This window comes from Mytilus californianus, unplaced genomic scaffold (genome assembly GCF_021869535.1).
Source record: "Mytilus californianus isolate M0D057914Y unplaced genomic scaffold, xbMytCali1.0.p SCAF_3, whole genome shotgun sequence".
NCBI classification, from domain to species: Eukaryota; Metazoa; Mollusca; class Bivalvia; order Mytilida; family Mytilidae; genus Mytilus; species Mytilus californianus.
This window is the reverse complement of record NW_026262679.1, coordinates 61,646,166-61,790,344: the sequence shown is the minus strand read 5'-3', so window position 1 is coordinate 61,790,344 and position 144,179 is coordinate 61,646,166. Positions and strand designations below refer to the sequence as shown.

Genomic DNA, 144,179 nt, shown 5'->3' with positions numbered 1-144,179 from the left:
GAAACGGCTTCAAATTATTGCTAGATCATTGGAAATAGGGACGACTTTTTGCTGATTAGTGTGTGGTTGTTACGGGTACAATTTTAGTTGCTATGGATAATTGCTTCTTTTTTTTTTCAAAATTCGCATAAAATTATAACGGTCGATATGAGGTATTATGAGTATTTTCTATTTCCTATCTTTTCGGCAATTTTTTTTTTTTTTTTTTATTTTGTCACTCAACTTGAGTTGAAAATGATACGAGCAAGCCCATGCGAAAAGGTACAAAAAGTCCTTTTTAGAAACTTTACAGGACACGTTCGTTAAAATATTTTTGAAAAACGATTTTTATCAGAAAAAAAATATATTAATGTAAACATTCATAAAATTGTCAATTAACACCGAGAAAGACGTAGAAATATCTGAATGTTTGTACTTAAGCAAGCGTAAAATCATTTCGTTTCTCGGAACAATGCTATACTGAACAGAACCGTTTACGACACTGTAGAGACAAAAGGTCAACAATTTTCATCATCTCTACCTATGTTTAAAGATAGGAAGACAACATTTAAACGTAAGGAAAAATGCAAAAATTATGTCTTCTTGTGTTTTTGAAATCAACCGTTCGCTTGCACGGGATTCGAACCGTTACCCCCTTTCACCGCATTGCTATCTGCATTGTGAGCGAGAACCTTTTTTTTTTTTATCTTTATTATATTCACACTTTGTATATACATATCACAGATTACAATTACAATTACACATACATGAAAACATTGTAAATAATTACTGTCCTTTCTCTGAAATGAATGATATTCTAAGTTTTACAATCTATATATTTACTTATTTTTTTCCCTAACATAACTCTCTGATAATGAACTTGTGTATACTTAAATCTTCTACTCTTTTTTTTTTTTTTACTTTTTCTCAATTTTTAAATAAAACAATAAAAAAACAACAGTTCAACTATTACAAGGATGAAAGAAACTCAAAATGTGTAAATACGCAAATGATCTATTTTAATTAATGTTCGTTGTTTAAACAAAAAACGGTTGGTTTCCAGACCAGAATTTTGATACATCACAAGAATTATTTTAGAATTATTTCACGTATTCAACATGTATTGTCCCCCCCCCCCCCCCCCCGATAACAGTTTATTCATCAAAGCACCACAAACAAAGTCTATGTATCTCTGCGTATCTTTCCATCCTTGGAATACCACGAACGTAACAAATAATTTCATCATCGTCCGATTTTCTAATATCTCTAAATCTGTTGACGTAAGACATTGCGTTTTCATATTCCTTTTTATCAGTTTCTAAATTTATATGACGAGATTCACCACGTTTCCCTATAGTACACATGACTACCGTGTCTCTCTTTTTTAATTTTCCTATAATACAACTTCCCTCTGATCGTCTGCTAAAAACTATTTTCTGAAAATGACTATCTGTACACGGACTCTTCCCTGTAATTATTAATTTCGGAGCGATAGTTTTTATTTTATCTATTTCTCCATTTTCTTTATCCTTAACATCCGTGTGTAAATTCCGTTCAGTTCGCGAACCTTGACACACTATACTTTCCGTTATTTCATTGTCCTTATTAATTGTTTTGTCCAGCGATACACTACCCGGCTGAACAACTTTCACTACAGGTGTAATGTTTACTTGTTTAGGGGCTACTAATGGGAGATCGATCTTTCCATCGTGTAGCATATCATCACCCGAATCCATTACCACTTCTGAATTATCGATGTTAATATCAAGTGTCTTATCAACGTCGTCTTCTGTATTGTCTATTCTTTCTTTCAATGTTTTCATCCTTTTATTGTCTCTGTCTCTATTAGATCTGGACTTATGCTTTATTCCTCTATTGATGTGTATTGAATCACCCCTTGTCCAAACCAATGAAATTCTCATTTTGTCACCAAGGTAATTGGAATTCCATGTAAATTGTTCATATTCATCTATGATACTGTTAATTAACGCAACTAAAGGCTTTGGCAATTTTTCCATTATGATTTCCCTTTTAAGTACCTCAACGTTTCACAGCAAAAAGTAAAGTTACCAAACAACAAATACGCACAGCATAATTCTCAAAAATGTCAGTATTTCAACTTACATTACTGTTAGGTAGTCACATTTACTTATCCCGGCTGGTTATATCCAAATCCACAAGAAATAGTAACCCAATAACAAGAGTAGAAAATTACACGTCTATATCCGATTAAGGTGCACTCGACTTTTTCAGAACCTTATCCCCACTGCTACCGGAGAGATCATCAAATAATGGCAATTTAAGATATTTAAACTAAACATGGAAAATGATTAAACTATATGAAATAATTCAGTAAAATTTGAATAAAATAAGGGGGGTCAGCACATGCAGATGTGTATAACTTACAGCTTAAGGGTATTGGGAAAAGTAACTGAGTTTTATAGATCACAAGTCTGCTACCAATAATTATGCACACTTTAGAATTTGGTAATTTTTTCGTTGTTGTACCTTTTTGCATGGACTGGCTCATATAGGTGATATCGTCGAAAGTCAGTACCATTAAGTAAGTTAAATAAGTGATTTTGTCATAACTTTTTATTGAACTCAATATATTTTAGATGTGTTTTTTGCAAACTATATGTTTTGATAGATGCCAAATCCATTGGAAACGGCTTCAAATTATTGCTAGATCATTGGAAATAGGGACGACTTTTTGCTGATTAGTGTGTGGTTGTTACGGGTAGAATTTTAGTTGCTATGGATAATTGCTTCTTTTTTTTTCAAAATTCGCATAAAATTATAACGGTCGATATGAGGTATTATGAGTATTTTCTATTTCCTATCTTTTCGGCAATCATGTGCAAGAATATGTCACATTTCCAAGCGAGATAACCCAATCTGTTTATATTGGACAGTAGATAATTAACGATAACTCTTAACTCCTTCCAATAGATGTCGTTGCATTTACTAATCTTGTTACATGTCTCTGATAAAAAATAATTAGCGTCTTCATGGGAGTTATAAATTACGATACTTGAGTTAGTGGTCTTTTAAAGGACTATGATATTGAGACCAAAACCGCGTCGAGATTATAAATCAATGTACGAAGGGGAAATTATTTTGAAAAATTAGGGAAAAAATCCATATTTTATGTTAATTGATGTTGAATGACATTTTTTAACAAACAGTCATAAAACCAGAGACATATTTGTCTCTGATAAAACGTATCTCATGAGTTTTGATGTTCATATATCTTAAAAAAAATACCATCTAGGAGGTTATATGACATCCTTGTTACCAAGAAATTTGATATTTTCATTTGTCCTTATACAACAGAGCTGACGACGAAATTGGTACCGAACCGTAGCTTATTGCAGTTTAATCACCATTAGTAATGAAATTATATGACATAATATCAGCTGTGTTTTTTATAAACATATTAACACAAGCAAACACAAGTTTGTCCAGCTTTCGCAACAATAGGCTATATATATTCATTCATTTCAGTACATTCATTCATTTATGCCTTGGACAAATAAGTTTGCTTTAAAATGATGCTATATATGTCTTTGAAGAAATAACTTACAAGCAAGATGTTTTTCATTTTTTAAATGTTTTATGTAAAAACGGCTAAACATATCTCAACCATCTTTAGTTAGGTAAGGCGTAGCAGACAAAAGGTTCAATAAATCAAATTTAGACAATTGGTGAAAATTAAAGATTTAAATTCTAAGACTAAATAATTGAAGAATAAGTCATTCAACAGTTAAAATATATTTTTATTGATATTGAAAAGTAGAGCTCTCTCTCTGATTGATAAGTGAAGATTTATCAATTGTAGTAACTAAAGACATCATCATGATGACAAACTTTTTTTTTTTTTTCTTAGGACATTCTTGCCATGCTAGTTCTACAGTCTGTTTTCATGCTTGTGTATATAAATTTGTAATTGTGTACATCTCTATTGATTATTGTGTTATATGCATTGATTGTTATATGTATTAATTGTTCATTTAAATGTGTGAAGGCCTCGTGTGAGATTAACAATTGTATGTTAAATGAGTTACCTTCGTTAAATAAAGAATTTATTATTATTATTGTTATTATGAAGCGAGTTAGGTCGCAAGCGCTTTAATAGTGGGTCTCCCTTTTTATGTGTGTTTAGGAGTAACTCTTATTTGAAAATTTTCTTTCATATTTCAACTTATTTTCACTTATCTAAAATTTTCTAACTGCTATCAGTGTGATTTAATACTAACAGTATTATATCTGATGTCCCTCTGTCCTTATTTTCAACAGTGCAAGAAAGGTAGAAAATTTGCCTGAATTAAGTCACGGATAAAAATTCACAGGACAATAAGGGACGACATCAAAAGTTCAATGTACTAGGATAAACAAACTTAATTCACATAGTTTTTTGACTGACCCCACCCCCTCTTAACTTAATGTTGGAAAAATTGATTGACCAATACAGATATATGTAAAATCGATGTCAAATAATCAAAACTTGCCGCAATTTCAACCCCCCTTTCCACCCCCAAACTTCCCCAACCCCCCAACCCACCCCCATACTATTTGAATTAAGTTTTTTTATCCTACATTGATCTTTTAATGTCGTCCCTAAATCAAAGCTCATTTATGCGATTCATAGTTTGTCTAAAAAAGAGTGATTTGAAAGATTTTTTGCATTAGTTTTCGAGTTCTCAAATTTGTTTAAATAGTTCCACCACATTGATGTAATGTCATTACAGGATGATACTTCCACAACAATCCGTGCATACATTCATTACATGGACATATGTCACCAATTAACACTAGTTGTATTATATCAGATTCAATTTAATAAAACAAACAGTGGCATCCTGTTGAGCATATATAAGACATCGTAATTGGAGATAGGAAAGACAATCAAGCGACAGGGTGCCTGCTGATAATAAAATTCTTTTGACAATATATCAATTTCGAACTTTTTTAATACACCACCTTTTCATTTTCTTTAAATATTATCGAAATACAAATGATGGAAAAATGTTTTACGGGTGAAAAAAAAAAATTGAACAGCGAATCGTTTATTATTATTTAAATGTAAATGTATACTTAATCATTTATCATTAAATACTTTTCACCAAATATGAATAAAAAAATATCTTCTTCTTCTTCTTCTTCTTCTTCCGAATACGGGAGTAGACTCCTAGGTAGGAGTGTAAAACTTCCCGGAACTTGTGTGCTATGTACATATGGACTTAATTTAAAAATAATATGACAAAGAAAAATCATTAACAATAACATATATACATTATGTACAGTGGCTTTGTAGTTTAATAAGTTGTTGTGGCTCCTTCAAATGTTAGAGTGGATATGCCACTTTTGAAGGATTCCAGGGTGTCAGACATACCTATTGCTTCAGGTAGTGAGTTCCAGTCTGAAATAGTGCGAGGATAAAAAGAAAATTTATAGAAATCTTTATTTGTTGATATTTGCCTAAATTTATGTTTCCCCCTAGTACGTCTATCAGATATTGTTAAATTGTCCTTAGGAACTTCCACTAACCCCCAATTTATTTTATATAGCATAGTTAATCTAGCTTTTTTCCTTCTTATTTCTAAATTTTCCCATTCCAATGATTTAATTAAATTTGAAACTGCTCCAGGTGATCTGTCTTTATAATCATTGAAGACAAACCTGGCTGCCTTACGCTGTACCTGCTCAACCTGAGTGATGTGTTGCTTTTTGTACGGATCCCATACAGGGGAAGAGTATTCGACGACTGGACGGACAAGTGATGTGTACGTAAGGTTTTTAACCTTACGTGTGCAGTTTTTTAAGTTCCTACGAAGAAAACCTAAGGTTTTATTTGCCTTACAGGTAATATTGTTTATATGTGTTCCCCAATCAAGATCATGGCTTATAGTTACGCCTAAATATTTACTATCTTTTACTGCTTCTAAAACATGATTGTGTAATATATAATCAAAAGTGGAAGGTTTACTTTTTTTAGAAATATGAATAACATAACACTTCTCAGGATTAAAATTCATTTGCCATTATATTCTATTATATGAAAGTATACGAACTATGAACTATCATGAACAAGAACCCTTACAGTAAAACTCCATTATGTCCTTTGAACAGATGAGTTATCCCGACGAATACAATTTAATATAATTAAATATAATTTTATTTTGTATTCAATATTTTTCGTTTCTATTTGAACAATAAAAAATAGCCGCAGTGAACACTTTGAATTTGAACTTATGTATCATTTCATTTATTTAAGAATAACCGGAATTTATTTTACTTGTATAACAGTATGATCTCGCTAATGTACGTTGTTTTCGTATATTACATTTGTGTTTGTTATTTTTTTTCAAAGACAACTTTTCAAAACGCCGGAGACCTAAGAATTTCTTAATTTAAACTGACTTTTCTGACATCAAAATATAGCTTATTGACAGGAGTATTCAACAGTATGTGTTAATAGTATTTCCTCCGCATATTAAGTGTGCTTCAATTTTTTTAGTTACTGCTGTCTCGTTTATTTTGAGGTAATTCATCGATATTTACTGATGTGAGTAAGGGAATTTAGATAATGAAATTTCAAAAAATCGGAGACCTAACAATGTGATAAGATAAACTGGATTTTTTAATACCACCAGAAAGGTAAATCTATGTAGAATTCGGTCGTATGTGTTAATAAGAATTCAGACGATTAATAAAAATAATATGAAGAATTGATGAAGGGTACCCATTTATTTTCCCATTACTTTCTATGTTAATCGAACATCATTAAAAACATTGCACCCCGGGTGTCGCTGATAAGGGTAATCGGCCATTAGTGTCCTTCATTCGTGGGTATGTTTTTTTTTTTTTTTTATTTTGTCACTCAACTTGAGTTGAAAATGATACGAGCAAGCCCATGCGAAAAGGTACAAAAAGTCCTTTTTAGAAACTTTACAGGACACGTTCGTTAAAATATTTTTGAAAAACGATTTTTATCAGAAAAAAAATATATTAATGTAAACATTCATAAAATTGTCAATTAACACCGAGAAAGACGTAGAAATATCTGAATGTTTGTACTTAAGCAAGCGTAAAATCATTTCGTTTCTCGGAACAATGCTATACTGAACAGAACCGTTTACGACACTGTAGAGACAAAAGGTCAACAATTTTCATCATCTCTACCTATGTTTAAAGATAGGAAGACAACATTTAAACGTAAGGAAAAATGCAAAAATTATGTCTTCTTGTGTTTTTGAAATCAACCGTTCGCTTGCACGGGATTCGAACCGTTACCCCCTTTCACCGCATTGCTATCTGCATTGTGAGCGAGAACCTTATCCCCACTGCTACCGGAGAGATCATAAAATAATGGCAATTTAAGATATTTAAACTAAACATGGAAAATGATTAAACTATATGAAATAATTCAGTAAAATTTGAATAAAATAAGGGGGGTCAGCACATGCAGATGTGTATAACTTACAGCTTAAGGGTATTGGGAAAAGTAACTGAGTTTTATAGATCACAAGTCTGCTACCAATAATTATGCACACTTTAGAATTTGGTAATTTTTTCGTTGTTGTACCTTTTTGCATGGACTGGCTCATATAGGTGATATCGTCGAAAGTCAGTACCATTAAGTAAGTTAAATAAGTGATTTTGTCATAACTTTTTATTGAACTCAATATATTTTAGATGCGTTTTTGCAAACTATATGTTTTGATAGATGCCAAATCCATTGGAAACGGCTTCAAATTATTGCTAGATCATTGGAAATAGGGACGACTTTTTGCTGATTAGTGTGTGGTTGTTACGGGTAGAATTTTAGTTGCTATGGATAATTGCTTCTTTTTTTTTTCAAAATTCGCATAAAATTATAACGGTCGATATGAGGTATTATGAGTATTTTCTATTTCCTATCTTTTCGGCAATTTTTTTTTTTTTTTTAATTTTGTCACTCAACTTGAGTTGAAAATGATACGAGCAAGCCCATGCGAAAAGGTACAAAAAGTCCTTTTTAGAAACTTTACAGGACACGTTCGTTAAAATATTTTTGAAAAACGATTTTTATCAGAAAAAAAATATATTAATGTAAACATTCATAAAATTGTCAATTAACACCGAGAAAGACGTAGAAATATCTGAATGTTTGTACTTAAGCAAGCGTAAAATCATTTCGTTTCTCGGAACAATGCTATACTGAACAGAACCGTTTACGACACTGTAGAGACAAAAGGTCAACAATTTTCATCATCTCTACCTATGTTTAAAGATAGGAAGACAACATTTAAACGTAAGGAAAAATGCAAAAATTATGTCTTCTTGTGTTTTTGAAATCAACCGTTCGCTTGCACGGGATTCGAACCGTTACCCCCTTTCACCGCATTGCTATCTGCATTGTGAGCGAGAACCTTATCCCCACTGCTACCGGAGAGATCATCAAATAATGGCAATTTAAGATATTTAAACTAAACATGGAAAATGATTAAACTATATGAAATAATTCAGTAAAATTTGAATAAAATAAGGGGGGTCAGCACATGCAGATGTGTATAACTTACAGCTTAAGGGTATTGGGAAAAGTAACTGAGTTTTATAGATCACAAGTCTGCTACCAATAATTATGCACACTTTAGAATTTGGTAATTTTTTCGTTGTTGTACCTTTTTGCATGGACTGGCTCATATAGGTGATATCGTCGAAAGTCAGTACCATTAAGTAAGTTAAATAAGTGATTTTGTCATAACTTTTTATTGAACTCAATATATTTTAGATGCGTTTTTGCAAACTATATGTTTTGATAGATGCCAAATCCATTGGAAACGGCTTCAAATTATTGCTAGATCATTGGAAATAGGGACGACTTTTTGCTGATTAGTGTGTGGTTGTTACGGGTAGAATTTTAGTTGCTATGGATAATTGCTTCTTTTTTTTTTCAAAATTCGCATAAAATTATAACGGTCGATATGAGGTATTATGAGTATTTTCTATTTCCTATCTTTTCGGCAATTTTTTTTTTTTTTTTTATTTTGTCACTCAACTTGAGTTGAAAATGATACGAGCAAGCCCATGCGAAAAGGTACAAAAAGTCCTTTTTAGAAACTTTACAGGACACGTTCGTTAAAATATTTTTGAAAAACGATTTTTATCAGAAAAAAAATATATTAATGTAAACATTCATAAAATTGTCAATTAACACCGAGAAAGACGTAGAAATATCTGAATGTTTGTACTTAAGCAAGCGTAAAATCATTTCGTTTCTCGGAACAATGCTATACTGAACAGAACCGTTTACGACACTGTAGAGACAAAAGGTCAACAATTTTCATCATCTCTACCTATGTTTAAAGATAGGAAGACAACATTTAAACGTAAGGAAAAATGCAAAAATTATGTCTTCTTGTGTTTTTGAAATCAACCGTTCGCTTGCACGGGATTCGAACCGTTACCCCCTTTCACCGCATTGCTATCTGCATTGTGAGCGAGAACCTTATCCCCACTGCTACCGGAGAGATCATCAAATAATGGCAATTTAAGATATTTAAACTAAACATGGAAAATGATTAAACTATATGAAATAATTCAGTAAAATTTGAATAAAATAAGGGGGGTCAGCACATGCAGATGTGTATAACTTACAGCTTAAGGGTATTGGGAAAAGTAACTGAGTTTTATAGATCACAAGTCTGCTACCAATAATTATGCACACTTTAGAATTTGGTAATTTTTTCGTTGTTGTACCTTTTTGCATGGACTGGCTCATATAGGTGATATCGTCGAAAGTCAGTACCATTAAGTAAGTTAAATAAGTGATTTTGTCATAACTTTTTATTGAACTCAATATATTTTAGATGCGTTTTTGCAAACTATATGTTTTGATAGATGCCAAATCCATTGGAAACGGCTTCAAATTATTGCTAGATCATTGGAAATAGGGACGACTTTTTGCTGATTAGTGTGTGGTTGTTACGGGTAGAATTTTAGTTGCTATGGATAATTGCTTCTTTTTTTTTTCAAAATTCGCATAAAATTATAACGGTCGATATGAGGTATTATGAGTATTTTCTATTTCCTATCTTTTCGGCAATTTTTTTTTTTTTTTATTTTGTCACTCAACTTGAGTTGAAAATGATACGAGCAAGCCCATGCGAAAAGGTACAAAAAGTCCTTTTTATAAACTTTACAGGACACGTTCGTTAAAATATTTTTGAAAAACGGTTTTTATCAGAAAAAAAATATATTAATGTAAACATTCATAAAATTGTCAATTAACACCGAGAAAGACGTAGAAATATCTGAATGTTTGTACTTAAGCAAGCGTAAAATCATTTCGTTTCTCGGAACAATGCTATACTGAACAGAACCGTTTACGACACTGTAGAGACAAAAGGTCAACAATTTTCATCATCTCTACCTATGTTTAAAGATAGGAAGACAACATTTAAACGTAAGGAAAAATGCAAAAATTATGTCTTCTTGTGTTTTTGAAATCAACCGTTCGCTTGCACGGGATTCGAACCGTTACCCCCTTTCACCGCATTGCTATCTGCATTGTGAGCGAGAACCTTATCCCCACTGCTACCGGAGAGATCATCAAATAATGGCAATTTAAGATATTTAAACTAAACATGGAAAATGATTAAACTATATGAAATAATTCAGTAAAATTTGAATAAAATAAGGGGGGTCAGCACATGCAGATGTGTATAACTTACAGCTTAAGGGTATTGGGAAAAGTAACTGAGTTTTATAGATCACAAGTCTGCTACCAATAATTATGCACACTTTAGAATTTGGTAATTTTTTCGTTGTTGTACCTTTTTGCATGGACTGGCTCATATAGGTGATATCGTCGAAAGTCAGTACCATTAAGTAAGTTAAATAAGTGATTTTGTCATAACTTTTTATTGAACTCAATATATTTTAGATGTGTTTTTTGCAAACTATATGTTTTGATAGATGCCAAATCCATTGGAAACGGCTTCAAATTATTGCTAGATCATTGGAAATAGGGACGACTTTTTGCTGATTAGTGTGTGGTTGTTACGGGTAGAATTTTAGTTGCTATGGATAATTGCTTCTTTTTTTTTTTCAAAATTCGCATAAAATTATAACGGTCGATATGAGGTATTATGAGTATTTTCTATTTCCTATCTTTTCGGCAATTTTTTTTTTTTTTTTATTTTGTCACTCAACTTGAGTTGAAAATGATACGAGCAAGCCCATGCGAAAAGGTACAAAAAGTCCTTTTTATAAACTTTACAGGACACGTTCGTTAAAATATTTTTGAAAAACGGTTTTTATCAGAAAAAAAATATATTAATGTAAACATTCATAAAATTGTCAATTAACACCGAGAAAGACGTAGAAATATCTGAATGTTTGTACTTAAGCAAGCGTAAAATCATTTCGTTTCTCGGAACAATGCTATACTGAACAGAACCGTTTACGACACTGTAGAGACAAAAGGTCAACAATTTTCATCATCTCTACCTATGTTTAAAGATAGGAAGACAACATTTAAACGTAAGGAAAAATGCAAAAATTATGTCTTCTTGTGTTTTTGAAATCAACCGTTCGCTTGCACGGGATTCGAACCGTTACCCCCCTTTCACCGCATTGCTATCTGCATTGTGAGCGAGAACCTTATCCCCACTGCTACCGGAGAGATCATCAAATAATGGCAATTTAAGATATTTAAACTAAACATGGAAAATGATTAAACTATATGAAATAATTCAGTAAAATTTGAATAAAATAAGGGGGGTCAGCACATGCAGATGTGTATAACTTACAGCTTAAGGGTATTGGGAAAAGTAACTGAGTTTTATAGATCACAAGTCTGCTACCAATAATTATGCACACTTTAGAATTTGGTAATTTTTTCGTTGTTGTACCTTTTTGCATGGACTGGCTCATATAGGTGATATCGTCGAAAGTCAGTACCATTAAGTAAGTTAAATAAGTGATTTTGTCATAACTTTTTATTGAACTCAATATATTTTAGATGTGTTTTTTGCAAACTATATGTTTTGATAGATGCCAAATCCATTGGAAACGGCTTCAAATTATTGCTAGATCATTGGAAATAGGGACGACTTTTTGCTGATTAGTGTGTGGTTGTTACGGGTAGAATTTTAGTTGCTATGGATAATTGCTTCTTTTTTTTTTTCAAAATTCGCATAAAATTATAACGGTCGATATGAGGTATTATGAGTATTTTCTATTTCCTATCTTTTCGGCAATTTTTTTTTTTTTTTTATTTTGTCACTCAACTTGAGTTGAAAATGATACGAGCAAGCCCATGCGAAAAGGTACAAAAAGTCCTTTTTATAAACTTTACAGGACACGTTCGTTAAAATATTTTTGAAAAACGGTTTTTATCAGAAAAAAAATATATTAATGTAAACATTCATAAAATTGTCAATTAACACCGAGAAAGACGTAGAAATATCTGAATGTTTGTACTTAAGCAAGCGTAAAATCATTTCGTTTCTCGGAACAATGCTATACTGAACAGAACCGTTTACGACACTGTAGAGACAAAAGGTCAACAATTTTCATCATCTCTACCTATGTTTAAAGATAGGAAGACAACATTTAAACGTAAGGAAAAATGCAAAAATTATGTCTTCTTGTGTTTTTGAAATCAACCGTTCGCTTGCACGGGATTCGAACCGTTACCCCCTTTCACCGCATTGCTATCTGCATTGTGAGCGAGAACCTTATCCCCACTGCTACCGGAGAGATCATCAAATAATGGCAATTTAAGATATTTAAACTAAACATGGAAAATGATTAAACTATATGAAATAATTCAGTAAAATTTGAATAAAATAAGGGGGGTCAGCACATGCAGATGTGTATAACTTACAGCTTAAGGGTATTGGGAAAAGTAACTGAGTTTTATAGATCACAAGTCTGCTACCAATAATTATGCACACTTTAGAATTTGGTAATTTTTTCGTTGTTGTACCTTTTTGCATGGACTGGCTCATATAGGTGATATCGTCGAAAGTCAGTACCATTAAGTAAGTTAAATAAGTGATTTTGTCATAACTTTTTATTGAACTCAATATATTTTAGATGTGTTTTTTGCAAACTATATGTTTTGATAGATGCCAAATCCATTGGAAACGGCTTCAAATTATTGCTAGATCATTGGAAATAGGGACGACTTTTTGCTGATTAGTGTGTGGTTGTTACGGGTAGAATTTTAGTTGCTATGGATAATTGCTTCTTTTTTTTTTTCAAAATTCGCATAAAATTATAACGGTCGATATGAGGTATTATGAGTATTTTCTATTTCCTATCTTTTCGGCAATTTTTTTTTTTTTTTTATTTTGTCACTCAACTTGAGTTGAAAATGATACGAGCAAGCCCATGCGAAAAGGTACAAAAAGTCCTTTTTATAAACTTTACAGGACACGTTCGTTAAAATATTTTTGAAAAACGGTTTTTATCAGAAAAAAAATATATTAATGTAAACATTCATAAAATTGTCAATTAACACCGAGAAAGACGTAGAAATATCTGAATGTTTGTACTTAAGCAAGCGTAAAATCATTTCGTTTCTCGGAACAATGCTATACTGAACAGAACCGTTTACGACACTGTAGAGACAAAAGGTCAACAATTTTCATCATCTCTACCTATGTTTAAAGATAGGAAGACAACATTTAAACGTAAGGAAAAATGCAAAAATTATGTCTTCTTGTGTTTTTGAAATCAACCGTTCGCTTGCACGGGATTCGAACCGTTACCCCCTTTCACCGCATTGCTATCTGCATTGTGAGCGAGAACCTTATCCCCACTGCTACCGGAGAGATCATCAAATAATGGCAATTTAAGATATTTAAACTAAACATGGAAAATGATTAAACTATATGAAATAATTCAGTAAAATTTGAATAAAATAAGGGGGGTCAGCACATGCAGATGTGTATAACTTACAGCTTAAGGGTATTGGGAAAAGTAACTGAGTTTTATAGATCACAAGTCTGCTACCAATAATTATGCACACTTTAGAATTTGGTAATTTTTTCGTTGTTGTACCTTTTTGCATGGACTGGCTCATATAGGTGATATCGTCGAAAGTCAGTACCATTAAGTAAGTTAAATAAGTGATTTTGTCATAACTTTTTATTGAACTCAATATATTTTAGATGTGTTTTTTGCAAACTATATGTTTTGATAGATGCCAAATCCATTGGAAACGGCTTCAAATTATTGCTAGATCATTGGAAATAGGGACGACTTTTTGCTGATTAGTGTGTGGTTGTTACGGGTAGAATTTTAGTTGCTATGGATAATTGCTTCTTTTTTTTTTTCAAAATTCGCATAAAATTATAACGGTCGATATGAGGTATTATGAGTATTTTCTATTTCCTATCTTTTCGGCAATTTTTTTTTTTTTTTTATTTTGTCACTCAACTTGAGTTGAAAATGATACGAGCAAGCCCATGCGAAAAGGTACAAAAAGTCCTTTTTATAAACTTTACAGGACACGTTCGTTAAAATATTTTTGAAAAACGGTTTTTATCAGAAAAAAAATATATTAATGTAAACATTCATAAAATTGTCAATTAACACCGAGAAAGACGTAGAAATATCTGAATGTTTGTACTTAAGCAAGCGTAAAATCATTTCGTTTCTCGGAACAATGCTATACTGAACAGAACCGTTTACGACACTGTAGAGACAAAAGGTCAACAATTTTCATCATCTCTACCTATGTTTAAAGATAGGAAGACAACATTTAAACGTAAGGAAAAATGCAAAAATTATGTCTTCTTGTGTTTTTGAAATCAACCGTTCGCTTGCACGGGATTCGAACCGTTACCCCCTTTCACCGCATTGCTATCTGCATTGTGAGCGAGAACCTTATCCCCACTGCTACCGGAGAGATCATCAAATAATGGCAATTTAAGATATTTAAACTAAACATGGAAAATGATTAAACTATATGAAATAATTCAGTAAAATTTGAATAAAATAAGGGGGGTCAGCACATGCAGATGTGTATAACTTACAGCTTAAGGGTATTGGGAAAAGTAACTGAGTTTTATAGATCACAAGTCTGCTACCAATAATTATGCACACTTTAGAATTTGGTAATTTTTTCGTTGTTGTACCTTTTTGCATGGACTGGCTCATATAGGTGATATCGTCGAAAGTCAGTACCATTAAGTAAGTTAAATAAGTGATTTTGTCATAACTTTTTATTGAACTCAATATATTTTAGATGTGTTTTTTGCAAACTATATGTTTTGATAGATGCCAAATCCATTGGAAACGGCTTCAAATTATTGCTAGATCATTGGAAATAGGGACGACTTTTTGCTGATTAGTGTGTGGTTGTTACGGGTAGAATTTTAGTTGCTATGGATAATTGCTTCTTTTTTTTTTTCAAAATTCGCATAAAATTATAACGGTCGATATGAGGTATTATGAGTATTTTCTATTTCCTATCTTTTCGGCAATTTTTTTTTTTTTTTTATTTTGTCACTCAACTTGAGTTGAAAATGATACGAGCAAGCCCATGCGAAAAGGTACAAAAAGTCCTTTTTATAAACTTTACAGGACACGTTCGTTAAAATATTTTTGAAAAACGGTTTTTATCAGAAAAAAAATATATTAATGTAAACATTCATAAAATTGTCAATTAACACCGAGAAAGACGTAGAAATATCTGAATGTTTGTACTTAAGCAAGCGTAAAATCATTTCGTTTCTCGGAACAATGCTATACTGAACAGAACCGTTTACGACACTGTAGAGACAAAAGGTCAACAATTTTCATCATCTCTACCTATGTTTAAAGATAGGAAGACAACATTTAAACGTAAGGAAAAATGCAAAAATTATGTCTTCTTGTGTTTTTGAAATCAACCGTTCGCTTGCACGGGATTCGAACCGTTACCCCCTTTCACCGCATTGCTATCTGCATTGTGAGCGAGAACCTTATCCCCACTGCTACCGGAGAGATCATCAAATAATGGCAATTTAAGATATTTAAACTTAACATGGAAAATGATTAAACTATATGAAATAATTCAGTAAAATTTGAATAAAATAAGGGGGGTCAGCACATGCAGATGTGTATAACTTACAGCTTAAGGGTATTGGGAAAAGTAACTGAGTTTTATAGATCACAAGTCTGCTACCAATAATTATGCACACTTTAGAATTTGGTAATTTTTTCGTTGTTGTACCTTTTTGCATGGACTGGCTCATATAGGTGATATCGTCGAAAGTCAGTACCATTAAGTAAGTTAAATAAGTGATTTTGTCATAACTTTTTATTGAACTCAATATATTTTAGATGTGTTTTTTGCAAACTATATGTTTTGATAGATGCCAAATCCATTGGAAACGGCTTCAAATTATTGCTAGATCATTGGAAATAGGGACGACTTTTTGCTGATTAGTGTGTGGTTGTTACGGGTAGAATTTTAGTTGCTATGGATAATTGCTTCTTTTTTTTTTTCAAAATTCGCATAAAATTATAACGGTCGATATGAGGTATTATGAGTATTTTCTATTTCCTATCTTTTCGGCAATTTTTTTTTTTTTTTTTTTATTTTGTCACTCAACTTGAGTTGAAAATGATACGAGCAAGCCCATGCGAAAAGGTACAAAAAGTCCTTTTTATAAACTTTACAGGACACGTTCGTTAAAATATTTTTGAAAAACGGTTTTTATCAGAAAAAAAATATATTAATGTAAACATTCATAAAATTGTCAATTAACACCGAGAAAGACGTAGAAATATCTGAATGTTTGTACTTAAGCAAGCGTAAAATCATTTCGTTTCTCGGAACAATGCTATACTGAACAGAACCGTTTACGACACTGTAGACAAAAGGTCAACAATTTTCATCATCTCTACCTATGTTTAAAGATAGGAAGACAACATTTAAACGTAAGGAAAAATGCAAAAATTATGTCTTCTTGTGTTTTTGAAATCAACCGTTCGCTTGTACGGGATTCGAACCGTTACCCCCTTTCACCGCATTGCTATCTGCATTGTGAGCGAGAACCTTATCCCCACTGCTACCGGAGAGATCATCAAATAATGGCAATTTAAGATATTTAAACTAAACATGGAAAATGATTAAACTATATGAAATAATTCAGTAAAATTTGAATAAAATAAGGGGGGTCAGCACATGCAGATGTGTATAACTTACAGCTTAAGGGTATTGGGAAAAGTAACTGAGTTTTATAGATCACAAGTCTGCTACCAATAATTATGCACACTTTAGAATTTGGTAATTTTTTCGTTGTTGTACCTTTTTGCATGGACTGGCTCATATAGGTGATATCGTCGAAAGTCAGTACCATTAAGTAAGTTAAATAAGTGATTTTGTCATAACTTTTTATTGAACTCAATATATTTTAGATGTGTTTTTTGCAAACTATATGTTTTGATAGATGCCAAATCCATTGGAAACGGCTTCAAATTATTGCTAGATCATTGGAAATAGGGACGACTTTTTGCTGATTAGTGTGTGGTTGTTACGGGTAGAATTTTAGTTGCTATGGATAATTGCTTCTTTTTTTTTTCAAAATTCGCATAAAATTATAACGGTCGATATGAGGTATTATGAGTATTTTCTATTTCCTATCTTTTCGGCAATTTTTTTTTTTTTTTTTTTATTTTGTCACTCAACTTGAGTTGAAAATGATACGAGCAAGCCCATGCGAAAAGGTACAAAAAGTCCTTTTTATAAACTTTACAGGACACGTTCGTTAAAATATTTTTGAAAAACGGTTTTTATCAGAAAAAAAATATATTAATGTAAACATTCATAAAATTGTCAATTAACACCGAGAAAGACGTAGAAATATCTGAATGTTTGTACTTAAGCAAGCGTAAAATCATTTCGTTTCTCGGAACAATGCTATACTGAACAGAACCGTTTACGACACTGTAGACAAAAGGTCAACAATTTTCATCATCTCTACCTATGTTTAAAGATAGGAAGACAACATTTAAACGTAAGGAAAAATGCAAAAATTATGTCTTCTTGTGTTTTTGAAATCAACCGTTCGCTTGTACGGGATTCGAACCGTTACCCCCTTTCACCGCATTGCTATCTGCATTGTGAGCGAGAACCTTATCCCCACTGCTACCGGAGAGATCATCAAATAATGGCAATTTAAGATATTTAAACTAAACATGGAAAATGATTAAACTATATGAAATAATTCAGTAAAATTTGAATAAAATAAGGGGGGTCAGCACATGCAGATGTGTATAACTTACAGCTTAAGGGTATTGGGAAAAGTAACTGAGTTTTATAGATCACAAGTCTGCTACCAATAATTATGCACACTTTAGAATTTGGTAATTTTTTCGTTGTTGTACCTTTTTGCATGGACTGGCTCATATAGGTGATATCGTCGAAAGTCAGTACCATTAAGTAAGTTAAATAAGTGATTTTGTCATAACTTTTTATTGAACTCAATATATTTTAGATGCGTTTTTGCAAACTATATGTTTTGATAGATGCCAAATCCATTGGAAACGGCTTCAAATTATTGCTAGATCATTGGAAATAGGGACGACTTTTTGCTGATTAGTGTGTGGTTGTTACGGGTAGAATTTTAGTTGCTATGGATAATTGCTTCTTTTTTTTTTCAAAATTCGCATAAAATTATAACGGTCGATATGAGGTATTATGAGTATTTTCTATTTCCTATCTTTTCGGCAATTTTTTTTTTTTTTTATTTTGTCACTCAACTTGAGTTGAAAATGATACGAGCAAGCCCATGCGAAAAGGTACAAAAAGTCCTTTTTATAAACTTTACAGGACACGTTCGTTAAAATATTTTTGAAAAACGGTTTTTATCAGAAAAAAAATATATTAATGTAAACATTCATAAAATTGTCAATTAACACCGAGAAAGACGTAGAAATATCTGAATGTTTGTACTTAAGCAAGCGTAAAATCATTTCGTTTCTCGGAACAATGCTATACTGAACAGAACCGTTTACGACACTGTAGAGACAAAAGGTCAACAATTTTCATCATCTCTACCTATGTTTAAAGATAGGAAGACAACATTTAAACGTAAGGAAAAATGCAAAAATTATGTCTTCTTGTGTTTTTGAAATCAACCGTTCGCTTGCACGGGATTCGAACCGTTACCCCCTTTCACCGCATTGCTATCTGCATTGTGAGCGAGAACCTTATCCCCACTGCTACCGGAGAGATCATCAAATAATGGCAATTTAAGATATTTAAACTAAACATGGAAAATGATTAAACTATATGAAATAATTCAGTAAAATTTGAATAAAATAAGGGGGGTCAGCACATGCAGATGTGTATAACTTACAGCTTAAGGGTATTGGGAAAAGTAACTGAGTTTTATAGATCACAAGTCTGCTACCAATAATTATGCACACTTTAGAATTTGGTAATTTTTTCGTTGTTGTACCTTTTTGCATGGACTGGCTCATATAGGTGATATCGTCGAAAGTCAGTACCATTAAGTAAGTTAAATAAGTGATTTTGTCATAACTTTTTATTGAACTCAATATATTTTAGATGTGTTTTTTGCAAACTATATGTTTTGATAGATGCCAAATCCATTGGAAACGGCTTCAAATTATTGCTAGATCATTGGAAATAGGGACGACTTTTTGCTGATTAGTGTGTGGTTGTTACGGGTAGAATTTTAGTTGCTATGGATAATTGCTTCTTTTTTTTTTTCAAAATTCGCATAAAATTATAACGGTCGATATGAGGTATTATGAGTATTTTCTATTTCCTATCTTTTCGGCAATTTTTTTTTTTTTTTATTTTGTCACTCAACTTGAGTTGAAAATGATACGAGCAAGCCCATGCGAAAAGGTACAAAAAGTCCTTTTTATAAACTTTACAGGACACGTTCGTTAAAATATTTTTGAAAAACGGTTTTTATCAGAAAAAAAATATATTAATGTAAACATTCATAAAATTGTCAATTAACACCGAGAAAGACGTAGAAATATCTGAATGTTTGTACTTAAGCAAGCGTAAAATCATTTCGTTTCTCGGAACAATGCTATACTGAACAGAACCGTTTACGACACTGTAGAGACAAAAGGTCAACAATTTTCATCATCTCTACCTATGTTTAAAGATAGGAAGACAACATTTAAACGTAAGGAAAAATGCAAAAATTATGTCTTCTTGTGTTTTTGAAATCAACCGTTCGCTTGCACGGGATTCGAACCGTTACCCCCTTTCACCGCATTGCTATCTGCATTGTGAGCGAGAACCTTATCCCCACTGCTACCGGAGAGATCATCAAATAATGGCAATTTAAGATATTTAAACTAAACATGGAAAATGATTAAACTATATGAAATAATTCAGTAAAATTTGAATAAAATAAGGGGGGTCAGCACATGCAGATGTGTATAACTTACAGCTTAAGGGTATTGGGAAAAGTAACTGAGTTTTATAGATCACAAGTCTGCTACCAATAATTATGCACACTTTAGAATTTGGTAATTTTTTCGTTGTTGTACCTTTTTGCATGGACTGGCTCATATAGGTGATATCGTCGAAAGTCAGTACCATTAAGTAAGTTAAATAAGTGATTTTGTCATAACTTTTTATTGAACTCAATATATTTTAGATGTGTTTTTTGCAAACTATATGTTTTGATAGATGCCAAATCCATTGGAAACGGCTTCAAATTATTGCTAGATCATTGGAAATAGGGACGACTTTTTGCTGATTAGTGTGTGGTTGTTACGGGTAGAATTTTAGTTGCTATGGATAATTGCTTCTTTTTTTTTTTCAAAATTCGCATAAAATTATAACGGTCGATATGAGGTATTATGAGTATTTTCTATTTCCTATCTTTTCGGCAATTTTTTTTTTTTTTTTTATTTTGTCACTCAACTTGAGTTGAAAATGATACGAGCAAGCCCATGCGAAAAGGTACAAAAAGTCCTTTTTATAAACTTTACAGGACACGTTCGTTAAAATATTTTTGAAAAACGGTTTTTATCAGAAAAAAAATATATTAATGTAAACATTCATAAAATTGTCAATTAACACCGAGAAAGACGTAGAAATATCTGAATGTTTGTACTTAAGCAAGCGTAAAATCATTTCGTTTCTCGGAACAATGCTATACTGAACAGAACCGTTTACGACACTGTAGACAAAAGGTCAACAATTTTCATCATCTCTACCTATGTTTAAAGATAGGAAGACAACATTTAAACGTAAGGAAAAATGCAAAAATTATGTCTTCTTGTGTTTTTGAAATCAACCGTTCGCTTGTACGGGATTCGAACCGTTACCCCCTTTCACCGCATTGCTATCTGCATTGTGAGCGAGAACCTTATCCCCACTGCTACCGGAGAGATCATCAAATAATGGCAATTTAAGATATTTAAACTAAACATGGAAAATGATTAAACTATATGAAATAATTCAGTAAAATTTGAATAAAATAAGGGGGGTCAGCACATGCAGATGTGTATAACTTACAGCTTAAGGGTATTGGGAAAAGTAACTGAGTTTTATAGATCACAAGTCTGCTACCAATAATTATGCACACTTTAGAATTTGGTAATTTTTTCGTTGTTGTACCTTTTTGCATGGACTGGCTCATATAGGTGATATCGTCGAAAGTCAGTACCATTAAGTAAGTTAAATAAGTGATTTTGTCATAACTTTTTATTGAACTCAATATATTTTAGATGTGTTTTTTGCAAACTATATGTTTTGATAGATGCCAAATCCATTGGAAACGGCTTCAAATTATTGCTAGATCATTGGAAATAGGGACGACTTTTTGCTGATTAGTGTGTGGTTGTTACGGGTAGAATTTTAGTTGCTATGGATAATTGCTTCTTTTTTTTTTTCAAAATTCGCATAAAATTATAACGGTCGATATGAGGTATTATGAGTATTTTCTATTTCCTATCTTTTCGGCAATTTTTTTTTTTTTTTTTTTATTTTGTCACTCAACTTGAGTTGAAAATGATACGAGCAAGCCCATGCGAAAAGGTACAAAAAGTCCTTTTTAGAAACTTTACAGGACACGTTCGTTAAAATATTTTTGAAAAACGGTTTTTATCAGAAAAAAAATATATTAATGTAAACATTCATAAAATTGTCAATTAACACCGAGAAAGACGTAGAAATATCTGAATGTTTGTACTTAAGCAAGCGTAAAATCATTTCGTTTCTCGGAACAATGCTATACTGAACAGAACCGTTTACGACACTGTAGAGACAAAAGGTCAACAATTTTCATCATCTCTACCTATGTTTAAAGATAGGAAGACAACATTTAAACGTAAGGAAAAATGCAAAAATTATGTCTTCTTGTGTTTTTGAAATCAACCGTTCGCTTGCACGGGATTCGAACCGTTACCCCCTTTCACCGCATTGCTATCTGCATTGTGAGCGAGAACCTTATCCCCACTGCTACCGGAGAGATCATCAAATAATGGCAATTTAAGATATTTAAACTAAACATGGAAAATGATTAAACTATATGAAATAATTCAGTAAAATTTGAATAAAATAAGGGGGGTCAGCACATGCAGATGTGTATAACTTACAGCTTAAGGGTATTGGGAAAAGTAACTGAGTTTTATAGATCACAAGTCTGCTACCAATAATTATGCACACTTTAGAATTTGGTAATTTTTTCGTTGTTGTACCTTTTTGCATGGACTGGCTCATATAGGTGATATCGTCGAAAGTCAGTACCATTAAGTAAGTTAAATAAGTGATTTTGTCATAACTTTTTATTGAACTCAATATATTTTAGATGTGTTTTTTGCAAACTATATGTTTTGATAGATGCCAAATCCATTGGAAACGGCTTCAAATTATTGCTAGATCATTGGAAATAGGGACGACTTTTTGCTGATTAGTGTGTGGTTGTTACGGGTAGAATTTTAGTTGCTATGGATAATTGCTTCTTTTTTTTTTCAAAATTCGCATAAAATTATAACGGTCGATATGAGGTATTATGAGTATTTTCTATTTCCTATCTTTTCGGCAATTTTTTTTTTTTTTTTTTTATTTTGTCACTCAACTTGAGTTGAAAATGATACGAGCAAGCCCATGCGAAAAGGTACAAAAAGTCCTTTTTATAAACTTTACAGGACACGTTCGTTAAAATATTTTTGAAAAACGGTTTTTATCAGAAAAAAAATATATTAATGTAAACATTCATAAAATTGTCAATTAACACCGAGAAAGACGTAGAAATATCTGAATGTTTGTACTTAAGCAAGCGTAAAATCATTTCGTTTCTCGGAACAATGCTATACTGAACAGAACCGTTTACGACACTGTAGACAAAAGGTCAACAATTTTCATCATCTCTACCTATGTTTAAAGATAGGAAGACAACATTTAAACGTAAGGAAAAATGCAAAAATTATGTCTTCTTGTGTTTTTGAAATCAACCGTTCGCTTGCACGGGATTCGAACCGTTACCCCCTTTCACCGCATTGCTATCTGCATTGTGAGCGAGAACCTTATTCCCACTGCTACCGGAGAGATCATCAAATAATGGCAATTTAAGATATTTAAACTAAACATGGAAAATGATTAAACTATATGAAATAATTCAGTAAAATTTGAATAAAATAAGGGGGGTCAGCACATGCAGATGTGTATAACTTACAGCTTAAGGGTATTGGGAAAAGTAACTGAGTTTTATAGATCACAAGTCTGCTACCAATAATTATGCACACTTTAGAATTTGGTAATTTTTTCGTTGTTGTACCTTTTTGCATGGACTGGCTCATATAGGTGATATCGTCGAAAGTCAGTACCATTAAGTAAGTTAAATAAGTGATTTTGTCATAACTTTTTATTGAACTCAATATATTTTAGATGTGTTTTTTGCAAACTATATGTTTTGATAGATGCCAAATCCATTGGAAACGGCTTCAAATTATTGCTAGATCATTGGAAATAGGGACGACTTTTTGCTGATTAGTGTGTGGTTGTTACGGGTAGAATTTTAGTTGCTATGGATAATTGCTTCTTTTTTTTTTCAAAATTCGCATAAAATTATAACGGTCGATATGAGGTATTATGAGTATTTTCTATTTCCTATCTTTTCGGCAATTTTTTTTTTTTTTTTTTTATTTTGTCACTCAACTTGAGTTGAAAATGATACGAGCAAGCCCATGCGAAAAGGTACAAAAAGTCCTTTTTAGAAACTTTACAGGACACGTTCGTTAAAATATTTTTGAAAAACGGTTTTTATCAGAAAAAAAATATATTAATGTAAACATTCATAAAATTGTCAATTAACACCGAGAAAGACGTAGAAATATCTGAATGTTTGTACTTAAGCAAGCGTAAAATCATTTCGTTTCTCGGAACAATGCTATACTGAACAGAACCGTTTACGACACTGTAGAGACAAAAGGTCAACAATTTTCATCATCTCTACCTATGTTTAAAGATAGGAAGACAACATTTAAACGTAAGGAAAAATGCAAAAATTAAGTCTTCTTGTGTTTTTGAAATCAACCGTTCGCTTGCACGGGATTCGAACCGTTACCCCCTTTCACCGCATTGCTATCTGCATTGTGAGCGAGAACCTTATCCCCACTGCTACCGGAGAGATCATCAAATAATGGCAATTTAAGATATTTAAACTTAACATGGAAAATGATTAAACTATATGAAATAATTCAGTAAAATTTGAATAAAATAAGGGGGGTCAGCACATGCAGATGTGTATAACTTACAGCTTAAGGGTATTGGGAAAAGTAACTGAGTTTTATAGATCACAAGTCTGCTACCAATAATTATGCACACTTTAGAATTTGGTAATTTTTTCGTTGTTGTACCTTTTTGCATGGACTGGCTCATATAGGTGATATCGTCGAAAGTCAGTACCATTAAGTAAGTTAAATAAGTGATTTTGTCATAACTTTTTATTGAACTCAATATATTTTAGATGTGTTTTTTGCAAACTATATGTTTTGATAGATGCCAAATCCATTGGAAACGGCTTCAAATTATTGCTAGATCATTGGAAATAGGGACGACTTTTTGCTGATTAGTGTGTGGTTGTTACGGGTAGAATTTTAGTTGCTATGGATAATTGCTTCTTTTTTTTTTTCAAAATTCGCATAAAATTATAACGGTCGATATGAGGTATTATGAGTATTTTCTATTTCCTATCTTTTCGGCAATTTTTTTTTTTTTTTTTATTTTGTCACTCAACTTGAGTTGAAAATGATACGAGCAAGCCCATGCGAAAAGGTACAAAAAGTCCTTTTTAGAAACTTTACAGGACACGTTCGTTAAAATATTTTTGAAAAACGATTTTTATCAGAAAAAAAATATATTAATGTAAACATTCATAAAATTGTCAATTAACACCGAGAAAGACGTAGAAATATCTGAATGTTTGTACTTAAGCAAGCGTAAAATCATTTCGTTTCTCGGAACAATGCTATACTGAACAGAACCGTTTACGACACTGTAGAGACAAAAGGTCAACAATTTTCATCATCTCTACCTATGTTTAAAGATAGGAAGACAACATTTAAACGTAAGGAAAAATGCAAAAATTATGTCTTCTTGTGTTTTTGAAATCAACCGTTCGCTTGCACGGGATTCGAACCGTTACCCCCTTTCACCGCATTGCTATCTGCATTGTGAGCGAGAACCTTATCCCCACTGCTACCGGAGAGATCATCATATAATGGCAATTTAAGATATTTAAACTAAACATGGAAAATGATTAAACTATATGAAATAATTCAGTAAAATTTGAATAAAATAAGGGGGGTCAGCACATGCAGATGTGTATAACTTACAGCTTAAGGGTATTGGGAAAAGTAACTGAGTTTTATAGATCACAAGTCTGCTACCAATAATTATGCACACTTTAGAATTTGGTAATTTTTTCGTTGTTGTACCTTTTTGCATGGACTGGCTCATATAGGTGATATCGTCGAAAGTCAGTACCATTAAGTAAGTTAAATAAGTGATTTTGTCATAACTTTTTATTGAACTCAATATATTTTAGATGCGTTTTTGCAAACTATATGTTTTGATAGATGCCAAATCCATTGGAAACGGCTTCAAATTATTGCTAGATCATTGGAAATAGGGACGACTTTTTGCTGATTAGTGTGTGGTTGTTACGGGTAGAATTTTAGTTGCTATGGATAATTGCTTCTTTTTTTTTTCAAAATTCGCATAAAATTATAACGGTCGATATGAGGTATTATGAGTATTTTCTATTTCCTATCTTTTCGGCAATTTTTTTTTTTTTTTTTATTTTGTCACTCAACTTGAGTTGAAAATGATACGAGCAAGCCCATGCGAAAAGGTACAAAAAGTCCTTTTTAGAAACTTTACAGGACACGTTCGTTAAAATATTTTTGAAAAACGATTTTTATCAGAAAAAAAATATATTAATGTAAACATTCATAAAATTGTCAATTAACACCGAGAAAGACGTAGAAATATCTGAATGTTTGTACTTAAGCAAGCGTAAAATCATTTCGTTTCTCGGAACAATGCTATACTGAACAGAACCGTTTACGACACTGTAGAGACAAAAGGTCAACAATTTTCATCATCTCTACCTATGTTTAAAGATAGGAAGACAACATTTAAACGTAAGGAAAAATGCAAAAATTATGTCTTCTTGTGTTTTTGAAATCAACCGTTCGCTTGCACGGGATTCGAACCGTTACCCCCTTTCACCGCATTGCTATCTGCATTGTGAGCGAGAACCTTATCCCCACTGCTACCGGAGAGATCATCAAATAATGGCAATTTAAGATATTTAAACTAAACATGGAAAATGATTAAACTATATGAAATAATTCAGTAAAATTTGAATAAAATAAGGGGGGTCAGCACATGCAGATGTGTATAACTTACAGCTTAAGGGTATTGGGAAAAGTAACTGAGTTTTATAGATCACAAGTCTGCTACCAATAATTATGCACACTTTAGAATTTGGTAATTTTTTCGTTGTTGTACCTTTTTGCATGGACTGGCTCATATAGGTGATATCGTCGAAAGTCAGTACCATTAAGTAAGTTAAATAAGTGATTTTGTCATAACTTTTTATTGAACTCAATATATTTTAGATGCGTTTTTGCAAACTATATGTTTTGATAGATGCCAAATCCATTGGAAACGGCTTCAAATTATTGCTAGATCATTGGAAATAGGGACGACTTTTTGCTGATTAGTGTGTGGTTGTTACGGGTAGAATTTTAGTTGCTATGGATAATTGCTTCTTTTTTTTTTCAAAATTCGCATAAAATTATAACGGTCGATATGAGGTATTATGAGTATTTTCTATTTCCTATCTTTTCGGCAATTTTTTTTTTTTTTTATTTTGTCACTCAACTTGAGTTGAAAATGATACGAGCAAGCCCATGCGAAAAGGTACAAAAAGTCCTTTTTATAAACTTTACAGGACACGTTCGTTAAAATATTTTTGAAAAACGGTTTTTATCAGAAAAAAAATATATTAATGTAAACATTCATAAAATTGTCAATTAACACCGAGAAAGACGTAGAAATATCTGAATGTTTGTACTTAAGCAAGCGTAAAATCATTTCGTTTCTCGGAACAATGCTATACTGAACAGAACCGTTTACGACACTGTAGAGACAAAAGGTCAACAATTTTCATCATCTCTACCTATGTTTAAAGATAGGAAGACAACATTTAAACGTAAGGAAAAATGCAAAAATTATGTCTTCTTGTGTTTTTGAAATCAACCGTTCGCTTGCACGGGATTCGAACCGTTACCCCCTTTCACCGCATTGCTATCTGCATTGTGAGCGAGAACCTTATCCCCACTGCTACCGGAGAGATCATCATATAATGGCAATTTAAGATATTTAAACTAAACATGGAAAATGATTAAACTATATGAAATAATTCAGTAAAATTTGAATAAAATAAGGGGGGTCAGCACATGCAGATGTGTATAACTTACAGCTTAAGGGTATTGGGAAAAGTAACTGAGTTTTATAGATCACAAGTCTGCTACCAATAATTATGCACACTTTAGAATTTGGTAATTTTTTCGTTGTTGTACCTTTTTGCATGGACTGGCTCATATAGGTGATATCGTCGAAAGTCAGTACCATTAAGTAAGTTAAATAAGTGATTTTGTCATAACTTTTTATTGAACTCAATATATTTTAGATGCGTTTTTGCAAACTATATGTTTTGATAGATGCCAAATCCATTGGAAACGGCTTCAAATTATTGCTAGATCATTGGAAATAGGGACGACTTTTTGCTGATTAGTGTGTGGTTGTTACGGGTAGAATTTTAGTTGCTATGGATAATTGCTTCTTTTTTTTTTCAAAATTCGCATAAAATTATAACGGTCGATATGAGGTATTATGAGTATTTTCTATTTCCTATCTTTTCGGCAATTTTTTTTTTTTTTTTTTTATTTTGTCACTCAACTTGAGTTGAAAATGATACGAGCAAGCCCATGCGAAAAGGTACAAAAAGTCCTTTTTAGAAACTTTACAGGACACGTTCGTTAAAATATTTTTGAAAAACGGTTTTTATCAGAAAAAAAATATATTAATGTAAACATTCATAAAATTGTCAATTAACACCGAGAAAGACGTAGAAATATCTGAATGTTTGTACTTAAGCAAGCGTAAAATCATTTCGTTTCTCGGAACAATGCTATACTGAACAGAACCGTTTACGACACTGTAGAGACAAAAGGTCAACAATTTTCATCATCTCTACCTATGTTTAAAGATAGGAAGACAACATTTAAACGTAAGGAAAAATGCAAAAATTAAGTCTTCTTGTGTTTTTGAAATCAACCGTTCGCTTGCACGGGATTCGAACCGTTACCCCCCTTTCACCGCATTGCTATCTGCATTGTGAGCGAGAACCTTATCCCCACTGCTACCGGAGAGATCATCAAATAATGGCAATTTAAGATATTTAAACTTAACATGGAAAATGATTAAACTATATGAAATAATTCAGTAAAATTTGAATAAAATAAGGGGGGTCAGCACATGCAGATGTGTATAACTTACAGCTTAAGGGTATTGGGAAAAGTAACTGAGTTTTATAGATCACAAGTCTGCTACCAATAATTATGCACACTTTAGAATTTGGTAATTTTTTCGTTGTTGTACCTTTTTGCATGGACTGGCTCATATAGGTGATATCGTCGAAAGTCAGTACCATTAAGTAAGTTAAATAAGTGATTTTGTCATAACTTTTTATTGAACTCAATATATTTTAGATGTGTTTTTTGCAAACTATATGTTTTGATAGATGCCAAATCCATTGGAAACGGCTTCAAATTATTGCTAGATCATTGGAAATAGGGACGACTTTTTGCTGATTAGTGTGTGGTTGTTACGGGTAGAATTTTAGTTGCTATGGATAATTGCTTCTTTTTTTTTTTCAAAATTCGCATAAAATTATAACGGTCGATATGAGGTATTATGAGTATTTTCTATTTCCTATCTTTTCGGCAATTTTTTTTTTTTTTTTTATTTTGTCACTCAACTTGAGTTGAAAATGATACGAGCAAGCCCATGCGAAAAGGTACAAAAAGTCCTTTTTAGAAACTTTACAGGACACGTTCGTTAAAATATTTTTGAAAAACGATTTTTATCAGAAAAAAAATATATTAATGTAAACATTCATAAAATTGTCAATTAACACCGAGAAAGACGTAGAAATATCTGAATGTTTGTACTTAAGCAAGCGTAAAATCATTTCGTTTCTCGGAACAATGCTATACTGAACAGAACCGTTTACGACACTGTAGAGACAAAAGGTCAACAATTTTCATCATCTCTACCTATGTTTAAAGATAGGAAGACAACATTTAAACGTAAGGAAAAATGCAAAAATTATGTCTTCTTGTGTTTTTGAAATCAACCGTTCGCTTGCACGGGATTCGAACCGTTACCCCCTTTCACCGCATTGCTATCTGCATTGTGAGCGAGAACCTTATCCCCACTGCTACCGGAGAGATCATCATATAATGGCAATTTAAGATATTTAAACTAAACATGGAAAATGATTAAACTATATGAAATAATTCAGTAAAATTTGAATAAAATAAGGGGGGTCAGCACATGCAGATGTGTATAACTTACAGCTTAAGGGTATTGGGAAAAGTAACTGAGTTTTATAGATCACAAGTCTGCTACCAATAATTATGCACACTTTAGAATTTGGTAATTTTTTCGTTGTTGTACCTTTTTGCATGGACTGGCTCATATAGGTGATATCGTCGAAAGTCAGTACCATTAAGTAAGTTAAATAAGTGATTTTGTCATAACTTTTTATTGAACTCAATATATTTTAGATGCGTTTTTGCAAACTATATGTTTTGATAGATGCCAAATCCATTGGAAACGGCTTCAAATTATTGCTAGATCATTGGAAATAGGGACGACTTTTTGCTGATTAGTGTGTGGTTGTTACGGGTAGAATTTTAGTTGCTATGGATAATTGCTTCTTTTTTTTTTCAAAATTCGCATAAAATTATAACGGTCGATATGAGGTATTATGAGTATTTTCTATTTCCTATCTTTTCGGCAATTTTTTTTTTTTTTTTTATTTTGTCACTCAACTTGAGTTGAAAATGATACGAGCAAGCCCATGCGAAAAGGTACAAAAAGTCCTTTTTAGAAACTTTACAGGACACGTTCGTTAAAATATTTTTGAAAAACGATTTTTATCAGAAAAAAAATATATTAATGTAAACATTCATAAAATTGTCAATTAACACCGAGAAAGACGTAGAAATATCTGAATGTTTGTACTTAAGCAAGCGTAAAATCATTTCGTTTCTCGGAACAATGCTATACTGAACAGAACCGTTTACGACACTGTAGAGACAAAAGGTCAACAATTTTCATCATCTCTACCTATGTTTAAAGATAGGAAGACAACATTTAAACGTAAGGAAAAATGCAAAAATTATGTCTTCTTGTGTTTTTGAAATCAACCGTTCGCTTGCACGGGATTCGAACCGTTACCCCCTTTCACCGCATTGCTATCTGCATTGTGAGCGAGAACCTTATCCCCACTGCTACCGGAGAGATCATCAAATAATGGCAATTTAAGATATTTAAACTAAACATGGAAAATGATTAAACTATATGAAATAATTCAGTAAAATTTGAATAAAATAAGGGGGGTCAGCACATGCAGATGTGTATAACTTACAGCTTAAGGGTATTGGGAAAAGTAACTGAGTTTTATAGATCACAAGTCTGCTACCAATAATTATGCACACTTTAGAATTTGGTAATTTTTTCGTTGTTGTACCTTTTTGCATGGACTGGCTCATATAGGTGATATCGTCGAAAGTCAGTACCATTAAGTAAGTTAAATAAGTGATTTTGTCATAACTTTTTATTGAACTCAATATATTTTAGATGCGTTTTTGCAAACTATATGTTTTGATAGATGCCAAATCCATTGGAAACGGCTTCAAATTATTGCTAGATCATTGGAAATAGGGACGACTTTTTGCTGATTAGTGTGTGGTTGTTACGGGTAGAATTTTAGTTGCTATGGATAATTGCTTCTTTTTTTTTTCAAAATTCGCATAAAATTATAACGGTCGATATGAGGTATTATGAGTATTTTCTATTTCCTATCTTTTCGGCAATTTTTTTTTTTTTTTATTTTGTCACTCAACTTGAGTTGAAAATGATACGAGCAAGCCCATGCGAAAAGGTACAAAAAGTCCTTTTTATAAACTTTACAGGACACGTTCGTTAAAATATTTTTGAAAAACGGTTTTTATCAGAAAAAAAATATATTAATGTAAACATTCATAAAATTGTCAATTAACACCGAGAAAGACGTAGAAATATCTGAATGTTTGTACTTAAGCAAGCGTAAAATCATTTCGTTTCTCGGAACAATGCTATACTGAACAGAACCGTTTACGACACTGTAGAGACAAAAGGTCAACAATTTTCATCATCTCTACCTATGTTTAAAGATAGGAAGACAACATTTAAACGTAAGGAAAAATGCAAAAATTATGTCTTCTTGTGTTTTTGAAATCAACCGTTCGCTTGCACGGGATTCGAACCGTTACCCCCTTTCACCGCATTGCTATCTGCATTGTGAGCGAGAACCTTATCCCCACTGCTACCGGAGAGATCATCATATAATGGCAATTTAAGATATTTAAACTAAACATGGAAAATGATTAAACTATATGAAATAATTCAGTAAAATTTGAATAAAATAAGGGGGGTCAGCACATGCAGATGTGTATAACTTACAGCTTAAGGGTATTGGGAAAAGTAACTGAGTTTTATAGATCACAAGTCTGCTACCAATAATTATGCACACTTTAGAATTTGGTAATTTTTTCGTTGTTGTACCTTTTTGCATGGACTGGCTCATATAGGTGATATCGTCGAAAGTCAGTACCATTAAGTAAGTTAAATAAGTGATTTTGTCATAACTTTTTATTGAACTCAATATATTTTAGATGCGTTTTTGCAAACTATATGTTTTGATAGATGCCAAATCCATTGGAAACGGCTTCAAATTATTGCTAGATCATTGGAAATAGGGACGACTTTTTGCTGATTAGTGTGTGGTTGTTACGGGTAGAATTTTAGTTGCTATGGATAATTGCTTCTTTTTTTTTTCAAAATTCGCATAAAATTATAACGGTCGATATGAGGTATTATGAGTATTTTCTATTTCCTATCTTTTCGGCAATTTTTTTTTTTTTTATTTTGTCACTCAACTTGAGTTGAAAATGATACGAGCAAGCCCATGCGAAAAGGTACAAAAAGTCCTTTTTAGAAACTTTACAGGACACGTTCGTTAAAATATTTTTGAAAAACGATTTTTATCAGAAAAAAAATATATTAATGTAAACATTCATAAAATTGTCAATTAACACCGAGAAAGACGTAGAAATATCTGAATGTTTGTACTTAAGCAAGCGTAAAATCATTTCGTTTCTCGGAACAATGCTATACTGAACAGAACCGTTTACGACACTGTAGAGACAAAAGGTCAACAATTTTCATCATCTCTACCTATGTTTAAAGATAGGAAGACAACATTTAAACGTAAGGAAAAATGCAAAAATTATGTCTTCTTGTGTTTTTGAAATCAACCGTTCGCTTGCACGGGATTCGAACCGTTACCCCCTTTCACCGCATTGCTATCTGCATTGTGAGCGAGAACCTTATCCCCACTGCTACCGGAGAGATCATCAAATAATGGCAATTTAAGATATTTAAACTAAACATGGAAAATGATTAAACTATATGAAATAATTCAGTAAAATTTGAATAAAATAAGGGGGGTCAGCACATGCAGATGTGTATAACTTACAGCTTAAGGGTATTGGGAAAAGTAACTGAGTTTTATAGATCACAAGTCTGCTACCAATAATTATGCACACTTTAGAATTTGGTAATTTTTTCGTTGTTGTACCTTTTTGCATGGACTGGCTCATATAGGTGATATCGTCGAAAGTCAGTACCATTAAGTAAGTTAAATAAGTGATTTTGTCATAACTTTTTATTGAACTCAATATATTTTAGATGCGTTTTTGCAAACTATATGTTTTGATAGATGCCAAATCCATTGGAAACGGCTTCAAATTATTGCTAGATCATTGGAAATAGGGACGACTTTTTGCTGATTAGTGTGTGGTTGTTACGGGTAGAATTTTAGTTGCTATGGATAATTGCTTCTTTTTTTTTTCAAAATTCGCATAAAATTATAACGGTCGATATGAGGTATTATGAGTATTTTCTATTTCCTATCTTTTCGGCAATTTTTTTTTTTTTTTTATTTTGTCACTCAACTTGAGTTGAAAATGATACGAGCAAGCCCATGCGAAAAGGTACAAAAAGTCCTTTTTATAAACTTTACAGGACACGTTCGTTAAAATATTTTTGAAAAACGGTTTTTATCAGAAAAAAAATATATTAATGTAAACATTCATAAAATTGTCAATTAACACCGAGAAAGACGTAGAAATATCTGAATGTTTGTACTTAAGCAAGCGTAAAATCATTTCGTTTCTCGGAACAATGCTATACTGAACAGAACCGTTTACGACACTGTAGAGACAAAAGGTCAACAATTTTCATCATCTCTACCTATGTTTAAAGATAGGAAGACAACATTTAAACGTAAGGAAAAATGCAAAAATTATGTCTTCTTGTGTTTTTGAAATCAACCGTTCGCTTGCACGGGATTCGAACCGTTACCCCCTTTCACCGCATTGCTATCTGCATTGTGAGCGAGAACCTTATCCCCACTGCTACCGGAGAGATCATCATATAATGGCAATTTAAGATATTTAAACTAAACATGGAAAATGATTAAACTATATGAAATAATTCAGTAAAATTTGAATAAAATAAGGGGGGTCAGCACATGCAGATGTGTATAACTTACAGCTTAAGGGTATTGGGAAAAGTAACTGAGTTTTATAGATCACAAGTCTGCTACCAATAATTATGCACACTTTAGAATTTGGTAATTTTTTCGTTGTTGTACCTTTTTGCATGGACTGGCTCATATAGGTGATATCGTCGAAAGTCAGTACCATTAAGTAAGTTAAATAAGTGATTTTGTCATAACTTTTTATTGAACTCAATATATTTTAGATGCGTTTTTGCAAACTATATGTTTTGATAGATGCCAAATCCATTGGAAACGGCTTCAAATTATTGCTAGATCATTGGAAATAGGGACGACTTTTTGCTGATTAGTGTGTGGTTGTTACGGGTAGAATTTTAGTTGCTATGGATAATTGCTTCTTTTTTTTTTCAAAATTCGCATAAAATTATAACGGTCGATATGAGGTATTATGAGTATTTTCTATTTCCTATCTTTTCGGCAATTTTTTTTTTTTTTTATTTTGTCACTCAACTTGAGTTGAAAATGATACGAGCAAGCCCATGCGAAAAGGTACAAAAAGTCCTTTTTATAAACTTTACAGGACACGTTCGTTAAAATATTTTTGAAAAACGGTTTTTATCAGAAAAAAAATATATTAATGTAAACATTCATAAAATTGTCAATTAACACCGAGAAAGACGTAGAAATATCTGAATGTTTGTACTTAAGCAAGCGTAAAATCATTTCGTTTCTCGGAACAATGCTATACTGAACAGAACCGTTTACGACACTGTAGAGACAAAAGGTCAACAATTTTCATCATCTCTACCTATGTTTAAAGATAGGAAGACAACATTTAAACGTAAGGAAAAATGCAAAAATTATGTCTTCTTGTGTTTTTGAAATCAACCGTTCGCTTGCACGGGATTCGAACCGTTACCCCCTTTCACCGCATTGCTATCTGCATTGTGAGCGAGAACCTTATCCCCACTGCTACCGGAGAGATCATCATATAATGGCAATTTAAGATATTTAAACTAAACATGGAAAATGATTAAACTATATGAAATAATTCAGTAAAATTTGAATAAAATAAGGGGGGTCAGCACATGCAGATGTGTATAACTTACAGCTTAAGGGTATTGGGAAAAGTAACTGAGTTTTATAGATCACAAGTCTGCTACCAATAATTATGCACACTTTAGAATTTGGTAATTTTTTCGTTGTTGTACCTTTTTGCATGGACTGGCTCATATAGGTGATATCGTCGAAAGTCAGTACCATTAAGTAAGTTAAATAAGTGATTTTGTCATAACTTTTTATTGAACTCAATATATTTTAGATGCGTTTTTGCAAACTATATGTTTTGATAGATGCCAAATCCATTGGAAACGGCTTCAAATTATTGCTAGATCATTGGAAATAGGGACGACTTTTTGCTGATTAGTGTGTGGTTGTTACGGGTAGAATTTTAGTTGCTATGGATAATTGCTTCTTTTTTTTTTCAAAATTCGCATAAAATTATAACGGTCGATATGAGGTATTATGAGTATTTTCTATTTCCTATCTTTTCGGCAATTTTTTTTTTTTTTATTTTGTCACTCAACTTGAGTTGAAAATGATACGAGCAAGCCCATGCGAAAAGGTACAAAAAGTCCTTTTTATAAACTTTACAGGACACGTTCGTTAAAATATTTTTGAAAAACGGTTTTTATCAGAAAAAAAATATATTAATGTAAACATTCATAAAATTGTCAATTAACACCGAGAAAGACGTAGAAATATCTGAATGTTTGTACTTAAGCAAGCGTAAAATCATTTCGTTTCTCGGAACAATGCTATACTGAACAGAACCGTTTACGACACTGTAGAGACAAAAGGTCAACAATTTTCATCATCTCTACCTATGTTTAAAGATAGGAAGACAACATTTAAACGTAAGGAAAAATGCAAAAATTATGTCTTCTTGTGTTTTTGAAATCAACCGTTCGCTTGCACGGGATTCGAACCGTTACCCCCTTTCACCGCATTGCTATCTGCATTGTGAGCGAGAACCTTATCCCCACTGCTACCGGAGAGATCATCATATAATGGCAATTTAAGATATTTAAACTAAACATGGAAAATGATTAAACTATATGAAATAATTCAGTAAAATTTGAATAAAATAAGGGGGGTCAGCACATGCAGATGTGTATAACTTACAGCTTAAGGGTATTGGGAAAAGTAACTGAGTTTTATAGATCACAAGTCTGCTACCAATAATTATGCACACTTTAGAATTTGGTAATTTTTTCGTTGTTGTACCTTTTTGCATGGACTGGCTCATATAGGTGATATCGTCGAAAGTCAGTACCATTAAGTAAGTTAAATAAGTGATTTTGTCATAACTTTTTATTGAACTCAATATATTTTAGATGTGTTTTTTGCAAACTATATGTTTTGATAGATGCCAAATCCATTGGAAACGGCTTCAAATTATTGCTAGATCATTGGAAATAGGGACGACTTTTTGCTGATTAGTGTGTGGTTGTTACGGGTAGAATTTTAGTTGCTATGGATAATTGCTTCTTTTTTTTTTCAAAATTCGCATAAAATTATAACGGTCGATATGAGGTATTATGAGTATTTTCTATTTCCTATCTTTTCGGCAATTTTTTTTTTTTTTTTTTTATTTTGTCACTCAACTTGAGTTGAAAATGATACGAGCAAGCCCATGCGAAAAGGTACAAAAAGTCCTTTTTATAAACTTTACAGGACACGTTCGTTAAAATATTTTTGAAAAACGGTTTTTATCAGAAAAAAAATATATTAATGTAAACATTCATAAAATTGTCAATTAACACCGAGAAAGACGTAGAAATATCTGAATGTTTGTACTTAAGCAAGCGTAAAATCATTTCGTTTCTCGGAACAATGCTATACTGAACAGAACCGTTTACGACACTGTAGAGACAAAAGGTCAACAATTTTCATCATCTCTACCTATGTTTAAAGATAGGAAGACAACATTTAAACGTAAGGAAAAATGCAAAAATTATGTCTTCTTGTGTTTTTGAAATCAACCGTTCGCTTGCACGGGATTCGAACCGTTACCCCCTTTCACCGCATTGCTATCTGCATTGTGAGCGAGAACCTTATCCCCACTGCTACCGGAGAGATCATCAAATAATGGCAATTTAAGATATTTAAACTAAACATGGAAAATGATTAAACTATATGAAATAATTCAGTAAAATTTGAATAAAATAAGGGGGGTCAGCACATGCAGATGTGTATAACTTACAGCTTAAGGGTATTGGGAAAAGTAACTGAGTTTTATAGATCACAAGTCTGCTACCAATAATTATGCACACTTTAGAATTTGGTAATTTTTTCGTTGTTGTACCTTTTTGCATGGACTGGCTCATATAGGTGATATCGTCGAAAGTCAGTACCATTAAGTAAGTTAAATAAGTGATTTTGTCATAACTTTTTATTGAACTCAATATATTTTAGATGTGTTTTTTGCAAACTATATGTTTTGATAGATGCCAAATCCATTGGAAACGGCTTCAAATTATTGCTAGATCATTGGAAATAGGGACGACTTTTTGCTGATTAGTGTGTGGTTGTTACGGGTAGAATTTTAGTTGCTATGGATAATTGCTTCTTTTTTTTTCAAAATTCGCATAAAATTATAACGGTCGATATGAGGTATTATGAGTATTTTCTATTTCCTATCTTTTCGGCAATTTTTTTTTTTTTTTTTTTATTTTGTCACTCAACTTGAGTTGAAAATGATACGAGCAAGCCCATGCGAAAAGGTACAAAAAGTCCTTTTTATAAACTTTACAGGACACGTTCGTTAAAATATTTTTGAAAAACGGTTTTTATCAGAAAAAAAATATATTAATGTAAACATTCATAAAATTGTCAATTAACACCGAGAAAGACGTAGAAATATCTGAATGTTTGTACTTAAGCAAGCGTAAAATCATTTCGTTTCTCGGAACAATGCTATACTGAACAGAACCGTTTACGACACTGTAGAGACAAAAGGTCAACAATTTTCATCATCTCTACCTATGTTTAAAGATAGGAAGACAACATTTAAACGTAAGGAAAAATGCAAAAATTATGTCTTCTTGTGTTTTTGAAATCAACCGTTCGCTTGCACGGGATTCGAACCGTTACCCCCTTTCACCGCATTGCTATCTGCATTGTGAGCGAGAACCTTATCCCCACTGCTACCGGAGAGATCATCAAATAATGGCAATTTAAGATATTTAAACTAAACATGGAAAATGATTAAACTATATGAAATAATTCAGTAAAATTTGAATAAAATAAGGGGGGTCAGCACATGCAGATGTGTATAACTTACAGCTTAAGGGTATTGGGAAAAGTAACTGAGTTTTATAGATCACAAGTCTGCTACCAATAATTATGCACACTTTAGAATTTGGTAATTTTTTCGTTGTTGTACCTTTTTGCATGGACTGGCTCATATAGGTGATATCGTCGAAAGTCAGTACCATTAAGTAAGTTAAATAAGTGATTTTGTCATAACTTTTTATTGAACTCAATATATTTTAGATGCGTTTTTGCAAACTATATGTTTTGATAGATGCCAAATCCATTGGAAACGGCTTCAAATTATTGCTAGATCATTGGAAATAGGGACGACTTTTTGCTGATTAGTGTGTGGTTGTTACGGGTAGAATTTTAGTTGCTATGGATAATTGCTTCTTTTTTTTTTCAAAATTCGCATAAAATTATAACGGTCGATATGAGGTATTATGAGTATTTTCTATTTCCTATCTTTTCGGCAATTTTTTTTTTTTTTTTATTTTGTCACTCAACTTGAGTTGAAAATGATACGAGCAAGCCCATGCGAAAAGGTACAAAAAGTCCTTTTTATAAACTTTACAGGACACGTTCGTTAAAATATTTTTGAAAAACGGTTTTTATCAGAAAAAAAATATATTAATGTAAACATTCATAAAATTGTCAATTAACACCGAGAAAGACGTAGAAATATCTGAATGTTTGTACTTAAGCAAGCGTAAAATCATTTCGTTTCTCGGAACAATGCTATACTGAACAGAACCGTTTACGACACTGTAGACAAAAGGTCAACAATTTTCATCATCTCTACCTATGTTTAAAGATAGGAAGACAACATTTAAACGTAAGGAAAAATGCAAAAATTATGTCTTCTTGTGTTTTTGAAATCAACCGTTCGCTTGCACGGGATTCGAACCGTTACCCCCCTTTCACCGCATTGCTATCTGCATTGTGAGCGAGAACCTTATCCCCACTGCTACCGGAGAGATCATCAAATAATGGCAATTTAAGATATTTAAACTAAACATGGAAAATGATTAAACTATATGAAATAATTCAGTAAAATTTGAATAAAATAAGGGGGGTCAGCACATGCAGATGTGTATAACTTACAGCTTAAGGGTATTGGGAAAAGTAACTGAGTTTTATAGATCACAAGTCTGCTACCAATAATTATGCACACTTTAGAATTTGGTAATTTTTTCGTTGTTGTACCTTTTTGCATGGACTGGCTCATATAGGTGATATCGTCGAAAGTCAGTACCATTAAGTAAGTTAAATAAGTGATTTTGTCATAACTTTTTATTGAACTCAATATATTTTAGATGCGTTTTTGCAAACTATATGTTTTGATAGATGCCAAATCCATTGGAAACGGCTTCAAATTATTGCTAGATCATTGGAAATAGGGACGACTTTTTGCTGATTAGTGTGTGGTTGTTACGGGTAGAATTTTAGTTGCTATGGATAATTGCTTCTTTTTTTTTTCAAAATTCGCATAAAATTATAACGGTCGATATGAGGTATTATGAGTATTTTCTATTTCCTATCTTTTCGGCAATTTTTTTTTTTTTTTATTTTGTCACTCAACTTGAGTTGAAAATGATACGAGCAAGCCCATGCGAAAAGGTACAAAAAGTCCTTTTTATAAACTTTACAGGACACGTTCGTTAAAATATTTTTGAAAAACGGTTTTTATCAGAAAAAAAATATATTAATGTAAACATTCATAAAATTGTCAATTAACACCGAGAAAGACGTAGAAATATCTGAATGTTTGTACTTAAGCAAGCGTAAAATCATTTCGTTTCTCGGAACAATGCTATACTGAACAGAACCGTTTACGACACTGTAGAGACAAAAGGTCAACAATTTTCATCATCTCTACCTATGTTTAAAGATAGGAAGACAACATTTAAACGTAAGGAAAAATGCAAAAATTATGTCTTCTTGTGTTTTTGAAATCAACCGTTCGCTTGCACGGGATTCGAACCGTTACCCCCCTTTCACCGCATTGCTATCTGCATTGTGAGCGAGAACCTTATCCCCACTGCTACCGGAGAGATCATCAAATAATGGCAATTTAAGATATTTAAACTAAACATGGAAAATGATTAAACTATATGAAATAATTCAGTAAAATTTGAATAAAATAAGGGGGGTCAGCACATGCAGATGTGTATAACTTACAGCTTAAGGGTATTGGGAAAAGTAACTGAGTTTTATAGATCACAAGTCTGCTACCAATAATTATGCACACTTTAGAATTTGGTAATTTTTTCGTTGTTGTACCTTTTTGCATGGACTGGCTCATATAGGTGATATCGTCGAAAGTCAGTACCATTAAGTAAGTTAAATAAGTGATTTTGTCATAACTTTTTATTGAACTCAATATATTTTAGATGCGTTTTTGCAAACTATATGTTTTGATAGATGCCAAATCCATTGGAAACGGCTTCAAATTATTGCTAGATCATTGGAAATAGGGACGACTTTTTGCTGATTAGTGTGTGGTTGTTACGGGTAGAATTTTAGTTGCTATGGATAATTGCTTCTTTTTTTTTTTCAAAATTCGCATAAAATTATAACGGTCGATATGAGGTATTATGAGTATTTTCTATTTCCTATCTTTTCGGCAATTTTTTTTTTTTTTTTATTTTGTCACTCAACTTGAGTTGAAAATGATACGAGCAAGCCCATGCGAAAAGGTACAAAAAGTCCTTTTTATAAACTTTACAGGACACGTTCGTTAAAATATTTTTGAAAAACGGTTTTTATCAGAAAAAAAATATATTAATGTAAACATTCATAAAATTGTCAATTAACACCGAGAAAGACGTAGAAATATCTGAATGTTTGTACTTAAGCAAGCGTAAAATCATTTCGTTTCTCGGAACAATGCTATACTGAACAGAACCGTTTACGACACTGTAGACAAAAGGTCAACAATTTTCATCATCTCTACCTATGTTTAAAGATAGGAAGACAACATTTAAACGTAAGGAAAAATGCAAAAATTATGTCTTCTTGTGTTTTTGAAATCAACCGTTCGCTTGCACGGGATTCGAACCGTTACCCCCTTTCACCGCATTGCTATCTGCATTGTGAGCGAGAACCTTATCCCCACTGCTACCGGAGAGATCATCAAATAATGGCAATTTAAGATATTTAAACTAAACATGGAAAATGATTAAACTATATGAAATAATTCAGTAAAATTTGAATAAAATAAGGGGGGTCAGCACATGCAGATGTGTATAACTTACAGCTTAAGGGTATTGGGAAAAGTAACTGAGTTTTATAGATCACAAGTCTGCTACCAATAATTATGCACACTTTAGAATTTGGTAATTTTTTCGTTGTTGTACCTTTTTGCATGGACTGGCTCATATAGGTGATATCGTCGAAAGTCAGTACCATTAAGTAAGTTAAATAAGTGATTTTGTCATAACTTTTTATTGAACTCAATATATTTTAGATGTGTTTTTTGCAAACTATATGTTTTGATAGATGCCAAATCCATTGGAAACGGCTTCAAATTATTGCTAGATCATTGGAAATAGGGACGACTTTTTGCTGATTAGTGTGTGGTTGTTACGGGTAGAATTTTAGTTGCTATGGATAATTGCTTCTTTTTTTTTCAAAATTCGCATAAAATTATAACGGTCGATATGAGGTATTATGAGTATTTTCTATTTCCTATCTTTTCGGCAATTTTTTTTTTTTTTTTTTTATTTTGTCACTCAACTTGAGTTGAAAATGATACGAGCAAGCCCATGCGAAAAGGTACAAAAAGTCCTTTTTATAAACTTTACAGGACACGTTCGTTAAAATATTTTTGAAAAACGGTTTTTATCAGAAAAAAAATATATTAATGTAAACATTCATAAAATTGTCAATTAACACCGAGAAAGACGTAGAAATATCTGAATGTTTGTACTTAAGCAAGCGTAAAATCATTTCGTTTCTCGGAACAATGCTATACTGAACAGAACCGTTTACGACACTGTAGACAAAAGGTCAACAATTTTCATCATCTCTACCTATGTTTAAAGATAGGAAGACAACATTTAAACGTAAGGAAAAATGCAAAAATTATGTCTTCTTGTGTTTTTGAAATCAACCGTTCGCTTGCACGGGATTCGAACCGTTACCCCCTTTCACCGCATTGCTATCTGCATTGTGAGCGAGAACCTTATCCCCACTGCTACCGGAGAGATCATCAAATAATGGCAATTTAAGATATTTAAACTAAACATGGAAAATGATTAAACTATATGAAATAATTCAGTAAAATTTGAATAAAATAAGGGGGGTCAGCACATGCAGATGTGTATAACTTACAGCTTAAGGGTATTGGGAAAAGTAACTGAGTTTTATAGATCACAAGTCTGCTACCAATAATTATGCACACTTTAGAATTTGGTAATTTTTTCGTTGTTGTACCTTTTTGCATGGACTGGCTCATATAGGTGATATCGTCGAAAGTCAGTACCATTAAGTAAGTTAAATAAGTGATTTTGTCATAACTTTTTATTGAACTCAATATATTTTAGATGCGTTTTTGCAAACTATATGTTTTGATAGATGCCAAATCCATTGGAAACGGCTTCAAATTATTGCTAGATCATTGGAAATAGGGACGACTTTTTGCTGATTAGTGTGTGGTTGTTACGGGTAGAATTTTAGTTGCTATGGATAATTGCTTCTTTTTTTTTTTCAAAATTCGCATAAAATTATAACGGTCGATATGAGGTATTATGAGTATTTTCTATTTCCTATCTTTTCGGCAATTTTTTTTTTTTTTTTTTTATTTTGTCACTCAACTTGAGTTGAAAATGATACGAGCAAGCCCATGCGAAAAGGTACAAAAAGTCCTTTTTATAAACTTTACAGGACACGTTCGTTAAAATATTTTTGAAAAACGGTTTTTATCAGAAAAAAAATATATTAATGTAAACATTCATAAAATTGTCAATTAACACCGAGAAAGACGTAGAAATATCTGAATGTTTGTACTTAAGCAAGCGTAAAATCATTTCGTTTCTCGGAACAATGCTATACTGAACAGAACCGTTTACGACACTGTAGACAAAAGGTCAACAATTTTCATCATCTCTACCTATGTTTAAAGATAGGAAGACAACATTTAAACGTAAGGAAAAATGCAAAAATTATGTCTTCTTGTGTTTTTGAAATCAACCGTTCGCTTGCACGGGATTCGAACCGTTACCCCCTTTCACCGCATTGCTATCTGCATTGTGAGCGAGAACCTTATCCCCACTGCTACCGGAGAGATCATCAAATAATGGCAATTTAAGATATTTAAACTAAACATGGAAAATGATTAAACTATATGAAATAATTCAGTAAAATTTGAATAAAATAAGGGGGGTCAGCACATGCAGATGTGTATAACTTACAGCTTAAGGGTATTGGGAAAAGTAACTGAGTTTTATAGATCACAAGTCTGCTACCAATAATTATGCACACTTTAGAATTTGGTAATTTTTTCGTTGTTGTACCTTTTTGCATGGACTGGCTCATATAGGTGATATCGTCGAAAGTCAGTACCATTAAGTAAGTTAAATAAGTGATTTTGTCATAACTTTTTATTGAACTCAATATATTTTAGATGTGTTTTTTGCAAACTATATGTTTTGATAGATGCCAAATCCATTGGAAACGGCTTCAAATTATTGCTAGATCATTGGAAATAGGGACGACTTTTTGCTGATTAGTGTGTGGTTGTTACGGGTAGAATTTTAGTTGCTATGGATAATTGCTTCTTTTTTTTTTCAAAATTCGCATAAAATTATAACGGTCGATATGAGGTATTATGAGTATTTTCTATTTCCTATCTTTTCGGCAATTTTTTTTTTTTTTTTTTTTATTTTGTCACTCAACTTGAGTTGAAAATGATACGAGCAAGCCCATGCGAAAAGGTACAAAAAGTCCTTTTTATAAACTTTACAGGACACGTTCGTTAAAATATTTTTGAAAAACGGTTTTTATCAGAAAAAAAATATATTAATGTAAACATTCATAAAATTGTCAATTAACACCGAGAAAGACGTAGAAATATCTGAATGTTTGTACTTAAGCAAGCGTAAAATCATTTCGTTTCTCGGAACAATGCTATACTGAACAGAACCGTTTACGACACTGTAGAGACAAAAGGTCAACAATTTTCATCATCTCTACCTATGTTTAAAGATAGGAAGACAACATTTAAACGTAAGGAAAAATGCAAAAATTATGTCTTCTTGTGTTTTTGAAATCAACCGTTCGCTTGCACGGGATTCGAACCGTTACCCCCCTTTCACCGCATTGCTATCTGCATTGTGAGCGAGAACCTTATCCCCACTGCTACCGGAGAGATCATCAAATAATGGCAATTTAAGATATTTAAACTAAACATGGAAAATGATTAAACTATATGAAATAATTCAGTAAAATTTGAATAAAATAAGGGGGGTCAGCACATGCAGATGTGTATAACTTACAGCTTAAGGGTATTGGGAAAAGTAACTGAGTTTTATAGATCACAAGTCTGCTACCAATAATTATGCACACTTTAGAATTTGGTAATTTTTTCGTTGTTGTACCTTTTTGCATGGACTGGCTCATATAGGTGATATCGTCGAAAGTCAGTACCATTAAGTAAGTTAAATAAGTGATTTTGTCATAACTTTTTATTGAACTCAATATATTTTAGATGTGTTTTTTGCAAACTATATGTTTTGATAGATGCCAAATCCATTGGAAACGGCTTCAAATTATTGCTAGATCATTGGAAATAGGGACGACTTTTTGCTGATTAGTGTGTGGTTGTTACGGGTAGAATTTTAGTTGCTATGGATAATTGCTTCTTTTTTTTTCAAAATTCGCATAAAATTATAACGGTCGATATGAGGTATTATGAGTATTTTCTATTTCCTATCTTTTCGGCAATTTTTTTTTTTTTTTTTTTATTTTGTCACTCAACTTGAGTTGAAAATGATACGAGCAAGCCCATGCGAAAAGGTACAAAAAGTCCTTTTTATAAACTTTACAGGACACGTTCGTTAAAATATTTTTGAAAAACGGTTTTTATCAGAAAAAAAATATATTAATGTAAACATTCATAAAATTGTCAATTAACACCGAGAAAGACGTAGAAATATCTGAATGTTTGTACTTAAGCAAGCGTAAAATCATTTCGTTTCTCGGAACAATGCTATACTGAACAGAACCGTTTACGACACTGTAGACAAAAGGTCAACAATTTTCATCATCTCTACCTATGTTTAAAGATAGGAAGACAACATTTAAACGTAAGGAAAAATGCAAAAATTATGTCTTCTTGTGTTTTTGAAATCAACCGTTCGCTTGCACGGGATTCGAACCGTTACCCCCTTTCACCGCATTGCTATCTGCATTGTGAGCGAGAACCTTATCCCCACTGCTACCGGAGAGATCATCAAATAATGGCAATTTAAGATATTTAAACTAAACATGGAAAATGATTAAACTATATGAAATAATTCAGTAAAATTTGAATAAAATAAGGGGGGTCAGCACATGCAGATGTGTATAACTTACAGCTTAAGGGTATTGGGAAAAGTAACTGAGTTTTATAGATCACAAGTCTGCTACCAATAATTATGCACACTTTAGAATTTGGTAATTTTTTCGTTGTTGTACCTTTTTGCATGGACTGGCTCATATAGGTGATATCGTCGAAAGTCAGTACCATTAAGTAAGTTAAATAAGTGATTTTGTCATAACTTTTTATTGAACTCAATATATTTTAGATGCGTTTTTGCAAACTATATGTTTTGATAGATGCCAAATCCATTGGAAACGGCTTCAAATTATTGCTAGATCATTGGAAATAGGGACGACTTTTTGCTGATTAGTGTGTGGTTGTTACGGGTAGAATTTTAGTTGCTATGGATAATTGCTTCTTTTTTTTTTTCAAAATTCGCATAAAATTATAACGGTCGATATGAGGTATTATGAGTATTTTCTATTTCCTATCTTTTCGGCAATTTTTTTTTTTTTTTTTTTATTTTGTCACTCAACTTGAGTTGAAAATGATACGAGCAAGCCCATGCGAAAAGGTACAAAAAGTCCTTTTTATAAACTTTACAGGACACGTTCGTTAAAATATTTTTGAAAAACGGTTTTTATCAGAAAAAAAATATATTAATGTAAACATTCATAAAATTGTCAATTAACACCGAGAAAGACGTAGAAATATCTGAATGTTTGTACTTAAGCAAGCGTAAAATCATTTCGTTTCTCGGAACAATGCTATACTGAACAGAACCGTTTACGACACTGTAGACAAAAGGTCAACAATTTTCATCATCTCTACCTATGTTTAAAGATAGGAAGACAACATTTAAACGTAAGGAAAAATGCAAAAATTATGTCTTCTTGTGTTTTTGAAATCAACCGTTCGCTTGCACGGGATTCGAACCGTTACCCCCTTTCACCGCATTGCTATCTGCATTGTGAGCGAGAACCTTATCCCCACTGCTACCGGAGAGATCATCAAATAATGGCAATTTAAGATATTTAAACTAAACATGGAAAATGATTAAACTATATGAAATAATTCAGTAAAATTTGAATAAAATAAGGGGGGTCAGCACATGCAGATGTGTATAACTTACAGCTTAAGGGTATTGGGAAAAGTAACTGAGTTTTATAGATCACAAGTCTGCTACCAATAATTATGCACACTTTAGAATTTGGTAATTTTTTCGTTGTTGTACCTTTTTGCATGGACTGGCTCATATAGGTGATATCGTCGAAAGTCAGTACCATTAAGTAAGTTAAATAAGTGATTTTGTCATAACTTTTTATTGAACTCAATATATTTTAGATGTGTTTTTTGCAAACTATATGTTTTGATAGATGCCAAATCCATTGGAAACGGCTTCAAATTATTGCTAGATCATTGGAAATAGGGACGACTTTTTGCTGATTAGTGTGTGGTTGTTACGGGTAGAATTTTAGTTGCTATGGATAATTGCTTCTTTTTTTTTTCAAAATTCGCATAAAATTATAACGGTCGATATGAGGTATTATGAGTATTTTCTATTTCCTATCTTTTCGGCAATTTTTTTTTTTTTTTTTTTTATTTTGTCACTCAACTTGAGTTGAAAATGATACGAGCAAGCCCATGCGAAAAGGTACAAAAAGTCCTTTTTATAAACTTTACAGGACACGTTCGTTAAAATATTTTTGAAAAACGGTTTTTATCAGAAAAAAAATATATTAATGTAAACATTCATAAAATTGTCAATTAACACCGAGAAAGACGTAGAAATATCTGAATGTTTGTACTTAAGCAAGCGTAAAATCATTTCGTTTCTCGGAACAATGCTATACTGAACAGAACCGTTTACGACACTGTAGAGACAAAAGGTCAACAATTTTCATCATCTCTACCTATGTTTAAAGATAGGAAGACAACATTTAAACGTAAGGAAAAATGCAAAAATTATGTCTTCTTGTGTTTTTGAAATCAACCGTTCGCTTGCACGGGATTCGAACCGTTACCCCCCTTTCACCGCATTGCTATCTGCATTGTGAGCGAGAACCTTATCCCCACTGCTACCGGAGAGATCATCAAATAATGGCAATTTAAGATATTTAAACTAAACATGGAAAATGATTAAACTATATGAAATAATTCAGTAAAATTTGAATAAAATAAGGGGGGTCAGCACATGCAGATGTGTATAACTTACAGCTTAAGGGTATTGGGAAAAGTAACTGAGTTTTATAGATCACAAGTCTGCTACCAATAATTATGCACACTTTAGAATTTGGTAATTTTTTCGTTGTTGTACCTTTTTGCATGGACTGGCTCATATAGGTGATATCGTCGAAAGTCAGTACCATTAAGTAAGTTAAATAAGTGATTTTGTCATAACTTTTTATTGAACTCAATATATTTTAGATGTGTTTTTTGCAAACTATATGTTTTGATAGATGCCAAATCCATTGGAAACGGCTTCAAATTATTGCTAGATCATTGGAAATAGGGACGACTTTTTGCTGATTAGTGTGTGGTTGTTACGGGTAGAATTTTAGTTGCTATGGATAATTGCTTCTTTTTTTTTTTCAAAATTCGCATAAAATTATAACGGTCGATATGAGGTATTATGAGTATTTTCTATTTCCTATCTTTTCGGCAATTTTTTTTTTTTTTTTTTTATTTTGTCACTCAACTTGAGTTGAAAATGATACGAGCAAGCCCATGCGAAAAGGTACAAAAAGTCCTTTTTAGAAACTTTACAGGACACGTTCGTTAAAATATTTTTGAAAAACGGTTTTTATCAGAAAAAAAATATATTAATGTAAACATTCATAAAATTGTCAATTAACACCGAGAAAGACGTAGAAATATCTGAATGTTTGTACTTAAGCAAGCGTAAAATCATTTCGTTTCTCGGAACAATGCTATACTGAACAGAACCGTTTACGACACTGTAGAGACAAAAGGTCAACAATTTTCATCATCTCTACCTATGTTTAAAGATAGGAAGACAACATTTAAACGTAAGGAAAAATGCAAAAATTATGTCTTCTTGTGTTTTTGAAATCAACCGTTCGCTTGCACGGGATTCGAACCGTTACCCCCTTTCACCGCATTGCTATCTGCATTGTGAGCGAGAACCTTATCCCCACTGCTACCGGAGAGATCATCAAATAATGGCAATTTAAGATATTTAAACTAAACATGGAAAATGATTAAACTATATGAAATAATTCAGTAAAATTTGAATAAAATAAGGGGGGTCAGCACATGCAGATGTGTATAACTTACAGCTTAAGGGTATTGGGAAAAGTAACTGAGTTTTATAGATCACAAGTCTGCTACCAATAATTATGCACACTTTAGAATTTGGTAATTTTTTCGTTGTTGTACCTTTTTGCATGGACTGGCTCATATAGGTGATATCGTCGAAAGTCAGTACCATTAAGTAAGTTAAATAAGTGATTTTGTCATAACTTTTTATTGAACTCAATATATTTTAGATGTGTTTTTTGCAAACTATATGTTTTGATAGATGCCAAATCCATTGGAAACGGCTTCAAATTATTGCTAGATCATTGGAAATAGGGACGACTTTTTGCTGATTAGTGTGTGGTTGTTACGGGTAGAATTTTAGTTGCTATGGATAATTGCTTCTTTTTTTTTTTCAAAATTCGCATAAAATTATAACGGTCGATATGAGGTATTATGAGTATTTTCTATTTCCTATCTTTTCGGCAATTTATTTTTTTTTTTTTTTATTTTGTCACTCAACTTGAGTTGAAAATGATACGAGCAAGCCCATGCGAAAAGGTACAAAAAGTCCTTTTTAGAAACTTTACAGGACACGTTCGTTAAAATATTTTTGAAAAACGGTTTTTATCAGAAAAAAAATATATTAATGTAAACATTCATAAAATTGTCAATTAACACCGAGAAAGACGTAGAAATATCTGAATGTTTGTACTTAAGCAAGCGTAAAATCATTTCGTTTCTCGGAACAATGCTATACTGAACAGAACCGTTTACGACACTGTAGACAAAAGGTCAACAATTTTCATCATCTCTACCTATGTTTAAAGATAGGAAGACAACATTTAAACGTAAGGAAAAATGCAAAAATTATGTCTTCTTGTGTTTTTGAAATCAACCGTTCGCTTGCACGGGATTCGAACCGTTACCCCCTTTCACCGCATTGCTATCTGCATTGTGAGCGAGAACCTTATCCCCACTGCTACCGGAGAGATCATCAAATAATGGCAATTTAAGATATTTAAACTAAACATGGAAAATGATTAAACTATATGAAATAATTCAGTAAAATTTGAATAAAATAAGGGGGGTCAGCACATGCAGATGTGTATAACTTACAGCTTAAGGGTATTGTGAAAAGTAACTGAGTTTTATAGATCACAAGTCTGCTACCAATAATTATGCACACTTTAGAATTTGGTAATTTTTTCGTTGTTGTACCTTTTTGCATGGACTGGCTCATATAGGTGATATCGTCGAAAGTCAGTACCATTAAGTAAGTTAAATAAGTGATTTTGTCATAACTTTTTATTGAACTCAATATATTTTAGATGTGTTTTTTGCAAACTATATGTTTTGATAGATGCCAAATCCATTGGAAACGGCTTCAAATTATTGCTAGATCATTGGAAATAGGGACGACTTTTTGCTGATTAGTGTGTGGTTGTTACGGGTAGAATTTTAGTTGCTATGGATAATTGCTTCTTTTTTTTTTTCAAAATTCGCATAAAATTATAACGGTCGATATGAGGTATTATGAGTATTTTCTATTTCCTATCTTTTCGGCAATTTTTTTTTTTTTTTTTTTATTTTGTCACTCAACTTGAGTTGAAAATGATACGAGCAAGCCCATGCGAAAAGGTACAAAAAGTCCTTTTTATAAACTTTACAGGACACGTTCGTTAAAATATTTTTGAAAAACGGTTTTTATCAGAAAAAAAATATATTAATGTAAACATTCATAAAATTGTCAATTAACACCGAGAAAGACGTAGAAATATCTGAATGATTGTACTTAAGCAAGCGTAAAATCATTTCGTTTCTCGGAACAATGCTATACTGAACAGAACCGTTTACGACACTGTAGAGACAAAAGGTCAACAATTTTCATCATCTCTACCTATGTTTAAAGATAGGAAGACAACATTTAAACGTAAGGAAAAATGCAAAAATTATGTCTTCTTGTGTTTTTGAAATCAACCGTTCGCTTGCACGGGATTCGAACCGTTACCCCCTTTCACCGCATTGCTATCTGCATTGTGAGCGAGAACCTTATCCCCACTGCTACCGGAGAGATCATCAAATAATGGCAATTTAAGATATTTAAACTAAACATGGAAAATGATTAAACTATATGAAATAATTCAGTAAAATTTGAATAAAATAAGGGGGGTCAGCACATGCAGATGTGTATAACTTACAGCTTAAGGGTATTGGGAAAAGTAACTGAGTTTTATAGATCACAAGTCTGCTACCAATAATTATGCACACTTTAGAATTTGGTAATTTTTTCGTTGTTGTACCTTTTTGCATGGACTGGCTCATATAGGTGATATCGTCGAAAGTCAGTACCATTAAGTAAGTTAAATAAGTGATTTTGTCATAACTTTTTATTGAACTCAATATATTTTAGATGTGTTTTTTGCAAACTATATGTTTTGATAGATGCCAAATCCATTGGAAACGGCTTCAAATTATTGCTAGATCATTGGAAATAGGGACGACTTTTTGCTGATTAGTGTGTGGTTGTTACGGGTAGAATTTTAGTTGCTATGGATAATTGCTTCTTTTTTTTTTTCAAAATTCGCATAAAATTATAACGGTCGATATGAGGTATTATGAGTATTTTCTATTTCCTATCTTTTCGGCAATTTTTTTTTTTTTTTTTATTTTGTCACTCAACTTGAGTTGAAAATGATACGAGCAAGCCCATGCGAAAAGGTACAAAAAGTCCTTTTTATAAACTTTACAGGACACGTTCGTTAAAATATTTTTGAAAAACGGTTTTTATCAGAAAAAAAATATATTAATGTAAACATTCATAAAATTGTCAATTAACACCGAGAAAGACGTAGAAATATCTGAATGTTTGTACTTAAGCAAGCGTAAAATCATTTCGTTTCTCGGAACAATGCTATACTGAACAGAACCGTTTACGACACTGTAGAGACAAAAGGTCAACAATTTTCATCATCTCTACCTATGTTTAAAGATAGGAAGACAACATTTAAACGTAAGGAAAAATGCAAAAATTATGTCTTCTTGTGTTTTTGAAATCAACCGTTCGCTTGCACGGGATTCGAACCGTTACCCCCTTTCACCGCATTGCTATCTGCATTGTGAGCGAGAACCTTATCCCCACTGCTACCGGAGAGATCATCAAATAATGGCAATTTAAGATATTTAAACTAAACATGGAAAATGATTAAACTATATGAAATAATTCAGTAAAATTTGAATAAAATAAGGGGGGTCAGCACATGCAGATGTGTATAACTTACAGCTTAAGGGTATTGGGAAAAGTAACTGAGTTTTATAGATCACAAGTCTGCTACCAATAATTATGCACACTTTAGAATTTGGTAATTTTTTCGTTGTTGTACCTTTTTGCATGGACTGGCTCATATAGGTGATATCGTCGAAAGTCAGTACCATTAAGTAAGTTAAATAAGTGATTTTGTCATAACTTTTTATTGAACTCAATATATTTTAGATGTGTTTTTTGCAAACTATATGTTTTGATAGATGCCAAATCCATTGGAAACGGCTTCAAATTATTGCTAGATCATTGGAAATAGGGACGACTTTTTGCTGATTAGTGTGTGGTTGTTACGGGTAGAATTTTAGTTGCTATGGATAATTGCTTCTTTTTTTTTTCAAAATTCGCATAAAATTATAAGGTCGATATGAGGTATTATGAGTATTTTCTATTTCCTATCTTTTCGGCAATTTTTTTTTTTTTTTTTTTATTTTGTCACTCAACTTGAGTTGAAAATGATACGAGCAAGCCCATGCGAAAAGGTACAAAAAGTCCTTTTTATAAACTTTACAGGACACGTTCGTTAAAATATTTTTGAAAAACGGTTTTTATCAGAAAAAAAATATATTAATGTAAACATTCATAAAATTGTCAATTAACACCGAGAAAGACGTAGAAATATCTGAATGTTTGTACTTAAGCAAGCGTAAAATCATTTGTTTCTCGGAACAATGCTATACTGAGCAGAACCATTTACGACACTAAAGAGACAAAAGGTCAACAATTTTCATCATCTCTACCTATGTTTAAAGATAGGAAGACAACATTTAAACGTAATGGAAAATGCAAAAATTATGTCATCTTGTGATTTCGAAATCAACCGTTCTTGCACGTGATTTGAACCGTTACCCCCCTTTCACTACATTGCTATCTGCATTGTGAGCGAGAGCCATATCCCCACTGCTACCGGAGAGATCATCACTAAATGGCAATTTAAGATATTTAAACTAAACATGGAAAATGATTAAACTATATGAAATAATTCAGTAAAATTTGAATAAAACAAGGGGGGTCAGCACATGCAGATGTGTATAACTTACAGCTTAAGGGTATTGGGAAAAGTAACTGAGTTTTATAGATCACAAGTCTGCTACCAATAATTATGGACACTTTAGAATTTGGTAATTTTTTCGTTGTTGTACCTTTTTGTATGGACTGGCTCATATAGGTGATATCGTCGAAAGTACCAAGTAAGTTAAATAAGTGATTTTGCCATAACTTTTTATTGAAATCAATACATCTTAGATGTGTTTTTTGCAAACTATATGTTTTGATAGATGCCAAATCCATTGGAAACGGCTTCAAATTATTGCTAAATTATTGGAAATATGGACTTTTTGCTGATTGGTGTGTGGTTGTTGAGGGTAGAATTTTAGTCACAGTGCTTTGGATAATTGTTTTTTTTTTTCAAAATTCGCATAAAATTATAACGTTCAATATGAGGTATTATGAGTATTTTCTATTTCCTATCTTTTCGGCAATTTTTTTTTTTTTTTTTTTTTTTTTTTTTTGTCACTATGAAAATAATATGAGCCAGCCACTGCGAAAAGGTACAAAAAGTCCTTTTTATAAACTTTACAGGACACATTCGTTAAAATATTTTTGAAAAACGATTTTTTCTCAGAAAAGAAATATATTAATGTAAACATTCATAAAATTGTCAATTAACACCGAGAAAGACGTAGAAATATCTGAATGTTTGTACTTGAGCAAGCGTAAAATCATTTGTTTCTCGGAACAATGCTATACTGAGCAGAACCATTTACGACATTAAAGAGACAAAAGGTCAACAATTTTCATCATCTCTACCTATGTTTAAAGATAGGAAGACAACATTTAAACGTAAGGGAAAATGCAAAAATTATGTCATCTTGTGATTTCGAAATCAACCGTTCTTGCACGTGATTTGAACCGTTACCCCCCTTTCACTACATTGCTATCTGCATTGTGAGCGAGAGCCATATCCCCACTGCTACCGGAGAGATCATCACTAAATGGCAATTTAAGATATTTAAACTAAACATGGAAAATGATTAAACTATATGAAATAATTCAGTAAAATTTGAATAAAACAAGGGGGGTCAGCACATGCAGATGTGTATAACTTACAGCTTAAGGGTATTGGGAAAAGTAACTGAGTTTTATAGATCACAAGTCTGCTACCAATAATTATGGACACTTTAGAATTTGGTAATTTTTTCGTTGTTGTACCTTTTTGTATGGACTGGCTCATATAGGTGATATCGTCGAAAGTACCAAGTAAGTTAAATAAGTGATTTTGCCATAACTTTTTATTGAACTCAATATATTTTAGATGTGTTTTTTGCAAACTATATGTTTTGATAGATGCCAAATCCATTGGAAACGGCTTCAAATTATTGCTAGATCATTGGAAATAGGGACGACTTTTTGCTGATTAGTGTGTGGTTGTTAAGGGTAGAATTTTAGTTGCTATGGACAATTGCTTCTTTTTTTTTTTCAAAATTCGCATAAAATTATAACGTTCAATATGAGGTATTATGAGTATTTTCTATTTCCTATCTTTTCGGCAATTTTTTTTTTTTTTTTGTCACTTTGAAAATGATATGAGCCAGCCCATTCGAAAAGGTACAAAAAAGTCCTTTTTATAAACTTTACAGGACACATTCGTTAAAATATTTTTGAAAAACGATTTAAGGGTCTCGGTGGCCAAGTGGTCTAAGTAGTTACTACTGTAATCACTAGCCAGTCAACCTGAGGTTGTGAGTTCGAACCCCGCTCGTGCGGGTGCAGTCGACTCCAATCTTAATTGACTAGGATTGTCAGTTTTCCTATCGAAGGTCGGTGGTTTTCTCCGGGCACTCCGGCTTCCTCCACCAATAAAAACTGGCCGCCACGAAATAGCCAAAAGCGGTGCCTAAAAGTGGCGTTAAAAATCAATCAATCAATCAATCAATCCTTTCTTTTAACATAGGTAGAGATGATGAAAATTATTGACCTTTTGTCTCTATAGTGTCGTAAATGGTTCTGCTCAGTATAGCATTGATCCGAGAAACAAATGATTTTACGCTTGCTTAAGTACAAAAATTCAGATATTTCTACGTCTTTTTCCGTTTTAATTGACAAATTTGTTCGGACATAATTGACAATTTTATGAATGTTTACATTAATATATTCTTTTTCGGATAAAATCGTTTTTCAAAAATATTTTAACGAACGTGTCCTGTAAAGTTTATAAAAAGGACTTTTTGTATCTTTTCGCATGGGGCTGGCTCATATCATTTTCAAAGTGACAAAAAAAAAAAAAAAAAAAAATGCTGAAAAGATAGGAAATAGAAAATACTCATAATACTTTATATCGAACGTTATAATTTTACGCGAATTCTGAAGAAAAAAAAACAATTATCCATAGCAACTAAAATTCTACACTTAGCAACCACACACCAATCAGCAAAAAGTCCATATTCCCAATGATTTAGCAATAATTTGAAGCCGTTTCCAATGGATTTGGCATCTATCAAAACATATAGTTTGCAAAAAACACATCTAAGATATATTGATTTAAAAAAAAAAGTTATGACAAAATCACTTATTTACTATTGGTACTTTAGCCGATATCACCTATATGAGCCAGTCCATGCAAAAAAGTACAACGAAAATATTCTAAAATTCTAAAGTGTGCATAATTATTGGTAGCAGACTTGTGATCTATAAAACCCAGTTACTATTCCTAATACCCTTAAGCTGTAAGCTATACACATCTGCATGTGCTGACCCCCCTTGTTTTATTCAAATTTTACTGAATTATTTCATATATTTCAATCATTTTCCATGTTTAGTTTAAATATCTTAAATTGCCATTTGAAGATGATTTTTCCGGTAGCAGTGGGGATAAGGCTCTCGCTCACAATGCAGATAGCAATGCAATGAAAGGGGGGTAACGGTTCGAATCCCGTGTAAGGACGGTTGATTTCAAAAACACAAGATGACATAATTTTTGCATTTTCCCTTACGTTTAAATGTTGTCTTCCTTTCTTTTAACATAGGTAGAGATGATGAAAATTGTTGACCTTTTGTCTCTATAGTGTCGTAAATGGTTCTGCTCAGTATAGCATTGTTCCGAGAAACAAATGATTTTACGCTTGCTTAAGTACAAAAATTCAGATATTTCTACGTCTTTTTCCGTTTTAATTGACAAATTTGTTGGGACATAATTGACAATTTTATGAATGTTTACATTAATATATTTTTTTTCGGATAAAATCGTTTTTCAAAAATATTTTAACGAACGTGTCCTGTAAAGTTTATAAAAAGGACTTTTTGTATCTTTTCGCATGGGCTGGCTCATATCATTTTCAAAGTGACAAAAAAAAAAAATTGCCGAAAAGATAGGAAATAGAAAATACTCATAATACTTTATGTCGAACGTTATAATTTTACGCGAATTCTGAAGAAAAAAAACAATTATCCATAGCAACTAAAATTCTACCCTTAGCAACCACACACCAATCAGCAAAAAGTCCATATTCCCAATGATTTAGCAATAATTTGAAGCCGTTTCCAATGGATTTGGCATCTATCAAAACATATGGTTTGCAAAAAACACATCTAAGATATATTGATTTAAAAAAAAAAGTTATGGCAAAATCACTTATTTACTATTGGTACTTTAGCCAATATCACCTATATGAGCCAGTCCATGCAAAAAAGTACAACGAAAATATTCTAAAATTCTAAAGTGTGCATAATTATTGGTAGCGGACTTGTGATCTATAAAACCCAGTTACTATTCTTATACCCTTAAGCTGTAAGCTATGCACATCTGCATGTGCTGACCCCCTTGTTTTATTCAAATTTTACTGAATTATTTCATATATTTCAATCATTTTCCATGTTTAGTTTAAATATCTTAAATTGCCATTTGAAGATGATCTCTCCGGTAGCAGTGGAGATAAGGCTCTTGCTCACAATGCAGATAGCAATGCAATGAATGGGGGTAACGGTTCGAATCCCGTATAAGGACGGTTGATTTCAAAAACACAAGATGACATAATTTTTGCATTTTCCCTTACGTTTAAATGTTGTCTTCCTTTCTTTTAACATAGGTAGAGATGATGAAAATTGTTGACCTTTTGTCTCTACAGTGTCGTAAATGGTTCTGCTCAGTATAGCATTGTTCCGAGAAACAAATGATTTTACGTTTGCTTAAGTACAAAAATTCAGATATTTCTAAGTCTTTTTCCGTTTTAATTGACAAATTTGTTGGGACATAATTGACAATTTTATGAATGTTTACATTAATATATTTTTTTTCGGATAAAATCGTTTTTCAAAAATATTTTAACGAACGTGTCCTGTAAAGTTTATAAAAAGGACTTTGTACCTTTTAGCAACATTTGGGTATTTTTTCAGAAACTAAGGTAGACCTTCAAAACAAACTTGATATTTTACATGAATATTGTATAAATGGTGCCTGGAAGTAAACTCCAATGAAACTAAAATAATTATTTTTAATAATAACGGTAGATTGTTACAAGAAAATTTTCAGATTATAAGAAGACATAGAATACGTAAAGCAATATAAATATTTGGGCCTGATTATTGAGAATACTCGGAAATTAAATGAGGCTAAAAAACAACTATTGGTACAAGGGACATCATTCGTAAATATAAATCAACTTGCAGACATCTTATACGTTCGGGTATTTCACATCCAATATTCTATGATAATATTCTTTACAAAGCACAAAAATGTCGGCATTCACCTCAAAAGCTATCCAAACCTTTAAGCAGACTTATTCGGAAAGGATATAGTTACGATACTGTTGTCAAGACATTAAGGATTGCATATTTTGGTATTCACATTGATTCACTCATAGGGTCTTTGCATCGGAAATAAACACATTTATTCTAAAACCAGTTATTGGCATGATACGGGTTATGTTCTTCTCATATATTTTATGATGGTATGATACTAAACCCCTTACGGGAGGGATTGATTTTCATATGATGAAGACATAATCTTTCAATCAGTTTAATTGAGGTCTGGAGCTGGCATGTCAGTAACTGCTAGTAGTAACAGCTATGACAATAACCCCCAAAATTAATCCCAACCTTCCTATCGTGGTGTGGAACCTTGTGCTAAAATTTTGACAAGAGAAATATCTCTTATACTCAAGTTATTGTCTTAAAACCAGACAAATTATTGTTTTTGTCCCCTTTCTGGCACCTAATTACAAAACAGCTAAGATAATAACCCCCAAAATCAATCCCAACCTTCCAAGTGTGGTATGGAACCTTGTGCTAAAATTTCTTACACATCCATACACTTTGGTCGGGTTGTTGTCTCTTTGACACATTCCCCATTTCCATTCTCAATTTTCTTTACCTATATTAAAGTTATTGTCTGCAAACCAATTTATTTTCCATGAATCAGTAAAACTGACCTTTTTTGGCTCCTATTTACAAAACCGCTAGGACAATAGCCCCAAAAACTAACCCAACCATCCTTTAGTGGTATAGAACCTTGTGTTAAAATTTCATAGAGATCCATGAACTTATACTCAAGATATTGTCTGCAAACCAAAATGTCTTCAGATGCAGACGCAGACAACACCATAACATAATACGAATGCAAATAAATTTGCGGTCATATAAAAACTACTGGCTTGAACAAACTCTAACATGGTCAAATAAGCATATAAAACAAGAATGTGTCCATAGTACACGGATGCCCCACTCGCACTATCATTTTCTATGTTCAGTGGACCGTGAAATTGAGGTCAAAACTCTAATTTGGCATTAAAATTAGAAAGATCAAATCATAAGGAACATGGGTACTAAGTTTCAAGTTGATTGGACTTCAACTTCATCAAAAACTTTAACCTGAAGCAGGACAGACGGACAGACAGACCGAACAAAAACGGATGCACAGACCAGAAAACATAATGCTTCTACTACTATCATAGGTGGGGCATAAAAATGAAACAACCATGATAATGCAGAAGGAACAGATTTGATGTATACTTTTTATTCAAAATGATTAGCACAGGTAATTATAAAATATTACATAATTAAAAATAATTCCAACCTGAAATAAAACTCTGTTAAGGAAAATTCAAATCGGAAAGTCCCTTATCAAATGGCAAAATCAAAAGCTCAAACACATCAAAAATATTGAAATCAACATATTCCTGACTTGGTACAGGCATTTCAGTATGTAGAAAATGGTGGATTAAACCTGGTTTTATAGCTAGCTAAACCTCTCACTTGTATGACAGTCGCATAAAATTCCATTATATTGACAACAATGTGTGAACAAAACAAACAGACATTATAGGTAAAAATCAATAAAGTGAGAGTAACAAAAGTCATGATTAAGATATGTTTTCTTTTTTGTACAACTAAAAACAAGTTTTGGATTACCTGTTTCCAAAGAAAAGGGTTAGGGGTTTTGATTTATACCCACTAAACTTAATTTCAACACTCAAAGGGAGATAATGCAAATCCAAACATATTATCTGCCCTTAATTGTAGGATTACAGAACATTTGTTTTAGTCAGTATAGCAATTGTACAAATGATTATTGTGACCTTTTAGGTATTATAGATTGAAAATTATAGAATGTGCAAGTTTTGTTTTGTTCAATATTTTGCAGTCCAATTTGTCATACTGAGGTTCTTTCAGTGTTTATTCTTTAATATCATTTTTCTTATTTTTATTGTACAAATAAACAGGGCAAATACAAGTTTACTTTATATTTTCTCCTTTCCTCTATGGTTTACCAAATAGGTACTACATTATATAAGAATTAGAGCAGAATTTGTATTTCTATAAATTCGGCCATTAGTTTTCTTGTTTGAATTGTTTCATATTTTTATGTCAGGGCTTTTTATAGCTGACTATACGATATGGGTTCCCTCATTATTGAAGGCTGTACGTTGACCTATGTTGGATTAGTTGTCTCAATGGCAATCATATCACATCTCCTTTTTTTTTAAATAATATAAAGATGTAACATCAACAAACAAATCTAAGTTTCCTGTTTTTTAAATGTGTGACAACATGTTTTATTAGCATTTAAATTATCATATTTAGAACAGTGAGAAACGGGAAATGCTTACCTCAATTATATATTATACAATTATAGCCTTTGTATGATGTTGATACGAGGTTATATCGACCTAAGAGAAGCATATTGACTGAGGACAAAGTCTGAGGTCAATATGCTTCTCTAGGTCGATATAACATCGTATTGACCTCAACCAAAGGCTACAATTGTTATATTATCTATCAAAAACTATTGCATGGACAATGTAATATTAAGAATTTCTAGAATGTATTTTTAGTAACATGCTGTATGTCCTGTGCAATATGCTGTTTCTGACCTACGAAAAGCATGCAAACTGAGTAAATACAAATTTACAATTTGATCAAGTTTTAACGAATCACAAATCCTTAAAAATATTCGATTAACAATATTTGTTGATATACAAGGTTATTCAAAATAAAAAAAGGCCTATTCCTAAAGAATCTTACATGTAAAATACACAGTTCATGCACAATAATCAATGTTGGTTCTCTTACTGTACAACTCACCTATGCCATTAACACTGATCATCAATATGTCATATTGTTTACAAGAAAAACTTCAAATCATTTTTTTCTCATAACTCGTTGAATTAAAACAAGGAACAATATCAGAAATTTCATTTGACATTTTAATTCTATAGTTATTTAGTTGTGTGCAAAGTATAACAAAATGGAATCCATCTTCCACATATATATATATATTACATAGGGGGCACAGTCTATTTTCTACAACTGTTTTATTATATCAACCACTAACAAATTAAATCTTTTATGTATAAGTACAATGTACTAGGGAACAATTCTTTTGCAAAAATGATAACATATATAAATACTGTAACAATAATCAGCATATGAGTAAACTAAAAATATTTATATCACTAACATGGACGACAAGGTAACTACTTGTACATAATAATTACAAAGTCAATACAAAATAAATTATCACAAAACAATATGTAGTTTCTGTAAAAAATGGTATGTTTCAAAAAGAAACAACAAACAAATGTAAGTTTGAAAAGCCTATCCATTACACAAACATCCCTTAGTCTTTATCAACATCATAATTGAGGAAATTATCCCAACAAAAATGTATAATGATAATGTGAGGTAGTTAGTCTGACTTGATTATATCCTCTGATTGGAATGAAATAAATAAAAAATTAGAGCACACCATTAAATATAGATTCTACCACTGTATTGAGTGTGATACGATATTTATCCACTAGAGACAGTTAAATATTTAAAATTTAACTGTTGAGAGTGGAGAAATATCGTATTGCACAAGATTTTGTGGTGGAATCTGTTTCTCTAATGATTTTTAAACAATATGCAGACAAACTCAATCCTTCTTTTCGAATGATTTGCAAAAAGATGTGTTCTTTCTATGTGACTTCATCAGGCATGGTCGCCTTTTTTCATGACGTCAAAATAGGAAATTCAGAGGAAAGCAAGAAAATTTGATGTCATAATCGAATTTTGACCAATGAAGAACTGAGATCAAAGGAACCACACGTTGACTAAATAGAATCAACAGGTCAGGAAAAGGATAAATCGTGTAAGAATTAGAGAAAAGAATTTATAGAAAAGGTATTATTTTCCTGTCATTCCTTTATGTATTATATCATCAACTAAAATTGAGACAAACTACGGATCAATCTTGTCAATATAAAAATAAGGAGATGAGGTATGATTGCCAATGAGACAACTATCTACCAAAGTTCAAATGAAGTGGATGTAAGCAATTATAGGCAACAATGAGAAAAACCCATACTGTATAGTCGGCTATAAAAGGCCCCTACATGAAAAATATGAAACAATTCAATGTTTGGTTTAAATTGATTCAGTAGTTTCAGAAGTGCAGATCTGAAACAAAAAGGAAAATGATATGTAAAATTAGTCATTAAAGGACAATATCTCCAATAAACATGATAAAGTCAATCAACTGTTTTAGTAGTGTGATTTATTTGTCTGTAAAGTTTGCAAGACAGTGAACAACAGACGGGCTAATTTCCAAGTTCTGCTTACTCCAACCTCTTTTATCATGGCATCAATGGTTGTGAAACAAACAGTCCTTCATTCATATTCAGAAAGAGTTGTCAGCAAACCTGTAGCCATTTGAGTAATTTGTAAAAATATGTGATATTTAATATTGCCCTGCTTCTGTTTCACATACACTTAAAAAGTTATCTCCCCCTGGATCCATATTGTCTAAATTTACTGTACTGGTACTCTTTCTGCTACGTATATAGTCTTCTAAATTCTTAAGAATATGGTGAGGATTCTTCTTAGCTTCAGTTTCTAAATCTAAAAAAAAAATAACATAATTTCTTTCCAGACAGTTGAACAATTATCTATTGTGTTTCCTCATGCTAATCTCACTATGTTTTTTTCCATTCAAGGTTTTCAAAAAAAAAGTTTGAGGCAACTTTACATTTTTACCTATCCTGTTTTTAATCTTATATACATTTGTAACTTAACATATCTAAGCAAATCAAGGTAACACGAAGCTGTTTCAGAATCTGAAGAATTCTGGGTAAAATTTTAAAAGCATATACAAAAATGTTGTGATTGGCTAACAATGATCTAATCAAAAGAAATTCAAACAATGACAGGATATAATTTTTTGTTTGGTTTAAACAATGAAATTACCCATAGTTCTTTAAAATCTGATAACTGCAAACTTGATTTTGATTTTTGATCATTTTGATCTTCATGTCAATACTTGAGAATTATAAAGATATATAGCTGTTACAGCTTAATAATTATTTTGAATGCTTACAGATGCACCATTAAGTTTCACACCTGTGTACACAGCACACATTTGTGCATATGAAAATGGCATGGTTCTATCTTGATTCTTGCAATTTACAAATCAGTTTTGATATTATTTAGATAATCTAAATCATGTTTTGCTATTAAAAAAAAATACTTTCCAACCAGTTAAACACAAGAAAAACTTCAAAAAGACAAATGGATGTCTGCTATTAACCCAATGAATCATTGTCAGTAACTGCCTTAAAGACGGAGTATTTTATTTAGACTTTGTTTCCCAGTATTTAATTCTTATGTAACTTTTCTTGTATAAAAATTAAGTTTCACATGGGCAGTGTGAATGTAGTTTTAGTGTACAAGTACTGAATACCTTAGTCATGTTAAAGTATTAGGTATTTTTGTCTGAGACAAATCCTTGTGTGTACAATCTTGATCTGCAAACTAGATGCCAATTTTATTTATGACAGACCTTTAATCATTTAAGGTGTGATGAACTAGGTATATAAAAGTATCATCATTTAAATTTGATTGGCTTACTGATGAGGGATTTGTGAGCATAAAATCTAGGGACTGCTATATTAAACTGTAACCTTGGCCTTGAAGCTAGAAATTCCAAACTTATTGGCAATATATCTTCTACTCAAGATATTCAAGATATAAAGCTGTCATAGTTCATAAACATGAATATATGATATGCATCATTATAGCAATTCTATGACATTGGACTCAAAGATTCTAAACCTGCTGTGAAACAGTTAACTCAAAACAGTAAGATATAGGACAGACATGTGATGAATGGACAGACACACCTTATTACTTTAAGTTTCCCATGTAATTTCAAGAGTACTCTCTATTCTTGCATGTTGCCAAGTTTATAGATTAATCAAATTTAAAACAGGTCATTGTAAAGCTATAAACAGTACACAAAGAACTACAAAAAAGGTCCTGAAAAAACTCCCAAAATATGAATCAATTAAAGAGAGACAACAAACCCCCTACTTCAAGTCAAAACATAAAATGATCAAGAATCTACTCACACTATCACATTTCCATGTTTTGGAAAAACTTGTTTAAAACCCTAATTTGGAATATATTTTTATATGTTCACATCATAATAAACTTGTATACTAAGTTTCCAATTGATGTGACCACAACAACCTTTAACCAAAACATAACCTACCTTAAGGATGTACACCTCTGAGGAGCCAAAAATTACTAGAATTAAACTTTTTTTTCGGAACCTGATTTTTGGGTTTATATGACCGTAGCTACAGCCTTTTGAAAGTACCCCATTTTTAATGATTTTCCCATTTTCCATCAATTTTTACTCATTTTGGGCTATTATCATGAAAAAATCACAGTTTCACAATTAAACTTTTTTTCATACTTTTACTAAAGATGAAGTTGACCAATCTGAATAAATTTAACCTAAAAAAACTATAGGTTGGTGTAAATATTAGAAAGTTTTATAAATTTTGTTGCTTTTCCATGTCAAATTGACCATGCTGTCAATTTTATAAATTTTGGAATCATGATTTTTCTTCTTTTTTTTTGAACAAAAAGCATATTATTTCAACTTATTTGTCTTAAATGATTGAAAAACTACATTTCTAAGAATTTTGAAAAAAAAATTGATATGGATGTACATATTTTTATTAAAATCATTTCTTTGTAAGGTCCCTCAACCATTTTCTCAACATTTTGGCTGATGACACGGACTGGATTGGTTATAAAATTTGAAAATTTTATTACTCAAAAAAACTAATAATTGTAAGTACACAATTTTTTCACAGAGTTTAGTTTGATTATAATATATTTTAAATTCATTGATATTTTCCACTTGTATCACATGTTTTGGAAATAATAACTGAACGAGATTTCAACGAGACTGAAACATCAGAAGAATACATCCTTAAACCAAAACTTGAACCTGATACAGAAAGGATAATCAAACAAACAAACAAATGGAACAACTTGCAGCAGGATGGATGCACAGACAGAACACATAATGCCCCTTTCTATTGCAGAAGGGACATAAAAAAACAAATCAAACAGAAAGCAAATACAGAGCTCTGGCTTTGAACAGGCACATCAAGGATGTGGTGAGCTTAAACATACATTTATGTGAGGGCTCAGGCCTCCCAGGTAAAGAATTCAGTTTTTTCCTTTCTCCTTTTTTCTAGCAAGATTTATTAAAAAACAGAAGATGAAATTTGATTCTTTATTATTCTTAATTAGAGAATTAGGAGGTCATAGTAGATCTTTGATTGTTTCTGTTAAATATATATTCACAAATCTTATAAACTTGAGACGATTTAAAGCTTGAAATATTGTGTTTATTTGATGAAGACTATATGTTAATCTCTAGGTGTCTTTTAGTTAATTTTGTCCTTGAGGGTTGCTGTCTCATTGATGTATATCCCACATCTCCTTTTATTCATATTATAATCATGAAATGACAAACCTGAAACCTATAAATTTAACATCTTCAGTCAATACTATTTTCTCCAATTATGAAATTAGTTCTTAATTATTAAATTAAGCCCTAGAATTTATATATTTACGTTTGATAACAAATCCAGAGTCAGATATTGTTTTTCCTTTTGACTTCCACAGTTGGTACATGTGTAAATATATTCCTGCATAAAAGTCATTTACAACATTCAGTACGTCTTCCCTTTTATTGCATTCTCTGTAAGAAAAATAACACATTATAACATTAAGTTTAATAAAAATAAATGAGAAATGTCAATTTATGACCCCTCATGATTAAAATATTTCAGTAGTATTAATTTTTTGCTTTGGCAAATCTGTCCATAATTATATTTCTGAAAATTTCAATGCCTCTGTGGATAAACATAAGTGAAAGACTAACTAATTTATCCCTAAATGCCTCAAACATAGTGAAGATTCTGTAGTGTGAACTGTCTGAAAATTAAGGGACGACATCAAAAGATCAATGTAGGATAAAAAACTTAAATCAAATAGTTTGGGGGTGGGGGGGTTAAAATTGTTGCAAGTTTTGTTTATCCAAAATCGATTTTACATATATCAATATTGGTCAATCAATTTTTCCCAAATTAAGTTAAGAGGGGGGTGGGGTCAGTGAAAAAACTATGTGAATTAAGTTTTTTATCCTACATTGAACTTTTGATGTCGTCCCTAACTATCACAAGGTATAGAACAAATTTTCTAAAAAAGTAGTTTTGCAAATGCAACAGATGATATCTGAGACCATGTGACTGCTTTACAGATAGCTCATATATTTCAACATAAATTTCTTTTCATCATTTCAATTTTGCATTAAACCCAAGCCTGAGGCATCTATCTTATAGAAATTTCTATGTACTACAGCAGCAACTTCTGCAAAAATTGTTTAACTGTAACAAGAGAGGTGAAGGATACCAAAGGGACATTCAAATGCATAAGTAGAAAATAAACTGACAACGCCATGGCAAAGCTCAAACTTAATCTGTTACTTCTATACCAAATATCTAATTATTTCATTCAGGCTGGTGATTAGAGAAAAATGTGTGGAAAATGAGATTTTCCAAACTTTCTATTTCCATGGATCACAACTAAGTAAAAAAAAACTCAACCAGAATAATAATCAAACTGGATCTGGATTTTTTTATGATATAACTGTATATTAAATATCTAATCAAATGCCTCAGGCATTACAGAAATAAAGTGTGGAAAACATAAAATTTTCGAGCTATTTTCTTTTTCCAAAGCCAAATATATATTACCAAAATTTTGCATCTTTTTAAAAGATAAAAAAGCTTTTGGCAAAGTTTATACTAAAACAATAAACAAACATTTCATAAAATTATTACAAGTTTTGACAAAGTTATCAATGTCTAAAAAACTTTGACCCCAGAATGCATTTGAATACTTTATAAATAGATATACATATACTGATTTTTTCGTATTCCTAAATGTTAACTGCAAAAAAAACTTTTTCAGTAAAATACAGAAAATGAAATAAGATATTTTCAAAATTTCGCTCTTAAATTCCATGAAGGTTTGACAAAGCTATTGATGTCATGAAAAACATTAACTCTATGCCCCCTTCACATACACAGATATGTCTTAAAAGTCCTTACAGATCACTACAATTTGGTCACTTTAACAACCAATTTAAGAATTGTAACGAGTTATAACAGGCTATTTATGTTTCATTACTAATAATTACATGTATTTACAGAAAAATTCAAGGATTTGTTACAAGTTGTCACAGAAAAATAAGCCCGACAGTCATTTCAAGAGCTTTTTACAGATTGTTATGAGTTTATTACATAATGTTACTATTCATTGAAGTGTCTTAGTAACAATCTGTTTACGTGTCATTACAAATAGTTATGAGTTAGTTACAAGTATTTATTGCATTGGTTGCAATGTATTATCGTGATTTCCAGTGAAATAAAAACCTATCAATAAACGTCAAATAAATCTGATAATTACACTCCTCTGACATTATACAACAATGGGTGTTGCCATATAGTTTCTTTCATTTTCTACTTGAAAAATTATCAGAAAGATATTTATTGTCGAAATGTGCATTTGATGATTGGTACCTTTAATGCTATCACATATCACATCATAGCTTATCTTTCTATCTATGCTATTGCAGATTAAAGCAACATTTATTTTCATACTTCAATTAAAAAACACATATGTTACGAATGCATCCATGGGGAACATTAAAAAAAACTTTGTTCAAGTGATTAATTTGAAATTCGTTATCTTAATGTATTTAAAAGATTCATATCTTTTAGTTTGTAGCTGAAATATACATGATTGAGTCTTAGATACATTTTATTGGCTTTAAACTAGCTTTCAGTTATGGCAAGTACTCTCAGACCTGTACTTTGTGTCTTTTGTGTTTTTTTTATCATTTTTGTTTTTCTTTGTTTTGTACATACATCAGACTGTACAATTCCTTGGGTTTTGCTCATTGTTGAAGTGACCTATAGTTGTTAACTTCTATGTCATTTGGTCTGTCACCGTCTGGTGGCGAGTTGTCTCATTGGCAATCATACCACATCTTCTTATTTTATATGATCTAAATATAAAAGGTTAAAATCACCTAGAAAAATTCAACAAATGTATACTTACTTATTTAAACAATCTTCTCTTAATGATTGTAAAGTTATTCTTGACATATTTATTCCCATGACACAAAAAGGAAAATTCTGAAAAAAAAAAAATCAAACAAATATAAAACTGTCTACACGCTGATAGTATGGTCATAAATTTTGAAAACAGCTGCCTACACTTAATGAGTACTATTTCCCCTGAGCTGTACAGCTAAAATTTAACATACAAATTAGATGAAAAAGTACTGGCAAAAAATTTACAGCCTAATTTGTATATATATAGCTCACCTAACATATTGCATAGTTTGTTCTGCTCATATTTTTGTCCCCTGATGATCAGGTTGGCTGACGATTTTTTGTGTGGAAAAATTGAGCATATTATAAAAGTTAAAATTCTAATCAAATAGTAATGAGATATACCTGTAACATTAATTCTAATACTTTGTTTTTGTAACATGTATGTTTCATTGGTAAGTACTGTTTGTTGTCAAATCCACACATTGAGTGTTTTCTCAAAGAGGTTTACTTTCAATGAGCCAACGGATTGATTTCATAAAACTCAACATGTGCATCTATTACACAGATTGAAAATAAAACAACACTAAACATATAACCTTCTTTTATTTTGAGATTAATATCCCAATATGAGGAATACAAGTAATGAATGAAATAACAAACAGTGTGAAAGTTTAGCTTCATATTACGTCATGATTTTCCATAACCTAAATGAGATTAAATCATCAACAATATTTTTCAGTATTATTTTATGTGGGTTAAGTTCCTTTTTTTTTGCTCTTATGTATTAGAATAGGAATAACACTTAGATATTTAAAGAGGTGTTGTGTGCATGAATATCATTTCATAAAAGTTACTCTCTTTTTACCTCTGCTATCAGTCAATACACAAATCTTGAGTTGCTTTATTTGAATGAGCTACACCAGTTGATCCAAGGTCAAAACAATTGGTTCTTACTGTGACATAATAACATAAGCATTGTGATATAGGAAATGTACAGGAAAGTGCAAGAATTCAAAAGTCGTCTATCTCAGAGGGTATAATCTGTCCAGTAGCATGGCTTAGTCTAGATAATGGTATGATTCAAATGATAAATTTTGTCTCTAAATTTTGGGTTCATAGAATTCTATAGTTTTGGTAGGGATAAGGTTATAACTCCCTCTGGCTGACTATAGACAGGCTGTTCTCAAAAGTCCAGTTTTGGTATTTGTTTTCTGCAATGTTTTATATATTTGACTTTTCAAACTTAAGTGTACCTGATGAAGTTTAATTCAAAAATGGAAATCATATCATACTTTTTTTACTACAAACGTGGCAGTACTGTTGCTGATGGACTACCTGAGAGTCCCAGAGAGTTCCTTCTGCCCATTAACAAATGCTTGGGTATTGACACAATTTAAAAAAAAACAAACATTTTGTCTGTAAATTTCCAGTTCATAAAATCATAAAACTGTCCAAAAGCTAAGGATGCAACTCCGTCTTGGAAAGCTACCTAATACAGTTTTGGCTGTTTTGTTTTTGCTGATGCAAACCTTTGACCTAAATTTTATCAAATCTTTGCACTGACTGTCAACAATGTCTATTTTCATATTTAATTTTATTTCCAATGGGCATAATTAAAAAAAAAAATCATTATTTGCCCTTATTTTTGAACTCATCCCAGAAATAACTGATCTTAATCTTTGGCATACCCGGTATATTTATTATTATATTAATCTGACGAAAACTGTTAGTGTGGGAGTGCTAAAATGATTGCTTTTTTTTAAAGCAGGTTAGAAAAAGTAAACTTCAGTTATTGCATGTCAAGAAAATGTTCTCTGGAGTGACTCATCCAAAATTCTTTAAAATCAAAAGGGAGGTTTATTTCTCAATCATAAATAACATGGTGAATCAAAATTATAAAAAACCTCAAACGGCTGAAATTGTATAACATAGATTTCTGAATTTTTTTACCTTTAACACTGAAACAACATATCAAATCTTCGAAACTGAAAAGGAGTTTAAAAAATAGACAGATTGTAAAAAATATCTAATCCTGATTTTTACGTAAATATCAATATGGCATTTTACTGATGAGGGATTCAGGCTCTTTAGAGCCTGCAGATTTGTAATGCAAAAATCAATTGATTATATATTTGATTTGTAGATAGCTTTAGGATCAATCATGTAAACTTTATTAAAATTGGTTCTGCTGTTTCAAAGAAGAACATTAAAATAGACTATTGTAATGTAATATACTCTCGGAGTAGTAAAACAGAAATTTCCTTTAATTTTCTTCTCTTTTTTTTCGCCATGGTGTTGTCAGTTTATTTTTGACTTATGAGTTTGAATGTCCCTCTGGTATCTTTCACCTCTCTTTAAAATATGAAAAAAATGTCACTTGAGTTAAATATTTTTTTTTTTCACTCTTAAATGTTTCTTTAAATCCATTGAGGGATAACTCAAACCAAAGGGCAGAGGAATTTATAATCTGAATCAACTTAGCTGTTTAATTATTCAAAAATTTGCTAGTGAAATATCAAAATCTAATATAACAGATTAAAACATCAATTGTGGGTCAATATCATATTTGATAAAAAATATCTTACCTGAGTTGGATGAAGTGATAATTTATAAATATCTTTTGCAATCATATGACATTTTGGGTCTCTTAATAAATAGATTAGATTCATTAAGCCTAATAACCCTGTTCCCCTCAGATCTGTTGATGGATCATTTCCTAAAATAAAAGAGGAACATATTAATTAATTTTTTTTTTTCAACTTAATGAAATTGTAGTCATGAATGTTTGAATAAACACCTAAAAATATTTAAGGATAGAAAGCCAAAGACTATTATTTTGCTGTAATTGCTAAACATACTCCTAAATATCAAACATGAAAATGTAAGTTGAGTAGACTTGACAAGAAGTAGTATATGTAGAAATATACACATCTCACTGGAATTGAGATAAAATATGAGTGACATAATATGGAAATTAAGGAAAAGGAAATAACAAATAACTATACTATAAAAAAAATCAATTCAAAATATTTTGGGAAAAATTTACTGTCATATTCCTCACTTGGTATATGTACCGGTACTTTGTATCAAAAGTGGAAGACTGTAGGCTGATCCAGGTTTTACAGCCATCTACTTGTATGGCAATATTATCAATTCCTATTAACTACATCTCAATCAGACTGTGTATCTAAACATCCTGCATGATTGAATGGATGCACCTAAGTAAGAACTACTTTGGACTTGAGAAGAGCAATATTATATATGGATTACCAAACTATATACCTTTCAAAATTCTTATCTTATAAAGCTGTAAAAAGCAGGTCATGATAACAAACAAATAAAAATTCTAATGCCACAATAATGAAATATCATAAATATTTCATGACTTTCAAAAATAATCTTTAATAAAAATGTCAAACTTTACCAGTCATGAAAGAGTGAATTTCATTTGCCATCATAATTAAAGCTTATTTCAAGGGCATAAGATACAGAAGAGATCTCTATAATATTAGTAAAAAATTCATATAATGGGTAAAAATGTTTATTAAGGGGCAATTACTCCTATAAGGAGTCAGATGACAATTCAGTTTTTTTTATTCATTTGTAGATCTTATTGTCCTTTACATATTTGCTAATTACAATTTCTCTCTACATATTATGGTTTCTGAAAAAAATGATAAAAACCATATTTAAAGGGCAATAACTCCTATAATGGTTCATTCAGCAATTTCAGCCATGTTGACATATTTGTAGATCTTTTTTTGCTGAACATTTTTGCCATTATCCACAATAGTTTTTGACAAAAGTGTGTAAAAATGGTCTTTCAGGGGCATTAACCTCTATAATGTGTCAATTGATGATTTTGTCTATGTTGCTTTATTTGTAGATCTAAACAATTTTTCTATTGAGAGAACCTCTCTATATACTATAATTTCTTTGAAAAGGGGTAATAAACTGTTATCACAGAGATATGTCTCGCCTTTTTGTAATTTTGATATTGCAAATGTTGAAATTAAAATAGCAATACTTTAACATGTAAGTTATGCAAATATTCAAAGTCGATGAACCATGACTGAAGGTACATGGCTAAACAATCTCCATGGAATGAGATGTGCCAATGCTAATACAACTGCATACCAAATACCATTGACTTATCATAAGTCGTTCCCTTTAAACAAACCTAAACACAAACATTAACTTGTAAACTGTGTAAAAGTTTCAAAGTCAATGAACCATGATCAGGGGTGGGGCTATATAATCTCCATGGAAACGATAATTGCAAATGCCAATACATTTGCATACCAAATATCATTGACTTAACATTAGCAGTTCATCTTAAACTGATCTAATCACAAACCAATACATGTAAACTAAGCAAAAGTTTCAAAGTCAATAGACCATGACTGAGGGGGCGGGGCCAAATATTCTCAATGGAAATGAGATGTGCTAATTCTTATACAACTGAACACCAATTAACATTGGCCTACCACTAATGGTTCCCCTTGAACTGACCTAATCACAAACTAATACATGTTAACTTAGCAAAATTTTCAGTCTATAGACCATGACTAAGGGGCAGGAGCCAAATAATCTCCATGGAAATGAGATATGCCAATGCTTATACAACTGCATACCAAATATCATTAACCTACCACTAGTGGTTCCCCATAAATTGACCTAATCACAAACTAATACATGTAAACTATGAAAAGTTTCAAAGTCAATAGACCTTGACTGAGGGGGCGGGGCCAAATAATCTCCATAATAATGAGATGTGCCAATGCTAATACAACTGCATACCAAATATCATTGACCTACCACTAGTGGTTCACCATGAACTAGACCTAATCACAAACTAATACATTGTTGACGCCACCACCGCTGCCGTCGCCGCCGCCGGAAACAGCATACCTATGTCTCGCTTTTTTACTCCGTCAAGGCGAGACAAAAATCATCATTCAAAGGCAATAATGCCTATCTTATCCTATCATGTCCTTTTACTGTTTAAAATTTCTCTCTGTTATATTTTTCAAGATAACAACCAAAAACTTTGAAATAATTTCAGGGGCAATTACTCAAAAATGAGTTATCCATTTTTTTGGAAATTTATAAAAAAGATACCTAGACCTGCTGATCATTTAAAACCTATGTCAGTTGTTCCTCCAACTGCTTAAGGTTTTGAGAAATAAAGCAAAAAATTGCATTTTACCCCTATATTCAATTTTTAGCAGAAGCAATAATGTTTACTTATGGATCATATCCCTGGATACAGTTTTTATAGTACTAGATTCCTTCAGTTCATTCAGGTAAAGTTTGGTAAAATTTTGCCCTGCAGTTTCAGAGCAGAAAATTTTAAAAAAGTTTATAAAGATGGATGGACAGAAGATGTCCATGGACACCAAGTATGTGAAATAAGATTGACACCAAGTACAGCAAATACTAGCTTGGCCTCTCAGGCCAGGTGAGGTAAATTAGGGGTCCATGTGCTTATTCTCAGGCTTAAAGCAGTAAACATTTTTAAAATGCTATAGATAGCATTACTGTATTGGCACAAAATATTGTAGCAGTGTATTATTAACATGGTTAATGCCAAATTGTTGTGCAAGTATCCCTGTTATATATGACAAAGTTATATGATTTTCTGTCATTTATTGAATACTATTGGTGACAAAAAGTATCCAGTTGTTTATTCATAACAAGCCTAATGCCTCACAGTTGAATTTAAGTGCTTCCATAAACAGCATCTATTTTTTCTTTGAGACTGCTTTCAAATCCAAACAACTAATTTGATGATTTCCATGTTTTTCAGGAAATTTGGAAGCATTTTATTTGCTATGTTGCAAAAAATAACATCTATTGTTTGCTTTTAAGCTTAAGAACTAGAGTACCTGGCTGCCAAGGTCTCGTTATAAACTATCTCCAAAAATAAACAACGATGAATGAGATGATAAAATTTTATTGTTTTTTCCTCGAAGTGCTGACTGTCAACACAGCCTCATGAAATGTACAACTCCTGATAAATAAACTTGAACACCAAATTGACCAAACCAGACAGAAATATAAACTGAAGGGCAGATGGGAATAAATTAAATTTTTGCATCCTTTATTCATGGCACAGTATAAAGATACTTGATCTCTGACCTTCAGTTAATTATTGTCAATCGCATTTTGTCTGTATTGCCATAAAAATATGCTGAGTCTTGACCCTCCTGACTAGCATAATTAATAAGGCTATTATTTTTCTTACTGTGGTTTTCAGTAAAAAGGTTGATGGGGAATGGTTCAGCGTAAAGAATATCAATTTGATATGGACCAAATCTTTTACTTTAAGTACTAATGGTCATAGTCTATTTATGTGTAAAAATGTTGATCAAGATAACCTTGACCTCAGCCTTATTTCTGAGATGATTCCTAAAAAGGAAATAATAGAAATTTCAGATTATGGAGACTTAGTGAACATTATGATATAAAAGTCCCATTGCCATGTTGATGTTTTGATTACCTCTGACTTGAAGATATACTTTAGCTTCACATATGACTTGGAAATCACCAGAAACCTAAATGTTGACAACCTCAGTCACTTCATCTAATTAGAAGAATCACATAGCATGTTTTCCAGTGTATAAGAGGAATTTTGTCATTTTTACATCAGACCAATATCCCATTCTGGCAGTAAAATATGGAATTGTTCGTCAATTTAAGGTGGTATCCAACACCTTGACTAATATTAATTTGGCTCGTTTAATTTTCATAAAATTTTGACAAAATGTTTACTTTGACCCTTTGACAAAAATATAAAAATTTCAAAAAATTTGAACCAACCACTTTATCAGAAAAATTTCATTGGTTATATAGCAGTTTGACATACACTAATTTTGATCATTGAGAAGCTTAATATTTCCTTAACAATACAACGTAATTAAAACGTTTAGCTGATTTTTACAGAGTTATCTCCCTGTAGTGTTAGGTACCACCTTAAGTTAAGATCTAAATCATGGCCTCAATTCAATGGTAACAATCTCTTTGTTTATGCAAAATTGTTCAAAAGATGTTGGTACATGTTAAAGTACATTACAATATCTCCTTTTTTTGGAGGGATAAAAAACTTATGGTCACTTTATTATTGTGAAAAGAAGTGAAAAATCTTACCCTGAAAACCTATTTCTTCCCAGTGACTTCCAAATCTACTGCAGTCAAATCTAGAACCTGTTAGACATCTATAAATAGTCTGTAAAGCTCTTGTGTGCAGTTTATCAGTGTTGTTAAAACTTGCTACAATATAAATAAAGGTATGCTTTAAATATTAATACATGTAATGCTTATCTTTGTCTGACTTACATACTGCTGTGTTCACTGGTCACTTTATATCTTTATTAATGGCCATCAACTTCAGATGACTTACTACACATATTCAGTCAGAACAAATTCATCAACAGTTTCGACAATTTAATGTTTTAAACAGTATTTTAAACTGGTCTAGTGAGGAAAAAAAAAAACTGCCACATTACTCTATGCGTTTGGGAGTAGTTCCTGTTCATGTTTGTCTAAAAATATGTACATAAATCAATAATTTTAACGATGTATTTGCTTCCAAGGACCCTTTTGTGGCCCAAATATTAGTGCAAATAAAAAGTTACTTTACATGTTCTTAGATTTGTCTTAACTAAACTAAGTTACAAGGCATTTACAAACTGAAAACAAGTTTCACTAGATACCATGGCATCAAACCATGATGAAAGTCGTAAATTTGTAAAATTTCTTGATTCTCTTTTTTTTTTGTAATGTGTATATTGGAAAAAAAAAATACATGTATCAAATATCATATATCTTAAAATTACGATAAATAGTCCATAGATATTACACCTGCAAAATAAATCTTTGACAAAATCAAGACAAGTACATATAGCTGTTTCTTTGAATCATTTGACAAGCTTGTAAATACAAAGTAACAATAAAAAACCCAGGCAGTCTTGATTGGGAGGATATTTTTATCACATATAAGTTCTGTCAGTTGGAGCCAAGGAGTACTTTCTATAAGATAATTTTTTAATGCTACAATATTTACTTGATTTTCACTGTTTTACATCAAATTTTAGGAATAATTTGGATTAGACAAAGGACATGCGCACACAAGAAACAACTTTATATTTAGTGAGTTTATATAAATAGCTTCAATATAGCTTCTCTTAAATATTTTTGTTGTTTCTTTGCTGTGTTAGGATGTTGTCTGCTCTTTGGTCTTTAAAAATGTTAAAAATTATCATTTAAGGGCAATACTAAATAATGAGTTGACTGAATATTTCTGCCATTATGGCACATTTGTAGATCTTGTCTTGCTAATCATTTGTGCTATTTAAAGTTTCAATATATCTATTACAGTTTTCAAGATATGGGGAAAATCATCATTAAATGGCAATAACTTCAATAAAGAGTAGACTAACAAATTCGGTTATGTTGCCATAATTGTAGATTATTTAGCTTTTAAAGTTTCTATCTATCTGTTGTAGATATTTAAAAGATATAAGACAAAAATTGGGAAAAATCATCATTAAAGGGCAATAATTCTAATAAGGAGTCAATTGAAGATTTCACCTATGTTGACTTATTTGTAGATCCTGTCGTGCTGATTATTTTTTCTATTATAGTTTTAAGATATTTGGCAATAACACAAAAAATTGGTAAAAAAATTTTAAAATAGCAATAACTCTTATAAGAAGTCGTCTGACAGTTTTGACTTAAATGGACAATATGTAGAGCTCAACATTCTGAACATTTTTGCCTCTGTTATATTTTCTTTGTAAATAGCCGTTTTCGAAATAATAGGCAAAACTTGCATTTTACCCCTATGTTCTATTTTCAGCCATGTTGGCCTTCTTGGTTGACAGCAGAGGTCATAGGACTCATTTTGTAAACTATATACCATAATAATGATTGTGGCCAAGTTTAGTTAAATTTGGTCCAATAGTTTCATAGAAAATTTTTGTAAAAGTTAATAGACGACGGCAATGATGGACACCAAGTGATGGGAAAAGTTCACTTGGCCTTTCAACCAGGTGAGCTAAAAACTATATAAGTGAAATTTCATTTTACATGCTTATAATTATTGTTTCAGATGTATCCTACAGAATGAATATACTGTATGTAAAATATGTGCAAATCAAATATACTTCCCAAACGACAAGCAATTTCAAAAGAGAAAGTTGATACACGACAGATGATGAAAACCAAGTGATATCATAAGTCCTTGTAAAATTGTCTTGTCTTACATAGAAATTCTTACATGCAGCTATACAAAAGATTTTCTCTCTGTTTACATGCAAGTTTCTGTGCATTTTTGGTGGCCCAAACAGGAAATGTTTCAATGCTGAAAATCCATGTCTTTCAACTGATGTGTGAATGTTTGACTGAAAAAAAAGGCATTACCGGTATAAACCTTTATGCAGAAAATTTGTTTAGTAGCAATTACCAACAATGACCTTTAACTCATATATATGTCTCTTTAAAATTTGCGCTGTAAAGTTGCATTTATGTATTTTTTCATTGCTGTACAGGATGAAGGAAATATAAAAAACGCATTTTTAGACCCAAAAAAATAATGTAATGTCATGGGCAATTTCAATAACTTTTGAATGTTAACTAGAGAGAAAGGATGTCTTAGTCATACCATTGTACTGTCTGCTCCAATCTGACCTAAGCATATAATGACTTTGAACAAAATTCACAGACCTGCGTTAAAGCCAATGAACATTTTATAGCTGACTATGCGGTATGGTTTTACTCATTGTTGAAGGCCATACGGTGACCTATAGTTGTTAATTTCTGTGTCATTTGGTCTCTTGTGGAGAGTTGTCTCATTGGCAATCATACCATATCTTCTTATTTTTATATGTAATTGTCAGTGCTGATATCTGTTTGTGTCCAAAAATGCATTCATTTGTGCCACAATCTAATTTGCACCAATGCTATTTTTGTGCTTCTTCAATTTAAAACTTATAGATTTTTGTTTGTATCAATTAAACTGGCACACACCTGATTAACTATCTATCTCCTTTTATCAACATTACTTTGAAACTGTAAAAACTAATTACAGATCCTCAGAAATTATTGCGTGCATTTATTATTGCGATTTTTGAAGAATGGACATAAATGCAAGATTAATTAATACGATTTCAGACAATTCTGCATACATAGATATGTATTATATATCAGAATGTGAGTTTTTATTATTGCGACATTCACCCAGTCGCATTATTTGCAGTAATAAAAACCTCGCATTTGTATCTGATTTTACAGTAAAATTATTATGAATTGATTCAAATTCATTACATAGGACAAAGTCATTGTATTTGTTAGTTACCAAACCATCTATCATCAACAAACATGTGGAATTCTATTCTGCCGTAGATTAACAATAGTATATGATACATTTGATATAATTGGAAAATGATATACAGGTACATATGGCGTAATTGGATTCTCTTAATTGTTGCAATTAATACCATAAAGAAAAAAGACAGCCGATCAATTGATACATTTATAATTGCAATCGGTGCAAATTTATTCCTGCCAATCTCTAATGGCAATGGCAGTCCACATATTGTCCAATACAATGAATGTACATGGAAATTCATATGATTATCTATAGTGTTTGCTCTAGTTGAACAATGTTGAAGATATTTTTTTACATCACTTTCATAAAAGAAAGACATTTTTCTGCCAAAAAAATAATAAAAAAGAAAGTAAAATAATTGGTGTCATTTTCCTACTATCTACAAAATCAAATTATGATTCATTTCTGTAATGAAGTTCATATCTAGGCTGCCTGATATTCATATGATGAAGACATAATCTTTCAATCAGTTTAATTAAAGTCTGGAGCTGGCATGTCAGTTAACTGCTAGTAGTCTGTTGTTATTTATGTATTATTGTCATTTTGTTTATTTTCTTTGGTTACATCTTCTGACATCAGACTCGGACTTCTCTTGAACTGAATTTTAATATGCGTATTGTTATGCGTTTACTTTTCTACATTGGCTAGAGGTATAGGGGGGAGGGTTGAGATCTCACAAAACATGTTTAACCCCGCCGCATTTTTTGCGCCTGTCAGGAGCCTCTAGCCTTTGTTAGTCTTGTATTATTTTTAATTTTAGTTTCTTGTGTACAATTTGGAGATTAGTATGGCGTTCATTATCACTGAACTAGTATATATATTTGTTTAGGGGCCAGCTGAAAGACGCCTCCGGTTGCGGGAATTTCTCGCTGCATTGAAGACCTGTTGGTGACCTTCTGCTGTTGTCTGTTCTATGGCCGGGTTGTTGTCTCTTTGACACATTCCCCATTTCCATTCTCAATTTTATGATGTAACATCTGATAAATGTATCAAACAGAAGAATGTCTTAGTCCCATCTTTGTCCTGCCAGCTTCAATCTAAGTAACTTTAACACAGTTGTAACTCATGATTTAAGCATTCATAAAGATCACTTCTTGCAGGTCAAGGCCAGTATACTTTTTGAAATCATGTCAGAACAACATCAAATTTTACTCTAAATTCAATTTGTATGTGGTATTAGTTCTACCCAGTGCCAGTTCTATTCAATTAACAAGATAAGTTAATATTAAGTTCAATAGTAATGCAAGAGGTGGCAGTTTTGTATTATTTGTGATTTTTTCATTAAATTTTATTCTCTAACTTATTTTATTTTTTTTCAGAATCAGGAGGGGCAAAAATCCATAAAACAGTTACAATATATTTATATTTTCAAGAAAAATTGTATCTAAGCAAACATTATTGAAAAATAAAAAAAATAAGTGTCTACAGACCACAACAGTAAAATTGTATAATTGTTTATCTTAAATTATTGTTACCTTCACAGAAGAATATTCCACTCTAAGAAATTCCTCCTGCATTTCAAAGTATGACAAAAGTGGTGTAGATTCAGGAAGTGAAGCTAAAATGTATAAAAAATACAAATTCAAGCTCGTATTTGCCAAAAAATACTCTATCCGACTGGACGCTTGTAACGTCACGATCATCAATGCGTTTTTGAACGTTAACATTCGGTGTAATTAAACAGATATAGCATGTTCTTGAGGGGTATTTGCGAAAAATACCAGTCTTGAGAATGAATTTCCCTCGCCTTACGGCTCGTGAAATTTAACATTCTCTCGACTGGTATTTTTCGCAAATACCCCTCCTTAACATGATATATCTGTTCAAAATACCATGGCAGAGAGGGTAAAAAAGGCATATCCTTTTTGCATATACCCCGGCGGCGTTAAAAAATGAACAATATTCATTTGATAACAGTAAATTGGTGAAAAATACACTGGCTATCAACCAATCAAAACCCAGGATTCTTACATAAGGTGTAATTATAAAGATAATTAAAGGAATCAGTACAGCACACCTTGCCTCTATGTGTGTTATTGACTGAACCTGAGTACCAGCTCATTCATATTATATCATATTATCAATTTACCAGCAACAGTGCTTGAAAATGAAAACAATACTTTATAAATTCTATGCATTGGATTTACCTTTTTCAAGAACCGCTTTAACCTGATGGACACAATGTGTATCCTGAGTTTACATGTCTTATCGTTCTTCACAAAAATCATAACTTGATATGAGGTCCTGTATTTTGAGGTGAAAAAACATTGTTTGCTGTAGATCAGAGCTATGGTGAGGCATAAAGAATTATCTATGTGTTCCCATAGTATGCAATTATCTAAATCCTTAAATATGTGTACGTCAGTAAGGTGAATAATAGTAAAATGTTATAATTTTGTAAAACTCACCATACCTGTCAACCTATGACAATGAAAATGCAGGTGATGACCTGCATAGGAGAATGAAATCTCAGGTCATAACGCGTACGAACTTTTTCGAGCTGAATTTCAGTATTTAGGGGACATTTTTCTTATATTTTATATCAAAGTTTCCAAAACATGTCCACATGGTTAATTAATTTAAAATTGTACATATTATTATTTCATTGCACCTGGAGGCCATTGATAGATTTGTGTTACATTGCTTTAGTTCCTGTTCATATTTATTCCATGACATACAATGTGCCTATTTGTGTTTTCTTTACATACATTTGTGCAGCTTTTAAACAGTAGAACATTTCATATTTTGATATTAGAGTATAATAAAAAAAAGTTAAACAATTGAAGGAGGTATAGATGAAAAAAGTAATTTTCAAAATTTTTATTTTTAAATTGTTCTAAGGTAGAACAATAAGTAAAAGTATTATTCTGATATGTTTGTGCATTCAATTCATTTTAGATTTAATCTTTCTACAAAAAAAACATAAGTTTAAGGAGTATATTGTTAATTGACAAAAAAAGGGAAGTAACTCGAATTGTTTTTAAAACAACTTTGAAATACACAAATTATTTACGACCTAAAGCTAAGGTAATTAGTGTTAATTAACAGTGTGTTTGACACCAAAGCTGTCAAGTGAAGCCATGCACTGAAATGGGTCAATTGAGCTGAGTTTACACAGCTAGTTGAACTTCTTGTCCAGGAAGAATTATGAATTTGCCGGTATTTCATTGAAATCACTTTATATCTAATCAGTCTGAAGGCTAAGGAATCCGGGTGAAAACGGGTTATTTTCCAAATTCCCAGGTTATTTGGTCACCCGGCGGGTGTTCCGGGTGACCCCTCAGAATTGTGAAAATCTCGGGTCACACCCGCAAGATCCGGGTCAGTTGACAGGTATAACTCACATAACTTATTGGGAATGAATTGGAGAAGTAATTAATCTTTACAGTAGCTCAGCTTTGTGGCAAACTAATATTACTCCCCTATAAAAGTCCTTCCACTAATTGACAATCTGCAATACAAGTCTGGGGTCCAATTTAACATCCTTGGGAATGATGTACAGTAAGTCATATCAATGATAATGATATAATCTAAGAGTATATGAGTAACACAGTAATGATATACCGACATAAGAGGTCTCTAAACACAGTAGCTCCAAATGGATTTTTTGTTATTTGAAGCCATATTAATTTTTATGTGAATCAGCAGAAAAAAACATGTAGCATATGAAATATAGGACAAAACATATAAATAAATTTCTTTTAAAGTCTGATACTAAATTCCCTTTATCTATATTTGCGACATGCTGTCTGTTGTAAAAAAATCTTTAGCTACATGTTAATGCATGTTTGTTCATCAAGATCTTATCCACTGATTTGCTATGACACTGTTTCAATGTCAGTGAGGAGCTTCATTTCCAATTTCTAACATAAAATCAGGTACACACAAAGGTAAATTCAAGTTATTTTATGATGTAGAAATGTAGAAATGCTGTCCTATTTGCTGAATAGAGTCCTTTAACTCTTGAAAAACATACATTCAAAAAAATTCAAATGAAAAAAGAACTTTCTTTTCCAATCGACATATTGTGTTAGAAATTTGTGAAAATGCATTCATACAAACTAGAATACCAATAATTGTATAACATAGATGATGTTTTGACAATTAAAATTTCATGACAACTAATCAAAAGGGAGCTTGCCTTCACTTTTGCACTCTCAACAATTTGTATGTTATGAAAATCCATAAAATCAAACTTGATTTAATGTATACAATATAGAATGTTCTGACAGTCTGTTTACAATACAGCATCTATAATATGAAGCCTAGGCTCTACGTACATGGCCTAATAATAATCTCATGTAGACCAGAAAGAATTTTATCCTAGAAACTTATTAAAACAACTTACGTTTAATCTGTTCTCCATCCTTTAAAAATCCTGTTCAAAAGAATTATGAATAAAATAAAGTGGTGTTTGGTATATAAACAAATTTTAAAAGAAGCACTCAATAGGCATTTTCAATCAGAGATAACGCCTGCTTTACTTATCATGATTAAATTTATGTTGAAAGTCTGTAATATGAAGGTTTTCCTGCAAGTTGGCTGAGAACACAGTTATTTCGTAGTGCATTTCTTTCAGACAATAAATTCAAATTAAAAAATTCACACCTGCTCTATCTCAAACTGATTTTTATAGTGTAGCGTACTACTTTTGAGACAAATTATATCAAAATTATAAAAGGTCTACCATTTCAAATTCAAAATATGGACAATTCTATGTTACAGGGGTCTATAATTCAGTTTGAATGCATCAGACATACTAATTTTTTACCTTTTTTATCTGGACCAAATCATTACTTTATTCACCCAATTTTTTTTAACATGTACCAGTAATTTCATCCCCCTACTTAATATTTCATGCATAAAATATAAAGAAATAAATTTGGAAATTTATACACTGTATAGGGACTACATTTGTAGACAACGAAAATCAAAGGACAATAACAGTGCCCTCTGACCTAATGATCACATACACTTAACATTGTCAACAATTTATGAAAACGAGGTCAAGGTTTAATGAACCATGCCAGACAGATATGTACACCTTAGGATCATTCTATACACCAAATACAGTGGTCCTACTGCTAATAGTACCTGAAAAACAGACCAAACCACAAAAAACATAACATTGACCAATAAATTATGAAAATGAGGTCAAGGTCAAATGAAACCTCCCCTACAGACATGTACACCTTAAAAGCATTCAATACACAACATAAAATGGCCCTATTGCTTATAGTATCTGAGAAATAGACCAAACAACACAAAACTAAACAATGTCCAATGAACCATGAAAAAAAGGTCAAGATCAGATGAAACCTGCCAGACTGACATGTACCCCTTACAATCATTACATACACCACAAATAGTTGACCTACTGCTTATAATTTCTGAGAAACAGACTCAATCATGTAATTTTAATTTAACCTTGATCATTGTAATGAGGTCAAGGTCAGACGAACCCTGTCTGACAGACATGTAGACATTGTGAAGCACCAATATACCAAATATAGTTATCCTATTACTCAAAATAAGAGAGAAATTCACATGACAAAAACAATATTTTTTTCCAAGCAGTCACTGAACCATGAAAATGAAGTCAAGGACATAGACATATGACAGACCAAACTTTTTAATATGAAATTGTTGCATTGTCTGTAAGACACAAATGCCCCCGCCTGACCATAAGAAATTATAAATTTAACACTATGTATGATGATCTATCTTTTATTTTTATTCTGAGTACAAAAAAAATGAACTTGACCTTTATTCAGAAATTCAAACTTCTGTTAGTTGTTAAATTATCAATCTGTTAAAATTTAATGATCATTGGTCCAACTAGAACACAAGAACAAAAATACAGTGTCTAGACATAGAAGATTACAATGACAAGAACAGCGAGCTGCACAAATTAAAAACATTTTCCTAGAAAACTTGATACATATGTCCCAAATAATAATACATTTGTAATGTTCATTATCTTGTTCATTGAATAAACATAAGATCAGACTCATCTGTATTACATGTAGGTTAATGTCTCAACATCATCATACTTATACCTTTATTTAAATAATCAGTACCTGGTTCTATTGTCTGTACATTTTCCCAATCTTCAGCAGCTTTCTTTTGAGAGCTTGCATGAGAAAAGTCATTAGAACTGCACTAAATATAAGAAAAATGAATAGATAGAAATTCTAACATTGAACTGATTATCAGCATTCAATTTTACATTTCTAGTTCTTTTAATGTATTATGGTATGAAACACATTTTCATATGCATGCCAAATATTAAAATTTTATGTCAGAAGTTAGCAATTCTGACACAGACAGGCTGACTTTCTCAAAAATGATAATTTGACTTTGAGGTTTTTTGCCATACCAAGCCAAGTATGTCTTGTCAAAAGAAGACAAGTTCTTGATTGGTCATATATAGAAAAATATCACATGATCTTTCAGTCAAAGGTTAAAATGATATGCAGTGTTGTAGTCCGTATTAGAAAGGGGATGCCAGTCTAGAAAGGGGCCCTTCAAGGGTATAAACCAAATTGAAAAAGGCACTTTAGTACAAGAACTGAATTAGAAACGAGTCATTGAGCATGTAAATTAGAAAAAGAAGCATTGTAAGGTGTTTACATAATTTGTGAAGTGGCAATATTGATTCCTCATGAGGTTTATCAAATGAACATTACTATAATCAAAATAATTAGAAATTATTGTTATTTATATTATCCCCTAGATGCCTAGGGATTCCTGATTTCCTGTTGTCAAGTTCTGATAATAATGCAAAGCTTTTTGATATTTTTGTTTTCTTTATCACCAAGAATTTTACCATAATAATAACTATTAAAATATTTGGTATCCACAGGGACAAGTTTGAAAGTTCAGAAAATAATATCTGGAAAACAAAATTATGCTCAAATTTCAGTAAACGATAGCTGCTGTGACCTTGACCTTTAACCTTTTGACCTCAATATTGATAGGGGTATTCCTTAACCCCTGTAGCATTAAAAAACAAACTTAAAAAAGTTAGACATGTGGTTCAAAAGATACCATTTAAACCAAAATATTACCTATTTTAGTCTTTAATAACTGTTGTGACCTTGACCTTTGAAGCATTGACTCAAAAATCGTTAGGAATATTGTCCATCCCATTTGCTCTCCAAAAACCAAATTTAGTGAAAGTTGGATGTATAGTTCAAACATCTGGAAATTAAGTGTTTGCCCTAAATTTAAGTATATAATCATTTTCTGCAGCAACCATGATCTTTGACATAGTGTTCTCAAAATTAATAAAGATCTTTATCATTGTATGGGCCATTACACAATCAAATTTGGTAAAAGTTAGGCTTATGGCTAAAACATTTGGATACCAAAATTTTACCCAAAATTTCAGTCTACCAATAGCTGCTGTGACAAAGAACTGGTATCTTTAAAGCTTTGATCTTATTCTTGTATGGCCTGATCTTTTAAATATTTGATTGCAGACAAAATATCCATGGAGTTAACTGGTTTTATGGGTTGATGTCCTGCTACCTACTATTTTAATATAATATACATTTTTCATAATACTTTACTAGAAAGTATACTATTCGTGTATAAATGTTCAGATGATGTGTATATGCAGCAATATATGATCATATATCAAAAACCTTTTCTCATCAAGGGTATCAATCTTGTCCCCTCCTCTTCACACTTGTCAGAATAAGCAAGAATTTAACAAGGTAATTATTTCCATTGGTCGCAGTTTTAACTGCCTCATCCAATCTAAAGTGCCTTTAAGATGATCATGTGTAAATGTAAAAAATATAAATAAACAATTGCCACATGCAGATTGTGAAAAAGTCTTAACCCCCTTAACATATATGATGGGATACTTTTAAAGTTTTTAATCACCTAATTGAAGTTCTTGGGTATATTCCTCTCAAATTTTGGAAATGTTAATGTATATAGCTTCACAAATTTTGTAAACACTGGACACAGTCATCATAACATCTTCAAAGTAAATATAGTACAAATACTTTCATTTGTTAAAAATGATGTAGTCGTAGTGGGTGTGACATTGATCTGTCCCTAGATGGCACAACGCTGTAAATTCTGTCCTAATTTGCAAAGGTGAAGAGGAAGGAGCTGGATCGTAACCCTTCGCTAGCACAGATGTGTATTAACCTGTTCCATGATTCATCTTCACTCTTAGAAGTACTGTAATCTTTTTATGCTGTTCTCAATGTCTCATATCATAAAAAAGAATTATTTTGTATTATACAATGTACTACTTTTTTGATACATTGTAGTAATTTAAAAAAGAATAAATTAATTGTAAATCGTCGATGATTGCAAGTTCGTTATGCTTGCAAGTTCGTGATATTTGGGGATTTCCACTTTATTCGTGACGTCATGCATAATTATTTATCATCGGCAACATGCTACTTCAAAAAAACTTAACCGGTAATTTTTCATTGCATTTTCACTAATATCGGCTTGAAAAAGAGAAGTTGTGTATGTTCTTGCATATTATTTGTTAAAACGTCTATTTCCACTATTACTGTTTATTCCTCTCCTAGAATTTCGTTGAATTCTTGGGAAAATCCTTTCAGCAATGTCATTGACATCTTAACAATGAGTCATAATCTATTTTTAGGTTATGTGGCGCTCTTTTCCCTTTTTTAAGGCCAAGAGTATTATTTTTATAAAGTCTGTATGTGAGATGAGTTTTTAAGATCAGAACAGGATTTGATATATTTTGATAAAACCAAACCTGCCGAACATTGGCTCGTAAAAGTAATTTAATCCTATGCCATTTAATGCAAATTGAATGAAAAAATACTTTGATGCATTAATGACATTGTGACATCGTTATAGTTATCTTAAACATGTCTAAAGTGTTTAATTCTGGACTTCCCAATTGACCATTGAAAGTCACGTGTAAAAATTAGAATAATTGTTGTAGGGAGAATAAAAAAGTTAGTATATTCCAATTTCTCTTTTTTTTTTCGAGATATTCATTTGTTATTTGATCTCAAATTTATTCTGTAATGTTCAAATACATAATACTATAGACCTGAACTATATATTGTTGCACATGCGCAAAAGCCACCGTCCAAGACAAAGGTCATGAACTTACAAGCATGTCTACTTATTTTACGGAATCTGGTCACAATACGAAACATAGACAGATTGACCATGTTTCTGAAGCTATTTATCAATTAAGTGTATCAGACTGTTTGCAAATAAGTAAAGCATATTTACATTCACAGTGGATAATATTTGCTCCAAGGTTGTGAATATTTTCTTCCGTTTAAAGTTAGGGTGACGAACTTCCAATCATCGAGGATACATGTATTTTACATTTTTTTAAATATGAAGAACCATTCAAAATTACCTCCTCCTTATATTCTATTATTTTCTTTGCAGTTGCTGTTATGCTATGAACAGTGGAGGAAATTTCTGTTGTTGATACACTTGTTTGAGATGTTCCCATGACTACTGTCTTTTGTTCTGATTTGATTTCCTTGATTGATGGTTTTGTTGTATCAGTTTCTGTTCCTGTGCCATCTATTTTCATCTTGACAGGAGGGAGTTCAAAATCAAATTCAGAGCCAGAGGAGCTATCTTGTCTTATCCTTTGCATTCCCATATCTGGAAATGAGGTCTCCTCCTGTAAGTCTTCCTCCTTAAATCAAAAAAGTAAAGTAATATACAAATTACAGAAGGATAGAAACAGTCTTTCACAAAATCAACATACTAAATAAAAATATCAGTATTCACTAAAGAGTGCATTCTCGGTATTGTTCTGAAAAGACATCTTCAAAATAAATAACTTATAATATTATCATGCAACCATCAGTGGGTCAGCAGATAATGTACAGTATGTGGCATTAGCCATATGTTCTTTACCTGAGTTTTTGTAAAAATTGGTTTGACCACTGAAAAGTGCATAAATTTGATTTTTTAAATACAAATGCTTTGAAAATTTCCAGTTTGTCAAAACATGTTGGTGGAGACCTCAATTGTTTAATGTGACAGACATGTTTGGCAGAAATGGTGACAGAAATGGTTTACTTTTATAAATTTTGACTTGGATGGAGAGTTGTCTCATTGGCACTCATACCACATCTTCTTATATCTATATACTATGTGCCTTAGTTCCTTCATATTAAAGTGAATAAAAAATATACTTACAATTTTTACATCTGAAGAGTCTTGTTGAGTCACATTAATCATATCTAAATCATCTTCTGTGGTAAATATTATCTTTTCACCTAGATGAATAATTTGCTTAGCCTTATCAACTGAGGTGTCTTTTCTCTCAGTAGTATTTTCATCTGCTGTTTTTATTTTTTTGTTATTTTCTTTATTTAAGTCAGACTGCCTTAATATCTCTGTATAAGCTTGTGTTGAGTTTCCTTCATCAACTTGAATTGATGTTTCAACATTTATTGGAGTTGAAATTTCAAATGTTGTTTCTCCAAAAGATTTGATGTCTTTAAATGTACCATCACCATCATGAAAACCAAGCAAATCAACAATGTTATCTTTACCAACACTGTCAGTATCCAAAGTAATATGAGTATCATTATTTTCTACCTCTATGCTTTCACCATTATTCAGGTCTGACTTTTCTTCAATAGATGATTCTATTGGAACATCATTTAAATTTTGAAAAATGTTAATTTCATCATTATCATGCGATTTGAATTCCCCTGGTGGATCAACAATATTTAAATCAAATCCATCACCATCACAATCTTCAGTAATCATAATGCTATCTAAGGAAACTGGATCCATAGCTCCTGAAAGTAAATAACTGTGTAATAATAAAGGACAGGCCTTTCATAAATATACATTAAGTTAAAAAAATCACAGATACCCAGCGATGGATTCCAGCAGGGGTGGCGCACCAAGTGCACACACATCTTAAATGGAAAAAAAATATAATTTTTGTAAGGGTCACTCCCCCACTTATCTCAAATCCTGGATCAGTATCTGGATACCCTGTCCTAAAATCCTACATGTATGCTAAAATAGCCAAAAATATTAAAATATCCTTTTATGTATCATCCAATAGGTCTTTGAGTTTGATGTTGAAATATTATTGATTAATCACATAAGGTTTTCAGATATGAACCTCAATGCAAATTTAGTTTCAAATTTTCTTAATACCCACAATGTTGATATACAAGAGGATTGTAGTCACTAGTAGTAAAACTTCGTTGATAATAAAATTGAGAATTGAAACATGTATTACTAATTTGTTGCAGAGAAAGGACCAAAATATGAAACTTTTCATAGTCACTCAAGAGTCAAATTCAAAAATGAAATGTACAAATGTAGATCATAGTGATTCAAATGTTGTAGTACATGGCTGTAGTGTTAAAAACCATTAATAAATAGTTATCAAAGGTACCAGGCTTATAATTTTAAACGCCAGACGTGCGTTTCGTCTACATAAGACTCATCAGTGATGCTCAGATCAAAAAAGTTTGAAAGCCAAAACAAGTACAAATTTGAAGAGCATTGAGGACCAAAAATTCCAAAAAGTTGTGCCAAATATGGCTAAGGTAATCTATGCCTTGGATAACAAAATCCTTAATATTTCGAATAATTCATACTTTTGCAAACAGTAAATTTATAAAAATGACCATATAATTGATATTCATGTCAATACCGAAGTGTTGACTACTGGGCTGTTGATACCCTCGGGGACGAAACATCCACCAGCTGTGGCATCGACCCAGTTGTGTAAATAGTTATCAAAGGCTGTCATTTAAGAATTTTGACATTTCTGTAAGACAGATCATGATGACAGGAATTTATTTGTATGAATTCATAATATTATGTATTTTACTTTTCCTACATTTTTTTCAATGATACTTTTTTTTTTATTCTTTTGTAGATAACATGAAAAGGGTTGTGAAATCACAAACTCCCTAGAATTCTTATGTGCCTTTCCCAAGCTTGTAATTCAGTGGTTGTCATTGGTTACTGACTTGCTGTATGTCAAATTCTTTTTTCGTTTAATGTTTTAGCAAAAATCAGGGTGTAGGTTTTCTCTTTTGAATTGTTTCAAATTTTGTAATGCTTCAGTCTTTATAGTTTTGATTTTGATCATTGTTGAAAGCTATCTGGTAACCTTTAGTTGTTAACCTCCTCTTCCTTTGGGAATTAGTGGATAATTATCTCAATTGTAATCATACCAAATCTCATTATTTTTATATTGATACTGTAAATATATAGCATGTACATACTTTAAAGGGAAAATAGTCATGACCACTCAGCATTCAAGTAAAAGTAAACAGAACCACAAAAATCTGCACTTTAAAGGTTAGGTTTGCATTAATCCTATTTTAAATCATAAAATGAAAATTTACAACAGAAATGTATCATCTAAATTATGCCTGTGCCAAATGAAACTTTTCAGTTATTTATGAATGAGTTAGGCCAGTTGACCTGAGATCAATTGGCGTAAATGACATCTTTAAAACATTAAACTATTACTGTGATATAATAGCTTATGCATTGTAACATCAGAAATATACAGGAAAATGCATGAATTCAAAAGCCGTCTTTAGAGCCTATTCAAATTTTTGGTTTGATGCCTTCCTCATTGTCCATGAGCAATCTAGATACAAGACTACTCAAAGAGTGGTTGACAGTCTTCTCTAATGTGCAGTGAGTGAGACACTTACCCCACATCAGGCATCTCATTTAACAACTAATTTCACACTAGATCAATGTGGCTGTGTATTTATACATCATGAAAAAAAAGACAGGGTGCAATTAAGGGCTCAACTCTGCCCAATTTTTTTATTGAAATTTGAACTTTTAGTTCAAGCGTTCTGTTTATGACGTGTTTTATAAAGATGATAAAATACAAAACCAAAACAGATAGTTAGCAATCCATGAAGGCAAAATAAATGTAGTTGTGATGTGATGGAACAGAATGTTAAGAACTGTGTTAAAGTTAAATGTATCCTTATGCAGTGTGGCTACTATCTTTGTGAATAGATTACTACAATGTACCAGGAAATGCATAACACACCTGTCAAGGAGAATACAGATTATTCTTTCTTGTTGCCAATACATCACATTTTTATGTTGTTAATCATCACTGATGCACACAGTAAGACATTACATGCTGGACTTAAAAGTGCAATTGCTTACATTCAATAGAGATATTGGATACCTTGAATAAGTTAATGTATAAACTTAGCACCCAACAAAAGGGCAAACAACTGTGGACATGAATATGATAAATTCTTGACCTTCCAAACATTACATGTATGTGCAAAAACTTTTACTTATTAGACCAAAAACAGGCCTTCATATCCCTTCTTTTTTAAGATTGTCCGAAAATGTGAGGTGTACGGGCATTTTGGTCACAATACCATAGACATGTCTAAAGGAATTTTAAGTATTATGATACTAGTATGACTACGCATTCCAAAAATGAAAAGCGAAAAAATCTGTATAAAATTGTTACCAGCTACTGTCAGGACATCTAAGAGTGATAATGTCATGTCCCAACACGTGTAACTTCCCTGGAATTTGACACTGGGAGAAAATCAGCACTAGGACAATTCTGCACTGTGAAAGGCATTTTGGCACCCGAATAAAAGACACATCAGCACCTCATAAAAACAAAATAAAGCTTCTTTGTTTATTTAATTTTGTTTTGGAGTTTTAAGATCTTATCATAAACAACAAAATGTATGACCTGATACTGATGTAGGTTTTCTTAATTTCATAAATGTCCTTGATTTGGAAGTTTTGTGAAATTATTCACAGGTATGAGACGAGATTTAAAAAAAATATATGTATAAGTCAGGAATCTGATGTTCAGTAGTTGTCGTTTGTTGATGTGGTTCATAAGTGTTTCTCGTTTCTCATTTTTTAAATAGATTAGACCGTTGGTTTTCCCGTTTGAATGGTTTTACACTAGTAATTTTGGGGGCCCTTTATAGCTTGCTGTTCGGTGTGAGCCAAGACTCTGTGTTGAAGACCGTACTTTGACCAATAATGGTTTACTTTTATAAATTTTGACTTGGATGGAAAGTTGTCTCATTGGCACTCATACCACATCTTCTTATATCTATAAACTAAATACACTAAGTTAGTGTAAGTTAGTATATTCAGTATGGCATATTTTTTTTAAATATCCTCATACCTGTGAAATTATTTGGGTCAGTCGTGGCAAATGTTTGGACATAAACCATGCAAATGCCATTTCCTGCACTGTTTATGTCATTGTTATAGACAATAGACATTTAGATATTATATAAATTCTTGTATGAAGTATTTCATAAAGTAGTTATCTAATGTTTTTTATTCAATTGTTATTTGGAGAAGTGGGTGTTGATGGCAGATCTTTTTTATGCCAAAACTCGGACCTGAATACGAAAAAGGAAAAAATATGAAAAACCTAAAATTCTATGGTCAGACTTTCCAATCTTCAATAACTTGTTTAATTTTATTTATATAAACTTCTATAAAACAGATATTTTTTTAACCAGGGGACTCCTGATCTAGAAATACAATATGATAAATATATAAATATATTGGAATTGTGTTCATTATTCTGAAATGTATAAATTGAAAGTTTGACATGCACGTGTGTCAGCTGTAATACACACCTTATATCAGGTGATAATAAGATCATCATGCATTGTTTTTACCACAACAAGCATTTCATTTTAATCTTTTAATCGAATTATTAGTTAATCCAGTTACAGGGCTTAAACAGTGTTTTAGCTGTTACAATTTAGGTAGCAATACACAGTTAGTTTCACATTTTGGCCACAGTAAATTTTTAAATATGAAAGCTTTTGTGCAATAAAATTGATTTTTAGATAGCTGAAGAATAATATAGCCATCAAAGCTGGTTTATATGAACATCAAGATTGTTTTTTGCATGTTTTATAGGCCATTTTTCTGTTAGACAGTCTGTATTTTCACATCTGTACCGACCATAGGTTCAGAAATTATTGTAGTGTTTTTTCAACAAATATTTGACCCCGGAACTTTTCATTGATAGATAAATGTCAATGGTTTCAGAAAAGGTATCACTCGAATGGATTGAAATTCTTCTTTGGATCAAATCTTGATGACTTTTGAGACATTTTCATCCCCTTTTTACAATATTTTGTATCAAATAAATGCAGATTGTTGCTATGGTTACACCAAAAAGAGATTATACATGTATTTCACCATTTTAACTATTGGAAATCAAATCTATGGAAAATTCTGTTTCCATACATATGCACATACATAACATAAACATTAAGCCTTATTTGTTAGAAAGCAAGAGAAAGAGGCTGGTTAAATATTATGAGTGTCAATTTTTAAGTTTTTTCCTAACTGTATTGCTACCTTAAATGTGCTAATCAATAAAACATGCATAAACAAATCCTTGAAAAACAAACTTGTTTATCACAAATAACTTTCATTTCTGCTTTAATGAAAATTATATTAATGTTTGGAAAGCTAACATGAATAAAATAAGGTAACCATAATATTTTCAGGCCTATGCATGTCCACGTATTCCAAATTGAAAGGAAATTGAAATTGACTAAAAAAAGTTATTGAAGTTAGTATGAATAATTCTACAGAGTACACATATTTTTCGGGTCTTTTCATTCCCCTTAAGGTCCAAGTTGTGGCACACACAAAATATTTTTCATTGTTTTTTTTAATCCTTCATAAAATTTTGTCTTTTCATTTAATAAATTCTTAACTTCAACAAAAACCCATTGAAAAAAAAATATTGGTTTTGAATAAGTCTGACAGTAGAATTTCAGACTCTTTCGGGTTTTTATTTCCCTGTTCAGGAATGTCAGGTCCGAGTTTTAGCATTGAAGAATGTTTTATAACAATTTTTTTTATTTAATAAAATATTTTGTTTCATACATTTCATGATGTGAATCTCCCAACGGGAGTACAATAATCCCGTTTTCAGGGGTCTCCTCAAGCTCCCGTCCTCCCATTGAGGAGAAAAAAATCCTGTGTATAAAAAATATCATGAATGGAAAATTTCAGACACCATTTTTTACTATGCTGTTTACAAACATCTATTATTGAAAACGTAAAAACCTGCATGAGTGTATTGAACGTATCCAGTGTAACATGCAACATGTTGATTTTGACCCTGGCCTAAGGCTCATATAATTAACAAGAGATAATAGTTTGATTGAACAATCAACATTGATAGGATATTAATTACTCAATATGGCTTCTGTTTATGGCACACACCAATGATGATTAAAGGTAAATACCGGCATTGATAGAAAATTGAAATATTGACAAAACATCTATCAGAAGGTTTTGATGCCAAAAAACATTTAATAAACTTTCACCTCAGCAAAGAAATGCTCACTGTATTTCACACTCCAATGCAGACATTAATGGACCTTCAGCATGCTCAAGAACATCCAAACTGATAGCAGAGAAACATTGACTCAAAAGATAATTCACAGCCTCCTCAGCATTAAGATTAACAACTACACAAACTGTTGTCCGGATCAGGATTACTTAAACTGTTAAATACAGAGTCAAGTGTAATAAAGGCAACCAAGTTAGCTTGTACTTCTTCAATCTTCAATGTATATGATCCAGTGTTCCATGACCAGTGCATTAGTTATTAAATAACATTTGTCAATGTAAGGGAGCTACCATTTGATTTTTATGGGGGGGCTAGGATGAAATTTGAAAAAAATAGGCAGGACAGGAGTTTTGAGTAAAAAAAAAGGCAGGAAATTATTTGCCACAAAAAAAGGCAGGATGACAATTTATGTAAAAAAAAGTCAGGATAAACTAAAAAAAAAAAAAGCAGGACCGAAAAGAGGGAAAAATAAAAAGGCAGGACAAATTTTTTCATCCTAGCCCCCCCATAAAAATCAAATGGTAGCTCCCTAATATAGACTGTGTAGAACGAAGTGCCAAAATGTCTTGTATCTTCTTACCACTTCCCTGAAAGAGGCAAGGCTTTCAATTTACAGAAAGTTCTGCATTTCCCTATCTATAAAGGATCAAACAAAACCAAGTTCTTACAAGATATCAGCATTCAGTCGTTTTTACACAACGCTAGCACTTCCATTATTGAATAAATATTGACAGGTGAAGGAAACTGGTAACTCACCAACTGACAAGTAGGGCTACAAGTACAGGAAACCCCTTCCTCATATATTCTTTTCCACAATAAAACTTTACATTTGTTTAACCTACATGTGATTAAGGAAACCGTGTAGTGTAGTATGCTTATAGAGATTCTAGAGCAAAATGTACACCCGAAGAACAAGAAGACAAGAAAGTTGTCAAGTAACATCAGCCATTTGTAAATAATCCATTCGGACCAATAATCAGAGACTTACTTAAATGAAAGAAAAACTACGAAATGTCTCGAACGAGTTTTAATCTACATCTATTATGCCCTTTCAAATGAGAAAATTTAAATGCATACATATAGCTTAAAAATAACATAGCTTCGAAGATAGTCAACATCGACATGTGGAAATTTTTTTCAATAGAATGTATAAAGTCTATTGGAATTTCCAACAAAGTATTGAATTGGAATATATTTAAAATTCAATTAGGTAAACATAACTATATAGACCTAGACCGAATTCTATATGGCATTTATTTCCTGATCTTCATTTGCTTTTTAGCTCACCTGGCCCGAAGGGCCAAGTGAGCCTTTCTCATCACTTGGCGTCCGTCGTCCGTCGTCCTGCGTCCAGCGTCCTGCGTCCTGCGTCCGTCGTCCGTAAACTTTTACAAAAATCTTCTCCTCTGAAACTACTGGGCCAAATTTGACCAAACTTGGCCACAATCATCATTGGGGTATCTAGTTTAAAAAATGTGTCCGGTGACCCGGCCAACCAACCAAGATGGCCGCCATGGCTAAAAATAGAACATAGGGGTAAAATGTAGATTTTGGCTTATATCTCTGAAACCAAAGCATAAAGAGCAAATCTGACATAGGGTAAAATTGTTAATCAGGTCAAGATCTATCTGCCCTGAAATTTTCAGATGAATCTGACAACCTGTTGTTGGGTTGCTGCCCCTGAATTGGTAATTTTAAGGAAATTTTGCCGTTTTTGGTTATTATCTTGAATATTATTATAGATAGAGATAAACTGTAAACAGCAATAATGTTCAGCAAAGTAAGATCTACAAATAAGTCAACTTGACCAAAATGGTCAGTTGACCCCTTAAGGAGTTATTGCCCTTTATAGTCAATTTTTAACCATTTTTCGTAAATTTTTGTTATCTTTTACAAAAATCTTCTCCTTTGAAACTACTAAGACAAATTTAACCAAACTTGTCCACAATCATCATTAGGGTATCTAGTTTTAAAAATGTGTCCGATGACCTCGCCCCATACCAAGATGGCCGACTTTGCTAAAAAATAGTACATAGGGTAAAATGCAGTTTTTGGCTCATATCTCTGAAACCAAAGCATTTAGAGTAAATCTGACATGTGGTAAAATTGTTCATTAGGTCAAGATCTATCTGCCTTGATATTTTCAGACCAATCAGGCAACACGTTGTTGGGTTGCTGCCCCTGAATTGGTAATTTTAAGAAAATTTTGCAGCTTTTGGTTATTATCTTGAATATTATTATAGATAGAGATAAACTGTAAACAGCAATAATGTACAGCAAAGTAAGATCTACAAATAAGTCAACACGACCAAAATTGTCAATTGACCCCTTAAGGAGTTATTGCCCTGTATAGTCAATTTTTTACAATTTTCATAAATTTTGTAAATTTTTGTAAATTTTTACAAAATATTTTCCACTGTAACTACTGGGCCAAGTTCATTATAGATAGAGATAATTGTATGCAGCAAGAATGTTCAGTAAAGTATGATCTACAAACACATCACAATCACCAAAACACAATTTTGTCATGAATCCATCTGTGTCCTTAGTTTAATATGCACATAGACCAAGGTGAGCGACACAGGCTCTTTAGAGCCTCTCGTTTAATACTAGTTTTACAGGCACTTGTTTCTAAATATACGTTGGTAGTGGATCTTCTCATGAGTCATGGATAGAAACAAGTGCCTGGGACTATTTTACTTTTTTCAATTTTCAATTATTTTTTTTTTTTAATGATCACAAGACCAATCTTGAGTTGTTTTTTATGAATAAGTTGCACCTGTTGACTGGAGTTCTAGGTCAAATGGTGTTAACACTGTCATTGAAGAGGGGGGGTCGGACCTTTATCAAGACTCCGGGATCGGGTGTTTTTAATCAGGCAACATGTTGTTGGGTTGCTGCCCCTGAATTGGTAATTTTAAGAAAATTTTGCAGCTTTTGGTTATTATCTTGAATATTATTATAGATAGAGATAAACTGTAAGCAGCAATAATGTACAGCAAAGTAAGATCTACAAATAAGTCAACACGACCAAAATTGTCAATTGACCCCTTAAGGAGTTATTGCCCTGTATAGTCAATTTTTTACAATTTTCATAAATTTTGTAAATTTTTGTAAATTTTTACAAAATATTTTCCACTGTAACTACTGGGCCAAGTTCATTATAGATAGAGATAATTGTATGCAGCAAGAATGTTCAGTAAAGTATGATCTACAAACACATCACAATCACCAAAACACAATTTTGTCATGAATCCATCTGTGTCCTTAGTTTAATATGCACATAGACCAAGGTGAGCGACACAGGCTCTTTAGAGCCTCTAGTTTAATACTAGTTTCACAGGCACTTGTTTCTAAATATACGTTGGTAGTGGATCTTCTCATGAGTCATGGATAGAAACAAGTGCCTGGGACTATTTTACTTTTTTCTATTTTTTCAATTATTTTTTTTTTAATGATCACAAGACCAATCTTGAGTTGTTTTTTATGAATAAGTTGCACCTGTTGACTGGAGTTCTAGGTCAAATGGTGTTAACACTGTCATTGAAGAGGGGGGGTCGGACCTTTATCAAGACTCCGGGATCGGGTGTTTTTAATCAGGCAACATGTTGTTGGGTTGCTGCCCCTGAATTGGTAATTTTAAGAAAATTTTGCAGCTTTTGGTTATTATCTTGAATATTATTATAGATAGAGATAAACTGTAAACAGCAATAATGTACAGCAAAGTAAGATCTACAAATAAGTCAACACGACCAAAATTGTCAATTGACCCCTTAAGGAGTTATTGCCCTGTATAGTCAATTTTTTACAATTTTCATAAATTTTGTAAATTTTTGTAAATTTTTACAAAATATTTTCCACTGTAACTACTGGGCCAAGTTCATTATAGATACAGATAATTGTATGCAGCAAGAATGTTCAGTAAAGTATGATCTACAAACACATCACAATCACCAAAACACAATTTTGTCATGAATCCATCTGTGTCCTTAGTTTAATATGCACATAGACCAAGGTGAGCGACACAGGCTCTTTAGAGCCTCTAGTTTAATACTAGTTTTACAGGCACTTGTTTCTAAATATACGTTGGTAGTGGATCTTCTCATGAGTCATGGATAGAAACAAGTGCCTGGGACTATTTTACTTTTTTCAATTTTCAATTATTTTTTTTTTTTAATGATCACAAGACCAATCTTGAGTTGTTTTTTATGAATAAGTTGCACCTGTTGACTGGAGTTCTAGGTCAAATGGTGTTAACACTGTCATTGAAGAGGGGGGGTCGGACCTTTATCAAGACTCCGGGATCGGGTGTTTTTAATCAGGCAACATGTTGTTGGGTTGCTGCCCCTGAATTGGTAATTTTAAGAAAATTTTGCAGCTTTTGGTTATTATCTTGAATATTATTATAGATAGAGATAAACTGTAAACAGCAATAATGTACAGCAAAGTAAGATCTACAAATAAGTCAACACGACCAAAATTGTCAATTGACCCCTTAAGGAGTTATTGCCCTTTATAGTCAATTTTTTACAATTTTCATAAATTTTGTAAATTTTTGTAAATTTTTACAAAATATTTTCCACTGTAACTACTGGGCCAAGTTCATTATAGATAGAGATAATTGTATGCAGCAAGAATGTTCAGTAAAGTATGATCTACAAACACATCACCATCACCAAAACACAATTTTGTCATGAATCCATCTGTGCCCTTAGTTTAATATGCACATAGACCAAGGTGAGCGACACAGGCTCTTTAGAGCCTCTAGTTTAATACTAGTTTCACAGGCACTTGTTTCTAAATATACGTTGGTAGTGGATCTTCTCATGAGTCATGGATAGAAACAAGTGCCTGGGACTATTTTACTTTTTTCTATTTTTTCAATTATTTTTTTTTTTAATGATCACAAGTCCAATCTTGAGTTGTATTTTATTTTTACTTGTTAGCACTGGCAGCCATGTTGATTGACTGACTTAAATGAAAACACATATTTTATAGTAAATACCCTAAGTCAAATTTGGTTGAAAATGATAGCAAAAACTGACATGGCCTTTTAGGCCAGGTGAACTAAAAATCAACAGCTTCCTCCGGGAACTTATCTTTTATTTCTGTCTTTAATTGGGCAGATGTTCTCTTGCCCCATGTGATTGGAAAAATAATTCTATATCTGATACTAATAATTTGTCTAAGAAATTTGATAGTTTGTTATTAGATAAATTTGTTTTTAACTCAAAAGTTATTTAATGATTGTTTTATAGAGGGAATTATGTTGCTTCACATGTATTAATAGTTTATAAATTTATGTGTGAGAATGTTTCTCCATTCATGATTTGTTTTGCAAGTTGTGATGATGTTGCATGTAGATGTAGATTTTTGGCCTTTTATAGTCAAATTTCAAATGTTCTTTTTATGCAGTGCTTATTCTTTAATCTCTAGATATTTAACTTGAAGTTTATGTAATTAGGGCACCGCAGAATGGCGGACGCCGTATAGTGATCAGTCTGTCTGTCCGTCCATCTGTCCGTCCTTAACAAATTGTGTCCGCTCTATATCTAGAGAACCGTTTTGATTTCAAAGTTTATACTTGACATGTATATTAACCAACAGCAGAGGGTGTGTCTTAATGTATGTACAACTTCCTAGGTCAAAGGTCAAGGTCAAAACTTTGGTTTTAGTTGACAACCCCATGTCCTATGGTAAAGACCGTGTCCGCTCTATATCTTGAGAACCGTTATGATTTCAACGTTTATACTTGACATGTATATAAACCAACACCAGAGGATGTGTCATAATGTATGTACAACTTCCTAGGTCAAAGATCAAGGTCAAAAACTTTGGTTTTAGTTGACAACCCCATGTCCTATGGTAAAGATCGTGTCCGCTCTATATCTTGAGAGCCGTTATGATTTCAAAGTTTATACTTGACATGTATATAAACCAACACCAGAGGGTGTGTCATAATGTATGTACAACTTCCTAGGTCAAAGGTCAAGGTCAAAAACTTTGGTTTTAGTTGACAACCCCATGTCCTATGGTAAAGATCGTGTCTGCTCTATATCTTGAGAACCGTTATGATTTCAATGTTTATACTTGACATGTATATAAACCAACACCAGAGGGTGTGTCATAATTTATGTACAACTTCCTAGGTCAAAGGTCAAGGTCATAAACTTTGGTTTCAGTTGACAACCCCATGTCCAATGATAAATATACAAATTTTTTACCACACATTATTCACAGCGGGGCCCACAGAGATGGCTCCCGTCTCAATGATATGTAGTTGAAAACTATTTGTCTACATGGTACCTATAAGTGTTATATTTTTTAATAGGTACATCACAAGCCTGTTTTGCACAGCAGCAGTTATTTTATAGTTCTTCTGCAGCAAAACAAGGATCAAATGTGCTTCAATCGCCACTTGAACCTCAAAGTCCACCTAAACCTCCAGAAATTAGCTCCTTTGTAAAGAAAGCATCAAAATTTTCTAGAAGAAGAGATGCCAAAACTGCATTTTCAGTGGAAAAGTTGGAAGAAACTTTAAAAGAGTTAGAAGAAAAGGTTGATTACAGTGATAATATGGTAAAGTATAATTTTCCATGTGAAACAATTTTCTTCTTGACAAAAAACATTTGATTTGATTATATTATATTTAACAAGGTAGATTTTATTTGTAAACCATTCAACCTATGCCTACTAACAAAATACAAATAGATATTGTTATAACAATTATTAATTAATTACAGGTAAAATACAGTCAGTATTTTTAAGCATTCAAAATTACTCTTTAAAACAAGAATTAAACATGTACACTTGAAAATATTTTGTGTTGTAGTAAATATGAAATTATTCCATGCATCAAATATAGTTGACCTATTGCTTAATGCTTATAGTATCTAAGAAATAAACTTAACATTGACCAATGAACAATGAAAATGAGGTCAAGGTCAGATGATACCTGCTGGACAGACATAAGTACCTTGCAATTATTCCATACACCAAATATAGTTGACCTATTGCTTATAGTTTAACAGATGAAAACACAAAAACTTAACATTGAATAATGAACCATGAAAATGAGGTCAAGGTCAAATAAAACCTGCAAGACTAACATGTATATCGTAAACTATTTCCATCCACCAAATAAAGTTGACCTATTGTATACAGTATTAGAAAAAAAGACCAAAACACAAAAAATTAACTTTACCCACTGAACCATGAAAATGAGGTCAAGGTCAGATGACACCTGCCAGTTGGACATTTACACCTTACAATCATTCCATACACCAAATATAGTAGACTTATTGCTTATAGTATCTGAGATATGGACTTGACCATGAAAACTTAACCTTGTTCACTGATCCATGAAATGAGGTTGAGGTCAAGTGAACACTGTCTGAAAGGCATGAGGACCTTCAAGCTTGCTAGGTATCCACATACCAAATATAGTTATTCTATTACTCATAATAAGAGAGAAATTAACATTGCGAAAAATTCTTAACTTATTTTTCAAGTAGTCACTGAACCATTAAAATGAGGTCAAGGACAATGGACAATGGACATATGACAGACAGAAACTTCATAACATAAGGCATCTATATACCGATACAAAGTATGAAGCAATCAGGTCTACCTTCTGAAATATCAAGCTTTTAAGTAGTTAACGCTGCTTCCCCCGCTGGATCACTATCCCTATGTCTCACTTAGAAGTCGCAGGCTCGACAAAAACTATATACCCCTGGGACATAACATATTGACTGGATTTGACACTCAACAATCGCATCGATTACATTGTCAGGTCTTTTATTGTGAACCAAATAAAACTTTTCCACAGAGTCATCTCTTATTGTTCAATCTATTTAAACTTTTGTGAGTTCTATTGTCCCATTGAATAAATACAATAGCTATTGTTCTCTGTGTAGTTTTTCACTGGGACCTTTAAATTTCTTCTAAGAGAAATCCATCACTCATTGATCAATTTACCTGAGTAAACTCAAAAAATTGAATGTGATGTTGTATTTATTCAATATCAATAATATATTTTCAATCTGTTCAATATAAACAGTGATTTAAATATTAAAAGTTGATTTCTAACAAAATTTTAAACATTGTTCCTATTAAATTTTTTTTTTTTTTTTTTGTATTTGACAAATAAAAACTGGAAAATGACGATGTTTAAGTTAAGGCCTTCTTAAATTTATGCTATAACTAAAAAAAAAAATGCAATTTCAATAGGAACAATGCTAAAAAATTTGTCAGAAATCAACTTTTTATGATTAAATCACTGTTTATATTGAACAGATTGAAAATATATTTTTATTAATATTTAATAAAGACAACATCACATGCTGTTTTATGAGTTAAAACATGTATTTCCATTTTTTAGAAGATAATTTTTTTACTCAGGTAAATTAATCAATGAGTGATAGATTTCTCTTAGAAGTTTTAAGGTCCCAGTAAAAAAACTACACAGAGAACAATATCTATTGTATTTATTCAATGGGACAATAGAACTGACAAAAGTTTGATTAGATTGAACAATAGGAGATGAATCTGTGGAAAAGTTTCATTTGGTTCGCAATAATTACCAAAATGATACAGAAACGGAGATGTGTTTAATTACGTTTGCATACTCGCTATTATTGACAATAATATACAGTTCTACATTACCAATTTGAAAGTTTTAAAATAATGATGGGAAATTTTCTTGTGTATTTTATAACAGTAATGTATAAATATTTAATTAATTCCAAAATGATAAAATAAACAATTATACAGAAACTAAAGTTATTTTTAAAGAGAAAACGGCAATTGCGATTATAAATTTTTTTCCTTTTTTGTTTCTATTTTCTTATTATTAAACAATAAAAAAATGATCTTTCACTTAAAAAGTGCTCAATTGTGGTTTTTACGATCTGAATTTTAAAGAAAATAGTGTTTTTGCTTTAAAAATCTTAAAAATAAATAATTTTATTAAATATTAAATGCATATCACAAATTGTTTTCTAAGTAGAAAATTAGGATTATAATTATGCATTTGATTAACGACAAAGGTATCTGTTTTTTTATTTATTTCCTGTGTACACGGTGTCAATTCAAACTCATTAGAGCAAAATATAATTTACCTGGTAATCAAATAATTCACACCTAATATATCAATGTAGAACAGAAAGTCACAATTCAGTTTTGAGATTATTTTTCTTTGAATAAGAAAACACTTATTTTTGCCTTTTTCTTGAACTTTTATATATTAAGCAAATTTGTAAACAAAAAGTTTATTCTAAAAAAAAATCAGTAATGATCAAATAATTGTTAGGAAAACAATTTGTCAAAGTAGCTTGGTTCCTTAATGGGCTTCATGGTGCCAATTGCAAAAATTATATCCTTTGCATGATAAAAAAATTGATAAATCTTCATTTACCAAGGCTAAGATTTCAACTCCCTCAGGGAAAGTTGGCCATATTTTTTAGGTCCTTTTAGATAATTTTTTAATTCAGGTAAATTAATCAATGAGTGATAGATTTCTCTTTGAAGAAATTTAAAGGTCCCAGTGAATAAACTACACAGAGAACAATAGCTATCATATTTATGCAATGGGACAATAGAACTCACAAAATTTTAAATACCTTGACCAAGAGGAGATGACTCTGTGGAAAAGTTTCATTTGGTTTACAATAACTATAAACGTTTTTGACTTGTTTAGAATTATTCCATAAATATACACTGCCGTTGACATCTTCCTCTCCAAATCCTCGCAAGTTTTGTAAAATCTCCTGGAGACAGGTTATAAGGCCATATCATAAGGAAAAACCTATAAGATTTCAATTACCATTAGTATACTAGTCCAAGATACCACTTAGCTACAAAGTAGTGTGGGGTGTAATAAGAAATTATATGTTTATGTCTAAAAATATTCCTTTTTTTTTTCTTTTTCTTTTTCTTTTTTTTTTTTTTTGTGTAAACAATATTTTATTTTGAAAATAATAACGTAAACATTACAATATGACAGTTTTATTAGGATTGGAAAACAAGTGATTTTTTTTTTAACCTCATCTTTGCTGCATCAATCAATTATGTTGATATTTTTCCTGAACTTCTCTGGTTTAGAGTGTGCCATATGGTTTATTCAACCATTTTGAAATTTAGGATAAAAATTGCATGCAAAAATATTGGCATAACTAATTAAAATCTTTATAGGATAGTAATTCTTGTTTTGTCTTGTGATGACTGTAGTACTTTTGGAATTTTTAGTGGGCAATGATGTGGTAGCCCTATAGTTTTCACTTCGTCCCTCTGCAGTCTGTCTGTCAACAATTTTTGTAAGTGCGAAAACTCCAAAAAGTATAGGTAGGAGGCCAATGAAATTTTGCTAAGTGCTTTTGCATAACGTGTCGATGTGCATATTATATTTTGGTGAAATTCCCCTTGTTAATTTAGGAAATGTCTTTTGTAAACGCAAAAAATCCAAAAGAATAGTTAGGAGGCCAATGGAATTTTGCACAGTTGTTGTGCATAATATGTATTTGTGCATATTATATTTTAATGAAATTCGGCTCATCAATTTGGGAAAAAAACAAATTTTGAGAAATGTCTTCTTATAATAGGCGTTTAACAATAACTGTTATAAAGGTGTTTTAAGTTATTTCAAATTGATTGACAAATTTTTAAAAATGATAAAATTACTTCCTTTTTAGCTCACCTGGCCCAAAGGGCCAAGTGAGCTTTTCTCATCACTTGGCGTCCGTCGTCTGTCGTCTGTCGTCCATCGTCTCCGTCGTTATCTTTTTACAAAAATCTTCTCCTCTGAAACCACTGGGCCAAATTTAACCAAACTTGGCCACAATCCTCATTAGGGTATACTTTTTTAAAAAATGTGTCCAATGACCCCGCCAACCAACCAAGATGGCCGCCATGGCTAAAAATAGAACATAGGGGTAAAATGTAGATTTTGGCTTATATCTCTGAAACCAAAGCATTTAGAGTAAATCTGACATGAGTAAAACTGATTATCAGGTCAAGATCTATCTGCCCTGAAATTTTCAGACAAATGTGACAATCTGTTGTTGGGTTGCTGCCCCAGGATTGGTAAATTTAAAGAAATTTTGCAGTTTTTGGTTATTATCTTGAATATTATTATAGATAGAGATAAACTGTAAACAGCAATAATGTTCAGCAAAGTAAGATCTACAAATAAGTTGTCATGACCAAAATTGTCAGTTGACCCCTTTAGGAGTTATTGCCCTTAATAGTCAATTTTTAACAATTTTTTGTAAATTTTTGTAATCTTTTACAAAAATCTTCTTCTCTGAAACTACTGAGACAAATTTAACCATACTTGGCCATAATCATTATTAGGGTATCTAGTTTAAAAAATTTGTCCGATGACCCCGCCTTCCAACCATCATGGCTGACTTGGTTAAAAATAGAACATAGGGGTAAAATGCAGTTTTTATACGACCGCAAAAAAATTTTGTGGTCGTATATTGGTATAACGTTGGCGTCGTCGTCGTCCGGTGTCGTCGTCGTCATCCGAAGACACATTGGTTTTCGCACTTTAACTTTAGTTAAAGTGAATGGAAATCTATGAAATTTTACCATAAGGTTCAATACCACAAAAGGAAGGTTGGGATTGTTTTTGGGGGTTATGGTACCAACAGTTAAGGAATTAGGGGCCAAAAAGGGGCCAAAAATAAGCATTTTCTAGTTTTCAGACAATAAGTGTATGGATCTCTCTGAAATTATACTACAAGTTTCCATACCACAAAGGGATGGTTAGGATTTGCTTTGGGGGGTTATGGCTCAAACCGTTTAGGAATTAGGGGCAAAAAAGGGGGAAAAACAAGGTTGTCCTGGTTAATGGACAAATACTTTAGTACAAAACATAATTTAAAGCAGTGTAAGGGAGATAATTCAAATACATCATTGAAATTACCTCCCTTACACTGCTTTTAAATTATGTATAAAGTAATGGTTAATGAACAATTAAGATAATTTGAAACAGTGTAAGGGAGGTAATCCAAATACAACGTTTTGGTTACTTCCCTTACACTGCTTTTAAATTATGTTTAAAGAAATGCATATTTATAAAGGAAGACCAGTAAAAATATCTGCAAATGTTGCATCTTTTTTTTTTACAAAAAAATCCATATGAAAGATTTGACACTATATTTTAAATTCTATTATAAAATAGATTAAGTTAGCACTATGGTAAATTTAAATGGGTAATTATGGTTGCAAACTCCATTGGAAATTTGAATTGAGATTATGACCATATCTTGAGGGAAAGAATTTTTTGGGGGAAAAAGGGGAGAGGGGGGTAAAAAGAAATTGTGGTGGGGGTAAATTTTTTCTCATTTCAGATTTCAAAATTAAAAAGAATTATTCTTCAAATATTATTTTTTTTTTCAAATTTCAAATATTGAAAAATTTCAAGAAGTAATCTTTAATTGCACAGTATGGCGCATTAGATTTGTAAAATCTTTGACCACATTTATTTATTTGTTATGCCGAATCTAACCGTGTATTTAGATTTTTAATTTTGGGTCCAGTTTTCAAATTGGTCTACATTAAGGTCCAAAGGGTCCAAAATTAAACTTTGTTTGATTTTAACAAAAATTGAATATATGGGGTTCTTTGATATGCTGAATCTAAACATGTATTTAGATTTTAGATTTTGGCCCAGTTTTCAAGTTGGTCCAAATTGGGGTCCAAAATTAAACTTTGTTTGATTTCAACAAAAATTGAATATATGGGGTTCTTTGATATGCTGAATCTAACCATGTATTAAGATTTTTTATTTGTGGGCCCCGCTATCAAATTGGTTCATACTGAGGTCAAAAGGGTCCAAAATTAAACTTTGTTTGATTTCATCAAAAATTGAATTATTGGGGTTCTTTGATATGCCACATCTAACCGTGTATTTAGATTTTTAATTTTGGGTCCTGTTTTTTAAATTGGTCTACATTAAGGTCCAAAGGGTCCAAAATTAAACTTAGTTTGATTTCAACAAAAATTGAATTCTTGAGGTTCTTTGATATGCTGAATCTAAACATGTGTTTAGATTTTTGATTATGGGCCCAGTTTTCAAGTTTGTCCCAGTTGGGGTCCAAAATTAAACTTTGTTTGATTTAAAAAAAAATTGAATATATGGGGTTCTTTGATATGCTGAATCTAAACATGTATTTAGATTTTAGATTTTTGGCCCAGTTTTCAAGTTGGTCCAAATTGGGGTCCAAAATTAAACTTTGTTTGATTTCAACAAAAATTGAATATATGGGGTTCTTTGATACGCTGAATCTAACCATGTATTTAGATTTTTTATTTGTGGGCCCCACTCTCAAATTGGTTCATATTGAGGTCAAAAGGGTCCAAAATTAAACTTTGTTTGATTTCATCAAAAATTTTTGGGGTTCTTTGATATGCCAAATCTTACCGTGTTTTTATATTTTTAATTTTGGGTCCCATTTTTTAAATTGGTTTACATTAAGGTCCAAAGGGTCCAAAATTAAACTTAGTTTGATTTTAACAAAAATTGAATTCTTGGGGTTCTTTGATATGCTGAATCTAAACATGTGTTTAGATTTTTGATTATGGGCCCAGTTTTCAAGTTGGTCCAAGTTGGGGTCCAAAATTAAACTTTTTTTTATTTCAACAAAAATTGAATATATGGGGTTCTTTGATATGCTGAATCTAACCATGTATTTAGATTTTTTATTTGTGGGCCCCGCTATCAAATTAGTTCATATTGAGGTCAAAAGGGTCCAAAATTAAACTTTGTTTGATTTCATCAAAAATTGAATTATTGGGGTTCTTTGATATGCCAAATCTTACCGTGTTTTTAGATTTTTAATTTTGGGTCCCATTTTTTAAATTGGTCTACATTAAGGTCCAAAGGGTCCAAAATTAAACTTAGTTTGATTTTAACAAAAATTGAATTCTTGGGGTTCTTTGATATGCTGAATCTAAACATGTGTTTAGATTTTTGATTATGGGCCCAGTTTTCAAGTTGGTCCAAGTTGGGGTCCAAAATTAAACTTTGTTTGATTTCAACAAAAATTGAATATATGGGGTTCTTTGATATGCTGAATCTAACCATGTATTTAGATTTTTTATTTGTGGGCCCCGCTATCAAATTAGTTCATATTGAGGTCAAAAGGGTCCAAAATTAAACTTTGTTTGATTTCATCAAAAATTGAATTATTGGGGTTCTTTGATATTCCAAATCTAACCGTGTATTTAGATTTTTAAATTTGGGTCCTGTTTTTTAAATTGGTCTACATTAAGGTCCAAAGGGTCCAAAATTAAACTTAGTTTGATTTTAACAAAAATTGAATTCTTGGGGTTCTTTGATATGCTGAATCTAAACATGTGTTTAGATTTTTGATTATGGGCCCAGTTTTCAAGCTGGTCCAAGTTGGGGTCCAAAATTAAACTTTGTTTGATTTCAACAAAAATTGAATATATGGGGTTCTTTGATATGCTGAATCTTACCATGTATTTTGATTTTGGACATTGGACCATAATAGGTAAATTAAAAAAATTCAAATTCTTAGACCACATTCTTTCTGTGTCAAAAACCTATGCTGTGTCAAATATTTAATCACAATCCAAATTCAGAGCTGTATCAAGCTTGAATGTTGTGTCCATACTTGCCCCAACTGTTCAGGGTTCGACCTCTGCGGTCGTATCAAGCTGCGCCCAGCGAAGCATTTTGTTGGTTTATATCTCTGAAACTATAGCATTTAGAGCAAATCTGACAGGTGGCAAAAATGTTCATCAGATTTAGATTTATCTGCTCTGAAATTTTCAGACGAATCCGACAACCCGTTGTTGGGTTGCTGCCCCTGAGTTAGTAATTTTACAAAAATTTTGCAGTTTTTTGTTATTATCTTAGATATCATTATAATATCTAATATCTAATACTATTAATTATGATTTTTACATGATTTCCAAAGCATCAGTAAATACAGGTGAGCGACACAGGCTCTTTAGAGCCTCTAGTTGTTTGAAAAAAATCACAAATTTTGAGAAACATCTTCTTCTTACATAGTAGGATGTCATAAAAAATGGATATATAATAGAGGCATAATATGCATTCCAAATTGTTTCCTCAAGTCAAAATTTTGTTAAAAACTTAGTTTTTTTCCTGAAAATATGATAAATTCTGAGAATCATATTTCGTGCTAGGATTTAAATGAAAAAGGAATCATTTGCTTTTACAAAATGATTTTCTGTGTCAAAATTATTGGTTGCCCAGCATTTACAAAATACCCACCAAAATACATGTCATAGTGATTGGATTTTAACTAAACATATATTAATTGAGAACACATCCTGAATAAATTGCTGGTGTCAAAATTTATGAAAATTGATTTTATATGTATGAATCAGTCTTTTTGCCATACATAAATATGTGCAAGCGGGGCCCTTGCTGACATGTCAGTTTTCTCTAGTTTATATAAAACTTTATATTTCGGAAGTAAAAGGGCTGTGTAATTCATATCTTCTATTGTACATGTATATACCATTTCCTAAATAAAAAATAAAGTACATTTGTCAGACAGGGGTTTGTTTCATGTTTAAGTAGCTATATATAGTCAACGTTAAGGTTTTGTAAGAAGATAGGTTTTTCTGATACTATATTAGCAAATTAAAGGTCAACAATATATGTTTTAAAGAGTGATTGTATAAAGGAGAACATGCCTAATTGACAGGGTTCATTTGACATTATTTTCATGGTTCAGTGAAAATGGTAAGTGTTAGTGATACCTGAAGTAAGAACTTGATCTCATAGACTTTCACATAAGATTTGGTTATAATCAATAAAACATGCAAGTCCTTTCAGCATTTATGTACTCTTGTTTAAATTGCAACATGTATATACATGAAGTAAGGAAGAGCAAAACTCAATTGGTACATATCACATAAACATACTACATGTAACTTTTATTCTTTATAGCCAGTACCAAATATGATCAATCCATATGAGGAACAACAGAAAAGATGTATATTATGTCAGTATAGTGTCAAATTAGATTATAAGGTATGTATTTCTAACATAGAGATAACATGATCTTTGTAACAAATATTATTCTCACATATTATGTTATAAACATAAGATGGCAGCTTATATATTTAAAGAGGTACTAAAACGCACATAAGTAATTCTTATCTAAAAGTTCGAAATAATTGATAAAAAATGCCAAAAAACCCAATGGTTGGTCCACTAATTACAGAGATAATAGCGTGTAAAGTTCAACCAGTTTTACCTTAGGAAAATCCAATCAATGCTACTTCCGGAAACAGCACTAAAACCAAATCTACCGGAAGTGACGCAGTGTGGATCACTTCTTCGGCTTATGTAAACGTTGTTTAATAAATGAACTTTCTTCTGATCGTTGATTTAAAGCACTGCCAATGAATTTTGCTACCCATTCAAGGCTCATTCTTCATTATGACCAATTTGTCAAAAGGAACAAAATATGTTTCAGAAGGAAAGTGTATTTATAACATGTTTCAACAGAAAAAGGGGGGATGGGGTTGGGATAATTCAACATTGAGTTTTCAACCGAAAACATTGTTCCTGATCGTAGAACTGAGACAAATTGACGGTCAATATATTATTAATCTATCTTTTTATTAAAAAAAAAATATTGAGTCAAGAAAAGATATAGTTTATATTTACATGTGCGTAAAGTTGCATAACATCTTGACAAGATATGACGGTAGAGGCTTCTGTTCCATGTAATAAAAATAATTAATTGCCCGTTAAAAACCGGGTATGTGTTATACCTTTTAAATAATGTTAATTATCAAACTATAAAGTTTATCACTTTATAAACAACAAGTGGCATTTCTGCATGGCCAAGTTGTTAATTACCTGAGTGGAGGGATAATAGCTACTGTTTGATCTTTATTACCTTACTGTATACAGGATTTTTACTTATCAGTAGTGTTGAAGTGCGGACTGTTTTAATTATCAGGATCAAAAGGTAATAGAGGATTAATATTTTTCTTGTTTGGTTATTTATTTGTCATTGCTTAAAATTCAAATGAAAGAAAAGGTCAATATTTTAAAAGCAGTATGGTATAATTTTTTTCATTTAAAAAAAAAAATTGGTGTGATCATAACATTCAGGATTTAGGACACAAGTAATTTGGGAATGTGCACCCCTTTTTCTAAAGATTTTATATAAATGGTGTTAGTTGTAGTTTTAAATGCTCAAATATATTTTAACTTATTTAATAATTCTATTGCTCTTATGTTTCTACGATATAGGTTTTATATCTTATTTTCTAATGAAAAAAAAATTAATATATATTTACATATAAAATAGGCCTGTGATGGCAAATGTACTGAAAGTTACAGGACAGAAAGTAACAAGTTTGATAGTACAAAAGTCACATATACATGAATCTAATGTTCAGTAGTTGTCGTTTGTTGATGTGGTTCATAAGTGTTTCTCTTTTCTCGTTTTTTATATAGATTATAGATATAAGAAGATGTGGTATGAGTGCCAATGAGACAACTCTCCATCCAAGTCAAAATTTATAAAAGTAAATATAAAACCATTCAAACGGGAAAACCAACGGTCTAATCTATATAAAAAACGAGAAACGAGAAACACTTATGAACCACATCAACAAACGACAACTACTGAACATCAGATTCCTGACTTAGGACAGGTGCAAACAAATGCAGCGGGTTTAAACGTTTTAATGGTACCAAACCTTCACCCTTTTTCTGAAACAATAGTGTAACATCACAACATAGAAAGACACACTATAAAATATCAACTGAAATAGCTTAACTCAATCAAAGGACATATTAACACCATTGAACATACACTGAACAAATAAATTTGACCTATGACACAATGTAAATACAAAATAAATAAACTAAGGGAAGAATAATAAAAGTAACATGTTATATTGGTAAGAAATGTTAAACAATTAAAGAAAAACAATATGATCACTGTTGGTTTTCCTGTTTGAATGGTTTTACACTTGTAATTTTTGGGGCCCTTTATAGCTTGCTGTTCAGTGTGAGCCAAGGCTCCATATTGAAGACCGTACTTTGACCTATAATGGTTTACTTTTATAAATTTTGACTTGGATGGAGAGTTGTCTCATTGGCACTCATACCACATCTTCTTATATCTATTTGTTTAGTTTTGTTTGAAAACATAGGAAAAATTTCTACAATTTTTTTTGGTTACTTGCATATATTCATTTTACAATTTATGAAATAGTTCATTTAAACCTAGAGTAATGAATAGATGTCAAATTTTATGCATGAAATGATATATATATTGGCACTATCTCATAATGAAACCATTTAAGTACCCAGCCACTTTGACAAATTGTTATCTTACAATTATTTTTTATTATTGATTTTTTCAGAATAAATTTTGTTTACAAAGGTTCCATATATATAAAAGTTCTAGAAAAAATTCAAAAATTATTTTGACAAATGTTTTCTTATTAAAAAAAAAACAAAAAAACTAAAAACTAAATTGTGAATTTTTGTACTGTGACTTTCTATCCTACATTCGTCCGTAGGTAGGACTATGCTCATGATGCTGGGATCTGATATAACGTTAGTATTTATGACACATATAGCAATATTTTTACATAAGGTCCAAGGACTATGACAATCATATATACTTATACTGATTTCCATTTTAAAATTTTGTTTGATTTTTAAATCTCCGTATAGATAAATTACAAGTCTATCCAGTATTTCATTTTTAATGAAATAGCTTGATCAATACATATTCAGGTTTTTGCTAAACCAGTCAAGCAGATTACTGTGACTGACAGTTCTCAATTCTTCACATTATATGGAGAATAAACTTATATAATTTTGAAATGCTGCTGTAGCTAACTAAAGTCGTAAGAAAGAGAATTTTAATTTTTTTTGTAGCTCAGAAAAACCCACAAAGTTTAATTTAACAAATCGAACTCCGTCGTCTCTTGGAAGCACGTGTTGGGAGTGTCCTATTTTGAATGCCGTATTTCAGCCATGGAAAATAACATGCACGGTTCTACTTCTGCTTCTACCGCCGCTTTAGGATGCACATGTTAATATTTAATAGAAAAAAAAGTTGATTTGTGCTTTTGGTTTTTCAATACTTTTCTAATTATAAACATTTGATTAAAATATTTATGCGATTATCAAGCCTCGATAAATGGTTATCAATATTCTCAATGTAATAATTGTCACCGTTATATTTCAAAACTGTTATTTTACTTAGCAAGCCTTGATCTGTTTGCATACGATATTACACACGTATTTGATCAGGGTGACCCACTGTGCGTCACTTCCGTTGGGTATAAGTAGTGCGTTGTAGTGGCGTGTTTTAATAAATCATTCAGGTGTTCAAATGACAAACTGACAGTAATTTGCAAATATCTCGATAATTACAAGATGAAATTTTATTGGGTTTTTTGCATTCTTAAACGTTAATTACGAACTTTAGAATAAGACAAACATGATTTTAGCGTTTTAGTACCTCTTTAAGTGTCATGATTAAAGAGACATCTTATAACTTAACAATTGATTATAAACCTTGCGTTATCATTTATTGTAATTCCCTATCCCAAAGAATTTTCATGTGTCTGTCAAAGACATGTACAGGAACCTCATCAGAGACATAGGGATTACAATCTTACGTCCAAGACAGCTTACAGTTTTATTTTAAAGCTTTATATTTCAGGGAGACAATGACCTGGATGCTTCACACCTTGTATACAGATACTTTATGTTATAAAGTTTTTGTCTGTCATAATGTCATTGTCCTTGACCTTATTTTCATGGTTCAGCAACTGCTTAACAACACAGTATAGTTTTTATTTTCATGAGAATTTCTCACTTATTATGAGTAATAGAATAACTGTATTTGGTCTATGGGTTTCTTGCAAGGTCTCCATGTGAATCAGACAGGGTTCACTGACCTCGACTTCATTTCATTGATCAGTGATTTCGTGGTCTTTTGTTGTACAAATAATTTATATGTACGTATCTCACATACTATAAGTAGCAGGTCAATTATATTTGATGTCAGGAATGATTATAAGGTGTACATGTCTGTCTGGAAGGTTCATCTGACCTTGACCTCATTTTCATGGTTCAAAAGTCGATCAGTGTTATGTTTTCATTGTTAGACAACCCCGCCGCATTTTTGCGCCTGTCCCAAGTCAGGAGCCTCTGGCCTTTGTTAGTCTTGTATTATTTTTAATTTTAGTTTCTTGTGTATAATTTGGAGTTTAGTATGACGTCCATTATCACTGAACTAGCATACATATTTGTTTAGGGGCCAGCTGAAGGACGCCGCCGGGTGAGGGAGTTTCTCGCTGCATTGAAGACCCATTGGTGGCCTTCGGCTGTTGTCTGCTCTATGGTCGGGTTGTTGTCTCTTTGACACATTCCCCATTTTTTTTTTGCATTTTGCCTATTATTTGAAAATTTTAAATAGTTAAAATGATCAGCAAGAAAAGATTTACAAATAAGACAGCCAAAGCCATTAGTTGGTTCCTTATTGAAGTTACTGCCCCTTAATGACTGTTTTTCACAATTTTTCCATTTCTACCTATTAGCTTGAAAACTATAATAGATAGATTGAAACTTTAACAGTAAAAATGATCAGCAAGACAAGATTTACAAAAAGCCATCATGGCTGAAATCTTCAGTCGACTCTTTTTTGGAGATATTGCCCTTTAATGATAATTTATACCACCCTTTTTTGTGTATTTTGCCTATTATACACCTTTTTTTGGTCTGTTTGTATCTACAACTTATTTGATAATTTGGCAATCACTGGGTGTCCGATAAAAAAAAAACTGGGTGTCTGTTGTTTCCGTTAAATGGAGAATTTTTTTTTTGACAAATTTTAGCATTGTTGCCAAGTAGATAGAAAACTTCAATAGATACACAGAAACTGTAGACAGCAATAGAAGACCAATAAAAATGATTATATGACTGACACCATCAATTGACTCCTCATAGAAAAAAAAAAGATCAGCATTACAACACCTACAAAAATACCCATATGATTGAAGCAATCTATTTACACCTTAAAGAACTAATTGCCCTTAAATGACGAATGAATTATTTGAAATATGGAAATGTTGTTAGTGACCAAATAACGCAAATCTAGTTCCAAACTGACCAATTTTATTTATGTCTTTTCAGAGTTATGCCTCTTGATAAAGTAATAAATAGTCAAACTTTTTTTTCCTGGAGAATACATTGAGTCTATCAAAATTAATGTCTTTCCAGGGATATGCCCTTGATAAAGCAGACAGCAACCTAATTTTTAGTTTCTGAAAAATGACAATTTAATGCTATAATATTTGAAGACAGTGATACAGTTTTTGTCTCGCCTTGACAGAGTCAAAAAGCGGGACATAGGTATGCTGTTTCCGGCGGCGGCGGCCGCAACAATGTATTAGTTTGTGATTAGGTCTAGTTTATGGTGAACCACTAGTGGTAGGTCAATGATATTTGGTATGCAGTTGTATTAGCATTGGCACATCTCATTACCATGGAGATTATTTGGCCCCGCCCCCTCAGTTATGGTCTATTGACTTTGAAACTTTGCTTAGTTTACATGTATTAGTTTGTGATTAGGTCAGTTTATGGGGAACCACTAGTGGTAAGTTAATGATATTTGGTATGCAGTTGTATAAGCATTGGCATATCTCATTTCCATAGAGATTATTTGGCCCTGCCCCCAGTCATGGTCTATTGACTTTGAACTTTTGCTTAGTTTACATGTATTAGTTATTGATTAGGTCAGTTTAAGATGAACTGCTAATGTTAAGTCAGTGATATTTGGTATGCAAATTTATTGGCATTTGCATGTCTCGTTTCCATTGAGATCATATAGCCCTACCCCCTCATCATGGTTCATTGACTTTGAAACTGTTACATAGTTTACAAGTTAATGTTTATGTTTAGGTTTGATTAAAGGGAACGACTTATGATAAGTCAATGGTAATTGGTATGCAGTTGTATTAGCATTGGCACATTTCATTTCAATGGAGCTTGTTTAGCCATGTACCTTCAGTCATGGTTCATTGACTTTGAATATTTGCATAACTTACATGTTAAAGTATTGCTAGTTTAATTTCAAGATTTGCATTATCAAAATTACAAAAAGGCGAGACATATCTCTGTTTTAACAGTTTATTAGCTTTTAAAATTAAGGTTCCCTGAGACTGTCATGAAATACATTGAAATATAACAAACAAAGAAGTACAAAAAAATCAAACAAATACACACAAACATTCAAATGAGAAATTGTAATGAATGTATCATTTTTGAAATAGGTAAAAATAATAAATTCATACATTATTGACATCATTCAAATTACTCCAATAACATTTAAAGTTTAAGTGTTTGACAAACATGCATATAATATTACTCAGCTTCTTAATGTTCCAACAAGTAACAATAAAATGAGTAAGCCTCTACTAAATCATTTGAAATTTAGAAACATTTTTAGGGAAACATGAATAAAATTGAGAATGGAAATGGGGAAAATGTCAAAGAGACAACAACCTGACCAAAGAGCAGACAACAGCCGAAGGCCACCAATGGGTCTTCAATGCAATGAGAAAATCCAGCACCCGAAGGTGGTCCTCAGCTGGCCCCTAAATAAAATTGTGTGCTAGTTCAGTGAAAATGGACGTCACACTAAACTCCAAAACATATAAATGAACTAAAATTAAAAAACATACTAGACTAACAAAGGCCTGAGGCTCCTGACTTGGGACAGGCGCAAAAATACGGCGGGTTAAACATGTTTTGTGAGATCTCAACCCTCCCCCTATACCTCTAGCCAATGTAAAATAAAGAAACACATAGCAATACGCACAGTAAAACTCAGTTTAAAAGAAGTCCGAGTCCTATGTCAGAATAGGTAACAAAAGAAACTAAGCAAAATGACAAGGATACATAAATGAACAAAGGACTACTAGCAGTTACTGACATGCCAGCTCCAGACCTCAATTAAACTGATTAAAAGATTATGTCTTCATCATATGAAAATCAAGTACAACCTTCTTTATATGCCTATCCCAAGTCGGGAGCCTAATATCGAGTGGTTGTTGTTGGTTTGCCGTTAGCTATAATTGTTGTAGTATATATATCAAGTCATTAGTTTTCTCTTTTGAATTGCTTCAGTTTATAATAGCTTACTGAATGATATGGGTTTTGCTCATTGTTGAAGGCTGTGCAGTGACATTAGATTGCTCACATCTTTGTCCTTTGGTCTTTAATGGTGCATTGACAATCATACCATATTTCTTAATTGTTTGATGACAAAAAGATACTAATTTGGTGGAAGCACCAGGGTAAAGTATGCTTTATATTTCAGAAGGAAGAAGACCTGAATATTCTTGTATTCATATACCTTATGATCTAAAATTTCCTTCTGAAAAGTTTTTCAATTATATATTTTTGTCTCCCATGCAACGAAAGTTGCGGAAAGTGAGTCATAGGGATTGTGTTTCCAGCGACGGCAGTGATATCAACAATTGTTAAGTTTTCTGCTTAAGTTAGTTTGATAGGAACTACTTGTGATAGATCATTAATATTTAATATGAAATTGCATTACTATCAGCACATATCAGTTTGACGACTATTTCAATGCCAAGCCCCTAGGACATGGTCCTGTGACTTTGAATTACAGTAATAAGCAATTTTCAATGTTAAGTTTTCTGCTTCAGATAGTTTGATAGGATCTACTTGTGATAGATCAATGACATTTTGTATGAAGTTGCATTACTATCAGTACATATCTGTTTGACAGCTTTTTTGATGCCTTGCCTAGGGTTGGCAAAAACCCGGGTTTTATGAGTATTGCCCAGCCCAGTGGGAAATACTGGGAAAACCCAGGTTTTACTGGGTTTAACTGGGTAATACTGGGCAATACTGGGTAATATAAGATACTGGCCTGAATTTTAAAGAGGATTCAGTAATCAAACACAAATGCAATACATTTAAGATATTTATAAACATATTTTGGTTTATAAATAGGTTTACTTGTTTGAGAGTCATATAATACATACATGTACAAGTGTATACATTTGAGAAAGTAATATTCTAGCAACTCTGAGACAAGTGTACATGAAGACACATTAGACAAATATTAATGGAAAAAGCTTTTCTCAATAATTCTCCTAAAAATCTATAAAATCACCTTTTGTCTGGATTGGTCAAAGTGTTAATATAAAGCCAAAAAAAAATCATTTTTTTCAAATATATATAACTAATATTAAGAATTAACAATTACATCTAAGAAAAATTACTTTGGAATAATTTATATGTACAAATGTACATAACTAATTAATAAGTAATTATTCAGATTAGAACACAGATATGTTTATATAACAATAATCAGCCTTTTCATTATTTAAGTGTTAATGACAATACCCTGTAGGGTGTTTATTTAGCAATATGATTGCATATACAGTTAACTCTCGTTGTCTCGAAATTTCGGATGAGTCGAAGTTTTCTCGTGGTCCCGAACTTTGTTCCATATAAATATATGTATTTCGACTCCTGATGAGTCGAAATTGGATGAGTCGAAATTTCAGTTGACTCGAACTAAAGGAGAAGGTCCGGTAAGGGCTCGATTTGGCCTAATATTCGAAGTACATCTAATGAAAGATTTTTTACATTTTTTTAAACACGTAAGTGTCTACTTCAGACGATTCAATTAGTGTATGTAAAAGATTTGGACTGATTTGGTCATTAAGACTCTCAAATAAAGTCTTAAATACGAAAAATCTATCAAATATGCCATAAAACGTCACTTTTCAGATGGATTTTGTCTAAAATGAAAGTGGCCACATTAGTGTTCAGTCTCAACCTTCATATATGTTATGTATTATCATCAAATACAACATATATTTAAATATTAAGACTGAACACAAATGCGGCCACTTCCATTTTCGACAAAAACCACCTTAAAATTAGCACAAATGCTAAAATTGTGAAGATTTCAGTAATATTGCATGAATTTATGATGTTTTTACCCGATGCATGTGCATGGTATTGTCAAAATCAGCCCATATTAATGGAACAGAAGTATTCTTCTTTCCAATAAATAGCTAAAAGTTTACATTTTAACAAATTTGTAAAAATGCTATATTTTGGGCCCAAAAAGGGGTCTTACCGGACCTACTCCTTTACGGTCCCAAGGTTAACAAAAGCATTCAAAATTCATTATTTATCTCGAACTAATACACATGTGTCAAAACATGACCTCTGGGATTTAAATGGATTGAAGAGTTAACCTGACAATACACGTGTAATTAAATTTCCAGTCACTGACCACTGTATTGATTATTGACATTCTTTTTCAACGAGTGTTTACCTAAGATTATCTTTGATCAACATGATAAATAATTCGTGATGCATTGTTATAGTTAATGAAAAATTGTTTAAAATGTTTTAAAAACAATTAACTATAAACATACACTAATGAGCTTAGTTGTGTATAAAGTAGGGATAAAAACTTCCGTTGGTGATCAACTCAAAACTACTCAATCGGCGTCTTTAATCTTTTTGTATTTCCTCTTGCAGAAAAAGATTGAAATAAAAGAAAATGAAAAGAAATCTAAATTTTCTAAAATCTCTTGTATACGAGAATGAACAATTTTGTCAACTTTAAATAACGCTAAGATCGATTGGAAATTACTCTCTCGGCTAAAAACCACAGGAAAAAATTGTAACTGTACAAAGAAATAAATAAGAGAAGAATACATAAAATGTTATAATAATAAAAGACCATAACATACAGAAATATTTCTCTGGTCCGGCTGACTTCGAGATAACGAGAGTCGACTGTATAGCAATTTGATTTACAATTCACATAAACACTGCAATAAAATGCATTTTTTTCAAAGTTTGGATTATTGAAATAATGCTTGGAAATTAACAAGGTATCCTAAAATGTGCAAATCTTGTATTTTGCCTACATAGAATTTAAGTGGAGAAGAGATTGAAATTGAATTTTTAATCTTCTAGAAATGACTCTCAATGGTTATCTGTATAAAATGTATATATTTAGCTATAATACTTTGAAACGACAACAAGTCTTTACTATTTTGTGTTGAAATAAGCTTTAAAAATCATATTGCCCAGTATTGCCCAGTATTACCCGTTTCTGGGAGTATTGCCCAGCCGGGGAAAACCCTGGCAGGTAATACTTTGCCAACCCTGGCCTTGCCCCCTAGGTCATAGTCCAGTGACTTTGAATTAATTAGCAATTTTCAATGTTAAGTTTTCTGCTTAAGTCAGTTTGATAAGAACTGCTTGTGACAGATCAATGATATTTTGTATATAGTTGCATTACTATCAATACATCTTAGTTTGTCGATCATTTCTAGGCCCTGCCCACAAGATCATGGTCCAGTGACTTTGAATTAATAAGCAATGTTGCTGTCCATCAGATTGTCTTTTTCTGAATTTTATGTGGACAGGCAAGACATATCTCTGTGTCAAGAGTTTATTTTTTCAGTTATTACGAGTAATAGGAAAACTATGTTTGGTATGTAGAATAATTGCAAGGTATACATTTGGTTCAGACAAGGTTTCCTGACCATGACCTTATTTCATGGATCAGTGATCAATGTTAAGTTTTAACACTTATCCACAATGCTTATTACCACAAAACACATCAAGTTCAAAATTGGGTGGCGTCACTTTTACTGTTCACCAGTTATGCCCCTTTATAACTTTATATGCAGGCAGGGTCATCATCTGTGTCCCATGGACATCTTCTCCATTTATTTTCAGGTACTACAATTATATGAAGAAAGGACAAATTATGCAATGAAAAAGCTCAATTTTTCATCCTTTTTAATTTTATGTTGAAATATATTGGGGTAAAATAACATAATCTACATGTGCCTCTTGTAAAGGAACCTACAAACTCCTATGTGCAGTATTGAATTGGACAACATGGGTACAAAAGTATCAGGCATGAAAATAAATATAAATAAGAATAATAACCAAGCATTTTCATACATTATTTTATTTTAGTATCAAAATGATAATATAACAGTCCTTGGTAGTCATCATACTGTTGCCAATGTCTTCATTATGTAAAAAAAAATTATTTGAAAATTATGTTTATATGAACAAAAAGAGGTTATTTTTATGTATTTCATTTCATTCATTTATTTCATTCATTTGAATCATTATGGGATTATGTTTGAGTATTCAATTAAAGCAGGTTAAATGACTAGAACCAGAGGGAATTTATAATGCAAATAATTACTCTTATATAAATACAAAAAAATCTCTATTTGAATAAAGTAACTATGATCTGTTTTGTTTTCAGAATGGTAGAATACTAAGTCAATTTGTATCACCAAATACAGGAAGGATATATGGTCGTAAAATAACAGGTCTCTGTATACCAATGCAGAGAGAAATATCAAGATTAATAAAACAATCACGAACATTTGGTAGGTATATCTTTTATTTACTAGCAGATAAAACACAGTATGAATAGTTATTAGACAATAACGTACATGAAATCAATGTTTAGAGTTGACTTTATCATCCATGTCAATGCTCCAGATTTTATTGGAAACCTTCAGAGATTTGTTCTCCTTACTGGATTAATGGATTAATGGATTAATCTTCAAGTTCTTTGGAATGTGTCTTCCCCAGGAAAATATGTTTTGTACTTTTATTTATAGTATTGATAGAAGTTTATGATTATCATTACCGGTACAGCTTGAATTCAAAACTGGAAAAAATATCTGGTCATATTTTAGCACTAGTCTAGACCTAAAATACATTTGTTATACAATTTTAAAAAAGGTTAATAATTTTTATGTCCCCGCTGTAGTGGTGGGGGCATTAAGTTTTACCCTTGTCCGTCTGTACGTCCCTTTAACTTAAGTTTGCCACCAATGGATCTTCAATGCAGCGAGAAACTCCCGCACTCGGAGGCGCGTCCTGAATCAGCTGGCCCCTAAACAAATATGTATACTAGTTCAGTGATAATGTACGTCATACTAAACTCCAAATTATACACAAGAAACTAAAAGTAAAAATGATACAAGACTAACAAAGGCCAGAGGCTCCTGACTTGGGACAGGCGCAAAAATGCGGCGGGGTTAAACATGTTTTTTGAGATCTCAACCCTCCCCCTATACCTCTAGCCAATGTAGAAAAAACAAACGTACAACAGTACACAGAGTAAAACTCAGTTTATGAGAAGTCAGAGTCCTATGTCAGAAAAGGAAACAAAAGAAAATAAACAAAATGACAATAATACATAAATAACAACAGACTACTAGCAGTTACTGACATGCCAGCTTCAGACCTCAATTAAACTGATTGAAAGATTATGTCTTCATCATATGAATATCAGGCACAATCCCTCCTGTTAAGGGTTTAGTATTATACCGTCATAAAATATATGAGAAGAACATAACCCGTGTCATGCCAACAACTGGTTTTAGAATAAATATGTTTAATTCCGATGCAAAGACCCTATAAGTGAATCAATATTAAAGCAAAAATATGCAATCTTTAATGACCTGACAACAGTATCGTTACTATATCCCTTCTAAATAAGTCTGTTTAAAGGTTTTTTTAGCTTTTGAGGTGAATACTGACATTTTTGTGCTTTGTAAAGAATATTACCATAAAAGATTGGATGTGAAATACCCGAACGTATAAGATGTCTGCATGTTGAGTTATATTTACGAATGATGTCCTTATACCGATGATAAAATTTAGTAAATGTTTTGACTAGTTTATGATATTGAAAACCCTGGTGTAATAATTTTTCAGTAATACATAATTTCACTCGCTAAAATCTAATATGTTGTTACATACACGAGCGAATCGTACTAGTTGAGATATATAAACACCATAAGATGGTGACAAGGGAACGTCACCATCTAAAAATGGATAATTAACGATAGGAAATGAAAAATCATCTTTTTTATCATAAATTTTTGTATTAAGCTTCCCGTTAATGATATAGATATCAAGATCGAGGAAAGGACAGTGGTCATTGTTAGTATTAGCTTTATTTAAAGTAAGTTCAACAGGATAAATTTCTTTAGTAAGACCAAAATGTGAACAGAATCGGTTCTTGATATATCACCAATTCCCATGATATTATCATTAAGACCGAGAGGGTAGACTGTCTGTAATTTTTTAATCCAATTTAATTCAATTATTTTCCGTGATCTTACAAACTTTGAATGAGATTCAACAGGCAGCTTATTTACTACTTCTAAAGGTTGAACTGAAATATTTAATAGGATGATTGTGCTTTTTAAGATGTTGATAAATGATACTTTTGAATTTATTGGGTCTTTTAAAACGATACAGGTGTTCTTGCGTGCGTTTAGATAAATATCGTCCAGTTTCACCTACGTACTGAATACTGCATCCCGGTTTGTTTCATGTGAGTAAATAAATAATACTGTTTGTTTTTCAAGTTATATCAGTTTCAAAATTTAAAGAAAATGTGCGACCATTAAACGTAGACCTTACCGTATTGTTGGTGGAAAGACGGGGACATGTAAGTCATTTTTTGGCATGACACTTATCGATAGAAGGGTAACCACGATTTTTATTGTTAAAAATGTTAGCGATGGTAGTATTTTTAGATAAGCGATTTTGAAGATTGAGACGTGTAGATACCCTTTGAACGAGTTTAGTTTTTAATATTTTTCCATTTCTAAGCTTCATATTTGTTTTTTGTTATGTGGATTTTATTAGAAAGGAGCAAAGACTGGCGTCCAGAATATGAACCAGCACACAATGAATTGAATTATGTGAATATGATAAAACTGTTCGGCTAAAGACGTCAAACGCTATCCGTCATAAATAACCCGAAAAATAAAACAAAAGATAGGGTATATTAGGGTAGCGACTGACGTCTGACTAAATAGAAGAATGGGACTGAATGTGAAATACTACTTTTTGATAAATATTCCTAAAGTAATGAACATAGAGAAGTTCTAGCTCGGACACACACTCCATAATCTAGTATATTATAAGAGCATAAACCTGAAGCACGGGAGACACTCTACTGTCTCCACACGGCGCTAAAGACAAACTCTGTAAAAAATAAAATTGAGAATGGAAATGGGGAATGTGTCAAAGAGACAACAACCTGACCATAGAGCAGACAACAGCCGAAGGCCACCAATGGATCTTCAATGCAGCGAGAAACTCCCGCACCCGGAGGCGTCCTTCAGCTGTTCAATGGTTATTACCACAAAACACAGATGAAGTTTGAATTTTGGTGGTGTCACTTTAACCATTCTAGAGTTATGCCCTTTATAAATGGAAAAATTCCAAAATTTTTATTTTCTTCTAAATATCAAGTAATTTTTATCTTCCTTTGTCCATGATTATAGTTGAATAAACTACAATCAATGCTTTATACAATGCAGTGTTTAATTTTGACTTCCACTGATAAAACACAGATCAGTTGAATTTGGGTAGTGTCACTTTAACCATTATTGAGTTATGCCCCTTTATAAATCGAAAGATTGCAAAATTTTTAGTGTCCATTCTGTAACTTAAGTTTGCCCCAACCAAACATTATGAATCTTATACACAATATTCATTACCACAAAACTAAGATCAAGTACAAATTTTTTGTTTACGTTTTCTAACTTTAGTTTGTCTCAACCAAATGTTATTAAACTTATACACAACCATTCTAGAGTTATGCATGTTTACTAATAGAAAAATTGCTGAATTTTTTGTTTCTGTTCTCTACTTAAGTTAGCCTCAACCAAATGTTATGAGACTTACACACAATGCTTATTACCACAAAACTCAGATCAAGATCAAATTTGGGTACTGTCACTTTACCGTTCTTCAGTTATGTCCCTTTATAACTATATGATATGCAAGCGGGGGCATCATCTGTGTCCACATGTGGACACTATCCACATTTATTTTTTAATATTTAAAAATGAAAAAGGTTAAAATAAGAATAAGAAGATATGGTATGATTGCCAATGAGACAACTCTTCACCAGAGACCTTATGACTTATAAGTTTACAACTAATGTTCACCATACAGCCTTCAACAATAATAATTGTTTTTTTTTTAAATTTTCACCAAAAATGTTTATTATTGTTTATATTGGGTTTTTACCTTGAACTCGTCACACGTTACAATTCTGACAGAAAATTGATAATCAGCTGATTACATTTTATAGCTATTGGTAACAATGGACTAATTAACAATAATACAGGTGTTTAATGGCTTCACATGTCACCTAAAGGATTATTTTAAAAACTTTGAAAGAAATAATTGTTTTTGAAGTGGTTACTTCAAAATCGTTTTCGTGATGCACATGTTTTAGTACAGCATAGTTTTACCTCTCTACTTTGTCTTTAATCTATGGTTTGGAAAAGAAAACCCTTGTTATAAGAAAAATGTTCAAAAGTAACAATCTCTGACTTCAATCTTTAACCTTCTACTAGACGGGAAGTAACCGATAAACTTATTGAAGATGAATCCAGTGTTTGCGGAAGTCAAAAATGATGATTTCATCCATCTATATTGCAATTTTACAGTATCTTTAAAAACGTAAATGTTCATTATTTATGAGTGTTTATTTATAACAATGTTGATTAAAAAAATAGATATGAAGTAAACAACAATGATTCAAACTGACTTTTATGGTTAGTAAGAAGGAACGTTTTGAATGAAAAATATGTATATATTAGTTGGCGAAAAAAAAATTGAAAGTGGTGAAAAAAAATATTGTTTTGGCAAAAGAGGTGGCGAAAAAGAAAATTGACCCAGGGAAAACCCTGGTTTATAACATTTTTTTCTAAATAAAAAGGTTAAGAATTGTTTTTAGTATTTTTTTCCTAATTGATGCAAAAACTGACAGTGTGAATAATATTGCCTTGATAAATTGGTGTTTACTATTAAATCTGTATTGGTCTCATGGTTACTCATTCAATCAGGTGTTTTCAGTTAAATAAGGGGGAGGGGCATCCATACCTTCCATCTATAATAATACTTAATTCCAAAAGGAAGTACAGCTTATAGGATATATACAATGTTTGACAAACTTATTATACATGCACCTTAAATTATCACATAGACATATAATCAAATGTTAACTACATTTACAGGGGAGGATTCAGGCGGGGGCATGGCGGGGGTGCGCCCCCCCAAAAAATTTGCAAAGCATGGGTTGTCCTCAGCTTAATAAAGAATATTTCGATAATTTAACTTCAAAAATTTAAGTTTACGCCCCCCTAACCTAAAATCCTGGATCAGCCCCTGATTTAAATACATTAAATCACTCTTATACATTATACAATATTAAATATAACACAGAGTTACCATGGAAGTATTATATTGACTTTCATTTTACTTCCATGGTATTACCAAGTTTGTTTAGTTCTTTAATATTTTGTACAGATAATGATTGTATCAATTTATAAGTAGAGGGGTGTCTCCAATAATATTGTTTGATATATTTCCCCCTAATATCAACATATTTATTACATTCCAATAAAAAAGTGTAATTCGTCTTCAACTTGTATTACAATAAGTACATAATCTATCTTTCCTGTCAATATTATATCGTCCTGTCTCTATATTCAAATTATGTGCAGAAATACGGTATTTACAAATATAAGGTTTATAAATATAATTCACTTGTTTGTCTAAGTAAAATTCTAAAGTATGTGTACAAAAAATATCTTTATATAATTGACATTTATTTGAGACTTGAAAGAAAGCATTTGCTTCGCATATAAATGTATCAACCTTTCTCTCTTTTAATTCTCAGAAAAAAATCTACATTATCTACCTTTTGACTTAACCATGCATAGTTGAAGCCATATTTATGCAAAATATCTTTAATCTTACAGCACCAGTTCTGCTTATTATTTGGTTTTTTATTACAGCTACTAAACATTTCATCATAACAATTTTTTAATATGCAATTATCAGTACATAATAATTTTATCCAATATTTACCATTCTATATTCTCTTTCTACGCACATAGGTATTCTACTCAGTTCACAATTTACCTGATGTTATTAACCATACTCTTTTTTACTTTCAGTATACATTTAAAAAAATACATATGAACCCTTTCAATATCTGGTGCCTTATGATACCCCCAAATTTCACAGCCATAGTTCAAAATACTTGCAACACAAGTTTCAAATAAAGTTAAGTCAATAATGTTTCATGGTTATAATAGTTATCTTGTGTTTTATTAAACATACTATATACTGCTTTTTATAAGACCGCAAAAAAATTTTTTGCGGTTGTATATTGGTATGACGTCGTGGTCGTCTTTTTCGTCGTCCGAAGACACATTGGTTTTCGCACAATAACTTTAGTTTAAGTGAATGGATCTCTATGTAATTTTACCATAAGGTTAAATACCACAAAAGAAAGGTTGGGATTGATTTTGGGGGTTATGGTACCAACAGCTAAGGAATTAGGGGCCAAAAAGGGTCCAAAAATAAGCATTTTCTAGTTTCCAGACAATAACTTGTGGAACGGTGTATGGATCTCGCTGAAATTATACCACAAGTTTCCATACCACAAAGGGATAGTTAGGATTTGCTTTGGGGGGTTATGGCTCAAACTGTTTAGGAATTAGGGGCAAAAAAGGGGGAAAAACAAGGTTGTCCTGGTTAATGACAAATACTTTTGTACAAAACATAATGTAAAGCAGTGTAAGGGAGATAAATCAAATACATCATTTGAATTACCTCCCTTACACTGCTTTTAAATTATGTATAAAGCAATGGTTAATGAACAATTAAGACAATTTAAAACAGTGTAAAGGAGGTAATCCAAATACAACATTTTGGTTACTTCCCTTACACTGCTTTTAAATTATGTTTAAAGAAATGCATATTTATAAAGGAAGACCATGAGTAAAAATATCTGCAAATGTTGCATCTTTTTTTTTTACAAAAAAATCCATATGAAAGATTTGACACCATATTTTAAATTCTATTATAAAATAGATTAAGTTAGCACTTCGGTAAATTTAAATGGGTAATTATGGTCGCAAACTCCATTGGAAATTTGAATTGAGATTATGACCATATCTTGAGGGAAAGAATTTTTTGGGGGGAAAAAGGGGAGAGGGGGGTAAAAAGAAATTGTGGGTGGGGGTAAATTTTTTCTCATTTCAGATTTCAAAATTAAAAAGAATTATTCTTCAAATATTATTTTTTTTTCAAATTTCAAGAAGTAATCTTTAATTGCACACACAGTATGGCGCATTAGATTAGTAAAATCTTTGACCACATTTATTTATTTGTTATGCCGAATCTGACCGTGTATGTAGATTTTTAATTTTGTGTCCAGTTTTCAAATTGGTCTACATTAAGGTCCAAAGGGTCCAAAATTAAGCTTAGTTTAATTTTAACAAAATTTGAATATCTGGGGTTCTTTGATATGCTGAATCTAAACATGTATTTAGATTTTTGATTTTGGGCCCAGTTTTCAAGATGGTCCAAATTGGGGTCCAAAATTAAACTTTGTTTGATTTCATCAAAAATTTAATATATGGGGTTCTTTGATATGCTGAATCTTACCATGTATTTAGATTTTTTATTTGTGGGCCCACTATCAAATTGGTTCATATTGAGGTCAAAAGGGTCCAAAATTAAACTTTGTTTGATTTCATCAAAAATTGAATTATAGGGGTTCTTTGATATGCCAAATCTAACCGTGTATTTAGATTTTTAATATTGGGTCCCGTTTTTTAAATTGGTCTACATTAAGGTCCAAAGGGTCCAAAATTAAACTTAGTTTGATTTTAACAAAAATTGAATTCTTGGGGTTCTTTGATATGCTGAATCTAAACATGTGTTTAGATTTTTGATTATGAGCCCAGTTTTCAAGTTGGTCCAAGTTGGGGTCCAAAATTAAACTTTATATGATTTCAACAAAAATTTAATATATTGGGTTCTTTGATATGCTGAATCTAACCGTGTATTTTGATTTTTGGGCCCCGTTATCAAATTGGTCCACATTGAGGTCAAAAGGGTCCAAAATTAAAGTTTGTTTGATTTCATCAAAAAATTGAATTCTTTGGATTCTTTGATATGCTGAATCTAACCATGTATTTAGATTTTGGATATTGGACCATTATAGGTAAATTAAAATTTTTTAAGTTCTTAGACCACATTCATTCTGTGTCAGAAACCTATGCTGTGTCAAATATTTAATCACAATCCAAATTCAGAGCTGTATCAAGCTTGAATGTTGTGTCCATACTTGCCCCAACTGTTCAGGGTTAGACCTCTGCATTCGTATCAAGCTGCGCCCAGCGGAGAATTTTATTTTCCTTGTTCTGACAATCTCTTTTGTGTATTAACAAAATTCCTAGTGAAGTAAAAAAGTAAGCCTAAATACATAAACTCATTACAAATATCAATAATATTACCATTTAAAAACCATTTGTCTTCCAGTTTAGGCTTACCCCTATTTCTGAAAATTACTATCTTTGTTTTTTGTAAAATTAATATATAAATTGTTTTTCATTTGAGTAAGTATTGACACTGTCAATCATTTGCTGTAAATCTTGTACATTTTCACTAAATAAAACCACATTATCTGCATACCTCAGAAGATATAAATTTAACATTTTAAGCTCATAAGATTTACAATTTTGATTTATCAAATCCATCTCCATGTCATTTACATATAAAGAATACAAAAGAGAAGATAAGGATTCCCCTTGTATAAGGCCAACAGTGCACTCAAAAAATTCAGATACTAGTAATCTACCATTCATCTTAACACATGATTTCAAATTCATATATACTATCACTGCTGTCTTCTCTTCTCCTTAATCTCAAGAAATTTACAGTTATAACGATTGCTAATCACTATTACCCTTGTTGAAACCTGACAGAAGAATATATCTATTTCATATTATTTGTTTTAATTATTGAAAACATTTCCAGCTAAGGCAAATGATAATTTATATTTTTGTAATTACAAAAAATGTAATACTTTTTATTAAATTTTGTATGAAAATGAAACCAGCTTTGTACTAGATCGACAAACTCAGCCAAATTTTTAACAGGAAGACCTGGACATATTATTCTGACTCCTAGTCTTTGCTCTTATGCCACATGCTTAGTCAGAAGCAGCAAATACCTATTTGGTTTGAAACTGCTGGGGTTTGAACCAATGACCTCCCACACTTGAAGCAAGTACATTACCTTTGGACCACAAAGGCCGTTAACAATTATCTGTCATGTTAAAACTTATTTATAAGAATGGATTTAAACACATTTTGATTTACTGTCATTTAATAGTCGGAAGTAATCAGTATCAGAAATCTGGTTTCATTAGTAATTTATAATCAACTTATAACTTCCCGTTTATGTTTCTTTTCTCAAAATTGTAAGGAGCATGATTGATTCTTGGGGAATTTTATGACATTAAAATCATTTGTTTTCAACTGTTATGGCTGTTTCATTCCACTAATCTTTCTTTAAATATAACTGGTATACAAAGGCTTTATGGTCTGAGGTGTTTTTCTGGCTTATGTCTGTTGTCCTTGCTTGATATGTGTGTCTGATGGAATTCATTTGATCACCATTAAATTTTTGGTGATTAGGTCTGTTTTTCAGATACTATGGGCAATAGGTCAACTATATTTGGTATATAGAATGATTGTAAGCTGACACGGTGCATTTGATCGTGACCTCATTTGCATTATTGATTGGTCAACATTAAGTATTCTTCATTAGGTCCTTTTTTCAGCTATATAGGTAATAGGTCAACTTTATTCAATGGATTGAATGATTTTAAGGTGAAAATATCTCACATGGTTCATCAAACCTTGACTTTATTTCCATGGATCACTCAGTCAACATCATGGTTTCCAGATATTGTGCGTAGGTCAACTGTATGCAATGGATAGCATGAGTGTAGGTTGTAGATGTCAACTTAATATGTTTTTTCCAATCGACCTCATTTTCATGGTTCTTGGTCTTCATTTAGGTTTCATGAATAGGTCTGTTTCCCAAATACTGGAAGAAGGAGGTCAACTATATTTGATGGAATGAGTGATTTCCATCTGACAGGGTTCAAGTGACCTTGACAGTATTTTCATGGATCAATAATAATGTTAAGTTTCAATTAAACATTTACCTGTATTAAGACCTACCGTAGATGTTAAAGACTTTCAACATATTATAATTCAGTTATAACCAGTTACGCAGGTGAGAAATTTCAGTGTGAGCACTAGCCTTGTTTTACATAAATACATTTTGGTGACCTTTTGTTATTTGTTTTTGCCTTGTTATTTATTCAGTATTTTTTAATTTGAATGTATATACATATTGTTTTACTTCATTTAATTTTTTATTTTTTCAGGATTTATGCCATATACATACAAGAAGACTGAATATCTTAAAGACCCATTGCTGTTCAGTAGATTTAGGAGTTGAATGAACTGATATTCATTTAATTATTTTATTATATGGACTAGTAGTGTGCTTACCTTCTGAATATACTTAATAAAAACTAGAAAACTAATGAATTCATGTCGTGCTTCAGCATGTCCTCATTTAATTGTCTAGTTCTCTAACCAGGTTACTTGTCAAATGTTATAGAATTGGAAATCCTTAAGCGAAATGTGTGATTATTTTCATTGAGCCTGGGACATTTATTTAGCAAAAGGGAGATATAGAGATCCTAGATTCTGTCCCCGGCGTCCTCAACATTTAGGTATCCAGAGCAAATTTTTCCATATTTTACTGATAAATGGACTTCAAATAGAATTTGTGAAACTATGGCAGAAACTATTTTTATGATTTAGAAATAATGTTTGAAGCAAACTTGAAAATATTTTTTTATTGCATTTTCAGTATTTTTCTGATAGATGGACTTAGTTTTTAAATGACTGCATAAGTATTTTGGGGTCGTATATTGCTATCACATCATCGTCTGTGTCGTTTCCGGACAATAACTTTAGTTTAAGTTTATGGATCTCTATGAAATTTAAACAAAAGGTTCAATACCACAAAAGGAAGGTTGGGATTGTTTTTGGGGGTGAGGGTCCCAACCATTAAGGAATTAGGGGCCAAAGAGGGGCCCAAAACAAGCATTTTTCTAGTTTCAGGACAATAACTTGTGTATAAGTATTTTGATTGCTCTGAAATTGTACCACAAGGTTCAATACCACAAGTAAAAGGTTGGGATTCATTTTTAGGGTAATTGCCCAAACCGTTCAGGAATAAGGGGTCCAAAAAGGGTCTAAAACTATTATTTTTTGGGAAAAAGGGGGGGGGGGCAATTTTTCTTTTCCTCAGGATTTAAGAAATTGTCAATTTTCCAAAGAAAAATTTGGGGTCACAATTTATTTTGCTGATTCTTTGTATATAGTCTGAAAACAGATTTACTAAGTATTGTGCAACAGCACAGTGTATTGCACAACATCAAGAAATCTTCAGTTGAATATAAATTTAAATCATATAACCAATTTCAAGTTCTTTGACCACATTTTTTCTGTGTCAGAAACCTATAATGTGTCAAATATTTAATAACAATCCAAATTCAGTAGATAGATATAAGAAGATGTGGTATGAGTGCCAATGAGACAACTCTCCATCCAAGTCAAACTTTATAAAAGTAAACCATTATAGGTCAAAGTACGGCCTTCAACAAGGAGACCTGTATCAAGCTTGAATATTGTGTCCATTTTTGCCCCTACTGTTTCAGGGTTAGACCTCTGCGGTCATATCTAGCTGCGCTCGGTGAAGCAGTTTATTTTACAGCTATTGTGAACCAAATGAAAGTTTTCCACAGAGTCATCTCCTCTTGGTCAAAGTATTCAACCTTTTGTCTGTTCTTTTGTCCCACTGAATAAATACAATAGCTATTGTTCTCTGTGTAGTTCATTCACTGGGACCTTTAAATTTCTTCTATAGTGCCTAACAAAACAAGATTTTATGAGGTAGACAAATTGACATTAAAACAATCGTATTGAATTTTGATGTTCAAAAAAAGGCAGATCGGACATATTTTGACTTTATTTACTGACTACTTTTGTTTGGGATTAATTGTAATTATAACATTATAATGAGACTGAAAAATGTTTTTTTTTGTTAAGATAAACAATAATTTTACCTAGCATAGCCGTGCGTTTAATGCATTTCGGCATTTCTATTCGAAAAATGACTTGTGTAATGGAATAAAACGTCTGATTTTTAAACTTTCTCTTTTTTCTCCAGAATAGAATATTAAAAAATAATTTTTCTACTCTATATGTGGATTTGTGAAAGGCAATTCTTACCTGTCATACCTTTAGTTTCATTGATAAAAAAATAATATGGACTCGTCCGGTGTCCACATTGAAGGTCATTTAGGTTACTGAACACATTCATGCATGTTCTGAGTTCATCAATACATGTGTATGAAAAAAATAAACAGTTTGAAGATAAACTAATAATGACTCAATCCTATCAAATTGCGTAAGATTAAATAACAATGACCGGTCCACATTATAATAAGTAATAGGGGTAAATTGGGAAGGGAGAAAATGACCTATATTTTAAGTTCAATTTTTGCAATAACGAATACAAATTTGTCAACCAAAAGTTTTGCTATAATTTCAAAAACATGTCGTTCTGGATTGGTATAGTTTTCTGAACTTTCATTTGCGTATTTAAGGCAAAAAAAAGTCTACATAATTATAGACTTTATACAGAAAATACACCCTTTTAATACATTTAATGTTGCACAAATAATACATGGATACAAAGTAAAATCATTTCTTAAAACACTGCAAAAAAATTCATTCTGATTGGTATAGTGGTATTGTCATAAAGTGTGTTGAAATGAACTGTGGTCTAGCAAACATCAAATTCCCTCACAAAATGTTATCACGCACTATAAGAGAAATCCATCACTCATTGATTCATTTACCTGAGTAATAAAAAAATCATCTTCTATGTTGATGAAAATACATGTATTATTACTCACAGAACTGCATGTGATGTTAAAAATGAGAATGGGAATGGGTAATATGTCAAAGAGACAACAACCCGCACACAACAGATGAAGGCCACCAATGGGTCTTCAACGCAGTGAGAAAATCCGACACCTGGAGGTGGTCCTCAGCTGGCCCCTTAATAAAATTGTGTACTAGTTCAGTGAAAATGGACGTCACCCTAAACTCCAAAACATATAAATGAACTAGAATTTAAAAACATACAATACTAACAAAGGCCAGAGGTTCCTGACTTGGGACAGGCGCAAAATTGTGGCGGGGTTAAACATGTTTTGTGAGATCTCAACCCTCTCCTATACCTCTAGCCAATGTTGAATAAAGAAATGCATAGCAAAAAGCACAGTAAAAGTCAGTTCAAAAGAAGTCAGAGTCCGATGTCAGAATAGGTAACAAAAGAAACTAAGCAAAATGACAATGATACATAAATGAACAAAGGACTACTAGCAGTTACTGACATGCCAGCTCCAGACCTCAATTAAACTGATTGAAAGATGATAACTTCATCATATGAAAATCAATTACAATCCCTCCTGTTAGGAGTTTAGTATCATATGATCATAAAATATATGAGAAGAATATAACCTGTATCATGCCAACAACTGGTTTTAAAATAAATGTGTTTATTTCCGATGCAAAGACCCTATGAGTGAATCAATATTAATACCAAAATATGCAATCCTTAATGACTTGACAACAGTATCGTAACTATATCTTTTCCTAATAAGTCTGTTTAAAGGTTTGGTTAGCTTTTGAGGTGAATGCCGACATTTTTGTGCTTTGTAAAGAATATTACCATAAAATATTGGATGTGAAATACCTGAACGTATAAGATGTCTGCATGTTGATTTATATTTACGAATGATGTCCTTGTACCGATGATAAAATTTATTCAATATAAATTATATGTTTTCAATCTGTTCAATATAACACTGATTTAATCATAAAAATTTGATTTCTGACTTAAAATTTTATCAATGTTCCTTTTGAAATTTGCATTTTTTGTGTTTGTTTAGTTATAGAATACATTTAAGAAGGGCTTAATTTAAACATCGTCATTTTCCAGTTTTTATTTGTCAAACACACAAAAAGACAAATTTCAAAAAGAACAATGTTAAAAATTTGGACAGAAATGAACTTTTAATGTTTGAATAAGTATTTATATTGAATAAATACAACATCACATGCAGTTCTGTGAGTAATAATACATGTATTTTCATCAACTCAGAAGATCATTTTTTTACTCAGGTAAATTAATCAATGAGTGATGGATTTCTCTTAGAAGAAATTTAAAGGTCGCATTAAAATAAAATACACAGAGAAAAATAGCTATTGTATTTATTCAATGGGACAATAGAACAGACAAAAGTTTAAATACCTTGACCAAGAGGAGATGACTCTGTGAAAAACTTTCATTTGGTTCGCAATAACATTTACAGAAAGTCAAGGATTAAATTTTTTTGACTTGATAAATTTGTAAACCTTCATGAATTGGTATGAATCTTGGACAGGATGTAATTTTCAAGACCAAGAAATAGCACTTTAAGAAAAAGTTTGATTCTTTTTTTAAATTCTGTATTTTACTGATAAATGGACACACTTTTTAGGTCACTATTACACTTTTACACTGACAGCAGCAACTGCAGGCGAGACACAGGGTTCCGTGGAACTCTTTACAAATTTTTTAAATCTCACTTCAAGATGATCAATAGCAAAGGGAAGAGTATATAGGTTATAATGGTGAGTTTCTCTAAATTTTACCATGGCAGTGGTGTCGCTTCAATTGAGGCAATGCAGCAACTACCTCACCAACTTTTTTTACCAATAAAAGTTGAGTAGGATAAAGAGGGATTAATAAACAAAGTGAGGTGTATCCAAGAGTATAGAGTGAAGATGGTTCCAGTCAGGTCTCTAACCTTATTTATAAACACATATTTCTCATTATATGCTTAAATAGAGTTCTGCTATATTGTATAAATATGGTATCCTCTTACCAAATAATTCAAAGCTTGGTGACTATGTTGAACACATCTATCTAATCAAATCAAAGGATACAACAGATACATTTGGTGTCATCCTGGTTTGCCCACTTTTAATTACATGCATATATAAACATAGGGGGAATTGTTGTTTTAACAATTATAGTTTATTTCTGAATTATAGTCATATTTTTTACCTTTTATTTTACCTGTAAAATTTTATAAAAGATATTATATTCTGCTATTAGATCAAGGAAAATGTGCAAAAATATTCTATATTTGATATGGTTTTTAGCAGGAAAATGTATTTAATTTGACAAATAGAAAAAAAATAGGAAAAATGTGTACAAAAATGTTTATTATTTTTACAATTTATCAACAAATAGTTTTAATTATTGGTACATTTAAAAAAAAAAGTAAAAAGTAAAATAATGAAACTAAAGATTAGAATAAATGTCATTTGAATTTGTTTTTATTTATTCAACTTATTTTTTTCAAATTTTTAATAAATACACTGTTCTGAAATCTAACAAATAGAATATAAATGCAACTGTTCGGTAGCCAAGCTTTAAATATGACACAATTTGAACAGTAATCTGCATCCATGCTAGCATTTTCTTCTTAAAAAAAAACAACAATAAAATATCTTTCAAATAATAATCATGATTGCTAAGTTTTTAATCAATTTTTACAATTTTTACAATATACCCAAGCTGTTAATAATTTCTGACACTTTTTTGAGCGGTTGTCACAAATTATTGTATTATAAATATGAAATTGTCTTACGTTCGAATCAATGTTTAAAATAATTCACACTGCACACAGCAGATACAAAAAGATGTCAATAAATCTTTGAATAATAACTAAGTAAGCATTAACTACAAACCTCAACAGTATCATATATCTAAATATATATATATGTACACGCATACACACGCACTCACACACACACACTCATATATATTTTTATATATATACAAGTGTGGACACAGATCAGTGTGGATAGTATGTTTGTATGTTTGACAGTGTTTTCTGACAAAAAAAAAGAGTTCTCTGGTTTTTCCCCATAGGGTTCTATGTTGAACTGTTATGCACAGTGACAGCCAACCTGTACCAAACACTGAAAATAGCAGTGTCTTATTTAATATTGAGTTTTAATGTCAACTGTCATGGAGGACACTACTTTAAATCAGTGCCGACCTTTCATAGATTTTATTTAGCTAGACATTTAATATCAAATCTACATACTGGCCAACGTACTATGAGTGCTTCGTGTATATAATATTAACATTCCTGTAAAAAAAAATTGTGCATGTGCAACGTTTCATTGGAGGATTTCCTTTCAACATTTTAACTTTGAAATAACTTCTATATGCATATGAATACATTAACATTTTTAAAAATGATCCAATAAGGGAACACAGCTAGTTGAGTGTGCTCCAACACTGGAGAGATTTACGTAAAGAAGTGGAAGATGGGAAGGATTGCCAAATGATTTTGATAAAATAAGTTCCAAAATTTGATTTTGGATAGCAGCAAAAACTGAAAATAAGAGGACCACCTTAGGTGCATTTCTGCATGATGTGATTTTAGTATGCAAGATGATGACCGAGAACCTGCATGCATGTAATATTTGTATGGTTTTATTTATGTTCTTTTGAGGTGGTCATTTCTTACTTGGGTTTGTCCACATAAAACTGAAAATTTGTTCAGGATCTTTCCAGTATCATTAGTAAAAGATTTTGTTTAAATGTGGAAATTGTTTCTATGAAGATATATTATGGTTTTAAGTAACGATAATATAGCAGATCCGGCAGATTCCAATACAGATGCTCATAACTCCTACAAACTGATTTAAATTCTTTTAGATATGAACAGGATTGACAGACAATAGGATTCAAAAAATTAATTTATACTTACTAACACTGATTACCTGTATATATGTATAAGGGAGCTATCATTTGATATTTTTGGGGGAAGGGCTAGGATGAAATTTGAAAAATTAGACAGGACAGGAGTTTTCAGTAAATAAAAAGGCAGGATGACAATTTATGCAAATAAATGTGGATAGTGTCCACATGTGGACACAGATGATGCCCCCGCTTGCATTTCATATAGTTATAAGGGGACATAACTGAAGAACGGTAAAAGTGATGCTACCCAAATTAGAACTTGATCTGAGTTTTGTGCTAATAAGCATTGTGTGTAAGTCTCATAACACTTGGTTCAGGCTAACTTAAGCAGAGAACAGAAACTAAAAATTCAGCAATTTTTTCTATTTGTAAACACACACAATTCTAGAACGGTTGTGTATAAGTTTTATAACATTTGGTTGAGACAAACTAAAATTAGAGAACGGAAACAAAAAATTCAGCAACTTTTATGTTTATAAAGGGACATAACACAAGAATGGTAAAAATGTCACCACCAAATTTCATACTTAATCTGTATTATGTAGTAATAAGCATTGTGTATAAGTTTCATAACATTTGGTTAAGGCAAACTAAAGTTAGAGAATGGAAACGAAAAATTCAGCAGTTTTTTTATTTGTAAAGGGGCATACCCTAGAGTTGAAATCAAACAGCTTGTAAGCACTGAATGGTAAAGATTGCTTTAATTTATCAGTAGGAAGTAAAATTGAATATTGCATTGTATAAAGCATTGGTTGTAGTTGATTCAACTACCATTATGCACAAAGAAAGATAACTCCAATTTTCAAAGAAGACTTTGAAATATTTTTAGGAATGAAGGGTAAAAATTGCTTTAATTTATCAGTGGAAGTCAAAATTAAACATTGCACTGTATATAAAGCATTCATTGTAGTTGATTCAACTATAATCATGTACAAAGGAAGATAACTCCAATTTTGAAAATTACTTGATATTAAGAAAAATAAATTTGTAAAGGGCATAACTCTAGAACAGTAAAAAGTGATCGCATCAAAATTCAAACTTGATCTGTATATTGTGGTTATAAGCATTGTGTATAAGTTTCACAACATTTGGTTGAGGCAAACTTAAGTTACAGATCGGAAACGAAAAATTTAGAAATTTTTCCATTTGTAAAGGGGTACAACTCTAGAACGGTAAAAGTGACGCCACCAAAATTGAAACTTGATCTGTATTTAGTGGTAATAAGCATTGTGTATAAGTTTCATAACATTTGGTTGAGGCAAACTAAAGTTAGAGAATGGAAACCAACTTTGAGAGGTACAGACGTACAGACGGACAAGGGTAAAACTACGGCAGGGGCATAAAAAAGTCAGGATAAACGAATATAAAAAAATGCAGGACCAAATAGAGTGAAAAATAAAAATGCAGGACAAAATTTTTCATCCTAGCCACACCCCCCCCCCTTTTCCCCCCATAAAAATCAAATGGTAGCTCCCAAAGTGAATGATCATTTACACTCATGACTCACCAGCAGGCAGCATAGATGTTTAAAAAGTGTTACAAAACCACCTAGCTCATATTGTTAGTAGCACGAGTAGCATTGTTTGGTAAATTTGTGCATTTTTTATTTGGCTTCTGGACAAAAAAAGTTTGGTTCAAGAGTATTAAAATAAAATGCTTTTATCTCCCTTTAAATACTTACATTGAATGGATGGTACAACTCCTTGTTCTGACAGTTTTAATCATCTTACCTTGCAGCAGATCATGTGCAGATGTGAGTTGTCTGTCAAATCTTTATTTCACAAAGAATGCATTTGCATAACAATGAACTGAGCTCAAAGCAAAGCACTTTAATAATACACTTGGACAAAAAGCTCAATCCAGTGATATACTTTGTAATAAAGGACTGTCATGAATATCCAACCTTCATAACCACCTCCATGACCTAACAAACATGCCAAACATGGATCAGAAGTCCTGAAAAGACATGTATTTTTTTATATTATATGTTTGATATGTATCCCAGTTAAAACACAAAAAGTTGTGGTAAAAACATTCAGTTTCTAGCAAGTAGTTCATGCACTAATTAATAATATTTGCTGAGTGCCCTCTTTTTGAAATAAAAACATACTTCCATCTAGGTGAACAAACATTACAATTATAAAATGTTATCAGACTTATCTATCAGCGTCTATTTACCATCACAACTGAATCAATATATATACATATATAAGACTCGGATTGACATCCAGTCTCTAACCAACCCCCATTCCTGAAGTCGACATACAAATCCGACGACGTAATAAATTAAGATTTCAAATTACATGTATGACCAATCATATATCCATGAAATAGATATCTTTTTTGTTGTTCTCAAATTAATGTCCAAATAGTATTGGCTTCTCTAATTGATGTCTTTTTTAACAGACTAGCCACAATGAAATCAAAGTTTCATAAAATGTTAGGTTGAACCTATAGCTAATACTACGTGTACTAAAAAATGGGGAATGTGTCCATGGGACACAGATGATGCACCCCCTTGCTCATCATACATGTATAAAGTTATAAAGGGACACAACTGATGAACGGTAAAAGTGAAGCTGAAGCTATCCAAATTTGTACTTGATCTGCCTGGTAATAACAATTGTCTATAAGTCTCATAACATTTGGTTGAGGCAACTTAAGAGAACGGAAACGAAATATGAAGGAATTTTTCCATTTGTAAAGGGGCACAACTCTAGAACAATAAAGTGACACCCTAAAAATTCATAATTGATCTGTGTTTTGTGGTAATAAGCATTGTGTATAAGTTTCATAGCATTTGGTTGAGGCAAACTAAAGTAAGAGAACAGAAACGAAAAATTTAGCAATTTTTCCAATTGTAAAGGGGCAGAACTCTAGTACGGTTAAAGTGACGCCCCCAAAATTCTAACTTGATCTGTAAAAAGCATTGCTTAAAAGTTTCATACCATTTAGTTGAAGCAAACTAAAGTTAGAGAACAGAAACGAAAAATTTAGCAATTTGTCCAATTGTAAAGGGGCATAACTCTAGAACGGTTAAAGTGACACCACCAAAATTCAAACTTGATCTGTATTTTGTGGTTATATGCATTGTGTATAAGTTTCATACCATTTGGTTGAGGCAAACTAAAAGTTAGAGAACGGAAACGAACTTTGGGACGTACGGAAGTACAGACGGACAAGGGTAAAACTTAATGCCCTAGGGAGGGGGCATAAAAAGTTGTGAAAGATATAATATTTTAGATCTTGCAAATACATGTACATGTAATAATACATTTCAGCAATTGGCTGTACTTTTTAAGTTTTTTATTTTGTCTATTGTTTGAGATTGTGTATTGACCTCTACACGTCTTTCAATTATCTTTGGCAGTGATTGTTTTCTTATTGTTGTACATGTATATTAATAATCCTTGTGGCATTTATTTAAATGAATATGAAAGGAATATGACAAAGTAGATTGAGAGGATGAACTTCTTACACCAAAATATTAATATGCATGTGCATATACATGTAGTTTTTAAGATGATGTTGATGGTGGTCATATTGTAATTTACTGAGATTTGAATTTTTAATTTTAAGCTGTAACATGCCCAAGATTTAATGTCAATAGACCATGACAACCATGATAAGGGGGTGGACAACTAATCCCCATGGATGAGATGTTGTAATTCTGATACATGTACAACAGCACACGAAATATTATTGACTTACCAGTACTGGTTCCCCACAAACTGAACTAATCAGATTCAGCATACAACAGAGCTCCACATAAGAATTCACAAATGGGTTTTTTAATGTAATTGAGTGAAATAGTTTTTTTTTCAATTGCATTATTAACTCCAATTCACCCTTCAAGCAAATATCCGACTGGGTTTTTCTTCAAAATATTGAATTTAGGCATGTTATAATGAAGTTATGAGGGGCCTGATGGGTTATTTTCGTTCTTCGTGATCGGTACATTTTCGCTATCGTGATCCGTTTTTCTACAGTTTTATTTTTTTTATGTATATTTTCGTGATCCATGATCATGGAAATTTATTTTCTGTGAATCGTGATTGACAAAAAAATCAACTCATGAATCGTGATGAGACCCCCCATCAGGCCCCTCAGTTATACCAAACCGAGATGTTCTTTCATGATTTAAATATGTTTCTTTCATTATTTATGTGATGGCTGTTTTTTTTTGGTTTATACCTTGATGAGCAATTGTTCGTTTAATCTTAGTCTGGTTTGTTTTAACTGTTTAGCCAGTTTTGTATTTTCTCTCAAATTTATGTAAACTGGTGTCACTAGTGGGGCATGCAGTAACTAATTACCTTTCTAGAGCACATTCGATGACCCGTCGGTTTATTTGGGGTAGGTGTGGCAAAATTTTTAGATTTTTATGAAGTAATTGTGAACATTGGATCTTGTAAGACAGTTTTCCCAGTCCTATCAACTGTTCAAACGCCAAAAAAAATAGTTGGGATTATATTATATATATATATAATTAAGATACACCTTAAAACTTGACTGGAATGACAATGTTAATGATATGACCGGCCAGGGGTGGTTTAATGACTGAGATCAATGATATGACCGGCCAGGGGTGGTTTAATGACTGAGATCACACTCTATTTAAATGATCCTGCAACATCAGATAAATAAATGACAATGTTGTACTACCGGTACACTTGATACATGAATGTTTTTGTTTAATTGTATTTACATAAAAGTATCTG

At 31.8% G+C, this 144,179-nt stretch overlaps 2 protein-coding genes across 2 annotated transcripts; one reads left to right on the top strand and one right to left on the bottom strand.

Moving 5' to 3' along the window:
* Positions 1-61,191: 61,191 nt before the first annotated feature.
* On the bottom strand, positions 61,192-96,497 carry LOC127734946 (uncharacterized). The gene is made up of 12 exons (XM_052244995.1): positions 96,377-96,497; positions 89,339-89,949; positions 88,539-88,829; positions 85,240-85,321; positions 83,508-83,537; positions 80,635-80,717; positions 78,050-78,173; positions 75,919-76,041; positions 71,355-71,485; positions 68,771-68,847; positions 66,217-66,344; positions 61,192-63,184 (listed from the first exon to the last, which is right to left on the bottom strand). The coding sequence occupies exons 2-12, from the start codon at positions 89,942-89,944 to the stop codon at positions 63,024-63,026; spliced, it is 1,836 nt and encodes a 611-aa protein (XP_052100955.1). The 5' UTR covers positions 89,945-89,949; positions 96,377-96,497; the 3' UTR covers positions 61,192-63,023.
* A 113-nt stretch (positions 96,498-96,610) lies between these two features.
* LOC127734952 (uncharacterized) lies at positions 96,611-133,093 on the top strand. The gene is made up of 5 exons (XM_052245002.1): positions 96,611-96,744; positions 101,866-102,113; positions 111,490-111,573; positions 122,888-123,014; positions 132,932-133,093. The coding sequence occupies exons 1-5, from the start codon at positions 96,657-96,659 to the stop codon at positions 133,003-133,005; spliced, it is 621 nt and encodes a 206-aa protein (XP_052100962.1). The 5' UTR covers positions 96,611-96,656; the 3' UTR covers positions 133,006-133,093.
* The last annotated feature ends 11,086 nt before the right edge of the window (positions 133,094-144,179 follow it).

What these genes read in the sequence shown, in the direction of transcription:
- LOC127734946 (XM_052244995.1), bottom strand. Translation starts at nt 89,944, where the DNA reads ATGGATCCAGTTTCCTTAGATAGCATTATGATTACTGAAGATTGTGAT. An exon ending in GGATGGAGAACAGATTAAAC is followed by an intron (nt 80,718 to 83,507) that starts GTAAGTTGTTTT and finishes TATACATTTTAG; the next exon opens with CTTCACTTCCTGAATCTACA. An exon ending in GGAAGAAATAGGTTTTCAGG is followed by an intron (nt 71,486 to 75,918) that starts GTAAGATTTTTC and finishes CTTTTATTTTAG; the next exon opens with GAAATGATCCATCAACAGAT.
- LOC127734952 (XM_052245002.1), top strand. Translation starts at nt 96,657, where the DNA reads ATGTGGAAATTTTTTTCAATAGAATGTATAAAGTCTATTGGAATTTCC. An exon ending in TATATTTAAAATTCAATTAG is followed by an intron (nt 96,745 to 101,865) that starts GTAAACATAACT and finishes ATTTTTTAATAG; the next exon opens with GTACATCACAAGCCTGTTTT. An exon ending in TTGATTACAGTGATAATATG is followed by an intron (nt 102,114 to 111,489) that starts GTAAAGTATAAT and finishes TATTCTTTATAG; the next exon opens with CCAGTACCAAATATGATCAA.